The 144,179-nt window shown below is 40.2% G+C and overlaps 1 protein-coding gene across 1 annotated transcript; it reads left to right on the forward strand.

Moving 5' to 3' along the window:
• The first annotated feature begins 20,640 nt into the window (after positions 1–20,640).
• LOC127573562 (transmembrane protein 114) lies at positions 20,641–96,591 on the forward strand. The gene is made up of 4 exons (XM_052021910.1): positions 20,641–20,846; positions 21,088–21,168; positions 40,245–40,382; positions 93,612–96,591. The coding sequence occupies exons 1-4, from the start codon at positions 20,663–20,665 to the stop codon at positions 93,836–93,838; spliced, it is 630 nt and encodes a 209-aa protein (XP_051877870.1). The 5' UTR covers positions 20,641–20,662; the 3' UTR covers positions 93,839–96,591.
• The last annotated feature ends 47,588 nt before the right edge of the window (positions 96,592–144,179 follow it).

Raw genomic sequence — 144,179 nt, forward strand, 5'->3', positions numbered from 1 at the left:
AGGGCACTGACATTGGTTTGCTTATCCTGCCTGAGTAAATTGAGGAGACACTGGTGCATCTCCTAGGTGCTTTGAGGTATCTGCTGTGGTTGTCCATGATTCAGAAGTATACAGGATAGCAGGGGTCACTGCAGCCTGGTAGACCATGAGCTTGCTGGATTTGAGGTCTTGCTTGTAAACATTCTTTGCCTCAGAAATCCAAGGTTTATGCTTACGCACTGAAAGCAATGGCAAATTTCATTATTATTGTTTGTCTTTGCTGAGAAGTGGCTCCTCAGGATGATGGCGCTGCCTTGGTTTCCACCAGTCTGTGCTGTTTGTCCCCTTTAAATCTGACAAATTTCTATTAAATATGCTCTTCTTTCTTCTGTGCAGATCCCCTACTCTATCTTTGCACCTGAAGTTTCTTATTTCTGGAACCGTTCACTTGGGAAACTATCCTTGATCGACCAAGGTATAGGAGGTAAGTTCAGGCAAAATATTGTGGAACTATGTGAATGATTAACTGGACCACAGGTAGAGCATTATGTATAGTTCTGTATCCTCTCTTGTGATTGGAATATATTAGTTTGTTTTCTTTGGGGTAAGTTGAGGCTAAAGCAAGATTTAATTGAGCTGTGTACAACTTGGATGGAATGGATAGGAATGACCCATTTCCCATGGCAATGAGATCAAAAACCAATATGTATAAGTTTAGAGGAACTATTAGAAGTATAAGAAGATAGATCTGTGGGTAATGAGGGCCAGGAATGACAAACCCACCTCACAAATAAAAGACTCTTGTATGTGAAGTGGCAATCAAAAAACCCAGAGCTTGGAAATTTGAAATAAAAACAGAAAATCTTGAAAGACTGAAGAAACATTGGCTCTGTTTTTCTTTCCACATCTGAGTGTTTTCATCATTGGAGGTGCATTTCAGTGTCGCAACCTGCAAGCTGTGCATCAAGAGCTGGAGTGCAAGACTAAGCCAAATAGGTCAGTTGGCACACAATAGGGTGAATGGTCTTTCCCTATACCATAACCTTCTTGGACTTGTATTTCCTGATTTTTAAAGAAAGGCTCCCTTTTTTGTAAAGAAGAAAATGTGTATCCATCAGACATTTAAACCTTTATACAAAGACTTAGGGCTAAATCTTAGCTTTCAAAAAATGGCTGGGTTGGAGAAGGGTCAGATAAAATAAATGAATCAGGAATTGAACCCACCTTAGTCACACCCACACCTTTTCATAGATGTTGAGGTGATAGGTTAGGTAGTCAATGTAAACATGAGGTGTGGATTGGTTACTTAAATGTTAGAACAACATCACTTGTTGTATTTTTAGGTAGAATAGTTTATAATTCAATGCTATGCTTTGTCCTGAAATGTTATGACATGCTAAAATCCCTAGAAGTCCCACTATTTAGGACAACATTTATTATTCTATTCTCGAAAGAAAAAGGAGATTTACTGACATTGAATATAGCAATAATGCTAAAAAAAAGAACAGTTTCTCAGTTGCAGTCATTTCTTCCACATCATGCTGCAGGTTGATTATATTATATTTTTTTCACACTGGCAATCTGCTGAGAGTCAGAATCTTTCCAATTAATGCTGACCTTCTTAGGAGAATATACGTTTGTGAACCTCTCATGAGGATACTGATACTGATGGGTTTTGAAGCTCCTGAAGTTTGAATAATGTATTGACACATGAGTCAAAGCTCAAAAACACATGAAGAAAGATTTGAATCTCTCATCATCTGGCTCCTTGTGGAACCTTGTCTATCAGCATTCAGCACCTTCATGAAACGAGATGCTGAAAATCAGGATATATATCCAAATATACTACAGCATTGAGCTTTAATCAGGAAACAACATTCTTATTTACCTGCCAGAAGTTTTGAGAGAATTTGAAGATACAAAAAAAATTTAGAGGAATTCAATACGAGTTGAGCTCATGGATTTATGCAAAACTATAAATTCAAAAACATTTCTTTGGTGGGATGTGGTGGGTGTGAGGGAAGTAAGAGAGAGGAGCAAGGGTTTCATATCCCATTCTCCTGATCTGAAATCCCATTTATTGCGCAAATTCTCCTGAAAGAGATAAAGCTGCTTTCTGTATCTGCACAATCTGTAATACAGTCAGTTTCATACCAATTGTTACAGTTTTTAACGTTCAATAAATAAGACGTATGTGAATTACTTTCCAATATGTAAGGAACAAAGCATTGATCACCTAGATCATCATCATAGAATCTTGGTTAAATAAACAAAGTCAGTGTAGGAAATGTGTGTGGTATAGTTCAAGAGTAGATTTTAAGCTATTTTAAATTATGATTTCTGGAGTATGTATCATAAGAGTTTTACATGTGCAAACCATTTGTAAATTCTGCATTATCCACAAATTAACATTATTCTGAGGTAAGGCTGCTGATGCAATGAAATAAACAAAATTATGCCAAGTATCAGTCAGACATGAGAGGAATTGCAGCCTCAAAGTGGTACATTAATACAAACTTCTTATTTCTAAATTGTGCATAAAAGTGGTTTTATACAGAGTAGATTGTGCTACTGATTGCACCTGGCTGAAAAAGTGCCCATTGGGAAATTGGCCTTGAACTTCGGTGGGGTTGACATTTCCCAAGCTTCAGACACATACTTAATGATTACATGGGTCACATAGTGTAGTGCAGGATTCCTCCACTGGATACCTGCCAGAAGTTTTGAGAGAATTTGAAGATACAAAGGAAGATTTCTACCAGCAGAAATCAGAGCTTTTACGTACAACCTCTCACCTTACTGTTTACTCACAGAAACACTTTGAAATGAGTTCTGTAATGAGACAGCAATTAAAGAGGTTGCAATTGTTTCATTGTTGCTCTGCATACAGCCTCGCTTTTCAATGGTGCACACCATGTTAAATAATTCACTGGTGTTCCCTTCACTGATCATTGTTTTTTGGAGTATGAGTTACAGTCACTTGTCAGCCTGTATCTCAGTTGTTTGTACTCCATTCTCAGAGCTGATTGGGTCAGAAAGTCATATCATGGGTGCATAGTGTCCCCCATTCCATCTCATTTTCCCTTGCCTCCATGGCAGCCTTTTCTGCACACCAGGAGAGATGAAACCCAGATTCTAGTCATTGGTATTGGTATTGGCATTGGTATTGGCCGAGGTACAGTGAAAAACTTGTCTTGCATACCGATCGTACAGGTCAATTCATTGCACAGTACAGTTACATTGGGTTAGTACAGAGTGCATTGCTCTTTTCTATCTTCCCAGTTGAAGAATAGAATACTGAAAATAACCTGGAGTTCACAGCATCTAAACCTAGTTGTTTTCTATGCAACCAAGTCGGCAAGTGATGCCAGGGGGTCTCATCGTTTGCATGTTGACATTCCAGCTAGCTCGTAGAGTTGATGTTCACTGATTAATTCCTTTCCATATACTTAATGACTGAGATCTTAACTGGGCAAATTAATTTAGAAACTCAAAGAATATGCAATAGCAGTGTGATATTTAGAAACAAAGGCAACATAACAGCTACAGAGCTGTTGCAGGCCTGTAAGTATACGATAACACTACAAATCTTGGTTACAGACTCAACCCATAGCGGTGATTCTTTTTATATACATAGAAGTATGTTAATATATGATCGAATATTCTGCAAATTTGTTTCCCAAGATAGTACAAGTTAGTTTATAATGATCAGAGATTTCTTTGTAGTCAGACAGTAGATAGACAATGTGAAATTGCCATGTCAATGGGAATTAATATGGGTGGGATAATTTGTATGTGGAAAGAAATTTAGAGAAGAATGGAAGGCAATGATCTCAAATGGGAGAGAGCAAGAAGAATTCATTTGAAATTGAATTCCAGTGAAGATGCTATTCCGTCTACATTCTGTTAGTGTTAGCACCGTTCAGTAGAGATGCAGCAGCACAAAATTGCATCCTATCTCGTGACCCTGCATATTCTCAAATTAAAATTCCCAGCAAGCCAGGAGAATGCCATAGTCCAACAAAGAGGGTAGATGCAGCAACAGGCATCCATAAAAAATTAAGTGTTACAGGACTACATGTTTGCTAAACGTTGGAAGTAGCATGTCATAGAGGTTAGCAATCATACAACCAACAATCTGTCAAAGCTCTGCAGTCCTACCCCAATCATTTATGAAAAATAGTGGACAAATAAAGTCAGTTCCATGAACATTCTGATCTTCAGTGATGTGGTAGCCTAACATATTAGTGTGAAATCCAAGGCTGATGAATCTGTATTCATATACAGCCAGGTAGCCATATTCAGGTTCTTCCTTGAAGACAGTCATTGCAGAGGTCAGTCTTAAGCCGATTTGATTCTCTTCAGGTGACAGCAAGTGAGAGCTGATTACAATGAATTAGCAAAAGCTATCGGACCAAACAACATCTTATGCCCCAGAACCGGACATGCCACAAGCCAAATTCTTTCATTCCCAGTATATCTGGTATCTACCCAAAAAAAAGTGGAAAATTGCCAAGATGTAACCTGACCACAAAAAGCAGGGTAAAATAATCTTGCCAATTATGATCTCATCAATCTAATCTGCCATCATCGAGGTCATGGAAGGTGTTGATACCAGAGTTAGCTCCAGACCTCAGTGAAGTTTTGATACAAACCTGGACAGAAGAGCCAACTCCAGAGGTAGTGTCTTTGACATCAGGTTATGCTAGCATCATGTCATGACACAAATTTATCCTTCCACTTCAAAATTTGAAGTCCCTTGATACATACAATAAATTAACTGATACATCGCTTTTCTCTTTGAATCTTAAGTAGAAATTCAACGCAGGGGTGCATGTTCTCCAGTGAAGTTTTGAAGCAAAATCAATTACTGGGGTTTATTCCATTGTTTACTTTAAGAAAAAACAGAAGGTTGGATCTTTATAATAACACGAATAAATTGATATGTGATTCAACATGAATGTACATAATTAAACTTAATGAGCTATAGTGAACATGAATTAAATCTCATTTAGAAAATCAATTTTTGAGTATGAATTAACTTCTCAATAGCTAAGGGAATATTGTGCTCATTTTTAAGTAAAGTTGGATCATCTGAAATTGTTTTCCCCAAAGATTTCTTCAAGCTACAGAAGGTTTCATATCAGCCAAACTTTATTAAAAAGCATGGAATGAAATAGTATCAGAACCAAGGATGGCTCTGATTAGCTCTGAGCATAACACCAGAAGAAATAGGAACAGGAGTAGGCCTTTTACCCCCTCAAGGCTGAACTGGCATTCACTAAGACCATGACTGATCCAACATTCCTCAAATCCACTTTCCTGCCCTCTCCCTATTACCCTTGATTCCCTTACTGAGTATAAATATATCTATCTTAGCTTTCAATACATTCAAGAATTCAGCCTCCACAACTTTCTGGGGCAAGGTATTCCAAAGACTCACAACACTCCTAAGGAAGAAATTATTCTTCATCTCCGTCTACAACGGGAACCCTCTCATTCTGAGAGCTTTTGAACTGGACTCTCCTGCAAGGGAAAATCTTCTCTTGATATTTACTCTGTTAAATTCCGTAAGAATCTCCTGTATTTCAAACCTTTCCTGATAAGAGAATTGCTTCATACTCAGAATACCTGTACCCTAGTGAGCCTTCTCTGAACTGCCTCCAATGATAATATATCCAATGATACGTTAAATGAGAATATAATAAAGAAGGGGACCAAAACTTCACAGTACTCCAGACAAAGCATCAATGGTGCCTTTTACAGTTACAGAAAATAAAATCTCTGTGTTTGTACTCTAATCCCCTTGAAATAAAAGCCACCATTCCGTTAGCCTCCCCACTTACCTGCTGCACCTGTGTGCTAGCTTTCTGTGTTTCATGTACAAGGACCCCAAATCCCTCTGTGCTGCAGTTTCTGCCATCTTTATTTAAATAATAATTTGCTTAATATTTTTCTATCCAAAATGTGCAATTCCACATTTCCATGTTATGCTCCAGTTGCCAATATTTTTCCCACTCATTCAATCTCTTTGTAAACTGTTTCTTTCCTCCTCACAGCATGTCTTCCCACCTACTTTAATTAACATTTGCAAATTTGGCTGCAGTATATTTACTTCCTTGCTCTAAATCATTAATATTGTTAAACAGCTAGGTTCCCAGCACTGAACTCTGTGGAATTCCACTTGCTACAGGTTGTCAACCTGAAATTTACCCCACGCCCCTATTCACTTTACCATATGAGCACTTACCTTGTAAAGTAACCTTCTGTGCAGCACCTTGTCAAATGCCTTTTGAAGACCCAAATGTATTACATCTACTGGCTTCCCTCTACCTGCTTTGGCTGAGATTTTCTCAAAGAACTCTAATAAGTTTGTCAGGCATGATTTCCCCTTGTGAAGCCACATTGACTCTGCTTGATTACTTTAAGACTTTCCAAATATTCTGCTATTACTTCCTTAATAATTGATTCTAACATTTTCTAATAACAGACAAGAGAATAACTGGCCTATAGTTACCTTTTTGCCTCTCAATCTGAGGACTTTTGGAAGATTACAAATATCCACCATCCCTGCAGCCGTTACTTTCCAGGATGATAGAATCCCAGGATATAAACTTTCCGGTCTTGGGGATTTATCAGACTTTAGCCCCATTGTTTGCCTTATGCCAATTCTCCAGTCTAGATGATGGTAGTTAATTGCTATCCTCTTTTTTAGTATTAATTAAATGTTCACAGTATCTACTGTAAAAACTGATGCAAAATATATGTTTATGTCCTCTGCAATTTCCTTGTTCCTCATAACAATTTCCCCAGCCTCATTCTCTAAGTGGTCTATGTTCTCTTTGACCGCTGCCTTCCTTTTTATGTACTTCAAGAAGCTCTATTTTTTTGCTAGCTTGCCCCCATAACTTATTTTCTCTTTCTTGATTCTTTGTTACTCTCTTTATCCCAATCTTCAGGTCTACCATTAACCTTTGACATCTTTTATGTTTTTTCATTCATTAACTCCTTGGTGAACTCTCGATAGTTGATTCCACACCCCTTTGAAAATTTCCTCTTCATTGTCTTACCTGCTAATCTGTTTGCTCAGTCCATTTTCACTAATTCTTCATTCCTTTATCATTCCTCTTTTGAAGTTTAACACAGTTGTTTCAGATCCGTTTCATGCTCAAGCTGAATGATAAATTCTATCATGCTGTGATCACAACTTACTAGAATTTTTTTTAACTTTGAGATGACTTAACTCATTTCCATATTCAAAATAGCTCCATTAAATGGCAGTGGAGAACGTCCAACATAATATTAACTGATGCAGTTAGAGCCACCTGCATGCAACTCCAATTTGTGCAGAAATTATATTCATACTCATATAACTAAGAAAAAATTGTTTCATTTACTTAATTTGTCAGCAGACACAAAGCATCCCATCTGATGATAAATACTGCTGGAAGCAAGCTTGAAGATATTCTTAATTTTAGGATGAATAGCCCCCAAGACTTTTTTCTTGTGTCAATGGTACACAATTATATCCTCAGCTAAAGATTACTGCATCATGTCCCACATTGTCTTGGTTTACAGAAAATATCTGTATTCATTATTCCACATTAAATCTCTCCAAGTTCCATAACAGGTCCCAGGATGTAACAAAAGCATACTAGTATCATGAAAAGGTGCACATATAGCTGTGAAGCAGAATTGGTTATCTGCAAAGTGATTATAACTAAGCAAAGAACTAGAACAACTATCTTACTTCCTCTTCCACTGCTGTGAGATACAGTTGAATGTTTAAACTCACTTCTAGACATTTTTCGGATACTAGACAAGTCATTTGTAACTAAATAGAGTTATTAAGATGAGGTACAACCATTAATCTTTAGTAGAATCTTTTGTGATGGAGTTCTGAACAAAGGGCATGAGGGAACGTATATGTTTTGCATGCAAGCAGATATTTTCAATTCGAAGATCACAAAATTATACGTTTGGCATGTTACCAAATAATTGACCGTAAGGAATATGTGGGATGTTTTCCATTCAATTTAAAGTATGCATTCAATCTACATGTTACCAGTGCTCTATATAACATTAATATCGTAATATTACTGTTCTTCTTGTCAGAAAAAATCGTTTACAGTTGATGGTGATAGTACCGCACTCTTGGGGATCCCAAATAATATCAACTCCTGTCATTATCAAGTGAAGTTAACTTTAATATTATTGGCAAAGCAATGATTCAAAGTTTTAGGGGTACAGTGAGACTTCTGATTTCCCTCAAGTAAAGAATGGAGAGATGTGGGTGGGTAGGATGGAAGTAAATAAGAGGTGGGTTTTGGAGTTGTTATCCAAGAAGTAAATACTGAATACTACTTTAAATTTATAGTTAATGAGTGCATTAAAATAAATATAATGTAACTTTATAACTGATATCAGTGGGTTCTGCTTACAATGAAACCATCAAAAGACTTGGGCAGAGTGCTAGCACCTAACGGATGTATTTAGAAAACAACTAGGTGCAACAGTTGAGTCAGAGGCAGATTAGTCTGCATCATTCTACCATAAAATCGTGGGAAAGCAGCAGGAAAGGTAAGAAGACAAGGAAGATAGAGAGACGAGCAGCTTTGTTTGAGTCCAGATTCTGTTTCCCATTCATTAGTGAAAGAGAACTAACATTACCTAACTGAGACAGGTTCCCAGCTATAGACTTCATTGCTTGGCTCAAGATGGTTTTCTTAAAACTGGTCTCGCAACCTACGTGAATGTCTGCTTCTGCACAACTGTGACAAGGAGCACCCACAAGGAAAATAGTAGATTCTGTCCAATTCATTGTAGAACAAAATGATTTTGTTTAATATTTTATTTTACTGATGTTCAATCACATAGTGCATGAAAACTGTGCTATACAATCCAATTTCCATGCACTGAACGTTAATACTAGGTTAATGCTTTGGATATTACCTGGTCAATTTCCCCTACTCCTTTGGACAAAATTTCCTCAAAATTACAGTGTGTGGTGCCATTATTATTTCAACTAAACCCATGTCTTTAACTTATGAAGGTTCAATGTAGTTGTTTTTAGAAAGGTATTTTCCCAATGCCTTTGAATAAAATGTGACGTGACTGAACAATGCCTCCAGGCATTCATAAATGAAAACAAATACAGTTTCTACTGTGTTGTACAGAAAATAATATTATTAGATTAATGACAAAGAGAGACATAGTCATTAGCTTTCAGCTGTTACCCTTAACGTTCATTATTCACTTATTTGCAGATAAGAAAAATCAGGTTTTTTCCTGAAGCAAAAGCAGTGCAACATCATTGTCACAGACTTAATTAGTTCAGTCCCTTACAATGAGTCATTTCACAGTTTTCATAGTGTTACGGACTAGGTGAATGTTCCTTTAAGATAGAGCATAGTGGTGTGCGTGTGTGTGTGTGTGTGTGCGCGCGTGCGTGCGGCGTGCTTACGTCAACAGAAGATAAAGGACGTAATCACGTTGTTGAAGAAGTCAGTCGAAGTCAGTCAGAGAGGAGAGAGAGAGAAAAGAGAGAGAGACACCAGCCTGCTAGTTTTCTCTATCGATGGATGAGAAACAATAACTGTGTCTGTTACTACAATCCACGTATGGAAATTGGGAGAAATCCGGTGGAGTTCACTTTGTTGCTGACCTGTAGAAGGAAACAGGTATTTGTGTGGACGGCCACAATACGGATGCTTTTCGGGGTCAGGAAGTCACTAGCAAGTAAACACTGAGGTGTCGTTTGGGTTCCATCGTGGAACATTTGGATTTCGTAATCACTCTCTCTATGTTCTCTACATCTACGTTTTATCTTCAGACAACGGTGGTTGTTGAAGAAGCCTTTGCTCATGTTTCACCTTATGGCTTGCTGAACTGAACTTTAATAACCATTCCTGGACTTGGAGTTTGGGACTTTGCCACACACACATGACAAGTTTAGTTTTGGGGTTAATGTTCAAGGTTTAACATTTTTACTTCTAACATTCTAACATTTTTACTTTTATTTTTCTTATTATCATAAGTAGTTATTAATAAAGTAGTTTTTAACACTGAATCATGACTCAGTGTGTTTCTTTTGTTGCTGGTTCGTACCAGTAGTTTATGTGAAAATAAACTTTGCAATACAAAATATATGGGTAAATATTATTTCCCCTTCATGTACAGCTGATACAATGTGTAACATTTATTTTCACAACCATTCATTCATTTATTCTCTTGTTATATTTGCAGGGGTTGTCAAGACCAAGGTACTGCATCTAGAGCTAGGGATCACCGTTTAAAAATAAGGGATTGCTCATTTATTGCAGATCGAAGTGGTTTTTATCTCTCTCAAAGGGCTGTGGGTCTTTGGAACCCTCTTCCTGAAATGGTGGTGAAAGCAGCGTCTTTGAATATATTTGAATAACAGAGTTAGCTGGATTCTTGATAAGCAAGAGTGTCAAAATTGCAGAGGTAGGCGGGAGGATGGAGTTGAGTTTGCGAGAAGATCAGCTATGACCTTATCGAATGGTGGAGGAGGCTCAAGGAGCCAAGTGGTCTACTCCTGTTCTTAATTCATACAGAATCCTTTTGGCAGGAATGGGAGTAGTTAAAATACTTCAGCCTGACGTTTACCATATTAACTAAGTTGACCATCTGACAGATGAAATTAAAATTAAATCAGGGACCTATGACATCAGTTGGGCCTCAATGCAAATTTAACTGGGTGGTCTAGAAGACATGTCCAGTGGCACAACTGCTGATCTAAACCTTGTGAGTTAGGTAGAAATTTCTTCTCTCAAAGGGTAGCGAGTCTCTGGTATCCGCTGCCCCAGAGGGTGGTGGTGGCTAGATCTTGAGATTTAGTTCAGCAGTGGAGATGGAAAGACCAAGAATTGAGGGTTATGGGAAACTGGTACAGAAAAGGAGTTGAGGCCAGTATTGATCAGCCATGTTCATATTGAATGGCGGAGCAAGCTTGAGCGGCCTGGTGGCCGACTGCTACTCCTATTTTCTTGTGTTATCGGTATTCATCTCATTAGGATGTATATGAGTAGTGAATTTCCCAGGTAGTTCTGAGGTTCCTGCTTGCTTCTTTTAGTTTTGTTTTCCCCCTTCTGCTTGGATCTCCTTAGCAGTTACAATCGACGTGGTTTTTGATTAAATTTCTTAGATGCTTGAAGAGACAGAGGAAGAATTGCAGCAGCTTCAATAACAAGGATCTGTATCATGTCAGATTGTCTGTGGAAGGCATGTGATTGGCAGTGCTCAGAACAGGCTATGAGTAGCATTTAAAAAATTTCAAAAGCATTCAATCAGCAAAAAAAAATGCAATTTTATCATGCCTGTTCCATTCTCAGGATATCACGAATTATTTCCCAGGCACTGAGTAACTCGTCATTGTACACACAGCAAGATCCTGAACACAATGAGATAATGTGTTTATGCTAATGTTGATTGATGGAAAACAGTTGGTATACATTAGGGACTGATTAATATTCCAAAAGGTCTGCTCAGTTATTTTTGGGAATGCCATAAAATCCTATATAACTACTCAGCTCACACAGGGTAATAACTGGGAAGGCTTGTGCAAAGTGAAGCTTAATGAATGGAGCAGTTTAATGACTTTTCTTGTTCTCTGCCTTCTTATGTTGTTTCACTGAATTGTTAGGTTGTTTTGGGATCTTTAGCAATGTGTAAAGACATTGGTGTTGGTATTGGTTTATTATTGTCACTTGCACTGAGGTACAGTGAAAAACTTGTCTTGCATACCATTCGTACAGATCAATTCATTACACAGTGCATTGAGGTAGTACGGGGTAAAAACAATAACAGAATAGAGAGTAAAGTGTCACAGCTACAGGGAAGTGCAGTGCAAGAAGACAATAAGGTGCAACGTCAAACAAGGTAGGTTGTGAGGTCAGAGTCCATCTCATTGTATAATCGTTCAAAAGTCTTATCTCCATGGGATAGAAGCTGTCCTTGAGCCTGGTGGTATGTGCCCTCAGGCTCCTCTATCTTCTGTCTGATGGGAGAGGAGAGAATGACCGGGGTGGATGGGGTCTTTGATTATGCTCACTGCTTCACCAAGGCAGTGAAAGGTATAGACAGAGTCCATGGAGGGGAGGCTGGTGTCCGTGATGCGCTGGGCTATGTCCACAACTCTCTGTAGTTTCTTGCGGTCTAGTAATAGCAATGCACGGTTGTGAAGTTCAAGTTTGGTCAAAAAATATTTACACTAAGAACAAATTTTATTTCAATTCTTATCTCTTCATTTTCTCTGGAGAAGGATAAATGTATGTTGAAAGATTCTGTAATTTAAGTTGAATTGCATCTGTTGCACTTTTGTTGTTTACCAAAAATATGTTTTCTTAACATAAAATTATTCTCTGCAGTGTGTTTATATCGATATTTCTGTGATAGCTTTCTGGGAGTTTCAATAAATCTTCATTGCTCCTAGTGTATACATTTGTTTTGGATTAAACTAGGATAGTCAATAAAGAAACCAATAATTTTCATGTTGTGTCCATGCAGCCAGGAACGATATTAAAGTATTTTTATTCAACTATAATTTTTGTTATTTCTGTTGTTTTACAACAATCATATTTCCATTCAACATTACTTTGCTTTCAATAATAACAAGCATAAGTACCACCAGCCTGACATGAAAGATTTTCCTCTTTTACCTACTGTAAATACGCCATATTGTCCAAATAGATAAAGCCGGTACACTTGTATTCAAGCAGAAACAACTAATTTTTATTCTACTTAGTCTATTTTGAAAACACTTGCAAGTTTATGTTGTTAATTTTTGGTTTGCTTTTCAATTATTTTCTCTTGCATTTCCTCATTCTTTCTCTTGACTCTCTGCTGGGACCTTGGTGTCTCCATTGACTCTTTGCTGGGACCTTGGTGTCACCCTGGAGCAACCATTATTCATTTCAAGCCTTTACAGTAAGCATAGCAAGGCTGTAGACTGAAATAAATATCAAGCTGAAGAGACAGAAATTGCTTAGTAGAGAACAGACTCATCTTTTCATAAGTGAATTATTCATAAATCCACATGATGGATGAATCATGATGAATTATGAGGACAAATCTTGATAGTATGTGCAACCCTGATTGTGCTCTATTATATACATTACTGCACATCCCAAATTGGGAGTATCAAAAAAAATCGAAGAAACTTGTAATTCCAGATTAGGTCATTTGGCTCATACAGTCTGTATCAGCTAAAAGAGAGTTGAAGACTAATTGCACTTGCCAGCTGTTATTCATCAATTGTAGGTTGCAGAAGATGTATTCATCTGGGTACTTTTTAAATATGATGAGGGTTTCTGTCTCAACCACAATTTTCAGCAGTGATTTTTGGATCTAGACCTCAAATCAGCTAGGTTCGAAGTACACATCTTGATAGTATGCAAAACCTGATTGTCTGTATTATATACATTACTACATTTCCTAAACTGAAAGTATCATGAATTCAACAAAACTTGCAATACTAGATTAGGTCATTTTGGAGCCTAGCTGAGGAAAAATGTTTCTATTTAAGGGATGGAAACATTTTTCCGCACCTTACCCCATTGCCTAATATCTTAAACCTATGCCTCTTTAGATATTATCTAAGCACAATAATAACATTTAAAAGACATTTGGATAAGTACATGGATAGGAGGGTCTTAGCGGGATATGGGCCAAATGCAGGCAAATGGGACTAGCTGGTGGGCACCATGGTTGGCATGGATGAGTTGGGCCGAAGGGCCTGTTTCCATGCTGTATTACTCTATGATTCCCTATGAATCTATGACTCTCATTATTGACCTCTCTGGAAGGGGAAATGGATCATTTTGATATATGCTATTTTATCTCATAATTTTATGTACATTGATTAAATCTCCTCACAGTTTATTCAGATCTAAAGAAAACAATCCCCACCACGACCTTTTCCAGTAAATCCTGATAAATGTCTTAGACCACTGCAGTGATATCACATCATTTCTGTTATGTAGGCTTCAGAACTGTACCCAGTATTCTAGCTGTGGTCAATCTATTGTTGTATCATTACCACCTTATTCCTTATACTATACCTTGGTCAGTAAAGGAAAAATATCTGTATGTCTTCTTAATCAAGAGATCTACCTGCCCTACTATATTCAGTTTAATGGATGTTTTTTCCTGGATATATTTTTTACTTTTTCATTTTATTGGCTATAATTAAAATTACTCTGCATATAACAACACAGATTATATTTTCTTATGACTATTACTCTTCCCCCGCCCCTCTCCCCACCCCCTGGGTATGATTCTAGATGTGGTAGATAGAGTCATGGAGAAATATAGCATGGTTACAGGCCCTTTGGCCCAATGAGTCCATGCCGACCATGGTGCCCACCCATCTAGTCCCAATTTCCTGCATTTCGCCCATATCCCTCTAAGTCCCTCCCCTGCATGTACCTAGCCAAGTGCTTCTTAAATGATACTATTGTACCTGCCTCAACCACTTCCCCTGCCAGCTCATTCCATATACTCACCACCCACTGCATGAAAAGTTGCTCCTCAGGTTCCTTTTAAATCTTTCCCCACTCACCCTAAATCTGAGTCCCTTTGTTTTGGACACCCCTAGCCTGGGGAAAAGACTGCGACCATCCACCTTATCTATGCCCCTCATAATTTTATAAACCTCGATAAGTTCACCCCTTATTCTCCTATGTTTCAAGGAATAAAGACCTAGCCTGGCCAATTTCTCCCTATAAATCAGGCACTGTAGTCCTGGCAACATCCTCGTAAATCTTTTCTGCACTCTTTCCAGTTTAACCACGTCTTTGCTATAACAGGATGACCAACACTGTACACAGTACTCCAAGTGCGCCTCACCAATGACTTATACAACTACAACATAATGGCCCAACTCCGATACTCAGTGCCCTGACTGATGAAGGCCGACATGTTAAATGCCTTTGTCACCAGCTTATCTACCAGTGAAGCTGCTTTCAATGAGCTATGCACTTGTACTCCTAGGTCCCTCTGTTCCATTTTACACTCTATTGCTTTACCTTTCATAGTATAAGTCCTACACTGGTTTAACTTTCCAAAATACATCACCTCACACTTATCTGATTTGAAATTCGTTTGCCACTCCTCGGCCCACTTCTCTAACTGATCAAGATCCCCCTGTAATTTGTAATCTACAATAACCTTCTTCACTATCAACAACACCTCCTAATTTCCTGTCATCTGCAAATTTACCGATCAAGCCTTGTGCATTCGTATTCAAATCATTTATATAAATAACAAGTAACAAGGGTCCCAACACCAACCCCTGCGGCACACCACCAGTCATCTGCCTCCATTCTGAGAAATAACCTTCAACCACCATACTCTGCTTCATACCTCCGAGCTAATTTTGAATCTACCTAACTAGTTCTCCCTGGATTCCATGGGACCTAACCTTCCAGACCAGCCTGCCATGTGGGACCTTGTTGAAGACATTTAAAGTCCAAATAGATAATATCCACTGCTCTACCCTCACCTACCTTTTTGGTTTCCTCTTCAAAAAACTCTAAAAGGTTCATCAAGCATGACTTCCCACGCACAAAGCTATGCTGACTCCTCCTAATCAGACTCTGTCTATCCAAATGCTGGTAGATCCTGTCCATCAGAATTCCCTCCAGTAAATTTCCCACTACTGATGTCAGGCTGACCTGCCTGTAGTTCCCTGGCTTGTCCTTGCTACCCTTCTTAAACACCGGAACAACGTTAGCCATCTTCCAGTTTCCGGGAACGTCACCAGTGGCTGATGATGAAGCAAAAATCTCTGCAAACTCTCCTCTAGCCTCCCACAAAGTCCTAGGATGCGCCCGGTCCGGTCCTGGGGATTTATCCACCTTAATGCGTTGTAAGACTGCAAATACCTCCTCCCTGGTAATGTGAGTGTCCTCCAACTTACCTCCACTAGTTTCCCTTACATCTTGAGCAACCATGATTTTCTCCTCAGTAAACACTGAGCAGGAATGCTCATTAAAAATCCCACCCATCTCCTGTGGCTCAAGACATAGGCGGTCCTGCTGATCTCTAAAGGGACCTACCCTCCACCTGACCATCCTTTTACTCTTAATATAGCTATACAACCTCTTGGGATTTTCTTTAACCTTACCTGCCAGATCCATCTCATACCCTCTCTTTGCCCTCCTGATTTCCCTCAGAGATAGCTGTTTCGTTCAATAGAATTCCATCAGAAGAAGTGTGAAGAACTCTGAATGGAACACCTTGTGCTTCTTCAGACGGAATAACATTTGCCTGGAATCTGCAGTTTTCTTTCTCGCCCTCAAAGTCAAATTTTTTTATCATTTGGAACCTTCTAAAGTGTCTTCAGGAACAAGCCTTTCTTTGGATAATCAAAAAAAAAATGACTTTGTAAAAATATACTTCACATGGACCAGATTGTTTAATACAACTTGATAATCAATTAAAAATTATCAACCATACTTTCTGACCAATATATGTTTGGTTGATCAATGTACGCTAATTTTGTTACTATAATTCATCATATAATTTGTTGGATTTATTATTGTGGTATAAAATTGTTTCCTTACTCTTGACCAAGGATTGTTTGGGTACATGGCATTATTTGAAGATTAGCTGGGAATTTAGACTGTGTCCTCGCCAGTATTTTTCACACAAAAACAAACATTATTTGGCCATGCAATTGTTGTGAGAGGTCCTGAGGGAAGTCCACACCATCACAAGGAGAATGTGCAAACTCCACACAAACAACACCGTAGGTCAGTATTGAAGATGGTCTCTAGAACTGTGAGGCAACAGCTCTATTAGCTGCACCAGTGGTCCATCCTTATTTTCAGGTATGATGGGTTTGGCTTGAGACGATCCATTTCTTCCTCTTCTTGCATACGTCCTCCAAAATGATGGATCCTTTTATTGGCTGGTACAATGGTGCTGCTTTAATCAATGAATGGTGATGGCAGCAGTGGCTTCAGCGGGACTGCCAGAGCTGCATTATGGATGCCCTTGCTGCAGCCCCAGTCAGAGAGGTGAAGATCAGACTCTGTTCTCTGAAATCAAAAGGTTTTCAAAAATCTTGATAGTCCTGGGAAGCAACTGCACAATGTTGGAGAAGTCCATGAGGTGGGCATATTTTTTATTTCTGAGTTGAAGCAATGAGCTTAATAATATCAGTTTTAAAGCTCCAAGGGAAAATATAATATAACAATCAACAGAAAGCATTCAATACTTTTGTTGCAAGGTCAGATAAAGTTAAAAAAAAAGCTGACTAAAGAAGTCAATAACTAATCATGATGTGAAGGCGCAAAGGAAGATAAAATTGCTACAGAGAGATTGCTCCCCAAGAGAAAGGTTACAATTTTTTACACTTCACAGAAATGTTTAACATTGAAAATAATCTGTGAATATAACCCGTGAAAACTAAATGTCACTGATTTGCATTGTAATTTTACTTATTTAATGTAAAAGTTACACAATTATGTGGTGCTGCTATTAAAATCAGAATCAGGTTTATTATCACTGTCTTATATGATGTGAAATTTGTTATTTTGTGGCAGCAGTATAGTGCAAAGATATAAAATTATTATAAATTACAAAATAAATAAATGGTGCAAAAAAAAGAAATAATGAGGTAGTGTTCATGGGTTCATCTGATGATGGAGGGGAAGAGTCTTCAGGCTCCTGTACATCCTCCCTGACAGTAGTAATGAGAAGAGAGCATATCCCAGATGATGAGGGTCCTTAATGACAGATGCTGCCTTCTTGAAGCACTGCCTCTTGAAAATGTCCTCATTGGTGGGGAGGGTTGTGTCTATGATGGAGCTGGCTGAGTCTACAACCCTCTGCAGCTTCTTGCGTTCCTGTGCATTGGAGCCTCCATACCAGGCGGTGATGCAGTCAGAATGCTCTCCACTGTACATCTATAGAAATTTGCAAGAATCTTTGGTGACATACCGAATCTTCTCAAACTCCTAACAAAGTAGAACCGCTGGCATGCCTTCTTCGTGATTGCATCAATGTGTTGGGCCCAGGATAGATCCCCTGAGATGTTGACACCCAGGAACTTAAAGCTGCTCACCCTTTCCACCACTAACCTCTCAATGAGGACTGGTGTGTGTTCTCCTGACTTCCTCTTCCTGAAGTCCACAATCAGTTCCTTGGTCTTGTTGATGTTGAGTGCGAGGTTATTGTTGTGACACCACTCAACCAGTTGATCTATCTCACTCCTATACATCTCCTTGTTGCCATCTGAGATTTTACCGACAGCAGTGGTGTCATCTGTGAATTTATAGATGGCGTTTGAGCTGTGCTTAGCCACTGTATTATTAAGTGAAAATCATACAAACATTAGATTTTGTGAAGTATATAATTATGTTCTACTAATTAGAACAATCCCAATTCTGTTGATTCATATCAATTATGTTTTTTCCCAGAAGATATATAAGTTTCATTGTAGTGTACTTGATGTATGTAGTCTTAATAATATATCTCCATTTCTGACTCATGCCTGGTAAGCAAGAGTTCATTCACAGTTGGCCCAGGGCTCCCTTGTAATCCCGTCATTGACAAAGCTTTCTTAATTCAGATGTGGCTAATGTAGGATGGTTCAAAAGAACTACTTCATTCTTTGCATATAAATTTTTGGCAATGACATACTGTATATCTCTGCTTGTTTATAAATATGGCGAACAAATGGATATGTATATCGATAAAGAAAGCAGGGAGAATTTTCAGGTTCCTTCATTACATGTTCTATATTGGATATATGAATTAGACAGAAAATTGTTATACATCATGTTTACAACTTGCAAATTTTTAATTCAATAATGCTGGAATTTTGTTCTACGTTATATTGATACCCTCTGTACTATGCAGATCTGACACTTTATTCCTATAGTTGCGATAAGGATAGTGCCCTGTTTTCTTTATACAGGCCCTCTCCCGATTAAGAACTCCCAATTTATGGACACCGCTACATAAGAACTAGCTTCCTGAATACTATTACATTCAAAAGTCGGACTTCGGTAAATTGTCCATACCAACAGCAGAACTAGTTTCCTCTCTCTCTCTGCAATTTTAGTAATTGTTCTTTTTTTAATCAATCTTATGTGCTTTCGATGCCATTCGTTACAATACTGTGGAGGTACCTTTATCATATCAAGTGATTTTTGTGTATTTTCCTACATATGGACAAAATCGACTTATGGACGTCTGTAAAAATGGAACCCGGTCTGCAAAATGGGATTGCCTGTATTGAACTTTATTTGTTCTGATGCCAATCAACAGTGATTGGCACAAACTGTGAAACTTCTGACTGTAGTTTCTTTCATTGTTACCCAAGTAAGATGTTTTATTTTTATTATTAAGGGGATTTGAAGAAACAAAATGTTTTAAACTGAGGCTCGGCAATCGGCTATTAAAATGCTAAATGCAGACGGTGGAATGAAAGAAGAAAATAAATGTCAGGTCTTATTTATTGTGATTCAAACTAGTTCTGCTTTTGTTGTTTTTAAAGGAACATTTTAATGCATATAAATTGTCAGAATAAGGAGAATTGATCATTTAAATGAAGCTGCAATCTCTTTGTTTTATGATCCAAAATTAATTCGAAGCATTTCCTTTGTCATAACTTCTAAGGGTTTTCAACCCAAACATCAAGCTGTTTATTCTTCTGATGAATACTTGGCATTTTATGAGTTTTTTTTAATAGTTCTTTAGCAACCTCTATTTCTCTTCTCAATTCTATGTTGTAAATAAAATGTAGCTTTCACTAGAAGACCACAGAACCATATCAGGATGGTCTCAGGTGTGTTTCCCTAAAAGAATCCCGCAGCCAGCATAATCAAAGACCTCCTCCACCCGGACATTCTCTCTTCTCCCCTCTCCCATCGGGCAGAAGATACAAAAAACTGAAAGCACATACCACCGGGCTTAAGGACAGCTTCTATCCCACTGTTATAGGACTATCCAATGGTACCCTAGTACCATAAGATGGACTCTTGACCTCACAATCTACCTCGTCATGACCTTGCACCTTATTGTCTACCTGTAATGCACTTTCTCTGTAGCTGTGACACTTTATCCTGCATGTTGTATTGTTTTACCCTGTACTTCCTCAATGCACTGTGTAATGAATTGACCTGTATGAACGGTATGGAAGACAAGTTTTTCACTGTACCTCGGTACAAGTGACAATAATAAACCAGTTCCAATTCTGAAACCCTCTTAGGAACACACTAATTTTTTGCTTTGTTTCTTTCAACTTTTTGGTTTAATTTTTCCACACATACTTAACAAGGATGTCGACTTCCCACTTGTCAGAACTTAGGTACTTATATAATGGAACGATGTGAGAGTTTTACTGAAATGGAAGTGAAGGCAAATACGCTGCGAGATTGCTGGGCTTTGCTCCCGAGAGATGAGCATGCGCACACACACACACCATCGCACACACACCACAGTAGTTTCAGCGAGATGCGTCTGACATCTCCACAGCGCGGCGAATAGCAGAAACAAACGAAACACAAAGAGCATTCAGCGCTGAGAAGTCACTGCATTCGCATCGAAACATCCATGAGTAACAAACAGCATCATTGTAGATTTCCCGGACTGTTCAACAAGACCACGAGTTGTCTGTGAGTTTAGCCACCCCGGTGACAGTTCATTAAGAATGAAGTTAACATTCAGTTTCCTCTCAGTGTCTGTTGCTTTGACCGGTGCGATAAGCTTCGTGTTTCTGGTGGTAGCAATTGGGACAGATTTCTGGTACATAATCGATGCCTCCAAACTGGAAACATTGTCCAATTCTACCCATCACCTCAGCTCCCATTCTGGGCTTTGGAGAACTTGCAAATGTAAGACCATTAAATAGTTTAAATATTTGAGTAATGTGATATATGCTGCCTGTATTAATTATTATTAACAACGATGTAGTTGTTATTCCAGATGTAGTAGTTCATGTGGTGTAAGAAATGTTTTCAATAATTCGTCAGGCCGTCAAACCGCTGCTTTGATTTTTTTCCTTGAGTAACAGTTTATTTTTTTTAACAAAATCTAAGTTTCATTTCACACCGTATTTTGTCTTTTTGCTTGCAGTTGAAAGTAAATGCTTTAATTTAATGAATCCATTCTGGAAAGGAAATGCAAGCTTGACAGCCTCGCAAAGACGGATTTTAAGTAAGTATTTTTACATTTTCCCATGAAATGCCTAATCACGATCATTTAAACAATGTGCGGAGTAACCGGTCTGTTCCAGCTCTAGCCAAACGCAGTGAATGCTATCAACCATAGTTTTAAATGCGAATTGACAAAAAGTTGGAGGTATTCGCGTCCTCTCCTCTGGCTGTCAGGGTAAAAAGTGGACGCCGCCGCCAAGTTTGCACGCCTGACGTGATTAAGTTCTTCCCAGCCTAGAAGGGACGTTTGTCAAAATAAGCATCATGATAAGGTTACCAACCAGTGTTCATGAGAACTGAGTGGAGTAAGTTAGTTTATAAAAAAGAAACTGAATGCTGAATAGTTATTTGGAGCAAAGATTTACTGAAGCTGGGAAGGCTAACATTTGGCTGGCTGGCTGGCATAATAGAGTTGATGGCATTTTCTGACTTTATTATCTGGTGGAGGACTGGCCAACAGGCCTGCAGAATGTGCAGTGCTCAGAGAAAGTGCTACTCCAAAGACTAAGCCTACTACACAAGAATCACCTACCCTGCACCAGCCTATGATGTCTCAGGCTCATCTGATGCATTGGAAATGAAGTTTGTCACCTGGTTCAAGAAAAGTTGTAAGTACAATCAATCATCTCTTTTAACTCTTAAATGTGTTTCAGGAAGCAATTTGATTGATTTATGGGGGTAAAGATCATACAGTACCACATAAGGTTAGTGAGATATTTAGAACAGGCCAGTGTTATCATTTAAGTTTGAAATGACCAATATGATACCATCTACACTCCCGAAAGGAAATATTTATGGGGAATCTGTACCATTTTAATTATTGAGATCACATGGGAGATATTTATAAGTTTCAATGAACATGCAAACCATATGAGACATATACAGATGATCTATTTGTGGCCAGTACCTGAGTAGAAGACAAGGCAATGCTGTCATGTAATTTTTCAGTCTTTGTTAGTCTCTAAATATCTCAGAAATGCACATTACTGTTGCAACTTACTGACTTTTTAAAAAATAATTCTTAATGCCTTCCAAATTATATTCTTATCTGACTCAAAGCGATCTCTGGATGTTCTGTTGCAAGTCTTCAAAGGACATAATTAACTTTTTGTCATGAGATATATTTTATCTTTAAAAATTGAATTTCATGTCTCTTTTTTATTGATATAATAATGTTCAGTGAACTTTCCTCTCCTGTTGCTGCTAATCTTCAAATGATCTTCTGAGGCATATCTAACCTCCTGGAAATCAAAAAAAAAAGCTGCAGATGTTGGAGGGCTAAAATGAAAATAGAAAATGCTGGAAACATCTGGCAGGTCAGGCAGCATCTGTGGAAAGAGAAGCAGTTAATGTCTTGGACCTTATGCACTTAACCTCCTGCTTACATTCTTACTATGTTATAATAAGATTAATTACAGTCTCTTTATTTCCCCAAACTCTGGAATCCTCACTTTCCTCACCCATTCCTCTCCTAGCTATTTTTAAACCTCATGTCGTGTTGGAGATGTGGTTCTGAATAGATTTGCAGGCATTCAGTACTTGCAGGCAAGGATGCCCGAAGTATGGTGGTGTGCTGTCTTCTGCACAACGTTGTGGAGCAAAGATGTTTCCTACAGTATATCTAAAACTCTTAAATCATCGCTGATTATAGACCCTTAATGATAAAATCAAGGATTCATTGATAAGTGGAGTATACTCCTCCTGCTGTAGTTATTTAAGGGAAACTTCTCTATATCTGGATAATGCCTTTACTCTCTTTGAGAATCATCGTAATATTGATCTTAGACAGCTCCTGGCTTCTTCCAGTTCCATTTCTACATAGTGCCAGGGTGGCACAGTGACACAGCAAGTAGTGCTGCTTCCTCACAGCTTCAGCCATATGGGTTCAATCCTGACCTCTGATTTCCTCCCACGTCCCAAAGACATGCTGGTGTAAGTGGGTTGTAGAGGAATCGGGTTGGAGTTGATGGACATGCGAGAGAGAATAGGTTATAGAGAAATAAGTGGGGAAATGGGATTGATGAGATTGCTCAAACAGTTGGCATAGACTTGATGGGCCAAATGGCCTCCTATGTCATGTGAAATATGATATGATAGAAATGACTTGTGTCCTCATAACACTTTATACAGACACATAACCTGGAGAAGAAAAACACAGAAAGAAAAAAAAACAATTCAATTGAATCAAAATTTATTATTCTACAGTGATAATTTCATTTTTGGTTTTGTGCACTCAATCCATTCCCCTGCTTCCCGCTCCTTATCTTACTTAAGAACCTGCCCCTACATTAATATTGGATCCAATGTGTCACTGGATTACTGTATAGTGATTATACTAAAACTATCAAGGTGGCCAAACACTGGACCCGAAACATCATTCGTCCCTTTGCCTCCACAGGTGCTGCTTGACCCACTGAGTTCTTCCAGCAATTTATTTATTTTTTGCTCCAGATTCCAGCATCTTCAGTCACTCATGTTTCCAAATTAATACTTTTTCAGTTCACTTTTTTATTTTGTGATCTAGATACTGTGAAGTATAACTGAAACAATGATAATGCTTTACCAGAGAGTATTTCAGCATTGCATACTGCCACACGAAATTAATACACAATATAACCAATGGCAGTCAACAAGTTAGTTAAGCAATGAAAATATTTGGGATGAGTAGTGGGAGACTCCCCCTCTGCCCTCTTCATTAGCATGGAGTGAAAGATGGAGATAGTCTTTAATTCAGATCAAAGTTTCCTATATATACCTCAGTGATAAAGTAAAAATAAGATCTGACACTGTTGCTAGAGCAAAGGTCAGCCCTGTGTGATAGTTCTTTGGATGAGCTACCTTTTTTCATTCTTCAATCTTTTCCTCAAAATATTTTAATTTACAGAGATTTTTGGACTATTTTAGAATGTAGTTCAACCCAGAGTAAAGGCATTGAGCTGCACCAATGTCATCTCCTTTTGTGTTATGGTTACAGCAGGAGCCAAATTCTCCTGAGCAAAATAAAAACAAATATGAAACTGAGACAAACATCACTAAGTTGCTTAAAAAGTGTGCATTTTATCTTATTTAATGGTGAAATCTCATCTAAGTTGTACAGAATAATATAAATTCACCAATCCTTGAGGGCAAACGTGAGAGAGAATGCAGATCAGAGATTCTGCATCATCGTCAAAGAGTCAGAACAATACATAGGAGGCCACTTGGCATGTTGACTTGCTGTAGAGCAAAATAGTCTGTCTCATTCCCCCATTTTATCCCTGTGGCCTGTCAGTGCATTTTTCCCCAAGTGTCCACCTAATTTCCTTTAAAAATCATTGATTGTCTCCATTTTCATCACCATGCAGATGGTGAGTTCTGTGTCATTACCACTCACTGAATAAAATGGTTCTTTTTTGCATTTCCCTTTTAGATCTCTTGGCCAAAGCTTTAAATCTGTGTCTCCTAGTCCTGTACCATTAGTTAACAGGAACAACTTTTCTTAGTTACCTTGTCTTGTCATAATCTTGTACATTTCCATCACATCTTCCCTTAATCTCATTTTCTCCTAAGAGAATGCCCCCAGATTCTTCAATATAACCCTACAGCTAGATCCTGCTCATTCTTTGAACTATTTTGATAAATCCATCCCAACCCTTCTCCAAGAACCTTTTCTTCCTTCATAGTACATGGTGACTAGAACTTGAGGCAATATTCTGGTTGCAGGGTGACCAGAGCTTTATTAAGATCCAATTAATAAGATAACTGTCCTGATTTTGTACTCAATGCTTAATATCACTATTTATGAAGCCCAGGATCCCATCTGCTTTGCAACTACTTACTCAGTATGTTCTGCCACTTTCAAAGATCAATGCATATGAACCCCTTGTACCTCTTCTTGCACACTCTTTGGAACAACACCATTAAACCTACTGTATATTGTCCCTTTCCATCCCACCTGCTACTTGTCTGCCCATTCCCCATAAACACATTTATGTCCTGTTATAGTTGATCGGTACTGTCCTCATTTTAGACCTTACATCTTTCCTTGAGCATTGTGTCACATTTACCACTTTCCACTTCTATCACACCTCCCTGTATCAAGAGAAAATTAGAAGACAATGTAAAACCCTTCCATTATGTCCACCCCCACTTGCCTCAGTTACCTGAGATACAACCGGGGATGCACTGTATTTCCCATTTGTGTCCCCTTTGGATGTATTTCTTTCCTGAGGCTAGGATGGGTGAACTTATCCCAATGCAAAGTATTTAATTATTGCTCTAATTTTTTAAAATTATTAATGCTGACCGATTTTGGTATTAAGTTGAATGCTTCTTGCTATTCTTCTTTATTTTATAGTTGAGCACAGGAGAGTTGCTTTAACCAACCGAAAACTACAACCTAAAATGGGTTCTATTTGTGTCAAATGAGACATGAGTTACGGCAATGGTAACCTGAATTCTATGGATTTATTCATTTTCATTTCCATTTGAGTTGTCATAGATGCTCAGATCTTTTTAAAACCAGATTAATGTGCTGGGGTGTTTGTGGCAAGCTGACGGAATACAAAATTGACAAAATGTTGTGGTCAATTAATTCCCTGTCAGGTAGCTTGATTGGAAGTTTTAAGTGTGCTTTTGTGCTTTCTTGAAGAAAGAAATATGACAGAAACAAGGAGCAGAATATGCCGCAAAATGGGGACATCTAATGAATCTTGATTTCAGAGCCTATACCTCGGTGAATAATGCTACATTAGATTTGGTGATGAGTAATGTGTCCAGCTTGGTTCATAATCAGACAGTAAGAGGACAATGATCATAAAGTTAGCAAATTGTTTATTAGAAAGGAAGGGTGGTTTGCTAACAAAGATTTTAAATTTAGCTTTACTTTGGAAGGTTGAGAAATAAATTGACCTCTGTAGATTAGATAAGGAAATCAATGGATGAAAAAAGTGAACAGCTGGAAGTATTTAGAAAGACATAAAGCCCCAAAGGCAAAAATTCTGATGGTATAATTAAGTAAGGTCAGACAACAAGAGAATTGAGAGACAGTATAAAACTATTGAACTTAGAGCAAGAACTTGAAAAAAGTTGAAGAATAATATTGATTCTACTGAGCAGTAGAAAATGAAAAAAATAGTAAGCTGCATAAAGGAAATATGAGAATAAATTTTGAAGAGAACATTAAGGACACGGCTAAAATGTTTGCAAGTGTATTACGAAGATTGTTAAGAGTAATGTCAGTAAAATTAGGAAATGGTAGACTTGCTGGATATTTATTTTATAATAGTCATCATAGCAGAGGATGAAAGTAAAGCACCAAAAATGTTAATAGTAAGCCAATGGAAGAAACTTATTGGGTTAATGCAAATTTAAAAACAGTAATAGAGAACATAATGAGACTGAAGATTGACAAATCTCTTGGACCAATAGCTTCTAACCCATTGTATTAAAATAAATGGATGAGAACATTATCAATGCTCTAGTCATGACTTTTCAAACCTCTCTTGATTCAGAAATTGTCCCCATGGATTGGGTGATAAAAAATGCTACTCTAGTATTTAAGAGTGGTAATAAAAAAGAACTGGAAACATATTAATTTCAGTCTAGCTTCTGTTGTTACAGAGGAAGTAAGCATTTATATAAGCATAAACTGATCAAAGAAAGCCATTTGTAAATATCAAGTAATATCTCATGAGTCTAGTTAGTAATTTTTGGTATGTGGAATGATGTAGTATGGGTGATATCTCTGGATGTTATTTATATTGATTCCCAGAAGACATTCCAAAAGGTACCAAATAGGGGATTATACAAGTGATAAGGGTGTATGATAAGGATAGGGAATTGGTTATGAAGTAGGAGGCGAGAGAACTGGAATAATGGACACATACTCAAATTGGCAAGATCAAATTCAAACTGAGATTGAATTAAGATCATACTCAAATTGGCTAGTGGTGTCCTTATGGATTTGTGTGGACGGCATATCAAGAAATTTACAAATCACTGAAGTGAAGAAATGGGGAGTTGTGTATTCATATCAGGTGGCATATCGATTGGCACAGAGAGCTACTATGGATCATTAGGAGCTTAAATGAGTGTGTCAAACTTTTGTAAATGAAGTTTAATGTGCAGAAAATGTAACGTCATTCACGTTCTACATAAGGTAAATCATGGTATTATCTAAATTGTGAGAAGCTAAAAAGCATAAATGGGCTGAGACTTTTAGAGATCCAAGTATACCATTGGTCATAGACAGGTCCAAAAATGATTTTAAAGGAGTGGAATGTTGGCCTTATCTCGATTCTGTGGTCTGGGGTTCCCACCTGCTTCAAAAAGGCATCTATTGTACCAGTGCCCAAGATGACTGGGGTGACCTGCCTCTATGATTACTGTCCGGTAGTGCTTATGTCAACCATAATGAAGTGCTTTGAGAAGTTGGTTATGGCGCAAGTCAACTCCTGCCTCACAGATGACCTGGATCTGCTGCAATTTGCCTACCACCACAACAGGTTAACTGCAGATGTGATTTGTCTAGCTCTTCACTCTGCTCTGGACCATCTGGAAGCAGGAAAACATACATCAGGCCACTGTTCATTGACTAAGCGTTCAACACAATCATCCCCTCCAAACTTATCATCAAGCTTCAAGACCTGGGCCTCTGTACCTTCTTCTGCAAATGGATTCTCAACTTCTTCATCAGCAGACCTCAATCAATGAGGATAGGTAACAACATCTCCTTCTCGCTGACCATCAACACAGGTGAACCTCAAGGCTGTGTGCTTAGCCCCCTGCTCTACTCCCTATGCACACATGACTGTGTGGCTAAGCACAGCTCAAAAGCCATGTGCAGATTCGCCAATGACACCACTATTGTTGGATGAGTCACAGATGGTGACGAGTCAGTGCACAGGAGCAAGATAGGACACCTGGTTGAGTGGTGCCGCAACAACAACTTCTTGCTGAATATCGGTAAAACTAAAGAGCTGATTGTTGACTTCAGGAAGGGGAAAGAGGGCAAACATGTGCCAGTCTACATTGGTGGATTGATGGAGGAAAGGGTCAGCAGCTTTAAATTCCCAGGAATTAACATATTGGATGACCTGTCCTGCGCCCAGCACATTGATACAATCATAAAGAAGGTGTGCCAGCACCTCTACTTCCATAGGAGGTTAAGGAGGTTTGGCTTGTCACCCAACACTCTAACAAATCTCTAAGGATGTCCTGTTGAAAGTACCCTTACTGGTTGCATCATGGTATGGCAATTTGAATGCACAGGAATGTAAGAAGCTGCAGAGAGTACTAGACTCAGCCCAATACATCACAGGCACAATCCTCCCCACCATCGAGAGTATCTACATGAGGCACTGCCTCAAGAAGGCAGTATCTATCATCAAGGATTCCCCACCATCTGGGCCATGCCATCTTCTTGCTGCTGCCATCGGGCAAGAGGTACAGAAGCCTGAAGTCCCACACCACCAGGTTCAAGAACAGCTTCTTACCTTCAACCATTCAGTTCTTGAACCAACCTGCACAACCCTAATCACTACCTCAGTTTAGCAACACTGACCACTTTGCACTACAGTGGACTTTGTTTTTTTTTGTTCTAATTGTGTTCTTTCTTATATAATTTTGTAAAACGTATATAATTAATGTTTTTCTTGCAAATAATGTGTCTCTAATGCTATGTGCCTGTGATGCTGCTACAAGCAAGTTTTTCATTGCACTTTTTCATTGTACTTGTGCATGTGACAATAAACTTGACTAGACTTGAGAGCTGGATTACAAAAGTATGGCAGTTATGTTGTTATATTAAGCTAAGTTTAGATCCCCTTCAGGATACTTTTGTTCTGGGCACCACACAAAGGATGTGAAATTTTGAACTCTCTTCCCGTGAAAAGCTATTGAAGTTTTTGGAATCAACATTGATAAGATTTGTTAGGTGATGGTGTTCAGCAATATGTAACAAAGATGGCTAAATGAGTTAAGCAACAGATCAACCATCATCCACATCATCAAAATTGACAGGCTGAACGGACTATGACTATTCTTACAACACAGGCCAAGTTGCTTCTCTCACACTCTGGGAAGTAGTTGGTGTGGAGATCCAACATCAGACTTCTTGATTTCCTTTGCCATAAGTAACTAACGCCATATAGAGATTCAGCTGAAGAGAGAGAATCTTATCAATCCTCACATGAAGATAACTCATTTACTAGCTGCAGATTCACAAGTATCAAGTACTAATTTTGCTTCAGATGTTGTCTAGAATTAAAAGAAATCTTAATTGTTTTTTTCCTTGTAAGCTCTTTCAAATGAATTTCTTGAGGTCTAATATCAGTAGCAGGGCCTCACCTAACAGATTAAAAAAATATGGATATTTGCCATTCATTTTTATTACATTAACAACAACGGGTAGAAATTATAGGTCCTCCCCAAGTTATGAACACCTGTCTTATGAACACCCCATACATATGAACGAGCATTTGGGAGACCAACAGGATGGATTTGCTGGCTGTTGCGGGGCTGCAGGCATCTTTTGCTGGATGGGAATGGGGCATTTCTCTGTGTGTTCTCTCCTCACCCCAACCTTCCCTGAGCTGGGAGCACTGAGCAGACTCACTCACTCACTCACTGAGTCTGTGAGGAGGGCTGGTGGCTGCTCTTCCCACGCCTGCTCGCACTCCTGTCACAGCTGTTTCTGAGATCTTCTCCGACACACTGTTTTTGTTCATTTCTGACTGATGAACAATTCGGTTTATGAACAGTTGTCCAGAACAGAACCCTGTTGTAACCTGGGGACTGCCTGTACTGGCAAATCAACTATGAACTTCTGATGAGTTCCCCATTACTTGTGAAGATCCACTGAAGGGATTTACAGGATAGATGTCAAAAGGCTACTTTCACTAGAATCCAGAGCTAAGAGGTATAATCTCAGAATGAAGGTTGCCCATTTAGGACTGTGATAAGGAGAAATTCCTTTACGCAAACTGCAAATCTTTGGTATTTTTTTATCCTGGAGACCTGTGGGAGCTGTCATTGAGCATACTCCGGGCTGTGATCAATACATTTTTGGACATAAAAAGTTAGGAGATATGGCTATCAGTGGAAAAGTGGATTTAAGGCATAGGATCAGCCATGATCTTATTGAATGGTGAGTCAAAAGACATTTTTCTGATAGTACTGAAGTTCTTATGGTAGAGAACATTTGGAAATTTCTATTCCTTGCTTTGAACTTGAGTCACGTCTAGCAAAAATTATATAAAGCTAGAGGGAAGCACAATACCTCACGATTAGAATGATGACTGATGTGCCTTATAATCATACTGAATTCGTCTGAAGCTTATTTATAAGGAACGGATGATCTTGATTTGCTGTTCAGAAATGAAAGCCCAAATAACTAGCACACATTAATGTAGAATTCAAATGTGCCTAAAAAGTGAATATATAGTATAGAACCGTACAGCACAAGAACAGGCCTAACGGCCCACCATGACTGCACTGACCATAATTCCATCTGCCTGCACAAGGTCCCTATCATGAAATAATCCAGAGACACAAGAGACTGCAGATGTTGGAATTTGGAGGAAGAAACAAACTGCTGGAGGAGCTCAATGAGTCAGGCACCAACTGTGGAGGCAGAGGGAGAGGTGACGTTTCTGGTTGAGACCCTGAAGATTGTTTTCTGCTCATTTATTTGGAAAATGTAATATTTATATTTCGGCAAAGTTACTTACATTTTAGCCATATATTTCTGACAGGGGATTGATTGAAATTTACACTTTTATATCAAATTAAGTAGACTTTTCTGTTCTCCTATGAGCTGAATAATATTATTCGCTGATTGCAATGGAACATGAACTGGAAGTTTTCTCTTCTCTGAACTAAGTATTGAATCTTTGTTCAATGTAATTGAATCAAGATCAACAATACATCATAAATATTACATGATAGACAACTGTGAAGTGCAGTACATTAACGTCATTGTCTTTTGATTTATGTGAGACACATCGATGAATTGGAAGGGAAAGAGATGAGAACAAAGGTACCTTTGACAACAGAGATAAGTGTACCGTAAGAGTATTGATATTGCAACGTAAATTTCGTACACTGATTGCTTGCTCCGACAATTGACAAGTGCCAAATATATAGACACTACTACTGTATTCTGAAGGAATTGGTAGATACAGGCAAATCCTGCCACGTACATTGTAAATCGTTATATATAAAATTAGGACATGTTTTGCACATGTTTTCCTTTTGCACCTACTCCCATATCAAGATAAATGCACATTAGATTACTGGGGTATGAAGATAAATAAGTTAATATCATTTTTGTCAGCAAGAGGTTTCTGAAGTAAAAAAAAATGGAATAAAGTACATGCAAGACCAAGTTCAGCAGAATTTTGGATGCTCGGGAAATCAAGGTACAGTAAAACTGTAGAGTCAATATTTATGCTATGGGTAATGGTAAAGCTAGAACAGAAAAAGTGGTCACAATATCTAACCATCCACCATCTGGGGTTAAATATAAGACAGGTTCTAAAGAGCCTTGGTATCTGATAACAGTTACCTTTAAACTTTTTGTTAGCTCAACATATTTGAGTGACTTATTTAACTTGGTGATTATATCAGTGTGAGGATTTCACAAGACTTAGAAGTGCAGGTGAATCATACGTTTCAGGATAGATTCTATCAGTTAATACGAGAAATCCGGAGCCATATTATGAGAATTTAATTCAAGGACACCATGATTAAAGTTCAGGCTGTCCTGGTTCAATCACGCTTGAAAACCCTGTTCAGCTTTCATTGCACAGAAAAAAGAAAGAGATTTGAGTGATCATCATTGTGAGGATATCAATTGTATTCCCTTCCTGACATTTAGTATATTGACTTATATGCGGGTGGCAGAGCTGAGTACAACCAGCTGTCAATATGTGTTCAGTGCTAGTGACCAAAGACAAATCTCCCTCTTGGCCTTACAATCTGGAAGAGATAGGTACAAGAGACTGTAAATGGTATAGACAGAGTATTTTGCAATAGGAGACACAAGAAAGACTACAGATGCTGGAAATCTGGAACAACACACAAAAAGTGCTGGAGGAACTCAGCAGGTCAGGCAGCATCTATAGAGGGAAATGAACAGTCGATATTTCGGGCCGAGACCCTTCATTAGGACTGGAAAGAGAGAGGGCAGAAGCCAGAATAAGGGGTAGGGGGAGGGGCAGGAGCACGAGCTGGGGGGGGGGGGGGGGTGATAGGTGAATCCAGGTGAGAGGAGGAAGTGGGAATGATGTGAGAAGCTGGAAGGTGATATATGGAAGAGGCAAAGGGCTGAAGAAGATGGAATCTGATAGGAGAGGACAGATCACCATGGAATAAAGGGAAGGAAGTGGGGAACCAGAGGGTGGAAGGTGTGGGTGACGGGCAGGTTGTGAAGGTGGGGGAGGGGAAATAGAAGGGGTAAAGGGGCCAGAGGGATAAGAGAAGACAAAAGGGGGGGGGGGGGGGAAACAGAGGGGAGTGGTTACCGGAAGTTAGAGAAATAAATGTTGGAGACTACCAAGCCGGAATATAAGGTGTTGTTTCTCTAATCTACGTCTAGCCTCAACTTGGCAGTAAAGGAACCCCACTCTGGACTTCTGCCTGCTCTGGATCTTTTCATCTCTAACTGCCGACGGGACATTAACTGCCCCGACTTCACCACACTCTTCACCTATTCTACCCTCACCCCCTCTGAATGTACTGCTCTCCACTCTGTCCACACCAATCCCAACCTCACCATCAAATCCACAGACAATGGCGGTGCTGTTGTAGTCTGGCGGACTTACCTCTACCTTGCCAAGGCCAGACAATAGCTCTTGGACACCTCCTCTTACTTACCCCTGAACCAGGACCCCACTGAGCAGCATCAGGCCACTGTCTCCTGCAGCATCACCGACCTCATCACCTCTGGATATCTCCCCTCTACAGCCTCCTTATTGTTCCCTAACCCCGCATTGCCCGTTTCTACCTCCTACAAATCTAACTGCCCTGGTAGGTCCATTGTTTTCACCTGCTCCTACCCCACTGAACTCACGTCCTCATGTCTCGAATCCATTTTGTCCCCTTGGTTCAGTCCCTTCACACCTACATCTGTGATACTTCGCATGCTCTCCACACTTTAACAAATTTCAGTTCCCCAGCCCTGACCACCTCATTTTCACCATGGACCTCCAGACCATGTACACTTCCATCCTCCATCAGGAAGGTCTCAAGGCTCTCTGCTTCTTTCTTGATAACAGACCCAAGCAGTTCCCCTCCACCACCACCCTCCTCCATCTGGCAGAACTAGTACTCACACTTAACAACTTCTCTTTCGGGTCCTCCCACTTTCTCCAGACCAAAGCTGTAGCCATGGGCTACATGGGCCCCAGCTACGCCTGCCTTTTTTTTGGCTACGTGGAACAGTCCCAGTGGCCAGCTATTTTAATTTCACTTCCCATTCCCACTCTGACGTATCTGTACATGGTCTCCTCCACTGCCAAGTTGAGGCTAGGCGCAGATGAGAGGAACACCTCATATTCCATCTTGGTAGTCTCCAACATTATGGCATCAACATTGATTTCTCCGATTTCCGGTAACCACTCCCCTCTGTTCCCCCTTCCCCCTTTGTTTTCCTTTATCCCTCTGGCCCCTTTACCCCCTCTCTTTCCCTTCCCTGGCCCTCACAACCTGCCCATCACCCACACCTTCCTCCTTCCGGTTCCCCACCTCCTTCCCTTTATTCCATGGTGATCTGTCCGCTCCTATCAGATTCCATGTTCTTTATCCCTTTGCCTCTTCCACCTATCAACTCCTAGCTTCTCACATCATTCCCACTTCCCACCCCTCCCCCACCTACCTACCTTCCCCCCTCACCTGGATTCACCTATCACCTGCCAGTTCAGGCTCCTCCCCCTCCCCTCACCTTTTTATTCTGGCTTCTGCCCTCTTTTCTTTCCAGACCTGATGAAGGGTCTCAGCTCAAAACATCAACTGTTCACTTCCCTCCATAGATGCTGCCTGACCTGCTGAGTTCCTCCAACATTTTTTTGTACTTTGCAAAAAGACTCTAGTTTAAACAAATGACTGATAACAGGAAGTTCTTAGTGTAAATAGTTCTACATAAAATATTGATGGCAAAATCCGTGGAATTGTTTTAAAAACAATGGTGGAAAGAATATCTCTGAAAGGATGAGCTTATTGGATGAAGATAACCACAAGCAATGAACAAAATTAACCACATACTGAATGTCCAGCAGAGAAAATGAGAAAGAAATCAGACTTTAACTGTAGCATCAGTCGGTAACAACTGAATGTATTCAGGACAGTTTTGCAGATTTGGAAAAATTGGATTGCTCTGGAAAATGTATACTGGAATCATGATGGATGAATATCCCACACCACAAGTCAAGTTTGCATCTCATTATCATGACTGCAACATCCACATAGTACCAATCGCACTGTTGAGTGCATTGGTGCTTTACAATGGAGAGTAATTTTGGGAGTTGCTCCCAGCAACTTGAAGCTAACATGGGCTGAATGAAGTCATGATTGCATCTCCTGAAGAGAAGCTATTCATTCCCTCAGAATGGTATCAGAAAACAGAAAGTGCTGGGAGTATTCATCAGGTCAGACAGCAGCCGTGGAGAGAGAAACAGAATTAACATTTCATGTCAAGATAAGATAAGATATCTTTATTAGTCACATGTACATCGAAACACACAGTGAAATGCATCTTCTGCATAGTGTTCTGGGGGGCAGCCCGCAAGTGTCGCCACGTTTCTGGTGCCAACATAGCGTGCCAATGATCTTTCATCAGTATTGTTTTGGATGCTTTGAGGAAAGCATGACAGAACAATGATGAAAGCAGGCACCCTGATTTTTTGACATAGATCTGAACACTCTGAACATCTTAACGGGAGGATTTGAGAGGAGAAGCGTTGCTTTCTGCCTGGAGACGCAGGAAGCCAAACAGCTATCCATTGGTAGGAAGTGATTAACATGCTTACAACAGAACTTAAGCCTTTATGACCTGGATGTAGTACTTGAAAAAGTTTAGTGATTTCAGACATGCAGTGAAAGCCAATGAACTCATAGAAAAATCTGAACTCTGAAACTTATTTTGCATTTGTGCATCAGAGATCAGGTTGTGTGGTGAGGTTTCCTTCTCCCCTATCAATCATGACTCCAATCTAACAGTTACATGCCCAGCCAACCTTCACAAGCTTATCACTACTCCAACACATAAACACATATTTCATACCTTCCCTATATTGCCAGCCATTCATGCTTGGCAAGCTTATCACCCAGAAGTATGAATATGAATCTCTCTTGCAGAAGAGCCAAACAATTGCCACCAGCAACAAAAGACTGGCAGATATTGTTACTCCTCGTTTTAGATGAGTAACTTGGAGGAGGTTTGTGCTGTCTATTACATGTGCAACTACCAGAGTCAGTGAACAGCAGGGTGCAAAATCATGAAGCCTACACGTAATCTTTCTTCTCCTGATCCATTTCCCCCTGATCCCACAATCTCTTCTGATTTCTACAGGGCTGAATTAACATCTGGCTCTACATGGCCCTGCCAATTAAGAGATCCCTGGGAAAAAGTGGCTTTACTAAGAAGCAGCTCAAGGAGAAGAAATACAACATCAGAGCTGCTGAGGGGCTGCCCAGTGTGTGACCTTACACCCAGGGTTCCTATTCAATGATGTACATTCGTAGGTCTGGATCATCCTACAACATGCCGACTTCAGCATGGTGGAGGAGAATAACATCGAAGGCCATGTTGGACTGTGAGGCTCCCTGCTCCTCAGGCAGGACTGACAAATTTTGGATTCATCTAAAACAAATGATATAGGCTGTGATAGGAGTGCTACATGCAAAATATACAGAAAGTATGGGCAGTTGCACTTTCCCAGTTTTATCCAGCTTCATTTCTCTTGTAGTTTTGTCAATCTTTGGAAATCCTATTTTATCCTCATTATTTCTTCCTTGGTTAATAGTAGCTATTTCCTTTAGATACTCTATGGCATAATGTTGATATTTGTGTAAAAAGAACTTACCCAATGTGGATTGATGTTACGTAAGTGGGAGCAGGAAGAGAGATTTGAAGCAAGAAAAGGAGGTTCAGAAGATACCAACAATTTTTCATGGTTTCAGTGTGAATGTGAGAAATGTGAAACAGCTGAGCACAAAGATTACAGAACTGGCTCTCTGTCAGTGCTTCTGACAACAAAGGCCTTCAATGTATCAATGCATCAGACTAGGAGCGGGGTGGGGGGTGGAGGCGGACAGAAGATTGTCATTGAGTTGTGCAGATGAAGCAAGTCAGTTTATTAGTGATACTGCATCATGGAATAACAATGATGACAGTGTCAGGACCTTTTAAATTGCTAAGTGTTCAGCTTCTTGTCAAAATAAGAATGCAAAAATACTCACTGCTCCTGCTGGAGTGACTGGAGGGAAGATGTGTATATTGTCTGAGGATCTGGTTTTTGTTGGCTGTACAATGCTGAATCCTCTTTGTAGGACTGGCTTATTTAGTTTGCATCTATTGAAAGTGTCTATTGTTTTCTATCTTCTTTCTATCAAAGCACATGCATTTTTTTGAAGGATTCAATTAAAAATACATCTTTGATCCATATGGGAATATGAGAGAAACCCACATTGTTGGAAGTATGTGCTGGCATTGTTACAGCATGCAAAGGCAGCAGTGACAGTTGTAGCAAGACTAGAATGGCAACCTCACTTAGGATGTCACCACCAGAGAGACATCCTTAAGCATATTGTAACAGTTAACAGATTCCTAAATTCTGAAGTGAACATGGACCTGAATTCCATGGGCATGATGAGCAATTGGAATTCCCACTATTTTGGCATTTTGGAGTTGATTGCTTGATTTGATAAATTTTTGGCAGATCATAGGGTTAAGTTCAAACCAAAGGGCAAAAGTAATCCATCTTAACAGTCGTCTTCTGAAGAATTCATTTTTTTGACAGGGCAGCTAAAGGAATAATAATAGCAGAACAGTAACAGGACAAATATTTTACAGCGATGGTAGGTTCAGAATGGGATTTATTGCGTGTTGGCCAGCTGACTTTTATATTCAGGTTTGTTAATTCAGAGGGAGAAATGATGGAATGATTTATTGGGTTTGAGGTACAAGCCGCATGCTGATTGTGTACTTACAATTGTGAGAAATTTGTATTTGGATTTTATAATTGTTGAGGACAAACATATGGCAATGATAGCAATATAATGGCATGATACATCAGTATAAAATGACCAAACCCACTTATTGCTACATTCCTTGTGTGGGCCCATTCTTTAAATGTAGTGGAATGCTATTAATGTTTTCCAGTTTCTACACTTGCTGTATGTTTTTTGCTCAGCTTGAAAATATCGCTGGAACAGGTTTTTCATAATAAGGGTAGCCATTCACTCTTGGCACTCAACAATCTGACAAACATAAGATAGAACAGTTTTGTAGATTCCACAAAAGCTGTGTCAAAACTACAATGCAATTCAACAAGAACTAGAAGGCCTGTGAAAAGATGAGAACCAAGAAAAGGAAGAGAAAGGAGGTCCCTTTTTCAACAGAATGTACGTGAATGACAACTCTGCAGAAATTCCCTGGTGTGTAGAATGGCAGGAATCTCTCAGCCCCTGTGGGAGATTTCACATGGTGGACTTGAAAGGTGTAAGGGGATAACACACCAAGTTGGTAATGGTATGATTATCTTTGATCTTCAGACGTTCTCAAACATACTGTATTATAATGTGCCAAATTCACCTTACAATCACTTTAATTGTTGCATATAAATTAATTGTTACTGTTAGTCTCTGACCAAAGCTGACATAAGTTGCATAGAACATAGAACAGTACAGCACAGTATGGGACCTTCGGCCCACAATGTTGTGCCGACCTATATAAACCTTATCCCCATTCCATCTATCCCCCTCCCTACTTCATCTCCCATAACCCTCTATTTTTCTTTTGTCCATGTGCCTATCTAATAGTCTCTCAAATGACCCTATTGTATTGGCCCCTACCACCACCCCTGACAGTGCATTCCAGGCACCCACCACTCTCTGTGTAAAAGACCTATCTCTGATATCTCCCCTGAACTTTCCTCCATGCACCTTAAACAGGTGACCTCTAGTGTTGGTCATTGCCACCCTGGGGAAAAGATGCTGGCTGTCCACTCTGTCTATGTCTCTCATAATCTTATATACCTCTATCAAGTCTCCTCTTATTCTCTGTCTCTCCAAAGAGAAAAGCCCTCACTCAACCTTTCCTCATAAGACATGCTCTCCAACCCAGGTAGCATCCTTGTAAATCTCGTCTGTACCCTCTCCAAAGCTTCCACACCCTTCCGGTAATGTGGTGACCAGAACTGAACACAATATTCCAAGTGTGCTCAAACCAGCGTCTTATAGAGCAGCAGCATTACTTCTCTGCTCTTGAACTCAATTCTCTGGCTAATGAAGGCCAGCACACCATACGCCTTCTTAACCGCCCTATCCACTTGGGCGGCAACTTTGAGAGTTCTATGTACTTGGACCCGAAGATCTCTCTGTTCTTCCACACTACTAAGAATCCTGCCATTAACCATGTACTCTGCCTTCAAGTTCATTCTTCCAAAGTGTATCACTTCACATTTCTCTGGATTGAACTCCATTTGCCACTTCTCCGCCCAGCCCTGCATCCTGTCTAAATTCTGTTGCAACCTATGACAACCTTCTTCACTATCTACTACACCACCAACCTTCATGTCATCTGCAAACTTACCAACCTATCCTTCCAGTTCCTCATCCAAATCATTTATAAAAATGACAAAGAGCAGGGGTCCCAGAACAGATTGCTCCCAAACACCACTAGTCACCGACCTCCAGGTTGAATACTCCCCTTCTACAACCACCCTCTGCCTTCTGTGGGCAAGCCAATTTCAAATCCACACAGCCAATTTTCCATGGATCCCATACCTCATGACTTCCTGAATGAGCCTACCATGGGGAACCTTGTCAAACGCTTTGCTAAAATCCATATATACCACATCCACTGCACTACCTTCATCAATTTGTCTTGTCACTTCTCAAAAAAATTCTATTAGGCTCGTGAGGCATGACCTGCCCTTCACAAAGCCATGCTGACTATCCCTAATAAGACTGCTTCTCCAAATGCTCATAAATCCTGTCCCTAAGAATCCTCTCCAATAGTTTGCCCACCACTGATGTGAGACTTACTGGTCTATAATTCCCAGGATTATCCCTTTTATCGTTCTTAAACAATGGAACAAAATTTGCCATTGTCCAATCCTCTTGTACCACACCTGTGGCCAGGGAGGATTCAAAGATCATCGTTAATGCTCCAGCAATCTGGGGTATATCCTGTCTGAAGCTGGGGACTTATCTGTGCTAATGCTTTTTAATAGCTCCAACATGCTTCTTTCTTAAAGTTGAGAAGCTCCAACATATTTGCCTGTTCTACGCTAACCTCACATTCATCTAAATCCCTCTCCCTGATGAACACTGAAGTAAAATATTCATTTAGGACCTCCCCTACCTCCTTCGCCTCCAGACATATTGTCCCCCCTTATCCCTGAGCAGCCCTACCCTCACCCTAGTCATCCTCTTGTTCCTCACATACATGTAGAACGCCTTAGGGTTTTCTTTAACCCTACTTGCCAAGGCCTTCTCATGTCCCCTTCTAGATCTCCTAAGTCCCTTCTTAAGCTCTTTCCTGGCTACCTTGTAACCCTCAAGAGCCCTTTCTGAATGTTGCTTCCTAAACCTCAAATAGGCTTCTTTCTTCCTCTTGACTAAACCTTCCACCTCTCTTGTTAACCATGGTTCCTCCACCGTACCATCCTTTCCTTGTCTCAGCGGGACAGACCTTCTAGAACCCCATGTAAGTGGTCCAAAGCTCCAAATTCTAGTATTGTTCCTTGTTATGAATTCATGACTTGGTACTAGAGCCATAATTATTGAAATAACTTGTGTATTCCCCAATTTCCAGACATGTATCTTGCTTGCTCTCTTTGGCTGAAATAGATTAGATTTTTCTTTCTCTTACAGACCTGCATGGAACATTTCTGATTCTGCTTCCACTCAGTCTAATCCTGATGATTTTTGGAGGAATAGCTGGGTTTATCAGTATTTTAGCTCGAGCCTATGCCTTACTGGTGCTGACTGGAATTCTTTTTCTTTTTGGAGGTAAGACTAACCTGAACTTACTATCTCTTTTACTTGGTTTGTTTAATTTTCTTCTTTCTTTTACTTTCTCCCCAATGTCCCCTCGCCTCATCATTTTCAACCCTGGTGTTTTCCTTTAGACCCACCACATCCTTTTGACCTCTAACTCCATCTCTTCCTCCTTTGGCTTCTGACCTCTGAATTCACTATATTCTTACTCTTTCTCAACTTCTGTCTTTTCTGCTCATATTTATAGGCACTCTCCTTTGCTTTCCATTCCAGTGGTCTCTCTACACCTGTGCTGTTGATCAATGACAAAGATAATTTTGATCAATTCATTGTAGTTCTCACCAACCTGTACCTTCTTCTAAACCAATTCCCTTTGTATCTGGCTGTTTAGAAAATTTCATCAAACATCTTACGACAGGACTTTTAGATGATAATTGCCCCACCTTTGAAGCTCCATTAGCCAAAATTTATGTGTACTTTTTGATTTGCTCAATTACTTTGATCCCCTTTTTATTTTGGTCCCCTCTCTCTCATTTAACGTCCTCTATGCTTCTTCAACTCAAGGGATTGTGAGGTTAAGCATCCATCATCCAGATCTTGATAGATTAGATCCTCAATGTCCTCTGCCAAAACCTTTAGTTATCTCTGGAGAATAAACATTACACATCAGTTTTTTTTACTGCATTACAAGTAACCTTCCTAAACCACTATTCCCTGCTTTGCCCACCCTCACCTCAAGTAAGTGTGAGGAACAGTAGGCTTTCTTTGCAATGATTAGACAGATCATCTACTCAGGCTTGCTCCCCTAGCCAAGCCCCCACCATTCCCAGATTCCATTTCCATAGCTCTGAATTTCATGTCTCTTTAACTACTTTCTCCCATGTGCTTTCATGGCTCAGACACATTCCTGACTTCATTCTGACTGAACTGTTAAATTGTTAACTGATCTCCAAAATAGCTGCCTTTTCCTTGGGCACTTTCACCACTTCCTTCTGAAAATGACATCATCACTCTTCTGCTGGAAAAGATGTCTTTGATCTCTCTGCATGGCATGTTACTACTCAATCTTTAACTTCACTTCCTTTCCGAAATGTGTTTCTGTTCCTAAGAACAGTTTCCATAACCTCTGGTTGAATCTTTCTAATCAGCCTTCTGCAACACCTACAAAGTCAATAAACCAAGGCATAAAATATCTCCCTTTGTATGCTTCGACCTCCCTGCAGCCTTCAAAATTCATCCTTTTTTCCAATCTTACGCTGTCCTATTTAGGCAGCTTGCTGTTGTTTGGTTCCATTTTCATCTGTTGGATTGATCTGGAGCATCTTTAAAAATGGCTTCTTCCCCTTCCCCACCAACATACCTCCCTCTACCAACCATGACCCCCAGGCCTCAATTTGCTCTATTACTGGAGTTCCTTCCCTCATCTATATGCTGCCATTTAGCAACCTCATGGAGCCAAGCCAATCATGGAATTGTTATAGCAGAGAAGGAGGGCGTTTGACCCATTAAGTCATGCTGACTTCTACTTGAGCAAAGCTATCAGTCCCCATTCCTCTCCTCTTTCCCCATGGTCCCTTCAAGTGCCTATCCAATTCCTTTTGAAGCTACTGAGTAATTCTGTTCCAACCTTCCCTGAAGGCATTAAGTTCCAGATCATAACTACTTACTGAGTTAAAAAATAAAAATTTCCTCACATTTCCCTTGTCTCTTTAGCCCTCTTGGCCCTTGAACATCTGCTGATGGGATCATCTTTCCCCTATTTATCGTATTTACATGAATCATGACCTCTGTCAACTCTTCTCTCAACTTTTTTTTTGCTCCAAGGAAAACAAATCTCATTTCTCTGTTCTAGATTTGTACCTGAAATCTCTTGTCCTGGGAACTATTCTAGTTAATCTTCTCTGTACCCTCTCTAAAATCTTTATATCCTTATAAAAGCATAACAAATAGAATAAACTGCACACTCCAGTTGGGGCCTAAACAATGTTTTATACATGTTCAACTTGATTTACTAACCTTTGTACTCTGCACCTCGATTTATGAATCCCAAGATCCCACTCATGTTCTTTCACCATATTGTTCCACTCACAAGTATTTATATGTGTATACACCCAAGGCTCTCTGTTTCTGAGCAATCTTTTGAACTCTGCCAGTTAGTCTCTACTATTTGTTATTCTTTCTGTCAAAGTGTATCAATTTACACTTCTCTATATTACATTTCATTTCTCATTAGTCTGTCCATTCAGCCAGCCTATCAATGTCTTCTTGCTTTTACCTTCCTTCTTCCTATTAAATACACTTACAAACTTCAAGTAATATGCAAATTTTACTCTGCACACCCATCTCTAAATCATTAATATATACAGTATATTCTACTTCTGATCTTTTAATTTCATGGGCCTCAATTCAGCTAACCAGCCATTTATGTGGGATTTTTTTAACACATGAAAATCCAGGCAGATGGCATCTGCATTCTCTTCAGCAACCTTCTCTGTTAATTCATCAAAAAATCATTTAGTTTGTGGAGAAATCTGAAACTTTCAAATTGTTTGCTAATGTCTTTCACTGGCACAAATGTTGCAACCATGGAAGAACTGCACCGTGAATGAAATGTACTTGTCCAAACATTTTTACACAATAAGGACTGAAGGGATTTCGTGAAAAATATATTAACATGGGTAGAGGATTGCTGAGAGGATAGCAAACAAGAATACATTGGTTATTTTTATGTTGGCAATTTATAAATATCTGTTCTAAGGATCAGCACTCGGGTCTCATCTGGAAAATAAACTGTGAAGCGATTGCAGAGGTTGCATATGGATTTAGACAGATTAAGTAGCTGAGAAAGGAAGTAAGGCATGCATGGAAATATGGGATTATTCAGCTTGTTGGAATAAAAGGATATTTTTCAAATAGTGAACAATTATTACATTTTGTTATTCAGAGAGATTTGGGTGCAAATTAATTGTAGATAGTTGGTGTGTGGGTACCTGCAAACAGCTAGGAAGGCAATTTGTATGTAAGTGTCTCTTGTATGCAAGATGATCTCTTCCAAAACCTACTTCTTTGATTTGGAGCCCTTCCATTTTTGTTGATTTTGAAGTGCCTCGGAATGTTTTTTTTCTTGTTGAAGGTGCAATATAATGCAAGTTGTGGTTCATAGTAATTTGACAAAAGTTGATCTGACAAGCGGAGCAAGTATTTGGGTATCACTGTTCTTTTTCCTCCAGATTTAGTTCATGGTACAACATGAATACAACAATTTGTAGTTTAGGCATTACATTTATCCTAATTGTGCCAGGGTATCTTGGAACCAAAGAAAATACTTAAAAAGGAATGTTTTACATAAACTTGCACAGTTATGGAACCATTAAAAATTAACATGCATAATATATATTAATATAGTATATAGTATATGTATTATCTAGAGGTATTATATATATTAATGGAAGAACACAATGGCATAATTAATGGTTGTTTTCAACTAGAATATTTGAATTATCTAACTGCACTCAAATTTTGCATAAAGCCTTGTTGATAGGAGAAGAGAGTCCTAACAACAGTTTGGGATCCATGGGGATACGACCAGCAATTGGGAAAGGAGGGTGCCTCACTGATCAGGAAGTGATCAGACAGTGGAGAAGATTGTTAATCAGGTTAGAATAGGTAATTGTTAATCAGGAGGGGAGATGAAGCACCACTGGCAATCAGGCAGGAAACTGGAAGTTGGGGAAGGTACAAATGAGAATGGGGAGGTAGTCTTTATTGGCAACAAGAAAGAACAAGGGATTTGTGATTGATAGAGCTTTGCATGTGGGTGTTTAGCACATAGGATTCCTTGAGGACCTCATGTGGAAAAGTACTCCTCCTCTGATCCATACTTTGGAGAAAACAGCACATCTAACCTTCCAATCCCTGTCTAAATTCCCCAAATCTAGAAAACAAAAACTATGCAGTTTAATTTCACTTGAGCACACCAATCTCCATGATATAAAAGTGGCAGGATATGTGTAATCCTCCTTCATCATGAGCAAATATGGGAATTTGAATTTGACTCTGGGTTTCTAATAATTAATGAAAATTAGCTTGGCTCAGGGAATTTGGAATGATCTCCACGTCACTGCAGGTGGATAAGCTCACTTCCCCCTCCCAAGAAAACAGCATGTGTGCTCCTGATATCAGGACTATCCATGCACCTCATGGAAGCTTAATCCTTCACGGTATCAGAGTCAACTAAATGTTAAAGTTCCCATGATGGGTCTTTTTATGTGTGAGACAGGGACATGATGATAATATCTAAGCTATCTAATTTTAGCCCCCAACAAACAAAGTGGAGGTGACTTTTCAGGGTATTTTCCTGCTAGATTGCCTGACATGTGTCAGAAACTTGGTGCTAATCATTGTCCATAGATCCTTCCGCAATAGGCAGCAAAAGGGCACATGGTTTCCCATCACCTGTCAATCTCAACACCAGCAGCTTGCCAGGAGAAGTCCAATAAGGCCAGGAATGAGTTTCATGCACGAGAGACTCCAGTTGTGGCATTGTTTGTCCCAGGGTCACAATAGCTCATCCAAGGGACTGACTGAGGAAAAACAGGGATCAATGTTTTTTAATTTATTTTGTTTCAAAGGCCCCTTTCTATGGTACTCTCCATCATCCTGCTAATTTAGTTAGTATTTGCATGTAAAGAGTCTTTTAATAATGATTTTTAATTTTCTCTTCCCATTGAAAATCTGATAAAGAGGGTTTTTTTTATTTTACGTTCCATGGACAAAATCCATTCAAACCTTGGCATAAATCAACATATGGATAAAAGCCACATAATTTCTTCCACATTTTTCAAACACCAAAACTACCTATATTCAGTTTCTAATCAGCATATATTGATAATGATTTAATTGAGTTAAAATGCTGGATAGACGTCGAAGAAAATAAGTGGAGAAAGATCCCTGGCAACTCACCTGCCAGCATCAACAGAGGAAGAAAAGCAAGGACAAAACTTGGCAATATCGATAGTGGTGTCATGATAAATGATGCACTTTAGTGTTCAGCACATTCAGACCTTTATAAGAATTAAGTGTCCTTGGATTAAATGTACAGAAGTTCTCAGGAAACGTATTTCTTCATTCCTATGAATCGAATTTGTCAGAATTGTACAAGTAAGAAGGGAATCAACCTCACTTATTGATCTCTGAGTATTTGAGCTTCACAGATGACATTTCCATGTACTGGCCTATTACATTTTTTCTTAGTATTCTGACCATGAATGCATTTTCAGATTCTGTATTCATGTCTGTTGTGTGATGTCAGTTGTAAGGTCAACACTTATTATCAATTCTTAAGCTTGAGGAGGCAGATGGAATACTACCTTCCTTGATCACAGCCGTCTTGTGTTCAACAGGGAAGTCCAGAATTTTGACTCAGCATCAATGATGAGTTTCCAAGATGTTGTGTGCTTTGGAGGAAAAGTTGCAAGTGATGGCATTTCCTTGGTAGCTTCTGTTCCCTCCTTTTAGATGGTGGAGTTTCCAAGTTGTTGGAGTGCATTTTGTAGATGGTATGTTATGCAGTCATTGGTGCACTAGAGGTTGTGGGAGGGAATGTTCAGGATGGCAGATGGGTGCTAGTCAAATGCACTGCTTTGTCCTGGATGACAACAAAGTTCTTGAGTGTGGTTTAGAATAGCACTCGTCTCAGCAGGTGGACAATAACCCTTCGCATTTGTGTATTTTGGACAATGGAAAGGCTTTGTGAAGTCAGGAGCTGTGGAACACTCACAGTTTTTGGGCTGAGGATTGATCTCTACCAGTGACAACCATTGTGCTAAGTATGATTTCAGTCAGTGGAAATTGTTCCCCTTGAATTCAGCTTTTCCAAGGCTTCATGATGACAAATAACCACTGTGATATCAAGGACAGTCACTCTCAGCCTACCTCTGAAATTCAGTTCTTTTGTCCATATTTTAGAACAAGTGTTATGATGTTTAGAATTAAAAAGATCCTCTTTATTCTTTTTATTTGTTTGTGGATGTAGATGCTGGCAAAACCAGAACTTATTGCTCATTCCCAATTTTCCCCTAAACTAAACAGTTTGCAAACTCAATAGGTGATTCAGAAATGTTTAGCCCTGTGAGTTTGAGAAGCTCACAGGGGTAAAGGCAGACAAATCACCATGACCCAATGGCCTGCACCTAATGTTTTTAAAGGAGCTGGCTGGAGAGTTAGTAGACCATTGGTTAAAAATGTTTCAAACTAGTTAAATTCCAGGAGGGTGAAAGAAGATCGGAGAACAGCCTGGTTCAAAAAGATAGGAAGACAGAAGGTGGAGAACTTTAGGCCAGTTAGTTTAACATCTAATGTTGGCCAGATGTTGAGTCAATAATTAAACAGGAAATAACTAACCATTTAATGAAGCTGACCATAGTCAACATGATTTTATGGTAGGTAAATTATATCTGATGAATTTGCTTGAATTCTTTAAGAATGTGATGAGGGACAGTTTATAGAAAGAAACCTGTGGAAATAGTGTATTTAGATATCCAAAGGGCATTTGACCATGTGCCACATAAGAGGCTGGTGCATTAATTAAGGGCCTGAGGTATTGGTGAAAATGTGAAAACTATGATAGAAAACAGGGAGTTGGAATAAAAGATTACTTTTCAGACTGGAAGGAGGTGATGAGTGGACAACCCCAAAGATCTGTTTTTGGCCCTCAATCGGTTACTGACCTGGAGGAGGGAACAAAATGTTTGCCAATGATACAAAACTAGGTGGAAAGGAATGTTGTCATGAGGGCACTGTGATTCTGCAACAGGGTGTAGACAGGGTGAACACTTGGCAAATGGACTTTAATGCAGGGAAGTGTGATGTCATGCACTTCAGTAAGAGGAATCAAAATGTGGATTATTATCTAAATGGAGAGAGACTGCAAATGAGTGAATTTCAGAGGGGTATAGGTATTCTAGTGCAAGAATCACAAAAAAAGTTTGCAGGCAGGTCCATCAACTAGTTAAGAAGCAAATGGCATTTTGGCCTTATTGCGAAGAGATTGGAGTTTAAGAATAGGGAGATTTTGTCACAGTTCTGCTGGGTGTTGGTGAGGCCACACTTGGAGTACTGAGCACAGTTTTGGCCCTTGTACCTAAAAAGGGACATAGTAGCATTAGAGGCAGTCCAAAGGAGATACACCAGGCTAAATCCTGGGGTGAAAGGGTTGTCCTGTCAAGAGAAGCTAGATGGTTTGAATCTGAATTTCTTGGAGTTTAGAAGAATGAGGAGTGATCTTATTCAAACATATAAGATCCTAAGGGGGTTTGACAGCACAGATGTTGAGATGCTCTCACTAGAGTGAAAGTCACAAACAAAAGTTTAATTCAGACAAGTGTGAGGTAATACATTGGATGTCAGATACACAAACAGTAAATGGCAGGGACCTCAGGAGTGCTGCTGTATAGAGAGACCTTGGCGTGCAACTTCATAGATCCCCGAAAATGGCGACACAGGTGGATAGAGGAGTGAAGAAAGCATACTGCATGTTTACCTCCCTAGGCCAAGGCATAAAGTATAAGAGTTGAGGGGTCATGTTGCAGCTGTACAAGACATTGGTCAGGCCACACTTGGACAGTTCTGGTCACTGTACTAAGGGAAGGATGTGGTAGCATTAGAAAGTGTGCAGAAAAAATTCATCAGGATGTTGTTTGGAATGAAGGGCTTTACTGATAAGGTGAGGTTGGATGGGCTGGGTTTATTCTCACCAGAACATAGGAGGCTGAGGGGTGAGCTTGTAGAGGTTTATAAAATTATGTGGGGCATAAATAGGGTACATGGAGTCTTTTTCCTAGGGTGGGGAAGTCAAAAACTTTAAGATCTGCGGGGCAAATTTTTCAGCCAGAGGGTGGTGGTTATATGGAACAAGCTATCAGAGGAAGTGATAGAAGGAGATACAGTTACAATGTTTAAAAGGCATTTAGACAGTTACTTAGATAGAGTAGGGATAGAGGGATACAGGCCTAATGTAGGCAAATGGGATTAACATTGGTAGGCATCATGGTCGGCATGGACGAGTTGGACTAAGGGTCCTGTTCCTATGCTGCACAACGTTGTGACTCGGATTCTGAGGGGACATAACAACAAAATAGGGGGCTGGCCATTTAAAACTGAGGTGTGCAGAAATTTCTTCTCTCAGAAGGAAGTGGTTCTCTGGAATTCTCTGCCACACGAGGAGATAGCTAAATGTTTGAAAGATTGAGGAACTGAGGGTTACAGGGAAGTGACACAGAAGAGGAGTTGACACCAGCCATGATCATATTGAATGGCAGAGCAGACTTGAGTGGCCTGATGACTTACTCCTGCAGCCATTTCTTGTGTTCTTGTGTTGGGGACCAGCTACCACAATGAAAAGTCAAGGTAGCCAACCTTAAATGGATCAAAGCTGAAGTTACATAATTAAATAAGATAGAAAATGGAAGGATATATTGACAGAGCTGGATGAAGATGAGTGGAGTAATCTTCCATGAAACAGAAATACTAGAAACACTCAAGTCTGCTCTGCCATTCAATATGATCATGGCTGGTGTCAACTCCTCTTCTGTGTCACTTCCCCGTAACACTCAATTCTTCAATCTTTCAAATATTTATCTATCTCCTTGTGAAAGATAACTAGCTGACCTAAAGAAGTTTATTTCAAATTCTATGCAACATTACATCAGTCCTGGATTTTATTAATAATTTACCTGCCCTTGAAATCTGTATTCACTTGAGAAGTTCAGCAGTCTGCTCACATATAAAGTTTACCATGTGCCACAACATCTGAAAAACCAATTTATTTTCCCTTGAATAAAATTTTAATCCCTAGAGACTTTTCTGAATGCAAAAACATAGCTTAAAGTGGTACTACACAATATATTGAGACCACAGGCTCCAATATTCTAATGTGCTATGACACATGCAATAGTACACAAAGGTTCAGATTCAGATTAGTTTATTGTCATATACACCAGGGTGCAAAGAAATTCCATGCTTGCATGAAGCTCATAGAGTAAACAGTACACATGATAATAATAAATACTGATCTCCTGCCCTTCCTGTGGGAGCAGATTGTGGTGAGGTAGTTGGAGATTATTGGAGAGGGGAGAATATTTAGGAGGTGGGGAGAACATAATAGGGAGGTTGAGTTTGAGAAGGAAGACAGTTTAGGGTGTGTCAAGAGGACCTTGGCAGCAATGATTGGGACAGATAGGGTGATCACTAACAATAAAAAGTTAAAGAAGGAAGGAAGAACCTAACTTCAGGATGATCAATTCCTCGAACTCCCCTGGTCCAGGTGGAGACAGTTCATTTAACTAATAGAGAGGTAGGTCTGAATACCAGAATTAACACCTAATTCAGTGTTTGTGGCTCATACCATTCATGATCCTAGTATGTGGAATCAAATTTAGTGCGACTGAATCCACAGTTGATGTTGCTGTGAATGACCGATGATCTTCCTGTGCGTGCTTGACAAAGTACTTGACTATGTTTAGTGATAGGTTTTTTAATAAAATCCTTTTGCATACTGTATAAAAACATTGTGCTATCCAATAGAATTTTAGGTCTAGCTCTTTGAGCTTTTGAGTCACTTTTATGCTATTCTCATTGAAAACACTGCCCTCATCCAGCTCCCTGTTATCTCTTCAAATAATTCAATCAAGGTAGTCTGATGTGACTTTTTGATAACAAAACCACAGTGAGTGTCCCTGATCAATCTATGTTTTCTAAATCAAGGTTTATACTGTCCCTTAGAATGGATTCCAATAATTTTCCCATCACTAAAATAAAACTAACTTGTCTGCATCTACTTGGTTTATTCCTGCCTCCCTTTTTAAACAACCTCTGGTTTTAATGTTCACATTATAATCAATGATTTTGGTTTATTACCCTTATGGAGTTTTTTAACCTTACAGTATACTTAGACAGCAGGCTGTGAAATTAAAATCACCATCAGAGTGTGATGGTGCTGTAAGAGAATAACAGCCATTAGTCTTCTTAAATTTGTGATAACTAGAGTGTGATATCAAGAGTCCAGGAGCAGCATGTTCCTGTTAGGGTGAAGGGTAAACCTGGCAAGTTTAGGGAACCTTCGCTGACGAGAGACATTGAGGGTCTGGTCAAGAAAAAGAAGGAAGCACATGTGTTAGGAGGTTGGGGACTACTGAATCCCTTGATGACTATAAAAAGATTAAGAATACTTTTCAGAAGGAAATCAAGAGGCCAAAGAGAGGGTATGAGGTGGATCTGGCAGGTAAGGTTAAGGAAAATCCCAAGAGGTACTATAGCTATAACAGGAGTAAAAGGGTGGCAGGGAGAGAGTAGGTCCCCTTAGAAATCAGCAGGGCTGCCTATACCTGGAGCCGCAGGAGATGGGTGGGATTTTTAACGAATATTTCTCCTCGGTTTTTACTGAGGAGAAAATCATAGTTGCTCAAGAGTTAAGGGAAACTAGTGGAGATGTTTAGGAGGACATTCATATTACCAAAAAGGAAGTATTTGCAGCCATACAGCATATTAAGGTGGATAAATCCTCAGGGCTTGACCGAGTCCATCCTGGGACTTTGTGGGAGGCTAGAGGAGAAATTGCGGAGGCTCTTGTGGAGGTTTTTGCTTCATCATTAGTCACTGGTGAAGTTCCTGGAGACTGGAAGATGGCTAATGTTGTTTCATTGTTTAAGAAAGGTAGCAAGGACAAGTCAGGGAACTACAGGCTGGTCAGCCTGATGTCAGTAGAGGGAAAGTTACTGGAGGGAATACCGAGGGACAGATTTACTAGGATATGGATAGACAAGGAGTCTGATTAGGAGGAGTAAGCAAGGTTTTGTGCGTGGAAAGTTATGCTTGATGAACCTTGTAGAGTTTTTTGAAGAGGAAACTGAAAAGGTAGATGAGGGTAGGGTTGTGGATTTTGTCTATTTGGACCATAGCAGGTTCTTCGACAAGGTCCCACATGGCAGGCTGGTCTGGAAGGTTGGGTCCCATGGAATCCAGGGAGAGCTAGTAAGGTGGATTCAAAATTGGCTCGGAGGTAGGAAGCAGAGGGTGGTGGTTGAAGTTTGTTTCTTGGAATGGAGGCTGGTGACTAGTAGTTTTGGGACCCTTGTTATTCATTATTTATATAAATGATTTGGATGCGAATGAACAAGGCTTGATCAGTAAATTTGTGGATGACATGAAATTAGGAGGTGTTGTTGATAGTGAAAAAGGTTATCATAGATTACAGGGGGATCTTGATCAGTTAGAGAAGTGGGCTGAGGAGTGGCAAATGGATTTCAATACAGATAAGTGTAAGGTGATGCATTTTGGAAAGTCAAACCAGTATAGGACATATACTATGAATGATAGGGCACTAGGGAGTGTAATGGAATAGAGGGACCTAGAGTACAAGTGCATAGTTTGTTGAAAGCGGCATCATAGGTAGACAGGGTGGTGAAGAAGGCGTTTAGCATGCTGGCCTTCATCAGTCAGGGCACTGAGTATAGGAGTTGGGACTTTATGTTGCAGTTGTATGGCCCCATTTGGAGTACTGTGCACAGTTTTGGTCACCCTGTTACAGGAAAGACATGGTTAAACTGGAAGGTGTGCAGAAAAGATTTACAGGGACGTTGCCAGGACTAGAGGTCCTGAGTTATAGGGAGATATTGACCAGGCTAGATCTTTATTCCTTGGAGCATAGGAGAATGAGGGGTGATTTTATAGAGGTTTATAAAATCATGAGGTGTATAGATAAGGTGGATGGTGGCAGTCTCTTCCCTAGGGTAGGTGAGTCCAAAACTAGAGGGCATAGATTTAGGGTGAGAGGGGAAAATTTTAAAGGGGCTTGAGGGGCAACTTTTTCACGCAGAGGGTGGTGAGTATTTGGAGTGAGCTTCCAGGGGAAGTGGTTGAGGCAGGTACAATAGTATCATTTAAGAAGCACTTAGATAGGTACATGCAGGGGCAGGGCTTAGAGGGATATGGGTCGAATGCAGGAAATTGGGACTAGATGGATGGGCACCATGGTCAGCATGGACTGGTTGGGCTGAAGGGCCTGTATCTGTCCTGTATTGCTCAATGACTCTTTGACTTTAATTTCACACTTGTCCCTGGCACATTTTCTCTGTCCTTGGGAGTATATATCATGGTTTCTCATCATTAACCTGTGTGGCTTTACGCACTTATACTGATTCAAAAGAGTGCAGTTGATAACTTGCCTGCAGGGAGTCCATATTGGGAAATCGTAGATGTAACATATGAAACTTAATGGGAAAGGCAACAATAATTTCTTCAAGCATAATCCTAGCAGGAGTGTGATTTTGTAAAATTAGATCCATATGACTGCTGAATCATACAGTTTAGGATGAAGCCATTTAAATACATCAAACATGCTGGCTTTCTGTGAGGGTTGCCAATTAGTCTCACTTCTCACTCTCCACAGCCCTGCTATATTATTTCTGAAGAAGGCAATCCAGTTCTCTTCTGGTAGATACTATGGATCTGTCTCCAACAAACATTTAACATCTTCCTACTAGACACTTTACAGTTCCCCAGACTCAATAATGACTGAAAAATTCAGATAACCAGCATTTGTCGGAACTTTCTACTGCTAATGAAAGGTCATCAACCTGTAACATTAATACAATTTTTCTCTCCACTGGATGCTATCTGTTCTGTAGTGTATCCAGCATTCTCTTTCATTTTAGATTTCTAACAACTGCAGTGTTCTCTATTTCACAGTATCTATAACTTTTGTTTGCTTGGTTTTCCCTCTACTATCCTTATTTATTCCCCTCTATTTATACCTACTGCTGACAAATCAGTTGCAATTAACAAACCTTCAGAACCCTATCTCAGCCAGTATCAGTAGTGTCTCTTGGACCCCAACCTATCACAAACATCCCCTTTTGTCTTTTCCAACACTCCCTCTTCTCTGTAACTTAAACCATACTTGTTTTCCAACTATTCAGCATTTTTTATGAGAGATCCCTGTTGCTGTCTTCATGGATGCTGCCTACTGAACATTTCCTACATTTTCCATTTTAATTCAGCATTGCAGATCATAATAATTTGCACATTTAATGAAAACTCCTTATTTAATCCCTGTTGTTTGCCAATTATTTTAAATGGGTGTCCTCTGATTACCCATTATCCCATTGTGAAGTAGTGATACAGAGATGACTGGTTTTTAAAAGCCACAAGCATCTTTCTGTTTGTCAGGAATGACTGCGGCCGTTGGAGAATTTTCAATTTGATTGGAGTAACTTCACTGTTATTGGGGCTCCTGGGTGATACTCAGTCAAATGTTGTCATGATTGTTGAAAGCAACAGCTTTTAGAAACCTAAGTGCTGAACATTTGCAACAGAGCTTTAGCAACTTGGCTAAAAATTCAGATTTTGCAAAGCCAGAATATTTCATCCTGATGCCACTTTTATTTTGTAAGAGGAACTGTTCATTAAGCTTTGCCTTCTAATTTCCAGTATTGACTCAGAAATATCCTGGGCTCCTCTTGGTGGTTAGCGTGGATTGGATTTTGTTCAGTCACTCCTGCAACTTGCTGGATTTGTCAATTGATAGTTAGGTTCCTAGCACAAGTAAACTAGCACAAAAGATAAAAGCAGATAGTAAAAGTTTTTATAATTATTTAAAGTGAAAAAGGGTGGCTAAAGTGAACGTAGGTCCCTTGGAAGATGAGAAAGAGGAATTAATATTGGGTAATGCAGAAATGGCTGAGGCTTTGAATGACTATTTTGTGTCGGTCTTCATGGTGGAGGACAAACCTAACATGTCAAAGAGAGATGTTATGGATGCAATGGGAGGTGAGGACCTCGATACAATCACTATCACTAAAGAGGTAGCGCTGAGCAAACTAGTGGGCCTAAAGGTAGACAATTCCCCTGGTCCTGATGGAATGCATCCCAGGGTACTGAAAGAAATGGCAGAAGTTATAGTAGAGGTGTTTGTGATAATTTACCAAAGTTCTCTGGACTCTGGGCAAGTCCCGGTGGATTGGAAGACAGCGAATGTCACGCTACTGTTTAAAAAAGGATGCGGGCAAAGGGCAGGTAACAATAGGCCAGTTAGCTTAACGTCTGTAGTCGGGAAAATGCTTGAAGCTATCATTGAGGAAGAATAGCAAGACATCTGGATAGAAGTGGTTCCATCAGGCAGACACAGCATGGATTCAGGAAGGGCAGGTCCTGGTTGACAAACTTACTGGAGTTCTTTGAGGATATCATGAGCACAGTGAAAAAAGGGGAACAGGTGGGTGTTGTATACTTGGATTTCCAGAAGGCATTCAATAAGGTGCCACATAGAAGACTTAAGATAAGGATACATGGAGTTGGGGGTAATGTATTTGCATGGATAGAGGATTGGTTAACCAATAGAAGGCAGAGAATTGGGATAAATGGGTGTTTCTCTGGTTGGCAATCAGTGGTGAGCAGAGTGCTGCAAGGGTTGGTGCTGGGCCTGTAACTGTTCATGATTTACATAAACGATTTGGAAGAGGGGACCAAGTGTAGCGTATGTAAGTTTGCTGATGACACTAAATTGAGTGGAAAAGCAAATCGTGCAGAGGATGAGGAGAGTCTGCAGAGAGATATAGATAGCTTAGGTGAGTGGGCAAGGGTCTGGCAGATGGAGTACAATGTTGGTAAATGCAAGGTCATCCACTTTGGAAGGAAAAATAGAAGATCAGATTATTATTTAAACAGTGAAAGATTGCAGCATGCTGATGTGCAGGGGGACTTGGGAGTGCTTAAACATGAATTGCTAAAGATTGGTGTGCAGGTGCAGGTTTGCAGGTTATCAAGAAGGGAAATGGAATGTTGGCCTTCATTGTAGAGGGATTGAATTTACGAGCAGGGAGGTTATGCTGCAACTGTATAGGGTACTGGTGAGGTCAGCTGTGTGCAGTTCTGGTCTCCTTACTTGAGAAAAGATATACTGGCTTTAGAGGTGGTACAGAGGAGATTCACCAGGTTGATTCCGGAGATGAGGGAGTTAGCCCATGAGGAGACATTGAGTCGCCTGGGACTATATTTGCTGGAATTCAAAAGAATGAGAGGGGATCTTACAGAAACATATAAAATAATGAAAGGGATAGATAAGATGGAGACAGGAAAGTTGCTTCCACTGGTAAGTGAGACTAGAATCAGGGGACATAGCCTCAAGATTCGAGGGAGTAGATATAGGATGGAGATGAGGAGGAACTGCTTTTCCCAGAGAGGAGTGAATCTGTGGAATTCTTTGCCCAGGGAAGCAGTAGAGGCTACCTTATTAAATATATTTAAGACACAGTCGGATAGATTTTTGCATAGTAGGGGAATTAAGGGTAATGGGTAATAGGCAGATAAGCCATGATCTTATTGAATGGTGGAGGAGGTTTGGTGAGCCAGATGGCCTACTCCTGCTCCTATTTCATATGTTCTTATGTTCTTATATTACCAGGGTAACTAGAACATCATAAACTTAATGGCTAATAGTGTCAACTAATTTAAGGATAGGGCAAGACACAAAGCAAATAACTGAATAAAATAGGTAAATTAAATATTAATAGGTCGGTACAGAGGAGCATAAATTAAAGCGAGGAGAAAACTTCTTTGTAATTAAATAAAATTTCTATAGGTAGTTTTTTACATGGAGGAGTGAAACTCCACACTTCCTTTTCTGGGTCTCCAAGATTTCATGTCGGGTCTATAAATCAACTAGCCATAATTTCTTTTAACTTATCTTTCCTTAACTAATCTTGACAGTCCAGCAATTATTTGACACACACAGTGATGTTAACAGTGAGCTTCCATCTTTGTGAGGTTAATTTAATATTTGTTATTATTTTTCTTGGCTGCTTTTTAATGTATCTTTTTATATATGTATGTACTGCATATATATTTAGTAGAAGATTGTCTTGGCATAGCTGGCTAATATTTTGTTTTCATATTGAACTTCTATGTCAGTGATATAAGGTGGGTAAATTTAACAGAAAATATTAAATGTTCACTTATAATTCGATGTTAGTTTTAAAACTGACATGTAATACCTTCATCCTGTAGTTAACAGTGTTAACATTGGATCCAAATAACATATGTTTGTTTTGCATCTAATTCAGTCTTTTATTGATGCCTATAAAATAAATATCCAGGGATTTCACTGCTTGCTGTTAACATAAGAACATAACTGCAGCATTTGGAAGACAAATCCCTGTTTTGTCTTCCTTTCCTATTTTCACCTTCTTAGTGAAGAGATTTATGTGGAATATATTAATATAGCCTGTACTGGAGATGCATTTCCCTGTGATAAGTTGATATTTGAATAATTTTCAAGAGGAAAAGCAACAATAGAGGAATACTATACAGATCAGTCTGTCTAGTGGCAGAATCTATCCAATGTATTTACATTCACTTTTAGTCAGCAGTGTTACATCTATGGAAATGCAATATAGAACTGGCTGTTCAAGCTGTTGGTCAGCAGGCAGCTGGAGATGCTTGCATTTGTGCATTTGTGCATGCTTAGAGGCTGAGCTGCTAGCCCTTGTCGATGCTTTCATTGAAGCAGATGAGAGGATGGGCTTTAAACTCCACCTCCACACATACTGTATCACTCTGTCCCTGCTGCATCACACTGTCTCGTCACACAGTGAAAGTTCACAGGGAGACAATGGAAAACATGGAGCATTTCCTATATCATGGCAGTCACCTCTTGGTAAGGGTAGGCATTGATGATGAAATTCAGTAGTGGCTTCAGTGCACCAGCACAGCCTTTGGTTGATTAAGGGAAAGGGTACTTTCTGCCTCTGGGTGCTTTCCGTACATCTTCCAGCAGCAGCTCCTTAGTGTCATGGATAAATTACTCATGTAGGCATTTGACCCCATTTCTGACTGCACTAACATTGTTCTTACCCTCAAATGTCTTTTATCAATGTGCTGCTGCAGTGCTGGTCAGGTGTTCTGTATTCTGATAGAGACAAGCTTACTCCATTCTGTCGCTTACTATTCTGATCTGGTTTTGAACTCATACTGTGTTGGAAGACTGAATTTTCTTCAAAGGAAGTAAATGAATCATTTACCTAATATTCAATTGATTGTTGTCAATGTGAAATTTCTAATATTCTTTAATGGTCCCTGGTTCATGTTCATAATCATGTACAGAATTTTCTTATGTTCAGTTGCTTTAATTTTATCTTACATTCAGTGCTTCATCTTTCCCTTTGTTCCACGCCATAGGCATCCATCAGATTGTACTATTTTACGTATATGCACCCAGGCATTAGGAATGGATGTTATCAGTAGGTTGCTATAGTAACTAGTTTCTCCTATAATATATCCTGGAGAGTCAGATGCCAGTGTCAGACTTTCCAAGCTGAAAATTTTGATTATAAATAGCTATATGTATTTTGTTCTTAAAAAATGTGTGTCTAAATAGCTAAATGCACAATTTACCACTGTGTGCATAAATGTAATTATATCCACATCCAAAATGACCATTGCGAAACTTGGCAGATAGAATCAGTGGATTCCATAAATATAGTTGCATACCATTTAGTCTGAAATATACAGTATGTATTCCAAATACTTTCTGCTTGGATCTAAAGCCTATTAAAATTTTGTGCTACATTGAATTAATGAGTCTTTTTGCAAACAACGAAGCCAATTAAACAAATTAAGGTCTGTGTGATGTATTTTATTCTTAATGGGATTTTCTTGTGATTTGGGCTCCTGGTGGAAGACACACCCTAGGTTAAAGTGAGCTCATCAAAATATCTACCAAACTTGAGTTTTAGAAGCCAAATGTTTCAGGGAGGGAAGGAGATCCACAATACTGAGAGCCTGGGAATGAATGAATTAAAGATGGGAAAATTGTGCAATGAGTTTTAATCCTAGTACGGTAAAGGCAAGAGGTTTGGCTGTAGAATAATCTACTGGAGCTTAGGGGTGGCACGGTAGCGTAGCGGTTAGCACGACGCTATTACAGCGCCAACGATCGAGGTTCGATTCCTGTCGCTGTCTGTAAGGAGTTTGTATGTTCTCCCGTGTCTGCGTGGGTTTCCTCCAAGTGCTTCGGTTTCCTCCCACATTGCAAAGATGTACGGGTAGGTTAATTTGGGTTTAAACTGGGCGGCGCGGACTCGTTGGGCCAGAAGGGCCTGTTACCACGCTGTAAATAAAATTTCAAATTTAAATTTAACTTAGAAGGGGCAAAAGAGGAAATTTCAGGAAAGCAATGCCATTTGCATCAATAAACTTGGGAAAGAGTCAGAAAGCAAAATGCAAGAAAAGCTGTGCTGAAGATAAAGTGAGTTTAGAATGCATCATATTAGGTTACAAAACGTTATCCAAAAATTAAGCATAAGTATTAAAAGAAGGTACCAGGCATGGTATAAGTGTATATTATTGAGCAACTTTACAAAGCTGATGGTCAGTAATTTGGGGTCTTCTGCACATTGTCTATCTGCTCGCTCTGTGTTAATAGGAATCGATAGAATTGAAGACTAAGTATATTCTGTAATGGATGGAGGATCTGCAACACTGGATTTAAGGCAAACTGAAAATTGAATATGAGACAAATTGAAAAGTTACCCCACTGTGCCTTTGAAGAATTGAACAAAGGGTGATCTTCACTACTCTGAAGATCAATGCAAAGACCATGGTTAGATGATTGAACAAATACCTTTGAAGAGCATTGTATATTGTGTTCATTCCCGAAGAAGGCTGATGAAGAATGGACTCATTATCAGAAAACAGATTGGGTTGATGGAGCAGTAAGAAAAAGAGTTTTCTCAAAAGCTTCCTTGGAGTACAGTGGAATAAATATATTGGCTACAAGTCTGAGGCTTGCTAGGTCCAAGGTTATTGTACGATAAATGCACAAGTGTATTCCTTGAAATCATTAGATCAGCAAGTTTGCGGAAGACATGAAATTTGGAGGTTGTTCTAGATAGTGAGAAGGTTATCGTAGATTACAGATTACAGGGGGATTTTGATAAATTAGGGAAGTGGGCCGAGGAGTGGCAACTGGATTTTCAATACAGATAAGTGTGAGGTGATTGCATTTTGGAAATTCAAATCACCGCAGGACTATATTATGAATGGTAGGGCACTAGGAGCGTAATGGAATAGAGGGACCGAGGAGTACAAGTGCGTAGTTCATTGAAAGTGGAGTCACAGGTAGATGGAGTGGTGAAAAAAACATTTAGCATGATGGCCTTCATCAGTCAGGCACTGAGTATAGGAGTTGGGATATTATCTTGCAGATGTGTAAGTGTGTTGGTGAGGCCACACTGGAGTTACTGTGTACAGTTTTGGTCACCCTGTTATAGGAAAGATGTGGTTACACTGGAAAGAGTGCAGAAAAAGTTTATGGGGATGTTGCCAGGACTAGAGGGCCTGAGTTATAGGGAGAGATTGACCAGGCTAGGTCTTTATTCCTTGGGGCATAGGAGAATGAGGGGTGATCTCATAGAGCTTTGTAAAATCATGAGGTGTATACATAAGGTGGATGGTGGCAGTCTTTTCCCCAGGGTAGGGGAATCCAAAAGTAGGGGGCATAGATTTAGGGTGAGAGGGGAAAAATTTAAAAGGGACTTGAGGGGAAACTTTTTCATGCAGAGTGTGGTGAGTATATGGAATGAGCTGCCAGAGGAAGTGGTTGAGACAGGTATAATAATATCATTTAAGAAGCACTTGTATAGGTACATGGAGGGGCAGGGTTTAGAGTGATATGAGCTGAATGCAGGATATTGGAACTAGATGGATGGGCACCATGGTCGGCATGGACTGGATGGGCCAAAGGGCCTGTATCCATGCTGTATTGCTCTATGACTCTATATATTTAATCATTCAATGTTCTAAACTGACATTGTAACAAATCGTGTGAGTCAGTCTATTGTAAGAAACCTGGGGCTTGAATTTCCCTGGAGTTTTCTTCAGTTGGAATGCTTTGTAAAACCTGGAACAATGGTTAAATGAAATATCATTTCCACTGGTTTCCTTAGCTCTTTCACTTTGAGTGATGATAAATTTGCATCATAATCCCTGTGGATTATCATTCATGGTATTAATGAACTGTGTTGCAGTTAATTGACTATTGGAAGGTATTTCCATTTAGTTTGTGCTATATTAGCACAAGCTTTTTTATCCAAATTGTGCAGATTGTAAATCAGTTTAATTAACTATGATGGCTGTCACTTACTGATAAATTTATTCTGCTGTTTGTGGGAAACTGATCTATTTTTTATCCATTTAACTGGGGTGTACTTTATCAGGTGTCCCATAGACAGAGCTATTGCCTGGCCATCTGCCCAATGGCACTGGGAGGAGGTCTGGTTCATTATGAGAGTGGGACCTCGTTCCCTTGATGCTGACTGCTGCATGAGTAATCCGCTGCAGCCTGCCAGGTTTGGAACAGGCAACAACTTTGGGGAAGGGGATAGTGTTGCCAGTTGGAGAAGGGTTGCATGCTGAGGAAGGGGTGCCTGAGGTCAATGTGATCCATATTTTCATTGCAGAATCATGAGCGGCTGTGGTTGCTTACTCTGGGCAACACCAACAGAACTTTAAAATTTACCGTTTTTAAATAGCCTCAGTGAAACCATGGATAGTGCTAAAACATTTTCTGGACTGGGAATAGGGAGATCAAATTTTTATTGACAATTTTTTGGTTCACAATTGCTTTGCCTCTGTTGCTGAATTTTCTATCATTCTTTTTGTTGCTAATTTCCTTGGACAGATGTAGCTACATCTGCCGACAATAGTAATACTATTCCTTTCAATTTAACAGCCCATCTTAGGGCTGTTAAATCTTCAGGTTATCATTTGCATCCTTGTCCCTTCCCCCCCGCCCCCCAGAGATAATAGCTTTATTTTAATGAATAAAACAACATTTTATGGTGATTTGCATTCTTTGTTCCAAAGCAACTTGGTTTCATAAAGGAAGCAATGTGATCTAAATTTGGTGAATATATTTACTCAGTGATGAAGAGTAGATCATGCTGTCACACCCCACAATGCAATCTTTCATCAGATATTGCTTGGAAACAATGTCACAGAGACAGCTAACAATCATTCATTTAATGTACAGGCAAAGTGTGATCCAAATGCCTTGTGAGCAGTGAATAACAAGCAGTAATTTTGTTTTTCTCTGTGAAAATGGATATATTTCTCTTGCTGGAGATCACAAATGTGTTTTTGAGTGATGACATTTTAAAACTGTTAAGTCAGCTTTTTTTCTGGAAAAACATACTAAATTTGAAGTAAAGTTGGATGAATTTGTGCTTTTGTTTGGTTGACTTACCCTCTGTCTTTCCCCATCAAACATAAGGGAAGGGTGTAGGCAGAGGCTGGAGGTGATGATTTTGAGATTTAAACCTAAGGTTCCTGGAAGGCAAGTAAAGTACTATTTGATGCCACCTAAGGTCCAAATCTTGTGTGTAAGGTACCACCTTTGAAATGTAAGAATATTGTGTCATGGATGGTGGTATTTTTTGAAATCCATGGGTAGGATGTCATGTTATCCTGATAGAATCTGGGTTCACATCAGTGAGAAAAATGACTTGGCTAATTGAAGATGCTTCTAAATAACATGAAAGCTGAAGAAATTGTGAAAGACAAAGACATTGTAGAAATCTCCACTTCCCATAAAAACTCACCAACTTTGCACGAAGCATACTTATGCTCACAACTTATTTTTCAACTCTATTTTTAACATTTTTTGTTTGGGGTGACACAGTCAGAACTTGGAATGGGTTACAAAACAGACTCGGATACAATTTGGAATAACTAATTGCCGAGTTAAATTCTCTTAATGGTGACCAGAAATTTCCTCAGAGCTTTTAGTGTTCCGTTGCCATATGCTATTAGGATTTTGGCAGCTCCAAGGATATTCCCAGCCTCCCGGTGTATGCATGGGGTGGGGAGGCAGGTAGTGGGGGCTTCCTAGTAATTACTTTGAACATTAAATGTGTCTGTACATGTGCATATGCGTCTGTTTCAATTACACATCTAACAATAGTCAGATTAAAATTCCTAAATGTTCCCTGCCAACTTCTGTTTTAATATAAACTCAGATTAAATTAAACAGCAGAATATCCCAGATAGTATCACACAACATTAGCTGTACAGTACCAGCTATGGCTCATTTGGCCTCAGTCTCATCTCAGAATCAGAGGGCTGTGGATTCAAGTGCCATTGCAGAGACTTGAGCCAAAAATCTAGGCTGAGACTTTAAAAAGGCATACCTTTTTAGTAAGGTAGTCTTAAGGGGGTGATTTTCATTCCACTCTCATCTTGTTTTTTGGTTCGAATTGGGCATGACAAAAATATTGATTGGTTGTGCTTTTTGAGCAGATTGCAATGTAGGCAGTCAGCACTACTGCCAGAGATGGATTGTAACTAATTAAAACATTCCATTAATGATTACTTGATATGATCAGAGTTGGGGTCAGGCACAACTGTTGCTTCAAGCACACAGCAGCACAGGAAATAGAGCCACTGCCTCACACCTCCAATGACCCAGGTTCATCCTGACCTCTGGCAATGTCTGTGTCGAGTTTGCACATTCTTCCCCTGACCACGTGGGTTTCCTCTAGGTGCTCTGGTTTCTTCCCACATCCTAAAAGTGTGTGGGTAGGTAGGTTAATTGGCAATTGTGTATTGTCCCTGGTGTAGTTGAATGGTAGAATCTAGGGAAGGGGTTAGAGGAGTTAATGGGAATGTGGGGAGAATAAAATTGATTAGGGTAGGATTGGTGTAAAAATGGTTCTTGATGCAGGGACTTGGGGAGGGGCGCGAAGGGCCTGTTTGTGTACTGCAGCTCTCTGTGGCTGTGCCTCTATGACACACCAATGTTTTGAGCCATCTACAGCCCACTTAGCTGCAGTAAGGGAAAGCTGCAATGAGATGTCATCATTTACATCCTTCTTTTGAGAGTTCTGAATCTTAAAGACTCTCCCTTGTCAATTTCCTTGCTATTTAGTGTGTTTATTTTATTTCTTTGCTGGGAACGTGCTGCTTTGAATATTCCTGACATTTCTAGCTCTCCACAGTGGCTGAACAACCAACCATTCAAATTATAAGGTGCCTGTATCATTGGTGCTGGCAGCTGATGCCATGTGTACAGATGAGAACCAGTCACCTAAATCTAAGGGGCCTCCTGATGATGGTAGATGATATAGTTCATGCATCTGACGAGGATCATATCTGAAAATCAGCTATAGGATCATCTGATGCCTGGGTTCTTGGGTAATTAAGCAGGATGGGGAAGAGTGTAAATCAGCTTGCAAGCTACTCTCTTGCATGCTGTGTTGATGTTCCCTGGCAGCGAGTGGGGTGTTGGACTGTAAATAAGAGCATCCAAGTGCTTATAAGTTATTTCTTACCACACTTGCAATGAATCTGTTTCTCATTGTCCAAACCATGGGCGGCATGGACTCGTTGGGCTGAAAGGGCCTGTTACCATGCTGTAAATAAAATTTAAAAAATTTTAAAAAAATCAGAGGTTTTGAATTAATTGCATTGTTGAGCCTCAATTCTTTTTATGAAAGTTATTCCCCTTGCCACTAGTGTCCTTATCAACCTTCCTTCATGCCTGCCTGCATGAAGCTTTGTCTTTTTCATTCTTAATCTGGCACCCAGTAGGAGAGTATGTCTGCGGAGCAGGACTGATTTGATTGGGGTTCATGTTCAGCCTGATGAATCAAAACTTCAGTGACAAAAAGTCATCTTATTAAATTCTATAGTTGAGTAGTGGCAGTCGCCCAATGTAAGTTTGAGTAAGAGATAAGATCCAGTTCTTCAATTTTTTCATTCACCAAACAATGGATCTTTTATTCACATTGTAAAGGTTGATGCAGAAAACAAGTGTGCTGGAAATTAATCACTCATCAATGAAGCTACTTTGAAAACCACTGAAGCTAAGTCAAACTTTGAATTGTACTTTGTAACACAAAGACAATGTCACACATCACAATGTGATTTTCAATTTTCAAGGTCTTATTTTTATGTTTAAACTTAGGTTTTTTTTTGTTCTCCTTCCCATACTTTTGAGGAATCAAAAGCACTGCAGGAAGATAGCATACACAAAATACCTCTTTGGTAAATAGCCACATTTTTTGTAGGAGCAATGTGGGAGCTCACCTTTAATACTTAAATGACCCGGACCACAGGATTAAAGATGAACTGGAGCCCCAGTAAGAAAACATCATGGCCAGATCTTCCATTGATTTGTCAGTGGGACCCCAACTGCCCCATCCTTGTGTAAAGCCAGTTGTCTGCTCTTCAGCACAGTCTTCTGCTGAATGCTCCTCACCCCAAAACATGCAGTGGCCCAGCACAGACATCAGTCTTAGGGTCGGCTGCTCTGATGAGAGAGATGGTTTGACTGCTTGTTCATTGTGCATCTCCTGTTTTAATTTCTGGTTCCCAATCAAGTACTTGGTAGCCATTTGTGTCAACAAAAATGTAGCAGCGTTTGGCTACTTCAAAACATTTATTTCTTGTCAAAGACTTCAGGGAAAACTTCAATGACTAGAGTGACTCGCAAAGCTGAGAGAATACATATGCTCACATGTAAGAACTAATGGAAATTTGACTGTTTCATAGTCAATAAAATTTCTGAAGAAATTATTTATTTTAACAATTGGATTCCTCACACTCCATCTCTCCATTTCCCCACTCTGGCTCTATCCCATTCCCCCTACTCTACCTCCTATCATTCTCCTAATCTGCATCTGCTCCAGTCCCCCATTCTGCCTCTTCCCCCTCTGCCGGCACTATCATCCAATCACCTCCACATCTCAATCAGGGAAGGAGGGAATGGGATATTAAGGATGGTGATACTGCGCATGGGGAAATGGACCAGCAGGTTCTGATACTTTAACTCACATGAACAGCCCTGCAATGAATGTACAGTATTTCTTATTCATATTCCTTATACTTATCATTTATTTTTATTTGCAATATTAGAATAACAATGAGATTAAATGCAAATGTATAAATATGATTTTGCAAGTTTCTAAAAAATATCTAACGTTACTACAACCAAAATTGTGATGAATAATTTTGAAGTTAAGAACTTTTAGGATTACACAAATTCTTAACAGCTACTGTTAGCTGTTTGTGCCAACATGAAAAAAACAAGATGATCCAGTGACCTTGGTTCAATCCTGATCTCCAGTGCTGTCTGTGTGGAGTTTTTATGTTCTCCCTGTGACTGCATGGGTTTCCTCTGGGTATTCCAGTTTCCTCCCACATCCAAAAAAATGTGTGGGTAGGTAGGTTAATTGGTCATTGTAAATTGCCTCTAATGTGTAGAATCTGAGGTGGGGGAGGAATGAGTTGTTGGGAATGTGGGGAGAATAAAATGGCTTCTAACATTCAACATCCATCCTCCTTTGACAGTGAGAAACAATTACCATCTTTAGTAGTTATTACAGTGAAAAACACTCAATGATGTCATGAACACAGCAATTACAATATGACATTTATTGGATCAGGATAATCAGGACACATCAGGATAACTAAGTTTATATATTAAGGGTGTACTTGCATCATTGGATCAAAGATCACCAAACAAGTTCCCTTGGTTAATAAGAAAATTCTGCTTATCTTTTATAAAAACAGGTCAATCAGGTCTATCATGTTGAATTTGGAAATATGGATTTGTTTAGTCAATTGAAACAGAAGAGGGTAGAAAATAAGCTACATGCAAATTGTGCAAAATGTTACTTCATTAATGAAGTATTCAATTCCATAATGCTGTACAGGGAAATCAAAGACTCGCAATTTATAGGAAAAGGAAAATAAACATTAATTTAATACAAATAGAAAATAATGTGAATGAGAGACACATAGACTTAATTATTTATAAGGTTAGAGTCAATAATCACCCTAGAGTGATGCTTGGACTAGCTCTTAAACAAATAGCCTTTCCCTCCATGTGCATTGGCACTGGTGGACTTCATCATCAATGCCTGCCTTCACTGAGAGGTAGCTCCCAAGATATGGGATGTGGTCCACGTTTATTGTCAAAGGGCCATGTGGTACAGCAGGGGCAGGTTAGTAGAGGACCTTGATCTTGTGGATGTTGAATGTAAGGCTCATTCTCTCATATGCTTTGGTGAATGAGTCGACGATGTCTTAGCACTCATCCTCCAAGTATGGACAGACATGGACATTATCTTTGTACTGCATACCATCTACTGAGGTTTGGATGACCTTGGTTCTGGATTGTAGTCGCGATAGGTTGAACAGCTTCCTATCAGTTCTGAAGAATAGTTCCACTACCACAGGAAATTTGTCACGTGATGAGGTGGAACATTGTTGGAAGAAAGGTTGAGGAAAGTGTTAGAGCAATGATGCGGGTTTGGTTGACACCAGTCTCCACTGGGATCGGTTCTATTATGGACCTGTTGGTTAGTATCAGGGCTTGCATGCCATTGTAGAGCCAACTTAAGATGAAGATGAATTTCTATTGGAAGCTGAATTTGAGAAGGGAGTTCCACAATCCTTCCTGATTCATGGAGTCAAAGGCTTTGGTGAGATTGAAGAAGGCTATGTATAATATCTGGTGCTGATCTCTGCATTTTTCTTGTTGAAGTTTATGTCCAATGTGTCTCTAGGTGGACAGGATTTACACTGGGATTTGGGAAACAATTCTTTAGCCGTTGAGAGCAGGCAGAAGGCCCCACTGTAGTTACCACAGTTGGCTACAGTGGGCAGGCTACATCATTCACACACCTGTCAACAAATTGCTGAAATGCACACTCTGTTTTGAGCTCTATCACAAGAAGAAATTTCCCAGCAGACAGAGGAAGGATCCATGAATGTGCTCAAATCCTTCTTGAAGAAATGCAATTATGCAATTTTCTCACTGACCTCTGGGAACCTCTGGTCAATGATAGCCTAAAAATGGAGAAGGAGTATTTGGGCCTACTGAGAACTCAAGGCAATGCATCAGAAGCTCACAGAGACCCTGTGTAAGCAGCTGAAGGAATAGACCAGCTCACAAACTACCCATCTGTGAAAAAGTCCATGATCCCTACATTGGTCTCATAAGCCAACTCAAAACCTACAAAATGAGCATGGAAGCAAGTCATCCTCAATTCCAAAGGGCTGTCTAAGAGGAGGAGAATGCTGAAATGACTTTCTATTTTCTAAAATACGTTTCTGGATGCTTTATTTGTGCTCTAAAGTTGAATCTAATGGTGAATTACTCTATTAGCCAATGTTAAATCAATTGGAAGAATATAGGGCATGCTTAGAAATTATCCAATGGAAATGAAGGATAAATTCATTTTTTTTTAAAAGAGTAGCTAATATTAAAATAATTTACATGTGAGTTTTGTAAAGAATGGTACTTGGCTACAATGTAATTCATAACTTACTTTATCAATACTAAACAAAGGAAATACTTAACATAAATTATTTATTGGATAAAGCAGTTGATACAGTAGCATCTTGTTTTCTATCTTGCTGAATTTCACCCCTAGGTGTCCTTGATCTGCAGATAAAAATATTAGTCATATTAGTTGCCATTGAGGAAACATTTCAGGTAAATGATCCTTCATTAGAACCCCTAATCAGAAGCTTTTTCTAGTGATTATAATGACATCCCAAAATATAGTGATATTTGCACAACATTTGTCTCTCCTCAAAGTCAATAAAGCAGATGTTATACTCCTTTATCTTGGTTCTGTTTGTGGAACCCTGCTCTGTGTGAACTGGTTGCTGTTTTTTCTAAAATTACACCAGTGGCCATGCTTCAAATGTACCTCACTGATAAAATAAACTTAAAGTAATGCAGCAAGGGAAGAAAATAAATCATTTACCAGTGGGGAGCTCCCACAATTTCCCCTTGACATTCAGTGTAGTACGATTGCCCATTCCAACAACAAAAACCTCCTGGGGATCACAGTTGGAACCAGTCACTTCATTACTGTGGCTGCTGAATCATATCAGAGGTCGTGTTTGCCACAGCGAGGAACTCAACTTTTACCTTGCAAAGCTGCTCATCCATCAGCATAAGACAGATTACAGCTTCAGGAGAAGTTCCTATGGCTCTAAACAATGCTCTCTATTTGCCTTTCTGCTTGCAACCCCAAAGGCAATGAGCAATGGTCTGTTTCATTCATCATGAAGCAACCAACTGGTAACAGTATGAGCAACACCAACCTTGTTATGCAGCTCTACATTGTGATGCCTTCATTATATGCCACTTTCCAAATGAGGGACAGTAACTCAGGAAGCCTTCTTCCCTTACAAGGAGACGCTTCAATCTGTAAGATATGGAGTGGGAAGGGCAGCTGTTGCCTGGGCATTTTGGAAAGGTAGATTCTACATCCTATAACATCCTGATTTGGAGACATTTCTTCCCCTTCCCTTATTGTTCGCTTAGTCATAGAGTCATAGAATAATACAGCACAGAATTAGGCCCTTCGGCCCATCTAGTCCATGCCGACCTGATCTTCTGCCTGGTCCCTTCTACCTGCACCTGGACCATATCCCTCCAAATCTCTCCCATCCATGTAGCTATCCAGACTCTTAAATGCTACAATTGAACCCACATCTACCACTTCCACTGGCAGCTCGTTCCACACTTGCACCATTCTCTGAGGGAAGAAGCTCCCCCTCAGATTCCCCTTAAATATTTCACCTTTCAACCTAAACCTATGTCCTCTAGTTCTATTCTCATCCAACCTTAGGGGAAAAACCCTGCATGCATTCACCCTATCTATACCCCTCATAATTTTGAATACCTCTATAAGATCTCCCCTCATTCTCCTGCACTCCAGGGAATAAAGCCCTAACCTATTCAACCTTTCCCTATAACTCAGGTCCGCAAGTCCCAGCAACATCCTTGTAAATTTTCTCTGCACTCTTTCAAGCTTATTGATATCTTTCCTGTAGGTAGGTGATCAGAACTGCTCACAATACTCTAAATTCAGCCTGACCAACATCTTATACAACTTCAACATAACACCCCAACCCCTGTACTCAATACCCTGATTTATGAAGGCCAAAATGCCAAAAACTCTTGTTCTCACAGCAACACAGTAGGCCTTATTGGCAGCACCAAAACACTTTAAAGGGCAATCAGGATTCACAATGTGATGAATTGGAATTGGATTTGGAATTGGTTTATTATTGTCGCATGTACTGAGGTACAGTGAAAAACCTGTCTTGCATACCATTCACACAGATCAATTCATTACCCAGTGCATTGAGGTATTGGTATTGGTATTGCACATGGTAAAACAAAACAGAATGCAGAATAAAGTGTCACAGCTACAGAGAAAGGGCAATGCAGGTAGACAATAAGGTGCAAGGTCATAACGACATTAATTGTGTGGTCAGGAGTCCATTTTCTCATACCAGAAGCTGTCCTTGAGCCTCGTGGTACATGCTTTCAGGATTTTGTCTCTTCTGCCCGATGAGATAGGGGAGAAGAGAGAATGTCTGGGGTGGGTGGGGTCTTTGATTACGCTGGCTGCTTTACTGAGTCAGCAAGAAGTATAGACAGAAGTATAGATCCCCAAAAATGCCCAGAGGAGAAAACAAGTAAAGTGTAGCTCAAAATCTTCATAGTCATGTAGTTCCCACATTAACTTCCTTCTGGACTGAACATCTCAATATTTCCTCCCTGCACAAATCCAAAAAGTCAGAACTAAGCAAATCAAGATGCATTCATTCAAGAGCAAAATTATACAATTGTTGATTGTGCATTGCCTTAGTGGCTGGGGTAGCTGGGTGATGGCCAACTATGTAGGTCTGTCAAAGTAGAATGAATGTTTTCATCTTGAGGGAAGCCAACAGATTGATATTTCATTGTGATGCTCCCCTTGGGAAAGAATGAGCCAACCTTTCTGGCATGCCCCTGTCAACAGTGAAAGCCAAGGCCATGATGGCAATAGCCTGAACTTGCAAGGGTACAAAGTCAGAGATTCCGGTATCACAGTTTACTTTGGTAGCTTTTTCCAAACTGCAGTGGAATAAGACCTTAACACATAGGAGCAGAATTAGGCCATTCAGCCCTTCAAGTCTGCTCCGGCATTTGATCATGACTGATTTATTTTTCCCCCTCAACCCCATTCTCCTGCCTTCTCCCTGTAACCTTTGACACCCTTACTAATCAAGAACCTATCAACCTCCGCTTTAAATATACCCAATGACTTGGCCCCCACCGTTGTCTGTGGCATTGAATTCCCCAGATTCACCACCCTCTGGCTAAAGAAATTCCTCCTCATCTCCATTCTAAAGGGATATCCTTCTATTCTGAGGTTGTGCCCTCTGGTCCTGGACTCTCCCACTACTGGAAACATCCTCTCTACGTCCACTCTATCCAGGCCTTTCAATATTCAGTAGGTTTCAATGAGATCCCCCCTTCATCCTTCTAAACTCCAAAGGGCACAGGCCCAGAACCATCACATGCTCCTCATACGTTAACCCTTTCATTTCTGGGATCATTCTTGTAAACCTCCTCTGGACTCTCTCCAATGCCAGCACACCCTTCCTTAGATGTGGGGCCCAAAACTGCTCACAATACTCCAAATGTGGTCTGACCAATGCCTTATAAAGCTTCAGCGTTACATCCTTGCTTTTATATTCTAGTCCTCTTGAAATGAATGCTAACATGGCATTTGCCTTCCTTACTACCAACTCAACCTGCAAATTAACCTTTAGGGAATTTTGCCCTAGGACTCCCAAGTCCTTTTGCACCTCTGATTTCTGAATTCTGTCCCCGTTTAGAAAATAGTCTATGCTTTTATTCCTTCTACTAAAGTGCATGGCCGTACCCTTCCCTATGCTGTATAACATCTAACACTTCTTTGCCCATTCTCCTAACTTGTCCAAGTCCTTCTGCAGACTCCCTGCTTCCTCAACACTACCTGCCCCTCCACCTATCTTCTGTATCATCCACAAACTTGGCCACAAAGCCATCAATTCCATCATCCAGATCATTAACATATAACGTGAACAGTAGAAGACCCAACACCGACCTCTGTGGAACACCACTAGTCACCAGCAGCCAACCAGAAAAGGCCCCCTTTATTCCCACTCTTTGCCTTCTGCCAGTCAGCAATCTTCTATCCATGCTAGTACCTTTCCTGTAATACTAAGGGCTCCTATCTTGTTTAGCAGCTCATGTGTGGCACCTTGTCAAAAGCCTTCTGAAGATCCAAGTAAACAACATACACTGACTCTCCTTTGTCTATCCTGCTTGTTACTTCCTCAAAGAATTCCACAGATTTGTCAGGCAAGATCTCCCCTTAAGGAAACCATGCTGACTTTGGCCTGTTTTGTCATGGGCTTCCAAGTACCCCGAAACCTCATCTTTAATAATGGACTCTAACATCTTACCAACCACTGAAGTCAGGCTAACTGGCCTATAATTTCCTGTCTTTTGCCTCCCTCCCTTCTTAAAGAGTGGAGTGACATTTGCAATTTTCCAGTCCTCTGGAACCATTCCTGACTCTAGTGATTCTTGAAAGAATCTGTAACACTGGTTGGATCGGCGACTATTGTCATGAAGCTGTTCAAGGCTTCCATGTCGGAATGGATGGGCTCCAGGCTATGTGGAAAGTCATGTGAAATGTTACAGCTGAAGCCCCAATCTCCTCTACCTCTTGTGTAGACTTACAGGCAGGCAAGACAATGTCCATAGCATCTTTGTGTAATTCTCGTCAGCATCCATCTATAGGCTGCCCCATGAAGGTCATTATTTGGGTTCAGTAGTGTGAAACTAATCTGTGACCTTACCTTTTGGAAGCCTGGCTGCCACACAAGTTAGTCAATTTCTCTAGACTGGCTGTGGCTCATCTGTGGAAATTCTACCTTGAAACTCCCCACCACTGCCTGCAAAGTGCCAGGTCTCGGCTGGTGGATGTGGCTGAGTTGCATAAACCTCCTTTCCATTACTTACAAACATATGAATTAGGAGTTGGAGTTGGTCACTCGTCCCTCGAGCACGTTCTGTCATTTAATAAGATCATGGCTAATCTGATTTAAGTTTCATTCCACATTCTTGCATATCCTTGGAAATCTTTCACTCCTTTGCTTCAAGAATCTATCTAAGACTGTCTTTAAAATATTCAAAGACTCTTATTGCAGCTCCCTATGAGAAATAGAATTCCATGGATTCAAGACCCACTAAGAGAAAAACAAAGCTCAATCTCTGCCTTAAGTTGGCAATCCATCATTTTTAAATTGATTCTTCCACAAGAGAAAACACCATCTCCACATCTACCGTGTTTGGACCCTGCAGATCTTATATATTTAAATTAACTTACCACTCATTTTTCTAAACTCCAGCAGGTACAAGCCTAAATTGTTTTCCTTGTAAGACAGCTTCCCCATTTCAGGTATTAGTTTAGTAAACTAGGTCTGAATTGCTTCCAATAGATTTACATCTTCCTTAGATGAGGAGATCAATATTGTACACAGTACTCCAGATGTATTCTCACCAATGCCTAATAAGCATAACCTCCTTAGTTAGTAGGCTCCTATCCTTCCTCTTTCCTATCCTTCTTTGTGTCATCAGCAAGTTTAACTACCATCCTATTCTTTTTGTCCTCATCATTTAAAAATCCATGATTAAATTCATCCATGACTTCTCATTTCACATAATGACAGTCTGACTTTTGAACAGCCTGTGAAAAATGCAATGATTAACTATTCACGTATGAGAGCCACCTTTTCAAACAGCTCAACTTACATCACAACTCTCATTATTGATGCTGGCATTATATTTGAATTCTCTCTGAACTGGAGCAAAGTGTTTCTCAAAAGGCATCTCTCTAGTGGCATACTTATAAGAATTTGATTACAGTTAGGTGTCACTAAAATCTACTGCAAAGTCATTCTTTTTATTCCCCCTTCCTTTTATTGAGAGAAAGCAGATATACCAGCATTTTATGTTGTATTGCTTTCCCATTAATTTAATCTATGTAGGGATAATTTTGATGTGTGGTATTGTGAGTAGTGTAATTTTGACCAGCTTTCTGTCAATATCTTCAACCATTGCCTCAAACAACAAGGGATGGTGGTACGAGAAGGAGGGATGGCAGGAGGCACTGGAGTTAGAAAGAACAGGGAGCAGATGACTGAGCAGAGCTTTCAGTGACTTATTCAAGTTCAAGTTTATCAATTTTAGGTTATAAGTGCCATGAAAGTTAGCTTTTTGCAGCAGCAGCACAGTACATGACAAACATGACTTAACATAGACTTAAACTAACATAAATTATACATAACTTACACAACAAAATAAACTAAAATAAACATAATGACATTTGTACAAATTGAGGGAGAAAAGAAATACAGTCCGAGGTAGTGTTAGGGTTTTTCAGGTCGGTTCAAGAACCTGATAGGAGTGGGGAAGAAGCTATTGTTGAAGTTGTGTTATGGGTTGTCAGGTTCAGCATCAATCCCCTTATCTAAAAATTCACTAAAATCATGTCAGCGTTAACCATCTTTGTGGTTCCTTCATTGTTCACAAGGTTCAGCATGAAATGGCATTAAAACTATTTAACCAACCTTTCCATCACTGAATTTTAGATAATAGAAACTGGGAGGTTATAATTAGAAGGAATTGCAGACTAATTTAACAATGAGATAATTCCAAACACATTATCAAATTGAATATTAAATGTACTTCAGAATCAGAATCAGAACCAGGTTTATTATCATTGACATACATTGTGAAATTTGTTGTTTTGTGGCAGCAGTACAGTGCAAGACATAAAAATGACTATGAGTTACAAAAATAAATAAATAGTGCAAAAGAGGAATAATGAGGTAGTGTTCATGGGTTCATGGACCATTCAGAAATCTGATGGCAGAGGGGAAGAAGCTGTTCCTGAAACATTGAGTATGGGTCTTCAGGGTCCTGTATCTCCTCCCTGATGGTAGTAATGTGAAGAGGGCAAGTCCCAGATGGTGAAGGTCCTTAATGATGGATATCGCCTACTTGAGGCACTGCCTCTTGAAGATGTTCTCGAAGGCAGAGAGTGTTGTGACCATGATGGAGCTGGCTGAGTCTACAACCCTCTGCAGCCTCTTTTGATCCTGTGCATTGGAGCCTCCCTATCAGGTGGTGATACAACCAGTCTAAATGCTCTCCACTGTACATCTGTAGAAATTTGCAATTGTCTTCAGTGACATACCAAATCTCCTCAAACTCCTAATGAAGTAGAGCCACTGGCATGCCTTCTTCATGATTGAATCAATGTGTTGGGCCCAAGATAGATACTCTGAGATGTTGATGCCCAGAAACGTGAAGCTACTCACCCTTTCCACCGCTGACCCCTCAATGAGGACTGGTGTGTGTTCTCCCGACTTCCCCTTCCTGAAGTCCACAGTTAATTCCTTGGTCTTGCTGATGTTGAGTGCAAGGTTGTTGTTGCAACACCACTCGACCAGCTAGTACTTAATATTGTCTTTCTAGATTTATTAACAAGAACTGCTGTGAGTAGTAAGAAGCTTCAACAGAGTTGATGGAAAGCTGCTGCAGCTCTTATAGGCATCCGTGAGTTGCTGTGCCCTGTGACCTCTAGGTTCTCTAAGCTTCTAAGGCCTGGTTGTAGACTGTGACAATTGACTGCAGATGACAAGTCTGCCTCAGCTACCTTATAACACACTGTTAAAGTAATGTTGACTGGACACCTAATAGCCTTACAGGAAGTACCCATAATTTGCCAGGAATTCAGTCCTGCAGAGAGGATTGGTGAAAAAAGGTGAAATAGTTCTGCCCCATTAAGGTTAATAATTAGAGTAAGATTTCTGTTGCTGTGGTGACTCTAGCTATTTATATCATAGGAGGGCTCCAAATAAATAAAGCATTCATTCATTTAGCAGTTTGCCTCGGAGTAGTACCTTTACTTACGTATCCTGGGAAGTGCATTATATTCAAAACCTCAAATAACTATTAACAATGAGTGGGTGTTGAGAGTCATGTGGGTTCTGTTTGTCCTTGGAATGGTATTTTTATATTAATATTTATTGAGCTTTGCATTGGCATTTAGATATTGTTAGGGATCACTGTATTTAAGATGCAGCCAATAGAAGGTTGTTTATCTTCCCAATAATGATACATACATTTTATGGCTTCAGTGCAAACATCAGTCAAATTAAGACACAAAAAAATCTGCAGACGCTGGAATCCAGAACAATACACTAAAAGTGCTGGAGGAACTCAGCAGGCCAGGCATCAATGGAGGGAAATAAACAGTTAAATTAAACACTCCTGCCTGTTCTCTTCATTCTTTTTGTACCTCATCACCACATTATTAGATCACCACAGAGTCATTGCTCCCAAATATGTCACCATTATGTCATGTTCAGTTCTGCACATTGGGTGTATACCAGATGTTATCTGCACTACTACCAACCCACCACTAGACTCACTGGGTGATCTGCATTTATTTGGTGTTATAAATTTTCCACGGGAGAACTGAAAAGATCAACTGTTAGTTTAACATATGCATTCCTTCCTGGCATGGAGTAGATGGGCTGAATGGACCTCTTTTGGTGCCTTATAGATTCTATTGGCATTGCAATGAATTCTGGACCAATGGTTTTATCTAGTGAGTAGCCCTGATGAAGCTAGCCTTGTTTGCATTGATGGTCAGATATCTGGAACTTAATGTTTTCTCACCACAAGGAAAAATACAGGCTTATCAGTTCAACATCAGTTGTGGAAAATGTTTCTGAGACTATGGTCAGAGAAAGTGGGGTAGTCATTCATTTTGGGTTGCAACACAAAAGAGATGGTATTGCACCAGCTGCCAGTTATGTACAGTTGTATTAAGGTGTATTAAGTTAATGGAACTAAAAGTCAAGTGTGGAATAAAGTGAACCAATGTGAAACCATTTATTTTTCACTGTCTCCTGAGATGAATTTTTTCAGTGAGGTAAAATTGTTGGAATATGACAAGCAATGCTCCCCTAGAGTTTGCATTGGTCTATCAGATTTTTAGCTCTTATGTTAACAATTTGGACAAAGAGAGGGTTTTATATCCAGGTCTACCAATGATATGAAGAAAAGAAGTATAGTGAGTGGTATGTATGGGAACAGGGGCCTAGAAATTCTCACATGCAATATTTATGCACACTACCTAAAATAACGTCATTAGAAACCCAAAGCTATTGCTTATAGCATGTTTTGCAAACTTCACCAAATTGTTTCTGAGCTTTCCTCATTTAAAATCATACAGTCATGTGTTGTGATATCCGAGGGCAAACAATGCATTTTTGGATCTGTTGTGTATAAGAGGTCCATGAATGACATGGACTACTCAATGCAGTAGTAATGAATGTTAGGCCTACTTCAGTGAGATTTACAAAGCACCTGACTGACCAAGTCCAGGGCCATAAAATCAGCAGCTTGGAACCATCTGCAAGTTGCTCCTCTTTACATTCAGTATTTATCCCTTTCTCTAGAGAGTTTTTTGGGATGCCATCAGTGGACCTCATCTGCTGCTGACCCTGAGCCACTTCCACAACCTTATCTTGACCCCAAACCCATAAACCCAGCAGTGGACATTCTGACCTAACCTGCAACCTGTGAATTGTGACTAGCAATGCTGTAGTTCTACTTTGCACTCTGCAATGACAGAGTGAGCAGAGGAAAGTGTGGATGTCCTGCTCAATTAATTTGTGAATCCTGTGTATGAAGAATGGATTAAGGCAGAATACATTGTCAGTTATAACCACCTTTGTCAGCAAGGGAGAACTTCCAAGACACAAAAGGACATCAACAAGATAAGTGAACCTATAAATCAATGACAGATTGTACTAAAATTAGGGAACTTTGTACTTATCTACAATAAATCTGAGAAAGACAAACTAATTTTTTTTATATAGGGCAGAGAAATGTGACTGAGGCATATTGTGTTTGCTGGTATGTTGAGAAGTTTGACCGATTTGGGAGGGACAGCATAAGCACACATAGTTGTATGTGCTTGCACATTGTTTATGTGCTCAGTGTCTTTAAAGGGCAATGATTTGTACCCCTCCTTGTTCCACCCTGTTTCAGGAACAGCAGGAATAACTGTATGAATTCCTCGATGATGCTGGAGGAACTCAGCCTTCCAGGCAGCACCTGTGGAGAAAAGCTGGTGGTCAATGTTTCAGGTCAGGACCCTTCTTCAGGACCTGAAGATGGGTCCTGACCCAAAACATTGACTCCTGCTTTTCTCCACAGATGCTGCCTGGCTTGCTGAGTTCCTCTAGCATCATCGTGTTCTTCATCTAGATTCCAGCATCTACAGTCCTTTGTCTCTCTGGTTGTATTCCTCATTGTTTTCAGACTGTGACACACAGCTGAGAGTTCAGCAGCCAGCCTCAAAATGCTCAAGCACACAGCCTGCTGCTTATTTCACCATGGCTGCCCCAGTGATTCCTAACAGCAAGGAGAGTGTCCTAGGTTTACTGGCAGGGACCTGAAGAGGCTGGTGGATCAAGTACAGTCACGCACTTGCATCTACCTGACAATATGGAAAATTGCCGGGGTATGTCCTGTTCACAAAAAGCAGGACAAATCCAATCCAACTAATTACCATCCATTCAGCCTGCTCTTAATCATCAGTGAAGTATTGTAAGATTTGACAGTACTATCAAGTGGAGCCTGCTCACCAATGCCCAGTCAGGCTCCAGACCTTTTCCCAGAGATAAGGTGAGAGAGGCTGGCCTTGACAGCAAAGCAGCATTAGCCTGATGGAGACACGAGAGACTGCAGATACTGGAATTCGGAGCAACACACAAGCGCTGGAGGAACTCAGCAGGTCAGGCAACATCTATGGAGGGAAATGGACATTTGATGTTTCGGGTCCTGAAATGTTGACTGTCCATTTCCCTCCATAGATAGTGCCTGACCCACTGAGTTCCTCCAGCGCTTTGTCTATTGCTCCAACATTCGCCTGAGTCTGGCATCAATAGCACTGATAAAACCGAAGTCAGTGAGCATCAAGGCTGATAATTGGCAAATAATATTTGCACCACAAGAGTGTCAGGTAAAACATTTTCTTCTGAATGAATTACAATTTCCAGAGAAAGGCAATTACTTCTCAAAATTTAGCCTATAAGAATAAGTCTAACCAATCTATGCTTGATATTCAATAGTATTTCCATTGCCAAATCCTCCACCTTTGATATCCTGGGATCACTATTGACAAGAAGTACAACTGGACTGGCTACAAAACTTGGTCAGAGGCCAGGTACCCTGCAAGACTGACATCCCAAAACCTTTCCACCATACTTAGCATAATATAGGAGTGTGATAAAATGCACTCCACTTGCCTGGAAGAGTTCAGCTCCAACAACCTTAAAGGTCAACCCCAGCCAAGACAAAGTAGCCTGTCTGATTAGTACTCCATCCAACAGATTAACCATTCACTCCCTTCACCACTGGCGCACCATGGCTGCAGTGTGTGCCAATTACAAAATGTGCTGCGGTTACTTGCCTAGGTTTCTTCAACAGCACCTCCTAAACCCATGACCTCTATCACCATGTTGGACAAGGGCAGTGGATACATGGAAATATCATCATCTGCAAGTTCTCCTTGAAATCTCTCATTATCTTTACTCAAAATATATCACCATTCTTCATTGTCACTAGATCTTAATACTGGAGTACTCTGTCCAACAGCATTGTGAGAGTACCTTCATTAGAAGGATTGCAGCAGTTCTGGAAGCAGGGTCACCACAATCTTCTCAAGGAAATTTAGGGTTAGGAAATGAATGCTGGGTTTGAGAGTGGTGCATAGCATAGATCCTACAAAGTGAATAATTAAGGAGGCTATCTATTTTGTAAAGGCATTTGCTGCTTAATATATAGGGATTAAATAGCTTTATATGTAGATGATCAGTATTTACATACTGTCTGTGACTTTCAATTCTATTGTTTCCTCACATAAATATCAGCAATTTTATTGCATTGGATTGGATTTGTAATGTTTTCATTGACAAAGGCAATTTACAATGAATCTGTTTTATGCCATGTCAAAATTTTGAAAGAACGTCCCCTTCCTTGGGGCAGAATTCATTTTATGGGTTTTTTCCCTGTAACAGACATTATTAAGGATTTGGAAATTAACAGGGATGCTGACTCCTACAACATTGACTGAACAATATAAAAATGCAATTCAGATGACTCAAAAACCGTACTTTAATAATCACAGGTACATGCTTAATTTGTGCAACTGATAAAACTGTTTTAAAGATAAGATCTTATCTTTATTAGTCACATGTACATTGAAACACACAGTGAAATGCATCTTCTTGCATAGAGTGTTCTGGGGGCAGCCCGCAAGTGTTGCCACACTTCCGGCGCCAACATAGCATGCCCACAACTTCCTAACCCGTACATATTTGGAAGATGGGAGGAAACTGGAGCACCCAGAGGAAACCCACACAGACACGGGGAGAATGTACAAACTCCTTACAGATAGAGGTTGGAATTGAACCTGGGTCACTGGCGCTGTAAAGCGTTACACTAACTGCTGTTTAAAATGATCCAAGCTATTTCAGACAACAAAAATTGACGTCATGCATAACAGCAAATAGGGCAACATTGAAATATTGAAGAGAAATTATTCTGAGATGGTAAAGTCATTGAAGTACCAGATAAACAATTAACTATAAATGATCCCCTTTGTCTCTAGAGCTTTGCTTTTATTAATTCAAGCTGAGAAACGGTGGTAATCTCACACCACAGGGATTTTGTCTGCCTATAAAACCATACTAAGATGATGGGATCATGTGGATATATTTGACTAGTTTGAGGAAAACAAGCCAATTTTTATAATACCTGCTATCGGGAAACAAGTGATATAGTGTCCTCATTAAAATCTTGGAAGCTAAGTCCCATTTAAGAATTGGGCAGGAATATTACAAGCTGCGGGTAATTCAGATGTTGAATCTTGCAGTAGTTGTTCATTCCTTAAGTATGAATAGACTACTAGCACAGGGTAGGTTTGTCCAAAGAGTTGGCCAATTACACATTTATCAGGGAAACACAAAAGCTGCCTCTTCAGTCGAGCTTAAAGGGCTGTACCTTGCTGTAGAAGGGCATATAATGGCGGTAGCAGTAATGAATGCTTTTTGCTCACAATGAGAAAACAGAGATGTGTAGGCCACATTGCTGCTTTTGATGCTATGATTTAGAGGTTTCAGTAAATGCACAAAAGGAAAGTCCATTCACCAGTAAACACCCAGCTGAAAGGAAGGTTCCCAATAAGTCTTCACACAGTTACATGGATCCCCCATCTTAATCTTTAAGATGAGAAAGTTAAAGGTAAAAGCTAGTAGACAATTTTTTTGGTGCAAATATAAGGAGTGTGGGTAGTATGAAATGTCGCTCAGTGAAGGGATATTGCTTGTTGGGTGATGACTAAGATGCATCAGTGGTCAGATACACTGATTCAGTATAAACTCTTTCTTTTCATGTTTGCTAATGGTACACGCATTTAGGTGCCATCTGCTGTACTGTAATCTCCAAAGAACCCTACTCTTAAGAGGAAGCAGTAGCAAAGCACAGTGTTGTTTAAATGCTGAGAGATTATATAGTGTTGATGTTCAAAGAAAGATAGGTTTGCTTGAACACATCACTGAAAGCCAGTATACAGCTGCAACAGTGATTAGGAAGGCAAATTGTATGTTGGCCTTTATTATGAAAGGGTTTGAATATAGGCATTACGAGATTTGACAATTATATAGCTTTTAGATGAGACCACATCTGGAAAATTATGTACAGTTTTGGTCTTCTTACCTAAGAAATGATGTATTTGCCCAGGGAATGCAGTGAAGGTTCATAGGATTGGTTCTTGGGATGGTGAAGTTGTTGTATGAGGAAATAATGAGTAGACTAGTTCTACATTCTTTAGACTTTAGAAGAATGAGAGGAGATCTCATTGAAACTTACAGCATTCCTTAAGGGCTGCTGAATGAGGTGTCAAGAACCAGGAACTACAGTCTCGGAATAAGGACCAACGTGAGGAGAAATTTCTTCACTCAGAGGATGGTGAATCTTTGCAATATGCAACCTTGGAGGGCTGTGGAGGCTCATTTGTTGAGTTCATTAAGAGCAGAGATCCATAGATTTTTGGATATTTAGGAAAGGATATGGGGATTGTGCAGGAAGATGGAAATGAGGTAGAAGATCTTGCTGAATGGCATAGCAGGCTTGAGCTCCTGCTCCAGTTTCCTGTGTTTTTAAATGTGCATCAGTTGCCAATGCAAGGGAATGAAAGTGTTGCCTCTTACAAACAGGGGGATATTTCCATAGTATTTATTCAGTTTTCTGATTGCAGGCAAGGAATATCTCACTCAAGCATACAAATTCCATTTGTCGGTTTCAAAGTATAAAACCATTAATGTAATAGTTTATGAGGTTCAACAATTTTAAAAGGATGATCTTTTGTAAAGCAGGATATATCTGGTAAAAAAACATGAACTCTATGCTACATTCATAAGGTTTGAGATGGAAATGTTCTTTTCAAAGATATGTTGCCATATTAAAATGAGGTTGTGAGTGCTATTAGATCAATATTAGTTATGGGAACAGATCAGTTGGAGGGAAATTGGATGCCTTATTGCAGTGACTGACATATCATTCTCTGCCTGTGAGCTCTGCTCTACTGCTGGTGTCTTTCAAATCTGGTGCTAATATATAAGATATTTTCATTTCTGTGCTGTACTGTAAACTTAATTTACTGATCAATAAATGTTCTGTTTGGAAAGATCAGAGCTACAAATGTCACAAACACAGTTCATGTAATGTGTTACTTCTTTTGATTAAATTTAACAGCATCAGAAAGAAAGGGAATTTTCAAAATTGGCTCCCCACTGACTGCAGTTTTCTATGATGTGAGATGATCAAAGAGTGTCAGTCAACTTCAAAGAAGTCTGAGATAGTTGGAAAATTTGAATTGCTTCAAAATTGGAGACATCCAACCATAGTTTTTGTATCAAGATGGCACGGCAGCTTAGTACCGTTGTTACCTTATTATATGCTGGTTTATGTGATTTTGATTTAGAACTTAATTTGGGACAATCTAAGTTTTTTTGAATTCTCAGTCTTTCTGAAAGTATACAAACGGAAGGCTTGTATAAAGGTTGCTCATAATTGTACTTTTGGCTCAGGCTTCTGTGTATATTTCCTTGAAAAAATTCTGAAGCACCAGAGGCATTAATATGGAAACAACCTTCTTCACGTAAAAGAAGTAATAAAAGAGAATATCAGTAGATCTGGCAAACAGTGATTCTTATCAAAACATTGGGAGAAAATGTGTTTGGGAAAAATCTCTATTTTAACTGGAATATGCTTAACATAATTATATTTATACAATCCAGTACATTTCAGAATTAGAATTATGGTACTCTGGATTATCATAGCTTAATTTTGAATGCATTTAAGAATGAATAAATGATAAACTCTGAATCATTTCTTATTCTGAACTTGATTAGAAAAATGTGTATCCTCACTGCCTTTGTGCTAAGCTGTTGGGAATGTAGGAACAGGGGTAGCCCATTCAAACTATCAAGCTCACCTTACCATTCAATTAGATAAGCTTGATCAATACCTCCATTTCATCTACCTGGTTTAGCTTCATATCCGCTGATACCTTTCTTAACTCAGATGTATAGAGCTTGGTCTTGAAAGCTTTATTTGGCCTTGCGTCCACAATCCTTCAGGGTTAAAATTCCAAATGTTCATATTTTATGTGGAAAAGTGCTTCCTGAATTGTCTCCCCTTATTAATGGAGTCATAGAGTCATACATTACAGAAACGGGCCTTTTGGCCCATCACTTCCATGCCGATCATTGAGTACCCATTTATACTGATCCCATTTATCAGCACTTGATCTGTGGCCTCTATGCCTTGCCAATTCAAGTGCTCATGTAGATATTTCTTACATGTTGTGAGTTATGTTTTCTCATCCTTGGTAACACCACTGGATAAATAATTGTCTGTATTCACCCTTTAAAATTGGGAGTTTGTGCATTACACATTTAAATGTTCTGAGGAAGATGATATTTTTAGTTTTTATTTGTTAACTCAAATCTCAGAAAAAATTACTCCTGGAATATCATCTAGCCGGAGTTCTTCTCAGTTTATAAACATGATCTTTCAGTAATTTCTCTTTATTCATCTCTGGTTCTCCATTCATGGTTCAAAATTATTAATTGTGCCTTCTGCTAACCTTTCTCTGAAATCTACACATTGTCCTTTTCATGGCTCAGTGATGTGAAGCCAAGGAGCATACTGACTATTGATTTTTAGATCAACAAACAATCTTCTGGAGGAACTCAGTGGGTTGAGCAGCATCTGTGGAAGGAAAGGAATTGTCAACGTTTCAGGTCAAATCCTGGCATCAGGACCTGATGCAGAGTTTTGACCCGAAACGTCGACAGTTCTTTTCCTTGCACAAGTGCTGCTCAACCTGCTGAGTTCCTCCAGCAGATTGTTTGTTGTTCCAGATTCCAACATCTGTAGTCTCTTGTGTCTCCATTGATTTTTAGGTGGCAGGTTCCAAAGTCTTTCTTTGGTATAGGTTCAGTGAATTCACAGACACTTTATTGAGCGTTGCATTAATTTTGCAGTCCTGTACTCTACACATCCATCTCAAAGTGCAATTTATTCAGGCAGATGTAACACTGCTGTTTAGAGTTGATCAGTGTTTGGTCAGATACTGCCTGGAGTGTCATTTTCCTATTTAGAATATTAATACACAGGTGCCTAGATGAATAATTGTGCAGATTTTTTTATATCAATCCCTTTATTTATCTCAATAATAAATTCATCATCCCGATCAGATAATCCCTGCTAATCACTGAACAATATGCCTTTCTTTGAAGCTTAGTCCTTTCACATCTGGTGGAGTTGTTTGAGAATATAAGCACTTTATTTACAATTCCCCATTGCAAATATTAACACTAAAATTAAAAGTTTATTCAGAACTTATCTGGGGAGATGAGAGATGATACAATCCTCTAGTTTCTACAGTTCAGGTTGAGCTAACCCATTGTTATTTTAGCTGCTTTTTTCACATTGATATTTTGTGTACAGGTCAGAAAATTACACATTTCTACTGAATTTGTACTGAATCAATACTTAGTGATGTCCTTTGTCATTTTGAATTGTGATTCTGTTGCTTCCTATCACTTTGGTAAACCAATAAACAATGTACATTTTTTGGGAGGAACCAAAAACACCCACAAGAACACCTTGACCAAGAAATTTAGTCATGCAGCTTGAAATCACAGATTGAAAATTGATTCCCAAATATGTGTGGTTCAGTGCATATTGAAATATTCTATCACATAGTTCCCAGCATATAACACCCACTCAATACTTGCTGGGCACACAGTGGTGACATCAGCTGTTGTGCAATGGACATTTAACTTCATTGCTTCCACGCTGATCTATACACATGAATCAAAAAATAGTGTGGAACAAGCAGAGTTAAAGCAATCCAAGGACATGCAGATTTTCTAACATATCATTAGAAGCCTTGGAGGATGATATGGATAGAAGGAGAGAGGTTGTCAACCTACAATGGGCTAAGAAAAATGTTAAGGTGGCACCTCTTGCACCAGATGAGAGATCGTGGATGCTTCCAGTGTTCTAGACAACACGTGCAGGAAGTATCTCCAGCTGCAACAGTTGGAGCACTGTATTTCGGAGTGGAAGTGGCAGCTGGGATCATTGTGGTGCATATGTGAGGCTGACATGGTGCAGGAGGGAGGGCTTTAGATTTCTGAGGCTTGGAACCTGTACAAATCAGAGCTCAGCCGGGCCAGGACAACCCTCCATACAGGGGTGATTGCAGAGTTAAAGTAGTTTGGCAGGGGGATGGAAAACTTGAAGGGAATTCAGCAAGGAAAGAAAATAAGTGGAAAGGCAAAGTAAGGAGGACTAAGCAAAATAATAGATGGCAAAAACAAAGTCAAGTAGGAAAGGAGTTCAAAGAACAGAAAAATATCAAAAGTGACAAAATTAAATGGACTATATCTGAATGCTTGCACCAATCATTACAGGGTAAATGAGTTAATGGCACAAATAGATGTAAAAGTGTGTGATCTAATTGCCATAATGGAGAGGTGGCTGCAGAGTGACCGAAGCTGGGAATTAAGTATTCCAGGATATTCACTATTCAAGAAGGACAGACATAAAGGTAAAAGCAGGGGTGTAACACTGTTAAAAAGGGAGAAGATCAGTGCAGTAGTGAGAAATGATCTTGGCTTGAGAGTTCAGGATGTAGAACCAGAATCAATTTGGGTCAAGCAAAGAAATAACAAAGGGAAGAAAATATTGTTAGAAATTATTTATAGACCACTAAATGGTACTTGTAATATTGAGCATGGCAAAAATTGGAAAATCAGAACTGTGTGTAATGGGGTAACAAAATAATCACAGGAGATGTTAACCTACATAATGACCTAATCAAATTTACTGTATTAAGATGTAGGATGAATTCATGGGGCAATACAAGATGCTTTCCTACATCAGTATGTTATTGGTTATATAACATATAATAATATATCACATGTTATGTTATATTATATAACGTATAATATGTTATATACTGTAGGTTATTTTGGATCTGAATTTGTGACTTGAAAAAAGAGTTAATTGAAAATCTTTTTTTACGCTAGTGCTTTGTGTTCTAGCATTTTAGGGAATTGATCCCTCTGCCATCATTTGCAGTGAGCAATGGTTACAGTCTCTGTATTTGTGTAGTGGGAGTTGCTGGGAGGAGATTTAATGCAGCATAATAACACCCAGAATCATGCAGGAGTGGTAGAGGGGCCCAGTTTGCACTGGTTTTGTGTACAAGACCAGCTTAAGTGTGGGTTGTGGGTTTAGATGGAATCCATGGGCTTAATAAGCAAAAGTGGCTACCCCGAAGTAGGGCAAATGTTAGAAAGTGCCTACTCAATGCAACCCTGTCAATTGACCTCTTGACTTATTATCTAAAGATCCCCTTTATTCCTCAGAAACAGAAGTCCATATATACTCAGGCAGGAGATGTATGTTCTGTGAAATGTAATTTGAACATAAGGCTGGAAGAGATGGCCAGGCCATTCCAGATCATACACCTGTCACAACAACTTGCTTCACGTTTCCTGGGATATCAATGTTTTTAGTGCCTTTCCCAGAGAGAGTAGGGTTGCTCCTTCCATTAGGTATTGCACAATTGCACACTTGCAGGATTGAATCAGTTGCAATAATTAAATGCTGTGCTGGAAGGATGTTTGGATTCATTAAGGCGACATAAAAAGAAACATGTTGAATAACCTGTGAATGCCAGACACTAATTATGTTCCTGAAAGCTGATAATTGCACTTAATTTGATTGAATTGAGGAACACAGTGAATCATAATTTGACTTGTTTGCATAAACCATACTCTTACCACTCAGGACATGCTCTCTTCTTGTTACTACCATTGGCGAGGAGGTACAGGGGCCTGAAGACCCACACTGAATGATTTAGGAACAGCTTCTTCCCCTCTGCAATCAGATTTCTGAATGATCCATGAACCCATGAGCACTACTTTGTTATTCCTTTTTTTTTGCACTATTTATCTATTTTGTAATTTATAATAATTTTATGTCTTTGCACTGTACTGCTGCCACAAAACAACAAATTTCACGACATATAAGTCAGTGATAATAAACCTGATTCTGATTCTGAACTTCAAGATGAGGCCCAGACTGTTTTCTCACAGTCTCCTGCTAAGGAACTGCCTTTACGATGTTTGTCCTCAATGTTACAGCATACCAGAAGGGTCAAACTAGTAAGAAGCAACTTGCTATTGATGGTTAATTCCACAGGTGCTAATCAGAGAGTACCCCTTAGACCTACAGCTCACTGTCTCTGGGTAGTACTGGAACATGCTGAGCAGATCCTGGTCGGGTGAGATGATCCTATTAGATTTCAAACAATCAAAGAGAAATATCTAAGTTAAATAAAATGATAAATCTATTCTGGAAACAGCAGAATCTATGTAGTATTCACTACTAACAGAATCACTTGTTGGGACCAATATTGAGACCTAATAATAAAGGCTTAATAAACCACAACAAACATGATGAAAAACACTATGATGCAGAGGAAATCAGCAGGCTGGGCAGCATCCGTGGAGAAAAGCAGGCTGTCAATGTTTCAGGTCAGGACCCTTCTTCATGACTGAAGATAGGAAAAGGGGAAGTCCAATATATAGGACGGAAAAGCAGAGCAGTGATAGGTGGACAAAAGAGGGGAGGTGGGGTGGGCACAAGGTGGTGATAGGTAGATGCAGGTAAGAGATAGTGACAGGCAAGTGTGGGGGAGGAGGGGAGAGCAGATCCACTGGGGAATGGGTCAAAGGTAAGGAGAGAAAAAAGGAGGGGGTAGAAAAAAGAGGGATAGGCTAAGAAAGGGAAGAAAGGAAGAGGCATGGATGGGGGTGGATGTGTGGGGGTGGTGGTGGAGGTTGGTGTGGGGTTACTTAAAGAGGGAGAATTCAATGTTCATGCTGTTAGGCTGCAAAGTTCCAGATGGAAAATGAGGTGCTGTTCCTCCAGTTTGTGCTTGGAATTCTCCTGGCAATGGAGGAGGCCGAGGACTGACATATCTGTGATGGTGTGGGAGGGGGAGTTGAACTGACTGGCAACGGGGAGAAGCAGATGGAAGTTACGGACGGAGTGCAGGTGTTCTGTGAAACAGTCACCAAGTCTGCGTTTGGTCTCGCCAATGTAGAGGAGGCCACACTTGGAACACTGAATGCAGAAGATGATATTAAGGGAGGTGCAGGTGAATCTCTATCTCACCTGAAAGGACTGTTTGGGTCCCTGGATGGAGGTGATGGAGGTGGTGTAGGGGCAGGTATTGCACCTGTAGTGAGGGCAGTGGAAAGCTCCTGGGGTGAGAGCTGGATGGTGGGGGGTGGAGGGGGTCGGGGGGAGGAGTGAACTAGGGAGTCGCAGAGAGAATGGTCCCTGCGAAAGGCAGAAAGAGGTGGGGAGTGGAAAATATGCTTAGTAGTGGGGTCCCATTGGAGATGGCAGAAGTGGTGGAGAATGATGTGTTGGATATGTAGGCTGGTAGGATGAAATGTGAGGCCAAGGGGGACCCTATTCCTGTTGGGCCTGGGAGAGATATAGGTGTGAGCACTCTCAACCACAGTAAGGGGGAAGCCACAGTTAGAAAAGAAGTTGGACATCTCAGATGTCCTGGAGTGGAAAGCCTCATCAAGGAGCAGATGCGGCGCGGGCAAAGAATTGAGGAAAGCGGATAGCATCCTTGCAAGAGACAGGGTGGGAGGAGCTGTAATCGAGGTAGCTGTGGGCGTCAGTGGGTTTGTAGAAGATGTCGGTGGATAAGGAATCTCCTGAGATGGAGATGGAAAGATTGAGGAAGGAGAGAGAGGTGTCGGAGATAGTCAAGTAAATTGGAGAGCAGAGTAAAAATTTGTGGCGAAATTTATGAAACTGTCGAGTTCTGAATGGGTGCAAGAGGTGGACCAATGCATTCGTCAATATAGCGGAGAAAGAGTTGAGGAATGGGGCCGGAGTAGGCTTGGAACAGAGACTGTTGGACGTAGCCAACAAAGAGGCAGGCACAGCTGGGGCCCATGCAAGTACCCATAGCTATGCCCTTGATCTGTAGAAAGTGAGAGAAATCAAAGTGAAATTGTTTAGGGTGAGGACAAGTTCAGGCAGGTGGAGGAGAGTGTTAGTGGAAGGGGACTGGTTCTGTCTCTGGTCAAGAAAGAAGCGGAGGGTGGTGAGGCCGTCATGATGGGGAATGGAGGTATATAGGGACTGGACGTCCATGGTGAAGATGAGGTGAAGACGACATACCACCAGACTTAAGGACAGCTTCTACCCCACCGTGTAAAGACTATTGAATGGTTCCTTTATACAATGAGATGGACTATGACCTCACGATCCACCTTGTTGTGACCTTGTACCTTATTGCACTGCACTTTCTCGGTAGCTGTGACACTTTGTACTGTTACTGTTTTTACCTGTATTACATCAATGTACTCTGTACTAACTCAATGTAACTGCACTGTGTAATGAATTGACTTGTATGATTGGTTTGTAAGACACGTTTTTCCACTGTACCTCGGTACAAGTGACAATAATAAACCAATACCAATACCAAGGTTGTGCGTGCCGGAGAACTTAAAGCTATAACTTTAAATAAGGATAATTCCCCTGACCAAGACTTTTGAGGGTACAAGCAATTAATGTTGGCTGAGATTTGAGTTGTTGTCATTCTATCCCATTCCCAACCTGATCTCTCTGTCCTTGGCCTCCAGCACCATTCTAATAAAGTTCAACATGAAAACTCAAAGAACCTCACTTCATCTTTCAGTTAGGCACTTTATAGCTTCTGCACCCAGCAATGAGTTCAAAAACTTCAGATGGAAAGTGCTCCTTCTATTTTCTTCAAGCCATAGCTATTGATAATATTTCTTCTGCAGCTTTTGTCTGCTCTAAATCCATCATTTATTTATTTCCTTCTCCCAATACCATATCTCTATGCTTTGCACCATCATCCTTTTGGTCATTTAGTCATTTCTACCTTCACCCTATCAATGACCTGTGACTTTTGCCCCCTTCTCTCTGTTACTGCAACATGTTCAGGCTCAAACTTATTACAATCAGCATGAAATGTTAATTTTTTTCTCTCTCCACAGAATTTTTTCAGCAATTTCTCTTTTTCATTTTTCTCAAATTTGTGGTGTTTTGCATATGTCTGTGTTCCAAGCCCTAGTTAGCCCTCATCACTACTGCATGTTTCAATGATATTCATCAGTATTTATTGTTATCACCATTCATGTTTCCACTACGGACATTCAAACATGAATCAAAAACAGGAGTAAATCATTTGAACTGTTCAGACCATCTCAACTCCACTTTATTGTCTACCCACATTAACCTTTCACCCTTTTGGTTATCAAGCATCTGTCTCTCTCTGCCTCAGAAAGATTCAAAGATTCTGCTTCCACTGTCCTTTGAGGAAGTGAGTTCCAAAGATACATGACCGTCTGAGAGAAAATAAAATTGCCTCGTGTCTGTTTTAAATGGGTAGCTCCTCATTTTTAAAATGGTGATGCCTAGTTCCAGATTCTCCCATGAGAGAAAACATCATCTTTACATCCACCCTGTTGAAGCCAGCAGGATCTTACATGTTTTAATCAAACTCTCTCTCTCGCTCTTTTAAATTACTAGCTGGGATATAAACCTAGCTGGTACAACCTTTCCTCATGAGACAGCCCACTGATTCAAGGTGGTAGTCCAGTAAACCTTCTCTGAACTGCTTCCAATTATCAGGAGAGCAATACTGTACACAGTACTCCAGATGTGGTCTCACCATTGACCTATATAACTGAAGTATAACCTTTCTACTTACATTTTAAATTCCCCAGCAATAAATGATAATATTCTTTCCTAATTACTTGCTGTACAATAAACCCTTAACTATTCCGGTTTTGTGTTTGACTCCTTATTGGATATAACAAGTCATAGAAATTTAACAGGGCAATGTAATGAATGTAATGTAAATTAACAGAGACTCTTGCTAGCATAAACAGTGAATTTTAAAAATGAAAACCATTTATTGCACTTCACATAATCAGCATTGGCTCCCTTTCCCTTCTGGACTAAATAAAAAAGTTATTTAAAACAGAAAACAAAATCTGTTGAGGACCTGTGGGATTAAGTAAAATGAATCATCCATTTGGCTTGTGGGTTTGGCAAGACAAAATGCTCGCATTCAGAAAATCTTGCTTGGAATAATCACTAGATATACTGCTGGATTAATCGATAATCTTACTCATTTTCCTTACTCTTGGGTTTTTAATGATTACTCCACCTCAAATGATGTTTGGCATTTCTATCAATATTGGCGATTTAAAGGATGACTTGTATATTTCAGCTTGTGAAATCAAGCAGGGCTTGCTTTTAATTTATTGCATCCTAACAGAAGAGATTGACTAGCTCCTGGCTTTTCTCATCATCCATGGCAACTGGTAGTTAGTAGCTACCACTAAAGCAGAAAATAGCAGTTACCAGAATGATACATGATCTTTGTAATTATATTATCAGTATGTATTAAGGTATGTTTATTAAGAGTATCAACTTGTTACTTATTATATGTTACATACATAATGGACTATTTTTTTATTTATGTAAATATGGTTCATGCATTTTTGGGATTCATGGAACATGTTCCATTTCTGGAACATATCCTCTACAATATTTCAGATTTTACTGTACCAGCTACTAGCCTTTTGCTATTATAACCCATATCCCCTGCATCTCAAAGCTCTGCAATCTCTCATCATTTAGACAGTTTGCTTTTTTAGTTTTCCTGACAAAATGGAAAATTTCACATTTCCCCACGTTATGTTCCATTTACCAGATTTCTGCACCTCAGGTATTGATTTCTTTTCTTTCCCTTTCTTTAAACACACATACCAGCCCACAGATTTGGCGTTAGAAATGATTTTACTCCTGTCACCAGCTTCAAAACATTTACTTTGCAAACCGGCCAGACCTCAGCAGAGATTTTGTGCTTTCATTCCTTGTGCTTCTGCCATGGTGGCAGTGTTTCATTTACAATCACACTGTTTACTCTGATATTATTATGCGCATTATTATTTCCCACCTGCACTGAAATCACTGGCCTGCAAGGTATCAACAACCTTGCAAAAATATCACAGCCACAAACTTTGCTTTGCAAACAATGTTGAACATTTTCCCTTAGAGCAGACAGTGTTACTTCACAGTTCACTTGACTCCTTTCTAACGTTTATGAAGCTGTTGTTGAGTCCAACTTCCGGAACAATTCTTATTGACTCCTGCTTCCTCGGAATTCTTGTTGACTCCCTCTTACCATAGAATCCTTAACAGCTCACTCTTTCATTCGAACTACGTTCAGGGTGCCTTATAATACTTTACTCAACAGAGGTTACTCCTCTGTTACTCCCAGAGTCATCTCCATGTACTTTATAAAATTATTACATTGGCTACTTAGCAATCCTCAGTCCTCCCATTGATGTGTTTACCAGATGTTACAAACCATGGTGAAATAGCATGCAGATTTTTGCCTGAATTTACTATCTGAATGAACAAGTACATCTCAATAACTAGTTTTGCCAATAATCCTAGTGGGCCTCAGGGAAGAAACATTATTTTCCTGTTATTTTGATATAGAAACCATGCAATGGAGGATTCCCCCCAAAAGTCTTCCTACTTTCCTGGAGCATGCTTCCATTTTATTGCCCCACAGTTGGGTCAGTGTTGGCACAAGCACACAATCAATTTCCTCTTCCACTAAGTGTATGAGCAGGCTTCCAGCACCTGTTCAGAAATACCATCTTGCTAAGAACATAACATCCATGAAGATTGCTCAGGCCTCTAGGCAACAGTACTGGAAAAGCACAACTGACCAGCCTGCTGACCATATGCCTGATCCAAACTGAAAATGCAAACTAGCTCCAATGCATTTACAGATAGATAAATTGTTTTTGCATTGGTAACAAAAATAATTCTGTGACTCAAGTGTGGTTATGGGCCAAACGCAGGCAAATGGGACTTGCTTGGATGGGCATCCTGTTTGCATGGATCATTTGGGGCAAAGGGCCTGTTTCTGTGCCATGTGACTCTGACTCTAAGTAACCAGTTGACAAGAATTGTTTCAAACAACACACTGCTGAAGGAACTCAGTGGGTCAGACAGCATCTGAAGAGGGAAATGGACAATCAACATTTCAGGTTGAGACCCTTCATCTGGACTGAAAGAGTAGGAGGAGATAGCCAGTATAAAGAGGTGAGGGGGAGGGGTGGGGCAAGTGTTGGCAGGCGATATGCAAATCGAGGTGAGGAGGAGTGATTGGCAGATGGAGTCAGGTGAGGGAAGGGTGGAAATAGTGACAGAGGCTGGGAGGTGATAGGTGGAGGCAACAAAGGGCTGCAGATGATGGAATTGTCTATTTTCCTCTACACTTGCTGCCTGACCCACTGAGTTTATTTTTTTGCTCCAGCTTCCACCATCTGTAGTCTCTTGAGTGTCCATGAATTGCTTGTTTTCCCCTATTCTTTAGCACAGAATGTAGTTTTTGAATATGATATTACGTTAGTAAATGTGCATGATCAACATTGTGAAAAAGTCATGTCCAGGAAACATGGTTGTCTGGAAAGACCATAAAAGTATCTGTGTCTAATCAATGTCTCATTTTCTGCTTCACTTAGCATTGGTAACACTCGCTGGAGTCAGTGTGTACATTGGGTATTCTGCAGCAGCATTCAAGGAAGCCGTCTATCTGTCTGGAAAGAACGTACTTGAAGATATTAACATCAGGTTTGGATGGTCCTTGGCTCTGGCATGGATCTCACTCATCGCTGAGGTTTTCACAGGTGTTGCATTCATTCTGGCTGCAAAATTGACAGGCGTGAAGGAAAGGCATGAAGAATTATAAAGCTAATGTGTGCATGGTTGAATGGAACTCAAACTGAGGTGGAACAAAGGGAATCAAGTGAAATCTCTGAAAATAATTTTGATATAGAAGCCATGCAATGGTTTCAGTAATCTGGGGAAACTGCCCAAATACGATTCTCTCAAAATCAATATCATTTACAAATGCTTTACAATGAAAGTTTGGAAATAAACATTAGTAGCTGAAAATTTTAAAGAGAACATTCTGTTTTTAAACACTGCTTGGTTGATGCTGCGTATCTGTTAATGAGATCAAAATTTATTTGCTAATGGAATTTCTAATTAAAAAATTACTGTAGCTGCTTTGTGTGTGACGACTGTGAGGGAAGAGTTCTTAGAATTACAGGTCAAATGACAAGGATTTTCTGTTTTACAGAGAATTTCTTTTTCTGGTATTCCATTTCTATTATCAAAGGCTATGCTAAATGCAGCTGATTATTGTTAAATAAAATTGGATCAATTCTTAAAGGATTTCTGAGCTATACAGTATAAGCAATCCTACATGTCTGTGGCTAGCTGTATTTACTAAAACATAAGGCATAATTAGACTGAAATATTGCAATCCAAACTTGACTAGGATTTAACTGTGAGTCAGTTGATAGCACCCCTGCTTTAGAATTGGGGAGTTGTGAGAGCTCAAATCCCAGCTCCAAAGACTTGAGCACAGAAATCTATGTTACAACTATATGAAGGAGTTTGATATGGCTGATGAGTGTTAAATGAGGCCCTGCTTGTTTTCTCAGGTATAGAGCCAATGGCATTGCTTTTATTCCTGGCATCCTAAACAATAATAACCCCATTATCAACACATTATCCAATCATTATTACTTTGCTGTTTGTGGAGAGTTTGTGCAAATTTTGTGCACTTACTACATTATAATATTGACCAAACTTCAAAAGCATTAGAGAAGTGAAAGTGGGTATATAAATACAAAACTTATTTTTGAATGATCCTTCCTTGGAGAAAAGATTTTAAACAGCCTGAGGAAATGGGAATTAACCTTAAGCATTTGACTGCGTTAATGTTAGAAATAAACACATATTTCATTGAAAAGTTACCATATGAACAATGACCTGATGATTAAAGCCAAGTGTTTTCATTTGTGTGGTTTCATCAATATTTTTCTCTTACCTCCCTGGATATTATTCCATACACAGCTGTTACCTTCCAATATCTTACTCAAGTTTTCACTGTTTATTTGAGAGCTTTGAGAGAAACATTGACTGGCTAATCACACAATGGAGTCATAACCTTCATCCTATCAGTACATGCACAACTCTGCCAGAATTTTATGAAAAATTAAGACTGGTGAAACAAACGGGTTCTCCACTCTCTAATTCATCCTGAAGTTAGCTTTAATTCCCATTGGTTTCCCATTGTGCTTATCCAGTTTAACACATACAGCTGATCTAATCCAAGATCTTTCCGGTGTCTATGATTCAGCAGCTCACTGTACAGAGGCTAAGCCATTGGGTGAACTCATCTAATTAATTTTCTAGTAATACAGAAAATAAAATGAAAAGAGTTTCCCTTTAAATTATGATGGACAAATTAGGGTTACCAAGAAACAATAATATTTGATTATTTGATTTATTTTTATTATATGTTAATTTGACCTTTAAAACAGTGAAGCTACATGTGTGGTTTGAATGTCTCTCAAATATTGAAGAAACAGTCTTTGGGTTCATAATTTATTGCTATAGAACATTGAACATTACAGCACAGTACAGGCCCTCTGGTCCATGATGTTGTGCCAACATTTTATCTTGCTCTAAGATCTATCTAACCCTTCCCTCCTACATAGCCCTCCACTTTTCTATCATTCATATGTCTATCTAAGAGTCTCTTATGTCCCTAATGTATCTGCCTCCACCACCTCTGCCGGCAGTGCGTTCCACACACTCACCACTTTCTGTGCAAAAAACTTACCTTTGACATCCCCCTTATACCTTCCTCCAATCACCTTAAAATTATGCCCCCTCGTGTAGCCATTTTCACCCTGGGAAAAAGTCTGTGACTGTCCACTTGATCTATGCCTCTTATCATCTTGTACACCTCTATCAAGTCACCTCTCATCCTCCTTCTCTCCAAAGAGAAAAACACTAACTCACTCAACCTATCCTCATAAGACATGCTCTCCAATCTAGGCAGCATGCTGGTAAATCTCCTCTGCATCCTCTCTAAAGCTTCCACATCCTTCCTATAATGAAGTGACCAGAACTGAACACAATACTCCAAGTGTGGTCTAACCAGAGTTTCATAGAGCTACAAAATTACTTTGCGGCTCTTGAACTCAACACCCCAACTAATGAAGGCCAACATACCATATGCCTTCTTAACAACCCTATCAACCTGTGTGGCAACTTTGAGGGATCTATGGATGTTGTCCCCAAGATCCCTCTGTTCCGCCACATTGCTAAAAGAGTCCTGCCATTGACCTTGTGTTCTGCCTTCAAACTTGATCTTCCAAAGTGTATCACTTCACACTTTTCTGGGTTGAACTCCATCTGCCACTTCTCAGCCCAGGTCTGATTTCTATCAATGTCCTACTGTAACTACAGCAACCTTCTACACTATCCACAACACCACCAATCTTAGTGTCACCTGCAAACTTACTAACCGGCCCTTCCACATCCTCATCCAAGTTATTTATAAAAGTCACAAAGAGCAGGGGTCCCAGAACAGATCCCTGCAGAACACCACTGGTCACCGACTTCCAGGCAGAATATGCTCCATCTACCACCACTCTGTCTTCCATGGGCAAGCCAATTCTGAATTCACACAGCAAAGTTTCCCTGGATTCCATGCCTCCTGACTTTCTGAATGAGCCTTCCATGAGGGACCTTATCAAACGCCTTGCTAAAATTCATGTGCACCACATCCACTGCTCTACCTTCATCAATGTGCTTTGTCATATCCTCAAATAATTCAGTCAGGCTCATAAGGCACGACCTGCCCCTCACAAAGCTATGCTGACTGTCCCTAACCAGCCTGCTTCTCCAAATGCTCATAAATCCTGTCCCTAAGAATTTTCTCCAGTAATTTGCCCTCCACTGAAGTAAGACTCACTGGTCTGTATTTCCCAGTGTTATCCCTACTCCCTTTCTTGAACAAAGGAACAACATTTGCCACCCTCCAGTCATCTGCTACTTCTGTGGCCAGTGAGGACACAAAGATTATTGCCAAAGGCGCAGCGATCTCTTGCCTTGCTTCCTGTAATAACCTTGAATATATCCCATCCTTCCCTGCTGACTTATCTATCCTAATGTTTTTAAAAAGTTCCACCACATCCTCTTTCCTCATGTTGACATGCCCTGGCGTATCAGCCTGTCGTATGCCATCCTCACAAACATCAAGGTCTCTCTCACTGGTGAATACTGAAGCAAAGTATTCATTAAGGACCGTCCCTAAAGTAGACACACTTCAGCCCATCCAACTGACTGCAATTTTGCCCTTTCAACTGCCTATCCTTCCTCAGTCTTTCTACACACTGCATCTACTTGTATACCAAATGCACCAACCTCTAACCTATCACTCGGGTTCCCATCCCCCTGCCAAACTAGCTTAAACCCTCCCCAACAGCTCTAGGAAACCTGCCCGCAAGAATATTGGTCCCACGCCATTTCAGGTGTAACTTATACCTTTTGTACAGGTCATACCCTCCCCAGAAGAGGTCCCAGTGATCAACAAATCTGAAGCACTGCCCCCTGCACCAACTGATAAATAATATTCTAAGTATTTGTAGTGTTTCAACATTTACAAGAATAAATAATTGTAAGCCTTCATAAAAACCTGAAATTATGAAGAAAATGTGGTGACTCCTTACAGCGAGACTTTGACAACTTGATTCTGAGAGGAGGAGTGGCAGCTTTGTTCTACAACCATTGGTCATCTGGAGGGGTATTCACTTTAGAGGAAAGGTATAAAAATTCTTTGCTGCTATTTTAACAATTAAACATTGAAAAATATTCATTTCTTTGTTAAAATGCTCACTAAATAAGTTAAATTAAAGCAGAAACTGCTGAAAATACTCTGCAGGTTAGGCAGCATCTGTGAAGATAGAAACAAAGTCAACATTTCAGGTCAATGATCTTTCATTAGAACTGAGAAAAGTAAGAAATCAAACATGTTTTAAGTTGCAGACATGGGGAGAGGCGGAGAGAATAATGGAAGTGTCTGTGATGGGGTGGGAACCAAAGGAAAGACAACATGACACAAGTGGTGGTGATGCCAACTGAGAAAGAATGGTGTTGTGAGAAAAGGCTCTTTCGGGTCTTAAAGGCAGAGGGCTTCAGATAAGTCTTTGTATTTTAAAAAGGGAAAATTTATTTACAAAGACAAATGCGGGGACAGAATGGATGGGAACGGATGCACACTCACACACACGGGTGATCGCGAGACATGGGGGAAATCACAACAGGTGAGATGCACACACACACACACACACACACACACACACACACACACACACACACACACACACACACACACACACACACACACACACACACACACACACACAATGAACTGGTTACAAATGATCAAGGAATAAACGATACAAAGTCTGAACACCTTGAATCTGGACAAAAATTGGTTCTAACGCTCCCCAGGATCTTTAACTATCTACCCTGAAGTAGTGCACAGCTGAGAGAAAGAGAGAGAGAGAGAGAGAAAGAGAGAACAAGCACACGCAGCACTTTTTATGGTGCCGGAAAGCTGGGTGGAGCCAGCCTAGGTGATTCAAAAATGCCTAATGGCCCACAGCCAGGTACAACAGGTATTTACATAGGCCCAATGGTCAAGGTGTGTACTAATGGGTGGATGGAGCCAGACCTTGATTGACAGTGGTGTCACTTTCGGCCATGTGCTCAATGGTGTCATCCCAGCCAGAGGGGTCAGTGTTGTCACAGTCACATGACAGCCATGACCGTTCACACTACAAATGGTGGCGGCTTGTTAGTTACAGTTGCTCTGCTTGTTGGAGTTGTAAATAGAAAAAGATGAATGAAAACCAAGGAGGAGAACGGAAAAGATAAAAACCAATGCCAGAACTGTAAAGTATGCACTGGAGAAACAGAGCACTATAGATGCTGGAAATCTGAAATAAAAAGAGAGAATGCTGCAAATACTCAGAAGGCCAGGCTAAGCATTTGGCATATTTCAGTCATCAGGATCTAACACTGAATTCAACAAAGGATCTGCCTTTCAAGTTGTGCCAGAACTGGTTAATTCTGAGGAAAGGTGATCAACCTGAAACTCTTGCTCTGTTTCTCTCTCCACAGATGCTGCCTAAGCTACTGAGAGTTTCCAGCATTCTCTCAGATTTATTTCAGATTTTTGCTATCTGCAATGTTTTGCTTCTCCAGTATGCACCTTACAGTTCCAGCATTGAATCTCTCCTTTTCCTTCCTCATGCTTTCCCTATTTTCATTCATCCCCTTATATTTACATCTCCTGGTGGTGTACATTTTCAAGCTTCTGTATTTTCCTGCGCAATGGGAGAGGGGAGAAGAGAGAATATCTGGGATGGGAGGGGTCTTTGATTACATTGGCTGCTTTCTCAAGGCAGTGAGAAGTATAGACTGAGTTCATGGAAGGGAGCTGTGTCCACAACTTTCTGCAATTTCTTGCGGTCTTGGGCAGACTAGTTGCTATACCAAGCCATGATGCATCCGGATAGGATGCTTTCTATGCTGCATGTTTAAAACTTGGTGAGAGACATTGGGGACATGCCGAATTTCCTTAGCCTTCAGAGTTAAAATCATCTTTAGCATTAATGATAATGACACTGTCAGAAGAGTCAATTTTTTATGTCTGATGATATCCCGTGGATCATCAAAAAAGGAGACAAATAATATCAACTTCGTACTGACTTCCTGCTATTTAGGTCTCAATCACAATCGTCTAACAAATGGGCTGCAAAGATAGGGAAAGTAATTTTGCTGATGTGGAGTGGGGTGTTACAACTGGAAAGCTGTTTTAAAACCAATTTGCATGTATTTCTGCAATTTGCATTGGCGATGGATTGTATGACTAAATTGTGGCCTGCATCATGTCTTTTGTTGTAAACTAGGAAGTGGACTTTCAAATGTACTCAATAAAACATAAAACAACATACAATAAAGCATTGTATCTAATTTCCAGTCAATAATGTAAGAACAAAGCAATACAGATCATGGAATTCTGAAACAAAAGAAAGTGCAGGAGGTAATCAGAAGGACAGGCAGCATCTGTGGAGCGAGAAACAGAGTTAATGTTTTGATCTGATGATCTTTGATGAAATATTAACTCTGTTTCTCTCTATAGATGCTGCCTGACCTGTTGAGCAATTCCTGCATTTTTTTTTTGTTTTCATTATTAATAGAGTCATAGAGTCATCCAGCACAGAATCAGACCCTTTGGCCCAACTTGTCCATGCTGACCAAGTTCCCTACCAGAGCAAGTCCCATTTGCCTGTGTTTAATATGCTTTCATTTTACTGCATCCTTCCACTAAAAATGTTACTTGTGCTTCTACTGGAAGAAATCTTTCACTACCTTGGAGTTAAAGTTAACACTGGAAGTTTGGCTTATTGTAACTTGTATCTGCTAATGCCAGTTTCAGAATTTCCAAGTAATTTAAGTTTTCGACAACTTTAAACAAGGTGCAGTGAGCACCTTTTTGGAGCTATTAAATCCCAGCTTTGCATTAGGATAGCACAGGAAATGCCTTCTGATGATAATTTACCACCTGCACATTAAAAAATGAAAGCTCTTTTGATTTACACAAGCCACAGGATTGATGCAGTGCCCAGCTGCTAATTATAATCAATTATTGTTTGCGAATTAGGGAGCACACACAAAGGTGGAAGAAATGGCAGGTGCTGCTTGATTGTAGCATTGATGTGCATTTTGTTCATGATCAAAGGCATATTAATCACCAGATCTACAGGGCATCACACTCTTTGGATTTCATTGTTGTTTCGGCATTGACATTGTCCTGTTTCTGAAGGAAGGACATTGCCAGCTGAAGAGTACAGCTTGTCTTATGTGATATGACAGAAGTCAGTAGCTACCATCTGGACTACCTTGCATCGCAATACCATAAACATTGCTTGGCAGATGAACATGACTGGTGAAGTTTCTCAAAGTATTTTCAGCCCTACCATGGTAATTTGGCACAAGGGTTTACAAGTATAAATGGGTTGTCTGCTGTATTCTGTTGAATATATGATGACAGAATAAGATGAATTTACCCTTTGTGTCTTGTGTCTCCTGTGCACCTTCAGTACCGAGTTCCCTTCTGTCACTATGCATAACATATTGCATCTCTAATAACAAATAGCTTGATTAGAATTCCCAGAAGTACAATAATTTCAAATCCACTGGAGAACTTACAGCACCAACCATCCTACGGAACATTTTCAAATGCAAATAGAATTGTTGTTGGCAGGGTGTGATGGAAGAATAGATGACCATTAGCGTCAACATGTTCTTCCTTTTCAGAAGGGATAGACCTATAGAGTGCTGGTTAACATTGCCATGGCTGTTTCACCCAGTTTACAGTCCTCCTGATATCAGTATCTGCAGGTGATAGCAGCAGAAACATTCCAGGGAAGAAATTTGCTTGCGGTCTTTAGAGCTGAATGTGCATGTGAGTATTGGCTGATGGTCTTACTCACCTCCAAATTTTAGTTAGTGACACCAAATGATGTGATTGTCATGTGATGGTGCTGGAGAGTGGTGACATTTTGCAGTCAGCTCCCAAGGGAACATTAAAATATTCCCTTTCTTACCTTCTAAAGCTGAAATCTGCAGCCATAATGACTGCAGTAATGAATGATGTTTTAAGCCATTATGTTTGTAATGTACTATGCTGCTGCTGCTAATTTTTGTGGTATTTATACCCCGTGTATACATACCTGTGACAATAAACTTGAACAAATGTGGAAAGATGAGTACAAGCAGCAGTCAATATGTTTTTTACTCATTTAACCCTGGTGATCAAAGTTTCTGCCTTTGGTTTATTCCTTTATATGTTTAACTTCTGTTCTCATTGGATTAACACTTCTTTTTTTCATTTTATTCTTTTGCTCTCATCTTATTTGTTTTTGCTAGTATTTTGCCTTCACTCAATTCTATTTTGCAAGAACTGAAGGTTAGAAGTTGGCTGATGTGCAGAAAACAAGTTTTTAAAGCAAGCAACCATGCAGGCCAAGGTCCGATAAATTGAAGAGACAGCCAAGATCAAAAGGAAACAAAGACACCTGGAAGAAAAGCAGCAGAGCTGATAGAACTGAGTTTTGTAATACATGTCCTTCAGTTCTCAATGTCATTCAAGCATTTTTTGCCTTTGTTATACATTTTATTTTGTCCACTTCTATAAACATGGGGGTAATTTTCAAATCTCTTCAAATGCCTCCTCCAACCTTACCTCCAAGCAGGCTGATATGGTGCATAAAAAGAGCTTCACACTTTTGGGTTTAACTCACATCAAGCTGATTGCCTACATTAGCCATTTTCTGAGATTGCTGGATTCCCCAGGGGGCTGTCAGTCACAGAGATGTGCAAGATACATTTAAGGATTGAACTGAGCATTCTCCCATGCACTGAGGAAGAAGAGGGTATCCAGCCTGATTGCAATACAAACCAGGCTGTGATCTTACCTCTCTTACATAGGGGCATCTTGAGGAGAGAGTGTGCAGGATATCTTTGTTGATTACAATGGCAGCATATCAGCCTCGGCATCCTCAATGGACTCTGTCACTGCAATAAACCTCTGGCCCAACAGTACTTGGCAGAACCACAGCATTCACTCTACTGTAGTTGACTTTGCCTTTGACCAGGTCTCATCCATTTCCCGCACCTCTGCTCTCATCCCCTTCTCTCCTGGACAGAGCAAGAACAGAGTTCCCCTGGGCATCACTTTCCATGCTACCAGTCTCCTCATTCAACAGATTATCCTTTGTGATTTCTGCCAGTTCCAAGAAGATTCCACCACCAGGCACATATCCCTCTCCCCTCTCCTATCAGCATTTTGAAGGGATCTCTCCCTTCATGACTTCCTGGTCTGTTCTTCCATCCCTGCCTACCACTCCCTGTCACTGTAGCACTTTCCCGTGCAGGAGATACAACACTTATCCTTTCACATCTTCCCTTCTCACCATCCAGGGACCCAAACAGTCTTTCTGGGTGAAGAAGCAATTCACTTGCACTTCTTCCAGTCTAGTGCACTGCAGATTGATGGTTCCAGTGTGGCCTCTTTTACTTTGGAGAAATCAAATGCAGATTGAGGATTACTTTGCAGAACACTTGCATTCAGTCTGAGCCTCGAGTTACCTGCCACTTTAATTATCTGGTCTCACCCCATCAGAGATATTCCCTCTGTTCTACCCATCACCTCCCTGCCTTCTCTGCCACATAAAACTAACTTATTTTCTCTATTGCTTTGGTGAACGATCCCAAACTTGAAGCATAAACAGGGATGTGGTTTGGACTTTGTGATGTGGCCCTTCTGTTACCAAACAGGATGTAATTGTAACTTACCCAATATTAGATGTTGCATAACAGTAGGATTGCATGGGACTATCTGAAGGTTTCAGGGGCTGAAGTGGAGACAGAATATAGACAAAGAAAAGATGTGCATGGATCTGGAGGACAAGTACTATTTCAAGGTCTCTAGCAAATAAAGGTAAAACATTGGCGATAAGGTGATATTTGGTAGAGGGATGGGGATCAAAGGCAAAACTGTGAGTTTACCACAAATATTTGGATTTGGATTTTTCTGTCAATGAAAACAATTACAAAGGAATACAATTGACTGGTTCCTTATCAGGCATTTATTGTGCATATGTTCCATGTTCTAATACTAAAGTAATGAATCTATGAATTTAATTTAATAATCTCTGCTGCTAAGAAATTTAACTCAGATCATCTTGTACTATTGAGTGAATGAGCCATCAGGTGTGGGGAAGGATTGGTGGGGGGGGGGGGGGTGGAGGTGGGGGAGACATTGCGACTTTCAGTGTGAGCCTTGGGTCAGAGGTAGCATTCTTATCTTTGAGTCAGAAGGATATAGCTTAAAACCATGTATCAGAGATTCAGGAAAATAAGCTGGCAGCTTGTGTGCAGTATGAAGACTGCACTGTAGTATTGCAGGTGGTAAACATCAGATGAGATCTGAACCAGTTGTTCACTCAGCAAGGCGACCTATATCCCTCAGCAAACACGAGAAATTGATTTAGACATTATTCCATTGCTATTTGTAGCAATATGCAAGGGACGAATTGGCTGTCACACATTCAACATTACAACCATGATACATATTTCTAAAGTGCTTAATTAACGATTATGTCCTGATGGATTTCAAAATCAGGAAAGGAGCTATATTAGCAGAGGTGAAAGTACTTAAAGTTTTTTTACCAGCATGATCATATCACTAACTTTACCAATTAAACCATGCTGTACAAACTGGTGCATCATCTATGGTGCATATGGAATGAGCTACCAGAGGAAGTGGTTGAGGCAGGTACATTAGAACATAGAACAGTACAGCACAGAACAGGCCCTTTGGCCCACAATGTTGTGCCAACATTGCTACTCCCTCTGACCTACAGAATGCCCATATCCCTCTATTTTCCTCTCATTCATGTGCCCATCCAAGCCTCCTTTAAAAGCCTCCACCACCCTATCAGGCAACGCATTCCAGGTATCCGCCAGTCTCAGTAAAAAACGTACCCCTCGCGTCTGTTCTGAACCTACTCCCTCTCACCTTAAATGCATGCCTTCTTGTAATGGATCGCTCAATAATGGGAAAAAGATATTGTTTGTCCATCCTATCTATGCCCCTCATAATTTTATACACTTCCAACAGATCACCCCTCAGCCTGCGCTGCTCCAGAGAAAAGAGCCCAAGTTTGTCCAGCCTCTCCTGCTAGGACATGCCCTCTATTCCAGGCAGCATCCTAGTAAACCTCCTCTGCACCCTCTCCAAAGCCTCGACATCATTCCTATAGTGAGGTGATCAGGACTGCATGCAATACTCTAAATACGGCCTAACCAGAGTTCTATAGAGATGCATCATAACTTCTTGACTCCTATACTCAATACCCCAATTAATAAACGCAAACATTCCATAAGCCTTCTTAACCACCCTGTCTACCTGTGTAGCCACTTTCAATGAGTCATGGACTTGCACCCCAAGGTCTCTCTGCTCTTCAACACTGTTAAGGGTCTTGTCCTTAGCAGTGTACTGCCTCTTGACATTAGTCCTACCAAGGTGCGACAATCACATCTATCCGGGTTAAACTCCATCTCCCATTTCTCTGCGCACATCTGCAGCTAATCTATATCATGCTGTATCCGTCGCCAGTCTTCTGCACTATTCACAACTCCACCAATCTTGGTATTGTCTGCAAACTTACTAACCCATCCATCAACATACTCATCCAGGTCATTTATGTACATCACAAACAGCAGAAGTTTCAGCACAGATCCCTGTGGAACACCACTACTCACAGGCCTCCAGCCTGAATAAGTCCCTTCAACCACCACCCTTTGTCTCCTACAAGCAAGCCAGTTCTGGATCCACACAGCCAATTCTCTACTGACCCCATGCATCTGAACTTTAGAACATAGAACATAGAACATAGAACACTACAGCACAATACAGGCCCTTTGGCCCACAATGTTGTGCCGACATTTTAACCTGCTCTAAGATCTATCTAACCCTTCCCTCCTACATAGTCCTCCATTTTTCTATTATTCATATGTCTAACTAAGAGTCTCTTAGGTGTCCCTAATGTATCTGCCTCCACCACCTCTGCCGGCAGTGTGTTCTATGCACCCACCACTCTCTGTGCAAAAAACTTACCTCTGACATCCCCCTTATACCTTCCTCCAATCACCTTAAAATTATGCCCCCTCGTGTAGCCATTTTCGCCCTGGGAAAAAGTCTGTGACTGTCCACTCGATCTATGCCTCTTACCATCTTGTACACCTCTATCAAGTCACGTCTCATCCTCCTTCGCTCCAAAGAGAAAAGCCCTAGCTCGCTCAACCTATCCTCATAAGACATGCCCTCCAATCCAGGCAGCATCCTGGTAAATCTCCTCTGCACCCTCTCTAAAGCTTCCACATCCTTTCTATAATGAGGTGACCAGAACTGAACACAGTACTCCAAGTGTGGTTTGACCAGAGTTCTATAGAGCTGCAACATTTCCTCGCGGCTCTTGAACTTAATTCCCCGACTAATGAAGGCCAACACTCCATACGCCTTCTTAACAACCTTATCGACCTGCGTGGAAACCTTGAAGGATCTATGGACTTTCTTGCTTAACCGATGATGTGGGACCTTGTCAAATGCCGTACTGAAGTCCATATAGATGACATTAACAACATTGAAAAGGTACTTGGACAGGTACATGGATAGGAAAGGTTTAGAGGGATATGGGCCAAACATAGGCAAGTGGGACTAGCTTAGATGGGAATCTTGGTCGGCATGGACCAAAGGGCCTGCTTCCATGCTGTATGACTCTATAACTCCATCTAGGCAATATCATGTCCATCGCAGACACACTGAGTCCTGCATGTCTTCTTGCAGCAAAGACAGATTTCAAACATGTAAAACTGACACCAGTGAATATGCCGAAGGATCAGCTTACAGCAAAGCAGTTAATGAAAGTAAAACAGCAAAGCACATCACTTGACATTATGTAGCAAGAACTGGCCATGAAGGGTAGCCAGAACAGCAGCAGGGGCTCCCAAGCAATCTTGGCCATACTTCCGTGTTTGAGATGAGCTTGGCCCTTCTGAGAGATTGCTTTTCAGAACTGACTGAGCGCCTCTGGAGGGAGAAATGCTTAACAAATCTGTGAGAGAACAGCTGTTTGAGGAGAGCACATGAATCACTACACTGGCCAGGAAAGAACACAGAAATGAAAGAATTCACACAAAAGGAGGATATCATAACTGAATGGACCAAATGGCCTATTGATCTATCCTAACATTACCAGAAGGTTCCCTTCCACGTCACGTATGCCAACTGGATCTGGGATGCACATCAGACATTCTTATAGCACTGCTGGGCCAGAATCATGGAACTCCCTCTCTCAGCAGAGCAATACTGTAGCACAGCAGGCAGTGCTGCTGCCTCGTGACTCCAGGGACCTGCGTTCCATATTGACCTCGGTTGTTGTCAGTGCAGAGTTTTCACATTTCCCCATGACCATGTGGGTTTCCCCCGGGTGTTCTAATTTTCTCCCGCTTTCCAAAATCATGCTGGTAGTTTCAATGACAACTGTAGGTGGCTGATAGGGGGATCAAAAGGGGATAGATGGGCATGTGAGAGAGAATGAGGGCATAAAGAGAAGGGGAAAGGAATTAATGGCATCTACCTACTGGGGTCAGACATGGACAAGATGGGCCAAGTGACATCTCTCTCTGCTGTAATAAATAAATTGTGATATGTGCAGACAAGGCAACAGAATTAACCTACATTTGAATACGAGGTGTCAGATGGAGCTCGGGCGAAGGTAGCAAATATTTTCATGGTTAAATCTAAGAACTACTTGGTGAAGTCTTATTACTTTTCCAACTTCCTGGATGTCATCTACCCTCTTTCAACCACATATTTGCCACCTTTGGTATTCTAGACACGTTTGCAATAGACAATAGTCCACAATTTGGCATAGATAAGCTATCTGAGACTGTGTGGAAATGCACTCATACAACTTCATCACCAAGTAATTCTCAGTCCAATGGAAGAACGAAGAATGCTGTGGAAGTATCTGTCACTTCTGAGAAAAGCAAGAGAGAAAAGCAGATCTAGACACATACCTCAGTCTCTTGACATACAGCCAGGATTCACTTCTAATCCAGCTCAATGACTGAAGACCCATTGAATCAGAACAACACTGCCAGCAGCTGCAAGTTTGCCAAAGCTTAAGATTCCATCTGGAATAAGCCGACAGGGAGCAAAAAGGGAAAGCAAACTTCCTACTACAATAGATGTCAACTCTTAGTTGTAAAAATTGAACCTTGATATTAACAAGAAACATAGCAGAATCCTAGAGTCAATAGCTGTCATGATCCAGAAGTAAATACTGAGGAGGCATTATCTGAGAAAAACTGTGAAAGAGGTGCCAGGTCTGAAGCCACTGAGCTAACAGAAGATGCTTTGGAGCCCCTGCTGCAGAATAAGAACATCACAGGTCATCTAGGCCAATGTAAGCAGAAATCAGCGGCAAACAGATTTGGGAGGACTGTTCACTAGCGAGATCTTGTGATGGTGTAGGAGTGTTACTATGTTGAAAATTTATGCTGACAGCAGAGCAGTCTATGCTAGGTGGTTTGAATTGTATGGACAATAATGCATATAAATCTATTTGACAATATTGGAACACTCAGAATCCTGTTGCACCAAGCTGAGATGGCTCTGAAAATGTAGACCTAATTTTTTTATTCATTCAAAGAATGTTGGCATGGCTAACATTTACTGAGCATCCATAAGACTTGAAGAGTTGACCTGAAGTTAACTAATAAGGTAGAAAAGGGAAGATCTATGGATGTTATTTATATGGACTTTCAGGAGGTAGTCAATAAGGCTACACTTTAGAAACTGTTAACAAAAATGATAGCTGTTGGAATTGGATGCATTGTATTGAAATAGGCTGGGAACTAATTAAAATCTCGAGAGAAGAAGGATGGTAAGCATGCAGTCAGATTTGTAGTATTTGTGTATTTCATTGTGGTGCCCCCAAGGATCATTAGTGGGACCATCAATACTTGTTGACTTCAAACGTTAATTTTGTTTCTCTTTGCAGAGGTGCTGCCTAAACTGCTGAATGTTTCCGGCATTTTCTGATTTTATTTCAGACTTCTGGCATCAGCAGTTTTATTTTCAGTACCTGGATTATGATTTTTCACTATATTTATAAATGATAAACAAGGAAGTATGTAGAAACAGAGACATTTGTGGTTCATGTACAGAAGTCACTGAAACATATATAGCAAAAAGGGTATAGAATGTTTACCTCACAAGGGATGAACATAAGGGTGGAACTTATACCACAGCTATGTAAAATTCAAGTTACACCCCATGTGGAGTCCTGCATTCTGTTGTAGGCGTTCCATATGAGAAAGGATGTTCCACCTGGAAGGGTTTCAGCACAGCTTTACTAGAATAGTATTAAAGCTTAAAGGATTAACTTCTGTGGAGACATTAGTTAAACTTGAGTATAGAAGGTTAAGAAATGATTGTTAGAAGTCCTGATGAAGGGTCTTGAAATGTTGACTGTTTATTTCCCTCCATGGATGCTGCCTGACCTGCTGAGTTCCTCCAGCATCTGCAGAACTTCTTGTATCTCTGTCATTGTTAGAATTTGCTTTTGTTACACTTCCTCATGAAGACATTCTCAGCTTCGACTCAAAATGCCCAAATTAGAGTTGTTCTCATCCTGAGACATTGTTAAACTATAATAGGTGCAAAATGATAACAGAAAATGCTGGAAACAGCAGGTCAGGCAGCATCCATGGAAAGACAAACAGTTAACACTTTGGGGTCTGGGACCATTCATCAGAGCTGGATTTGGTAGATTCAGTAGATCATTAAAGGAAGACCTCCTAGGGTAGTCAGATGTAGAAATCGAGCCTGATTACCCTGGGTTTGCAAGAAACTGGGTTGTATGAGTTTACGTGTGTAACTGTCATAGCTCCCATATTTTTGGTGTGTGGGTAATAAACTTGTATTTGGACAATGCCCTCAAGCCTGAACTCCAAAGGATATTGTTCTTTGTCTCAATTATGTGAAAAGACAATTTCTTCCAGTGGTATATTCATTGATGTCCATGGACCTTGAGGAAAGCAAAAACCAAAACCACAGATGTTGGAAATCTGAAATTAAAACAAAGTGCTGAAAATTTTCAGCAGGTCAAGCAGCATTTATGAAGAGAGAAGCAAAGTTAATATTGCAGGTCAAAGATACTTCATCAGAACTACATTATTCCTCTCATAACCATTCTCACCCGATCAAATGTCCTGCTATCCTTTTAATCACATATTTCATCGCCAGGTTTGGATTTTTCATACTCATTTTCTTAAATAATCAATTTGATGGGCTGAATCTTGCTGGACTCAGTTACTGCACAGACCTGAACTGGATGTGGAGGGTTGACCTCATTGGTTTACTGCCAAAACTATGGGTGGGGGAGCCTTGGCTCCTGTCAAATCCTACAAACTACTTAAACATTTTTTAAATGCCTCTGACATAAATAAAAATAAGCTAACTAAAATACAGTAAAACAAATAAATAATTAAAAACATCAAAATAAAGTAACTTAAATAAAACACCTGCCTTACACTTTGCTGCCTAATCTGTAGCCAAGAGTCAATGAATCTGGTATAGGATCAGAGAAGCAATTCCCCAGCATTACTCTGGACTCTGCTGTTGGGATTCATGTGGACTCAAATAATAACAGATGTCAAGTTATCTGTCCACCTATGTCTGGGACTATCACAATGGCTGAATGCATGCTGTTCCCTTTAGAATTATTAGCCATAACCAAGAAGATTTGCCCCTTGGAAAGCAATGTACCTGAACACAAGTCTTGGGTAATTCATTTCTTGGTTTATGATCCCTGGAATCTATTGCTACATTCATTTGTATAACTTGTACTAGTTTCAATAGGTTAACAGTATGTCTTACAAAGAGAAGGTGACAGGAAATAGCTTTAGTTGCTGTGTGTGACAGCTATAGTGGTGACAGGCTTTTGTTTTTTCTGTGATAGATATGATCCTTTACAACTTAAAGGTAATTTTCTTTTCTCAGTAAAGTTTTTCAGCTGTGAAGAAACATTTTTATTTATTTCACAGGTAATTTCACCCACAAAATGGACTGCTGGAAATTGAACTTTCAATGCATCAACCTTGCCCAATGATGAATCTAGTGATTCATTTTTAATGTACTAATTTTTCAACATTTGACAGAGATTCTTGAAAGATGCAGCAACAACACTGATTTAAAGACAAGTAACTTAAGAATTGCAAAACAACAAACGGGTTTCAAGACATGCCTTGGTGATAATAAATTACAGGAAATGCTCAAGTGGAAGCTGTGCTCTTGAGCGTTCGATCTAATCATGCTATTTATTTTTTTGGTTGAACTCTATGATTATAAAAAGTTCTGGAGATTCTATTGACCCATTCCATAATTGAACAAAATGTAGCATTTCTACCTTTGCACTTCCAATTGGTTGAGGTGGCAGCAGTGACAGGAAGGGCAGTCAGGAAAGTATATGGGCTGAGACTATGCAAGGTGAATTACTGGCTCAACAAACAACCTGCTGGAGGAACTCAGCGGGTCGAGCAGCATCTGTGGAAGAAAAGAAATTGTTGACGATTCAGGTCGAAACCCTGCATCGGGACTGAGAGTGGAAGGCAAGATGGCCGGTATAAAGGGGAGAAAGGGAGTGGCCAGAAAGGATTCCGGAGCGATTGGTGGACTGAGGAGGGCTGTGAGATGACAGGCAGGTAGCGCCAGGTCGGGGAGGTGAGCGGAGCTGGAGTTGGAGGACAGTGGTGGGTGAATGATAGATGGAGGCAGACGGAGAGGGAGAGGAAAAAAAAACAGATGGGGCAAGGTGGGGGGAGGGAAGTGTGCAGACAGGAGAGAGCCGCTGGAGGGAGATAAGCAGGAACATAAAGCGCTCCCAGTGCTGGATTCAGATAAGTAAAGGAGGTGGGGATGGGAACCATTGGGGAGAGGTGAATGGCAGTTGGAACCAGATGGGGGGGTGGAGAGGAGGGGGGAACCTGTGTATGAAGTGTGGATGAAGCCAGGAGAGGGAAGGGGATGAAAGTGGGTGAAGAGGGCTGGAGGGAGAATGGGAAAGGGTTCAGAAAATGGGAGGACTGGAGGATCAGAAAGAGAGGGGGAAAGGGGAAAAGGGGGCACAGGGAAAAAAGGAAAAGCGGAGGGGGGGTTACCTAAAATTGGATGACACAATATTCATGCCACTGGGTTGTGGACTACCCAGGCAGAATATAAAGTGTTGCTCCTCCAGTTTGCGTTGGGCTTCATTCTGGCAGTAGAGGAGGCCAAGGATGGACAGGTCATTGTGGGAATGGGAAGGGTACTTGAAATGGTCTGCAAGTGGGAGCTCAGGATGGTCATTGCAGACCAAGCGTAGGGGTTTTGTGAAACAGTTACCCAGTCTGTGCTCGGTCTCGCTGATTTAGAGGAGGCCACATCGGGAGCACCGAATGCAGTGGATGAGGTCGAAGGAGATGCATGCGAACCTCTGCCTCACCTGGAAGGACTGTCCTGGTCCCTGGATGGTGGTGAGGGAGGAGGTGTAAGGACAAGTATTACATCTACTGCGGGGGCAGGGGAAAGTGCCAGGGGTCAGGGAGGGATGGGTGTGGAGGGATGAGCAGACCAGGGAGTCATGGTGGGATTGGTCCTCGCAGAAGGCGGAAAGGGATGGGAGGAGATGTCGTGACTGGTGGTGGGATCTTGTTGCAGCTGGCAAAACTGACTGGATGCGGAGGCTCATAGGGTGAAAGGTAAGGACGAGGGGAACTCTATCTCTCTTCCATCTGGGAGGAGGTGAGGTGAGAGCAGAAGTGTGAGGAACAGAGGAGATGCGAGATCAGGCTCCATCAACCACAGCAGAAGGGAAGCCACGGTTCCTGGAAAAGGAGGACATTTCAGATGTCCTGGAACAGAAAGCCCCATCTTGAGAGCAGATATGGCAGAGGTGGAGAAACTGGGAGAAAGGAACAACATCCTTACAAGAGAAAGGGTGGGAAGAGGTGTAGTCTAAGTAGCTGTGGGAGTCGGTGGGTTTATGGTAAATATTAGTGGAGAGTTAGTCTCCTGAGATAGAGACAGGGAGATCTAGGGAAGGGAGAGAAATGTCAGAAATGGTCCACATGAATTTAAGAGCAGAGTGGAAGCTGGTGGTGAAGGTGATAAAATTGATGAGTTCTGCATGGGTGCAAGAAGCAGCACCAATGCAGTCATCAATGTAACAGAGAAAGAGTTGGGGAGTGGTACCAGAGAAGGACTGTTCCATGTAGCCAACAAAAAGACAGGCAGAGCTGGGGCCCATGTGGGTGCCCATGGCTACACCTTTGATTTGTAGAAGGTGAGAGGAGTCAAAGGAGAAGTTGTTTAATGTAAGAACAAGTTCATCCACGCAGATGAGAGTGTTGATGGAGGGGAACTGGTTGGATCTTTGTTGTAGAAAGAAACAGAGGGCTTTTAGACATTCCTGATGGGGAATGGAGATGTATAAAGACTGGACATCCACAATGAAGATGAGGCAGTGGGGGCCAGGGAATCGGAAGTTGTCCAAGTGGTGGAGGGTGTGCGAGGTGTCCTGGATGTACGTGGGATGGACTGGACAAGGGGAGACAGGATGGAGTCAAGGTATGAGGAGATAAGTTCAGTGGGACAAGTGCAGACAGAAACAATGGGCCTACCAGAACAGTCCTGTTTGTGAATCTTGGGTAAGAGAGAGAAGTGGGAAGTGCGGGGCTTTGGCAGTGGAGGGGACATCTCCAGATGCAATGAGATCTATGACAGTACGGGAGATGATGGCCTGGTGTTTGTCAGTGGGGTTATCGCCCAGGGGTTGGTAAGAGAAGGTATCAGAGAGCTGTTGTCTGACTTCTGCAAGGCTGAGGTCAGTCCGCTAGACTACAACGACACCACCTTTGCCTGAGGGTTTGATGACTAGGTTGCGATTGGTGTGAAGTAAATAGGGGGCTGCGTGTTTGGAGGGGGTGAGGTTGGAAGGGGCCGGGGGTGGAGAAGTCAAGGCGGTTGATGTCACGGTGGCAATTGGAGATGAAAAGATTGAAGGAGGGTAAAAGGCCTGAAGGGGGTGTCCAAGAGGAAGGGGAGTGTTGGAGATGTGAGCAGGGGTCATCAATGGACGGTGAGGACTCCTTGCCAAAGAAATAGACACAGAGGCGGAGGTGATAGAAGAAGAGCTCCACATCATGACGGGCCCGGAGGTTGTTGAGGTGTGGGCGCAGGGGTACAAAGGTGAGGCCTCTGCTGAGGACAGACCTCCCAGCATCAGAGATGGGGAGGTCAGGGGTGATGGTGAAAGCCCAGCAGGGGTTGGAGCCTGGGCAAGGATTGGGGTCAGAAGAGGGAGATGAGGTTAATGGGAAAGGGGACTTGGGGGAGGTGAGATGAGGGGAGGGGTGAGGTTAGTGGAGGGGGATCTCAGGGGAAAGAGGGGAGGAGGAAGTAGGAAGCGTAGTGCTGGGGGTGGGGTACGAGGTCAGAAGGTGAGGGGCTGTGGTGACAAGAGAGGTAGGGGAAGGAAGAGAAAGACCCAGTGGAGCGATGGGAGCTTGGGGCTGGTGGGAGAGTGAGGTGGTACCTACAGAGCTTCGGAAGAGCAAGGAAATCCAGATGGATCCTCAGCTGACTGGAGTCGGGTGGGAGAACGAGGAAGTCCAGATGGATCTGTGGGGGCCTGGAGTAAAGGCTTATCAGTTAGAATTCTGGAGCATTAACGCAGAGGCGTAAGTTTGAATTTCACCAGGGTAGCTGTGGAAATGAAATTCAAGTAACGTAATTAGAGATTTTAAAATTTAAAATCTAAGAAAAGGTAGCCTTGTCAATAGCAGCCATACAGCTACTGTATTGTCATTAAATCCATCTGGTTTATTAATCTCTTTTAGGGAAGGAAACCTGTTGTCATTCCTTGGCCTATATGTGTCTTCAGTCCCATCAATATGGTTGGCTCTTATTTGCCACCTATATTGAGGGCCATTTATAAATTGGCATTATATGCTGCCATTGCCAGTGACATTTGCATTTTATCAATGAATAAATGAACAAGGATAAATCTAGTCATTCCAGTACAGTGCCATCTCTAATCATTTGATTGCATTTGAAATAAAAGTAATTAAATACTCTTTCGGTAACCACAGCATTACTTGGACGCAAAAGATACTCAGGCATCCCTGGAGTCAGTTGATGCTATGGTGGAAATAAGGACAAAGGATTTTCAATTACCACAGCGATAATTGTGGATCTGACCTTGAGTGATCTTCCAGCTTTAAACTCCTTGACTGGTTACACAGTCTCCTCTGGGAAGTCTGGCAGAAGTGGAGGAAAAGTGAACTGGATATTGCTATCAGTTAGGAATAAATGGCTGTGCACATTTGCTCAAACAGTTCACATTAACTGTACATCCAAAAAACCACAGCATCCTCATGTAAGTCTGGGATCTGAGTGAAATAGTGGTGTTTTTCTGGCCAATCAGTTTGAAGAATCATTAATAGACAGTGCAGACTCTGAACAGCAAACTGGTAGAATATTGAATTCAATGAAAATTTGCACAACAGGCAAAATAGGGAATGGGATTTGATCAAGAAAGAAGTGATGTTCAAAATCTGAAGGAATGAGACTCTGATTTCATCCTTGTGAAATTTAAGTTTCATTGCTGGAGACGTTACCTCACAGTAATTAAGACATATCACATCATTAAAAGGTTTCTTACACTGGAATGGACAAGCCATAACTATTTTTCTAATTTAGTGGGTATAAGGCTCAGTTAGTATAGCAAATTTACACCAGTGATGTGTCTGTCAGTGAGATAGAATTATTCCACTGCTTTTGGAGGAAGAGGACATCTTCGACAGCAACTGAGTTAATTATGGTTGCTGAAAGATTAAAATCAGTCATCTCTGTCAGAGTTTATGAAAAATCTCAGAATTAAACTTCTGGGTAATCTGAATGAAAAATGTCAGTGATGTTAAATGAACTTTTACTCCCCTTTTGTAGCAACATCACAGTAAATAACTCCAGGTTAGATTCAATGCAGTACTGATGCAAGTAACTGATAGCAAATATTGTCTCTCACTACTCTGTCCTAACACAATTCTTTAGCTTCCACCAGACACTGACTGAGGTGAGATCTTCTTATCAAACTGATCTCCAATTGAATATTGATGATTCCTTGTCAATCGGTAGCCAGCTCTTTGCTGTCGTCTGCACTGAGACCTTCTTGAGTCTACTCAATTTATTTTACTTCAGATTGTTATACTCGACACAGTCATTAGTTTTCCATTATTTTTGATCCAAAATGCACCAATGGAATGTCTGTATTGTGGCTCCATTCTTGGATTTTTTTCTCAACTGCTGCCTCTGCCAGGATATGTGTGATCTCCACTAGTAGGACAGTTTTGAAATCAAAGTGACTCCCTTTCTAGTTGTTTGACTCTGAAACCATTTCACTGATAATTAATTTGGCACAAACAAGACAGATAGACCAGTTAAGCAGTTACTTAAAAGTACAACTTTGAATTATATTACCGTCAGGCTTTTGGATGGAAGCTGTGAATCCAGACACACTTTGCTTTCATATGTGTTTATATATTGTATAACCCTATTTTCAAACTTGAGTTAATTTTGAGTTGTCTCTTATTCACTGAACATTCTTGTGCAAAGTGTGATGTTATTACAATCACTCAGATATTTTTCTTCCCCATTTCTTGCACCAGTAAGAATGAGCAATTTATGATGGGAAGCGCAAAACATGCTGCAAAATCCTAATGGCCATGACTATAGCTGAGACAGAGAGAGAGAAAGATTCATTGCTGGCAATTTCACATTCCTTCCAGCTTCTCTTTCCAGCTAACACTACTTGATAGCACAGGAGACACTTCAAACTTGAAACAAATATCCTTTCCTAATTCTGAGCAGTCTGCTTTGACTTGTTAGTCTTGAAACTTTCTGTGTCATTATGGTACTTTGTCGAGACCTTTGATTAGTTGCTCATCTTCATTCTTTAGATGGTATAACAAAACTACACCATGCTCTAAGGCAACGCATCACATGACAGTAACAGTGGTTTCACTGGATCATAATGAACAAGGACCAGTGAATTCAGCAGCAGCTGCTTCAACTGTCAGAATGCAGCCTTTTGTTTCTATGTTGGCTTCCGTATAGTCTTGTGTAGAAGTCCCTACATTTTGCTTAAAGGTGACAGGAAACCACCATAATCGTTGAGAAGTCATAGAGTCATAGAACTGTACAGGAATATGTTTTCAGCTCTACGAAGCTGGTTGGACTAAGTGCATTCAACCCTACTTTAACTTTGTCCTCAATTGGGTGGAGATTTTTAGCATCCATCTTATATCTAAAATAGGCTACTTCTGAGGCAAGGAAGACAAACTTGGTTTTCCTCAACTGTATTTTTGCTTCTTGGATTCAAAGTACTTTCTAGATTCTCCTTGCATTTCTGATCTGTTTCTCTATACACCAATATTTCTACTAAGTAGCCTATGGCACTTGACAGACTTTGGATCAACCTATTCATTGTCCTCTGGAAACTGCCAAGAGTTCATGTTAACTCAAATAAAAGTCTGTTGCATTGGAACAATCCAAATTAAACCTTTACCACTGAGTGCTCCTTTAAGCTTTGTCTAACTTCATTTGATGGTAAGCCTACGTCTTGTCAAGGGTTGTGAATACCTGTCCTCCATGCAGCTGAGCAACAGAGAACCATCAAACAGAGGTAAGGGGGTTGGAGGAGCGAGGGAATCTATTGAAATTTGGTTCTCAATTGATTGCTATCTTATAATTGCCAAGCTTCTATGGTTCCTACTGCTAACTGCCCTCTCAACCAAAACTACTGGAACAATCTCATGAGAAAATGTAACTCGCTCAGTGATACCCACTTCCTGTCATCTTCAGTGCTCTTCTGCAGGTTTTTTGTTTATACTGTGAGGTACACATTGCGCTTTGAAGGACCAAGATGTAGTATTCTCCTTCAGTTAGTTCTTGGCCCCATATCTTGAATGCTTCAAAGTACCACACAAAATACCCTGACTTATTTGTCAAGAACAGCTGATGGAGAGAATTTCTTCAGAATCTTGGTCTTTCTCTAATCAAACCTTATCTTTGATACTCAGTTCTGGCCTATCAAATTTGACCCTTGCTCTAGAACAATCAGAAGAGCAAATTTTGCTTAACTGTCACCATTCTCACTGATTTCGTACATCCCTTTCACCTTTCTCCAGTGTAAGTATGAAGGAAGGAGATTAATTCGTCTTGTTTCACTGTACAAGATGTCAAGTTTTGCTTAAATCACTGCTCACATGTAACCAATACATGGCAATATTAAACACTTGCTTGAATCTAATGAATGGGCAGCTTCCTTTGAGTATGCACGTCACAGATTTCACAGGCTATGCAATTTTGCAATGCCTCCTCCAAACGTGTAAAATATTCGCAGTGTTCAACAATTCATTGCAAATTTCTTTATGACATAGAAGGAGGCCATTTCGGACCATTGATGCTGCCTGACCTGCTGAATTCCTCCAGCATTTCATGTGTGGTTCTGATGAAATTGCTTTGATTTGCAATATTATTAGTTTCTCTCTTCACAACTGCTTGAACTACTGACTAATTCCAGCATTCTCTTTTGTTATTTTTGATCTCCAGCATCTTTAGTTTTCTTTTGCTTTCTTTTGGGTCCATGAATATCAACGTATGGAATTCTCTTTTAACTTAAGTAAGATAAGGATCAACATTCTTTGGAGTTCAAGTTTGAAGGTTTTGTTCAAATGCAAGTTTACTACTCAAAAAACATAAATACAGGAACCATCACCATGTAACATCCAAGTTCATGACAGTTTCACCTGGATGACGATTCCAGTTGCCAAGTTTGTGCTGTTGCACAATAGGACTGGGAACAATACACTCATGTTGTTTTAGACACTTCAACCAACTCTTCTCTCCCACTTTGGCTGGAAGCAGCAAGGTTTTTAATCGATGCACATATTAGTATCTGCAGATGCAGGCAAAATGCACCACTTCCCTTCTGTAATCTCATTTGCAGTGAAGTGTGTCCCATCCTTGGTACATATTTAAACTATGATTTAACTGAATTATCAAGATAATCTAAAGTAGTATTTGTAGTCATCTTCACTTGACCATTCCACAACAGGACTTATAGAAGTCCAAATCAATGAAATTTAACTCAGTAAATTGTGTTGCTCACAGATACAGAGAAAAAGAGTCATCAACTCTGACTCTGGTAAACACGGTTGTCTGTCTTCCTTCGGTGTTGATGCCAATATCGTAATGGCACTGTACAATGTATTCAAACATTCAGTTAAGACCATACTTGAGATTCGGCGGCGCGGGGGCCATTCATATTTGTATCACGCATTCTCTAAAGTGCATTAATGACAATAGGATTTCAACACAAGCTTCTCTCAGATTCTTAAATTGCCTTCACAACACATATTTACCCAGAAACATTATAAGCAGGTACTATAATCTTAGTAATAGCACAAGCAGCCTCAACATTTGATAACTCATGAAGTTATCAAAGACCAAGACACCCTAGTTCAGAGAAATTCAGGAATACTTGCTATGCCTTTTCATACCACCCAAGCTAAACAATCATATTAATCTTTTCAATTTGATGACACAGTACTGAATGGGGATATATTTAGACAAAAATGACAATATTAAATTTACATTCTCATAAATGTATGTATGTACATCTTGGAAAGACTGACCCATATTTCATCATTATTGTAAGAAGCTTCAGATCTGTCTCTCATGTAAAGGAAGAGAAACGTACTGCAGATGGAAAGGTTCCCATTTGAAGTTAGTCTGTGAATGATTGATGTGCACTTTCATGTGAATAACAAGCCCACATTTAAGATGACCTGAGTCAGAGATTCTCTAGTTAAAATGTGTTCTAAGAATTACTGAACATAAAAGACAAATAAGGTAAGTGATCATTTACCTGCTTCTTCCAAGAAGCCATAAAAAGGTGAGTTTTATGGCCAGGCTTCTAAAAATGGGACTTTCTGAAAAATCTGTGTATTTCCAGTCAAGTTAACAAATCTCAGCAAGTTGCAGTCCTCAGATTAAAAAAAAACACATATTGAGGATTTAGCTTAAATATGCAATTTATCCTCCCCAGCCATGAGATATCCATTGAATAAGACCCGTAAGGTAAAGTGGTGGGTAGGACTAAACTTGATATGTTCACCCAGTGTCTGGCCTTCTTTAGTATGGATCACTGCCTACTGACTTTGGGAACCTGAGCTCAGCAGATTGTAGGTTCAAGTCCCATAATGGAGGTGGTTCTGAATCTCGCAGCCGACCTCAACACAATACTGAAGAAGAGCTTGCTGTCAGAGTAGAGCGACCACCCATTCAAAATGATAGAGCATAGCTCATGTTATGTTTTAAAAACTAGGTGGTGTGGATTAACCACTTTTGCAAACATGTTCTGGCCCTACTCACCTGCGGGGTTTATGACAGAGAGGTCATTTCACAGGAATGACCTCATTATGAAGGACTGAGAAGGTTCCATACCCAGGTTCCACTTCTAGCAAATACTACTTTAGTTTTCAAAAACATGCCTATTGCCTCAAATTCCACTGTCAACCCTATTTATGGTTGACAGAGTGGGAACAGGTACTTGCATCATAAAGGTGGTGTGAAAAGTAATGGAGGCTATATCCCTTCTCTGGGCCACCACCCTGTATCAAGACACAGCTGATGCTGTGGATACGTTGTCACAAGCCAGGCTCCTCCACTTCTAGTCACTGACCTGGATCAACATAAGCCATAGTGTGGTTATGACAACAAGGATTGTGATTGGAAATATTGGGGAAATGCTAGTGTTTGTTGACATTGTTCCATGTAACTGAGAACGATGTCTTGCTCTGTTCCATATCCTGGCAAATGAGCGGTGAAATGTCTCCTCCTCATGCTAGATGTTTTTAGATCCAAGACTTCCAGTCAATGAATAATTTCCCATATAAATAATGCTTTTCCACATTTCTCAATCATTAATCATTCTTGGGATAAGAGATTTGCTGGCAATACCCTTAGACATTTAATTCTCATCCCTAGTTGCCCTTGTGAAGATGGTGGCAAGTTGCCTTATGGTGAAGGCACTCCCAAGGTATGGTTAAATGAGGAGTAACGGTGGTTTGGTTTCAGAAAGCAGTTAAGTGTTAACCATATTGCTGTGGGCATGGGGTCATATGTAGGCAGATTTCTGTCCTTCAATGAAAGTAGTGAATCAATTCAGTCTTTACAAAATTCATTAGTTTCATAGCCACCATGACTAATACCAGATGTTTGATTCTGGCTTATTTAATTAATTGAATTTATGTTCCTCAACTATGAGGGTGAATTTGAACACACCCTGGATTGCTAGTGCAGGAAATGAAACCATAAAGATACTATCCTCATAGACGCATCAAATGCTTGCTCTGAATTTTAAATATGACAATTCTCATTTTAGTTATTAAAATATCAGAGAGGGAGAAACCAGGCTGCCTAACTGGCAGAGCAGGTTTGAGGTGAGAGATCATATGATAAAACTGGGAGAAATATGTATAATCAACGTTGATGACTCCAGCAGATAACGCCAGTCAGTGTCCTGTTTAATTAAGTTTATGGTTTAATCTGTTGTGTGTTTCTCACATTTTCTTTTAATCTTCATTGATGGTATCAGTCTGCCATCTGCTGGAAAGGCCTTGCCATATGGATACATTAACTCCTTGATTTTGTTGTCCTTTGTTTTGATGAAAGGTGTTAAAATTAGTGGAAGTCTCAGCTAATGCCAACGTTGCATCATTTTGCAAGAGCAGAGGAATGGATTGCCACTGGAAAGGCTGAAGCTGAGCTTTGTTTTCTAGGTCATTGATAAGCACTACTCATTTATTATTATTATTTATTGATTATTATTGTTTTATTATTACCATGTTGTATTTATTATTACCGTGTATACTGTTTACTCTGTGAGCTTTACGTGAGCAAGGAATTTCATTGCACCCTGGTGTATATGACAATAAACTAATCTGATCTGATCAAACACAACTCTATTAACTAGGAGCTGTGCTCTTTTGTTGCCTTCGTGAAACAAACAGTTAGCTGTGAACCTAACCTTCAAAACTTCTGCAATTGCAAGGGATCATTTAAATTCCAGATTTCAGGTTTAAAATCCAAAACGTGAGGGTGCCAGGCAAACAACAGCCCCCTTATTTCAGACCTGTTGGCTCTGCTCCACCAGTTAGTGTAGAAGTTCTTCCAGGTGAATCTTTGTGGACAGAATGAAAGCCAGACCTGGATTGCGACAAGATTACAAATTAGCAGAACTAATTAATTAAAACAATGTTGTTCAGCTGCCAGAAGGCATAAGGGTGTTCAATAATAATGTCTGATGAGCTAATGTCAATTTTGCAGTATAATGGCAGTTTCTACCTTACAAAAAGGAGGCAGACTTTGTCTGCAGGTAACCATGGCAGAGAATGATGGGATATCAGGCAATGGACAAACTGTAAGTGCTTTCTGGTATTTGGATGCTTGAGACAGCAGCAAGGTGAGGGACGTCTTTTGGAGAAAAGCAGGCGGTCAATGTTTCGGATCAGGACCCTTCTTCAGGACTCAGTTTCCTGAAGAAGGGTCCTGACCCGAAACGTTGACCACCTGCTTTTCTCCATGGATGCTGCCTGGCCTGCTGAGTTCCTTCAGCATCATTGTGGTTTTCTTCTAGATTCCAGCATCTGCAGTCTCAAGGGACATCTTTTTATTGGATTGTAAGGGTGAAAGGTAATATAAAAATATTTTCCTCCTACCTTTGACCTCAGTAATAACATAATGGAAGGGGACTTTCTCTTGGTGACATAATATTTTCAACTTCATCTGAAAGTTTTCAACTCAGACTAGGCTGGGCCCAGGAGACGAATAAGGATAAGTACTGAGAGCTTCAACCATTGCTGGTGCTTCAGGACATGGAATGGCATGGTTTGGTGCTATGAATCATTAATACCCTTAGAGAACTGATTCTTTGATACTGAACAACTCAGCAAAGAGTGCTATTAATGTCTATTAGTGCAGCAAGTTCCATTATCAGGAGTTTTGCCCAATATCAGAAGCTCTGTGGTGCTTACTGTTTTCAACATTTATAGGCCACATGCAGTAACTCAAATTGGCAAGACTTTGGAAGGGCACATGTATGGGGGCCTTATTATTAGGGAAAATGAGTGTGTGCACTTGTCCATAGCCACACTTATTTTCAGTTGATTACTGGGGAGTTGGTGACCCCACCTTCTACCACCTTGTGTATATCCTGATCATTAATGGCACCCACATTCATGCACAGAACCAAAACTCAGAGACTGTTTACATTTAGATTTGTTATGAGCTCAAAAATAGCATAAACATGCTCTGGAGAAGTCTAGATGAGCCAGAAGAATGGGCAGGTCAATGCTGAATCCTGCTGAACTCTGGAAAATGCACAGTTTCCCAAAAGAGGATGCTGCTAAGAAGGAGCAAAGTGAGGACTAAATAGTTGCCAAAAAATAATTAATACTAATGGTCTGCATAAGAACAAAAGAAAATGAAAGCTGGAGAAGGCCACTTGGGCACACGTCATCTATCGATAACTTTTTGTTCAGTAAGAGAATTAGGGATTTGGGGTTACTATAGGAAAGTATTGCCGAGGTAAAAGATTAGCCATGATCTTATTGAATGGCAGAGCTGACACGATGGGCTGAATGGCTACTGTTTACATTTCTTACTTTTTTACATTCTAATGCTTTTGAATAGAGTTAATCTATAAACGTATACCATAGAGACTGGTTGATCAAATGAGTCATGCACAGTTAGACTGCCATCTATTGGGAATATAAATTTTTGCAGCTATTTCAAAAATATTTAAATTTTTTTAAACTTTTATTTACAGCGTGGTAACAGGCCCTTCCAACCCAACGAGTCCGCGCCGCCCACTTTAAACCCAATTGACCTACCAGTACGTCTTTGCAATGTGGGAGGAAACCGGAGCACCCAGGGAAAACCCACGCAGACACGGGAGAACGTACAAACTCCTTACAGACAACGATGGGAATCGAACCCCGATCGCTGGCGCTGTAATAACGTCACGCTAACTGCTATGCTACCGTGCCACCCAACCTTACTTGCAAAACCTTACTCGGTATGGCTGAAACACTAAAAGCTTAGCTCAAGCAATTCGTCATTCTGAAAAAGCTGCTATGCACTCTGGTCTATGACAAGCCTATAGATAATATGTGGAAGAGTAAACTCTCACACTCTCAGGAAATGTTACTTCTACTCACTGACTCTTTCCCTCTCTCTGGCATCTGTCTGAAACTGAAATAGTCTGTTCACAAAGTTAGCATCATAGAACTTTATGGCACAGAAGACCATCTGATTCTCCTTTGTCTGACCATTGGCTCCCAGTGATTTTAAAATCCTCCATGGTCTCTGGGAGTTGATCTAGATTCTCTCCTCTTTAAAATATACTGCTTTGACTAAATTTCTGGTCATCTATCCTGAACTGGTGGCTTAGAGTTAAACTTGAGAATGTTTTTGCGAAGTTCCATGGAGTGTTTTGCTAGGTCTATGGCACTCTGTAAACCCAGGTTGTTTCTGTTGTCAATGCTTTAGTACAGGTATGTTCCGTTATTAAATATTGTGAAAGTAGGTACTGTTGGGAAGTATATGATCATTTTAAACAAGGCAGCATTTTACACTTCGATAAAATTTATATGAAGGATATTACAGAGTAAACCACTTCAATAATACTTTCAAAACAATAATTTCATATGATTGCTTAAAGTATTAATACCATCATGATATTTTATTGTTATAGCTTGTCAGAGAAAAGTACTATATTACAGACCCTGACTATATTGAAGAGCTTTTCAAGCAAAAATATCATGTGTGTAATTTTATATAAGTTTAGGTGAATGCTGGTAAAATTAATAACTATGGCTAGAACTTTAATAACCTTGGTTTTAATTTATGTGTAAAGACTGAAATGAGTGTTAGCACAATTGTAGCTGCTGACTCCCTCTGGTGGCTGCACCACTGAACGTCAACAAGCCAGAAGTACTTTTTCACGAGTAAGTAAAACCATTCCCAGTTCCTAAAAATAGGTGAAATGCTATCTGAAAGGATTGGGCAGATGGGCCTCTGGGAGCCTTGGTCCAACAATGGTGCAGTGTTTGTAAAGTGCGTAGCCTTCGTCACTGTATTATATTAACATTAACACGAAGTTACAAGGAAAGGAGCATTTAGCTGGTGTGGCCCTTTAAACTGATAGAGTCGATGATATCCAAATTTTATAGCCCCCTGAAAACAGGTGAGGTAAATGTGATGCATGGTTACTTAACATCCACTGCTTCTGCTCGCTTTGTGATGCTGCTAATCTCCTTCACTATTGGACACAGGCAGCAAGAACCATGCTGTTGAGTGGTGCAGGAGGCCAAATCTTAAAAAACACAATTAGATTGGGATGGTTAATTACAGAAGAAAAACCCAGGGAACCCTAGATGCAGAAGAGAGAGAAGTTCAATATCATCATACGGGTGATCAAGATAAATAATTGCATCTGCAAATTCCTTATGTAACTAACTACATCACCTGTCCATGCTAATGTGCTATGCACCACATCCCATCACCCACATGTCATTAGTACTTGACCTAATACTCACCAACTTAGCACTGCTCCAAGACTTACACACTTATCTCAGCTTGCACACATCCCTGGCTATTCAATCATGATGGGCATGTTGCCCAGACATTACATGATACTCAGTGACATACTATCCTGTCTCCTGCAGAACATGGGGACCTACAACAGTTTCTGATTTCAAAGCTGCAGCTGGTATAAGCATGAACCTCGTACTTTGATCCTCCGAACCACAAGAACCTTAGAAACAGAAGCAGGGTCATTTGGCCCCTCAAGCTTGGCTTGACATTCAATAAGTTCATGGTTGGCCACCTAACCCAAGTCTACTTTCCTGCAGATTCACTTGTCCAAGAATTCAATAACCTTACTATTATATAAATTCAACCACAGAAAATTCTCATCCCTCTCGAGTAGAGAATTGCAACCAACTAAGCAAATAATTTTCTCCATACCTCTGCTCCAAATTGCCAACCCTTTATGCTGATACTATGCTGCCTGGTTCTCGTGTCCCTCGCCTCAGTAAAGAACCTCTCAGCGTCTACCTTGTCAATCTCTTTCAGAATCTTGTGATGATCTAAGTGAGATCATCTCCTGTTCTTACAGAGTCCAATGTAGGCCAGTCTTTCCCAGCTCCTCCTCTTAGGCCAAACCCTCAGCTCAGGACTTAGTCCAGTGGGTTAAGGATGCACTCACACCAAGCAAATTTCTCCTTCTTTGGGCAAGGGGGTTAATTTGTGCACTGATATGCTCTCAGAAAAATCCAATATAACTGCATCACAATTTCCTTACTATTGTACTCAAACTTGCATCTAATGAAAGAGAACACATTGTTTACTTTCCTGATTTCTTGCTGAGTTTGCTTGTTCACTTACTGAATTTTGTGAATCAGTACATCAAGATTGGACATCAAAAATTTATTTTTGTTTTTAAATTGAGTTCATTTAAATGTGTTTAAATGCTTTTAAGTGTTTTATATTTTTAAAATTGATATAATTGTTACATTTATAACAATGTTTGGGTAGTTTTTAATGGTTTAGATTGTTATTGAATGTTTTTGAATGTCAAATATTCAGAAAGATTCAATGGATTTTGATTGTGGCTAAAACAGAGGACACATTTTAGTTGACAGTCAAAATCTTTTGTCAGCACTTTCATGGACAGACCTTGTTCTGTCCCTTACACATAATGGTATTTACAAGCAGAAAATGAAGTCCTTGCCTCTGAGCTTGGAGCTGGTACTTTCCAGCAAGTTGACCTCAGGAGATCAGCGCAAGTGTGGTCTTTTCCTGTAGGTCTGTGGTAAATGTGGACTGCTCATCACTGACCAAAAGTGCTGGGCCAATGAAATATAGTCAGTTATTTTTGAGAGAAGAGTTTCAGTGATCCCTTTTGTGGAAAAATGGATGGCAATTACTTGAAACAACCTTCAGCGGCAGCCTTGAAGGAGCCTGACATGTCCTGGTGTATGACCATGGTCAATGTGACAGCCAGTTCAATGTGACCCACACTTTGGTCTGAAGTTGCAGCAGGAGACAAATTTTGGTGACTGTGTCTTTACTGAACCATAGACAGTTCACACCTTGTTCCCTGCTGAGAATTGCTCCCTAAACATATTGCCTAAATATAGTCACCTGCTTAGTCTCCCTCTTCTCCCTCCTTTTTGATGTTTGTCCTGTTTTGCATGCTCTCTTCTCATTCTCCCAGTCCTGCCTCACTCCAAGGGGAGTTCCTGCCTGTGCACCTTGTACCTGGAGAACTGATGTCTGCAGAAGCCTTGAAATCAGGACAAAATCCTTCAGCACTTGCCTCACCGCTCACTGCAAACACTAAAGAACCCTAAAAAGCATCAACCAGTTGTAGCCACTGGAAAATAATCAGTGGCTTACATAAAAGTAGGTGATGATCTCTTTAGAGATAGTAGTGTGTCCTGTCCACTGCTGACAGCATGTCTGTCTGCACATGATTCGGAGCTGGATTAATTTTGAAGAAAGGCAACACCCAGAGGAGGAGGTAACTGAGCTACTATTGTAATGAGAGAAAATGAATAAATGTTAGTCAGTAAAATCTTTACTTTTTGAATGGAGTATATAATCCCAGGAACAATGTTTCACCTCTCCAGGGGCTTTCAGACAGATTTGTATCATATGCTACAAATGACTTCCACACCTCTGCCACAGCTACCATTGTACTGCCCATTGCAGCCAGGGCCAAGACACTGCTCAACTTGGTTCCTTACAGGCAGTTACTGTTGTTATCAGAAATCAAAGTCAGTGGTATTCCATGACTGTATCATGGAAGTAACTGATGTATTTTTCTGGTTAATGGGTACTTGGATCAGCCGAGTAGACCTCTGGGCTTTTCAGAGATGGAAGGTTGTACCAAATCTGTGGCATTATTTGCAGCATCCATATTACAATGGGAGAGCCTTGAGAAACTGCAAAGGATACAGGTCTGATAATGTGCACATCTAGTGAAAAAACAGATGCCTTTTAATGCTGTAGAAAAATGGAGTTTTTCATGACCATTGGACATACCAAATAGGGTGCATTTTTGAAGTTTGTTCATTGTTATAGAGAAATGCAATAGTCAATGTGTACACACTAAACTCCCACAACAGTAATTAGATAAACTTACTAGTGATCTGTTTTGATACTGCAGCTAATGGGATAAATATTGACCAGGATTCTGAGACAATTGTCTTACTCTTCTTTGAATAGTGTCTTGTGATCTTTTATTTCTACCTGAGGGAAGGAGACTCAGATTAATATCTCTTTCAAAATACAACATTTCTGACAGTACAACACTCGCTTGATATCAGAGTGATGTTTGACACTAAGTTATGTGTTCAAGACCAGAGAACGAGGCTTGAATTTGCATTCTTCAGCCTTTGGATTAACCAGGTCATTGTTAGATTATTAACTGCTTCATAGTGCAAACCAGCTTGGTGAGAAAAAGCTTGAGCTACAAGTTATTCTATTATCATTATAATTATGTAACATATGTTAATAAAGAAGGATGATCCAAGCACGTACAGCTTTAACCATCCAGACTAGCTGGTGGCCATGCATCTCTGCATCTCGTCCTTCTGATCATTTTGATGCTGCTAACCCAGGTCTTTAGTTGCAGAGTTTCCCTCTGTTCAGCAAAAACTTATTGTTACATTGCAGCATTTATACCCCTTAAATCATCAATTTTACAGAACATCGTCCTTTTGATCTATCTGTTCTTGCCTTTTAATTATGGATCCACAGACCAAATACTTTGAAGTTCAAACATGGCTGTATATCAGGTTGTTATCAGTTCTTCTTGTTTTTCGCACCTGCTTTGCATTCTAAGCAGCAGGTCAAAACTTCTTGAAATCCTTCTTGTGAACAAAACATCTTGAGAACATCTAAAGATTCTGATGTCTCCTGCTGCCTCCACTTTATGATCCATTAATGTGTCTATTCATGCAGCATATTCTATTTATGTTCCAACTTCTTATCAATCCCCTTCCAATTGGTTTCTGGTAGATTTGTTTACTTTTTTCAAAGACGCATGCATAATTTCTTGATAGCCGGAAATAAATTCATTTCTTTTAGGCTTTACCATTTCTTGTGAGCAACATAATAGTTTCTTTCATTGACTCAGCTGTTATGTAAAGATCTCTTATTTCATCTTTAGCTTAAAAGCCTGAAACTTCATTTTTCTCTGTTTTATAAGTGAATATATCATTACAAATGGAGTCCAATGAAGTGATTGCTAGATTTGCTGATGACACATAAATAGGTAGGAAAGTAGGTTGTGAAGAAGGCACAAGGAATCTACAAAGGGATATAGACAGGCTGACTGACCGGACAAAAATATGCAAATGGAATACAATGTGGAAGATTGTCCATTTTGGCAGGAAAAATAGTGAAGATGGACATTATCTAAATAATGGGAAATTGCAGAGTTCTGAGATGCAAAACAATCTGGGTGTCTTAGTGCATAATTCACTAAAAGCTAGTGTACAGATACAGAAAGTAATTAGGAAAGTTAACTGAATGTTATTGGTTAATGATCAGGGAATAGTATACTGAAGTAGTGAGGCTATGCTTCATTTTGGTGAGACTACATTGGGAGAACGATAAACTGTATTTAAGGAATGATGCTAATGCCTTGGAAGCAGTTTGGAGAAGGTTTACTCAATTAACATCTAGAATATGTTAGTTATTTTATGAGCAAAGTTGGACAGGCTAGGTTTCTATTTGGAGTTTAGAAGAATGAGAGAAGACTTGATTGAAATAAAAAGTCAGAGGTCTTCACAGGATGGTCATAGAGAAGATATTTTGTGGGAGAATCTAGAAATAGGGGACACTTTAAAAATCAGAGGGTCCTGAGCCTTTGAAACTCTCTTCCTCCCAGGGCTGTGGGGTTACTTGAATATAGTTAAGACAGAAGTAGACAGACACTTGATAAGTAAGGGTGTGAAAGGCTACCTTGGGGAGATGGGAATGCAGGTTTCATGTTACAATCAGATCAGCTGTGATCTGATTAAATGGTCAGCAGGTTTGTGGCAGCTGAATGTCCTCCTCCTGCTCCTAATTTGTAGGTTTAAATAAAACTTGATCCCTAACTATTCACAATTTACCTAATATCCTATTAAAGATAAAGCATAAAAGTAATATGCCAACACTAAGCCACACAAGTGTGTAACTTAGTCTTCTTCAGTCGCACCAGGGCACACGCTAAGTATCTAGAGATCTTCTATGGCCCTCCAATCCCACTCAGTTATTGAGTGAACCCCATCACCTGAATGCATCTCTCAAAGTCACAAAAACATTGAGTCATAGAGTCGGAGAGGAACAGGCCCTTCAGCCCACCAAATCTCTGCTGAATAATCCAACACAGAATTCCTATCAACTCCTCCCAGATTCTACCACTCATATATACACTGGGGGCAATTTACTGCAGCCAATTAATGTACTAACCTGCATGTCTTTGTGATGTGAGAGTAAACCGGAGTTCCCAAGCGAAACCCACGAGGTCAGATGCAGAACGTGCAAACTCTGCGCAGACAGTGAACTGAGGGCAAGATTGAAATTAGGTTGCTGGAGCTGTGAGACAGCTGCTCTGTTAGCTGTGCCACTGTGCTGCTCAAGATGATGGCTTGTGATGCCAAATTCCCTCATGGTGCCAGGTGAATGATAGCAAGGGAAGGAGTGGGAGAATGGCATCAGCTCAGATCGCTCTGCTAGGAGGCAACATTGAATCAATGGGCTCCTTCTGTACCAGAGCAAGTCCAGAAACGTGTGACTCCCTGATGCCACACCCTTGATAAGGATATCCTTACCAGACCGTCATGCACCACATCCATGCTCTTGTGATGAATACAGAAGAAAGAGGTAGAATATGTTTTGAATAACAAGTCCCTACTATCTACAGCCAGTAATTGAAAGAACCTGCTATAATCATGCATAGGTATAAATCAATGTCCCATAACCACACCAATTCTCAACAGATAGTTACTATAAAAGTGTGTTGAACACTTGTGTACCAAAGAGGACAATGTGGGTGTTTGCAAACAGGAAACCATGGATGAACCGGGAGATCCACTCCCTACTAAAGACGAGGACTGCTGCACACAAATCTGGTGATCCTGATCTGTACAAGAAATTGAGATATAACCTTCGGAAAGCTACCAGGGATGCCAAGAGGCAATACCGACTCAAAATAGAGTCCCAGACCAGCCATCAGTTATGGCAGGGCTTACATGCCATAACAGGCTACAAGATGAAGACGGGCTGCATAGCTAACAACAGCGCATCCCTTCCTGATGAACTTCTATGCGTGTTTTGAACAGAACGGAAGTGGATTGTCACCACCCACCCTGACAGCCTCCAATGCAACTGAATCTGTGATCACCGTTGAGGATGTAAGATCAGTTGTCTGAAGAGAGCTGGCAGATGGATTTGCAGACATATTTAACCTCTCCCTGCTTCAATCTCAGGTTCCCACCTGTTTTAAGAAGACCACTATTATCCCGGTAGCGAAGAAAAGCAAGGTAACATGCCTCAATGACTACCAAACAGTGGCTCTGACATCCACTATCATAAAGTGCTTTGAGAGGCTGGTCATGGCACGCATCAACTCCAGCCTCCCAGGCAATCTTGACCCACTGCAATTCACCTATTGCCGAAACAGGTCTACAGCAGACGCCATCTCCCTGGCCCTACGCTCAGCTCTGGAGCATCTGGACAGTAAAGACACCTATGTTAGACTACTGTTTATTGACTACAGCTCTGCCTTCAGTACAATAATCCCAAGCAAACTTGTCACCAAACTCCAAGACCTAGGACTCAACACCTCCCTCTGTAACTGGATCCTTGACTTTCTAATCAACAGACCACAATCAGTGCGGATAGCCAGCAATACCTCCGGCGCGATAATTCTCAACACTGGTGCCCCACAAGGCTGTGTCCTCAGCCCTCTACTCTACTCCCTATACACTCATGACTGTGTGGCCAGATTCTGCTCTAACTCCATCTACAAGTTTGCAGATGATACCACCGTTGTAGGCCATATCTCAAACAGCGATGAGTCAGAGTACAGGAAGGAGATAGAGAGCTTAGTGGAATGGTGTCATGACAACAACCTTTCCTTCAATGTCAACAAAACAAAAGAGCTGGTCATTGACTTCAGGAAAGGGGATGGTGTACATGCACCTGTCTACATCAATGGTGCTGAGGTCGAGAGGGTTGAGAGCTTCAAGTTTCTGGGAGTGAACATCACCAACAGCCCAAATCACATAGATGCCATGGCCAAGGAAGCTCGCCAGCACCTCTACTTCCGCAGGAGGCTAAAGAAATTTGGTTTGTCCCCTTTGACTCTCACCAACTTTTATTGATGCACCATAGAAAGCATCCTATCTGCTCTGCCCAGGACCGCAAGAAACTGCAGAGAGCTGTGGACACAACCCAGTGCATCACGGACACCAGCCTCCCCTCCTTGGACTCTGTCTTTACCTCTCGCTGTCTTGGTGAAGCAGCCAGCATAATCAAAGACCCCACCCACCCAGGTCATTCTCTCTTCTCTCCTCTTCCATCAGGCAGAAGATACAGGAGCCTGAGGGCACGTACCACCAGACTTAAGGACAGCTTCTATCCCACTGAGATAAGACTATTGAACGGTTCCCTTATACGATGAGATGGACTATGACCTCACGATCTACCTTGTTGTGAACTTGCACCTTATTGCACTGCACTTTTTCTGTAGCTGTGACACCTTACTCTGTACTGTTATTGTTTTTACCTGTACTACCTCAATGCACTCTGTACTAGCCCAATGTAACTGCACTGTGTAATGAATTGACCTGTACGATCAGTATGCAAGACAAGTTTTTCACTGTACCTCAGTACAAGTGACAATAAGAAATTAATACCAATACCAATACCAAAACATTTCTTAACCTTTGTCAAATATTTTTAAGCCAGAAGCTTTATTACATAACATAGAATTGTTTTCTCTTTCTTGCTCCACTAAGGATTTTCTGCATATTATCACAAAGATTAATTAAATAGTTAGAGCAAACTTCATAGTGCCTGAAAGGATGTTTGAGAATTAAATGCCTTTATATTTATCTTGTACCTTTTACTGATAACTATTCTGGTTTCTTGCTTCTTGGTTTAGGGCCCAGTTAGTGATGCTCTGTGCTTAAGCTTCCCAAAAGGCCTTATTAATGTTGCATCATATTGACAGGGAGGAGGTATGGTTTAATTGCTGAACTCTTTCTTTCCATTTTCCCATCTGCCATCATCTTCCCTCTCAGTCTCAAAAGGCAGAGGACTCTTTGTAATATAACCAGGAACCAATTAAACTCATTCATCAGTAATGGGGAAATATGTTTTGCTGTTCTCACTGCAACTAATGGACATTGGGTCAGAATTTTAGGTCATAATTAATGTAGGAATCCAAGAGCAAGATTAAAGCATGGCATATACCACTGATAAGCCAATTTGCAGGAGAGGTCCTTGGACAGAGACAAGAATGAAAAATGAGTGTGATCTCTATCCTGTGGATAGGGTGCACTGCAACAATTGAACACTAGCAGAAAACAGACTGGAATCTGCAATCACATCAAAACACAGAAGTAAAATCATTAATCTTAAGACTAAATATGAGAGCCCGAAGCGGCTAAACCTGGAAACAAGTAAAACATAACTTTTCACCACTAAAACCATTGTTATGAATTAGAAATAAATTAATACCACATTAGGAATTTTACTGCAGTTGGAATTAATGTGAAGGTGAACACTCTGTCTGATGCAAGCGTCTGAAGTCTGGCTATGTGCGATAGCTTGCAAATGAAGCACTGAAACATCTACTGGAGTAAACTTGCTTTTTTGTTGGAACAAAGATTATAATATGCAACTGAAATAAGTGAGGGAAAATGCTCACCATTAAGACCAAATAAACTGTATTTAAAAGTGTCCAGATGCTGTATGATTTATCTCAATCTAACACGTCATGGCCCTTCCACTTTATTTGTTTACCTACACTGCACTTGCTCTGTAAATGTAACACTACATTCTGTTTTTTGTTCATTTTGTACTACCTTTCTGTTCTATGTATAGAATAATCTGCCTAGATGGCATGCAAACAAAAGGTTTTCACTGTATCTTGGTACATGTGACAATAATAATCCAATTACCAATTATGAATTAAACCAAAAAGAAAAAGAAATTCCATCAAATCACAAACAGTTCAATAGGAATCACAGGATACTATTAAGACAGAATTTTGTTTTATCAATGACAAAGGTAAAGAAAGTTGGTCTGCTAAAAACTAAAGATTCAATGAACCTTTAACACTCTTAACAATAGCATTGAAATCCTTTGACTCCATCAGGCAGTTAATTTTTAAGAGTCTCAGACTATATGAACTAACCAGGGAGTTTTAATGATGTTGGTTTCTCACACACAGCAAACTGACTATAAAACATCTTGGCAGTGTAATAACTTGTAATTTTCTACTTAGCCATCAGCAGGCCAAGAACAACTGCAACATTTAATAAGATTATGGGTAGATATCAAAGAAATTAAGCACAATCACACTCAGTCAGAAGGCATTAAATATATTACACTATAAGGCCATTCAAATCAATATATTTGACATTTATGTGTTTGGTAGCAAGAAGCCTTAGTTTTAAAGGAAGAAAAAAAACTTTTAAAAATACATTTGTATCTTTAAATTACACTATAAAATAAATTCAAATAAGATTTTAACGTCAATTTGGTATAGCTTTATGATAAATAATGCAATTCAACATCAAATATTCAGATCCTGAAACAAAAATCATTACCTGCCAGTAGAGGCTGGAGAAGAGATTTATCAGGATTAAAGAGCTGTAAAAGTTACGAGCTTTAATTAGTAACCTTTCAAATGAGGACCATAACTGACCAAGACATTCAGCATGTTCATTAGGATAGATAATTATGCATAACTTAAACTGAAGAATAAAGAAAACATTAAAGCACATGATTAGAAACAGCTAGAGATTTTTTTCACAAGGTTTCAAAGTTATAGAATTATGAAATATATTAAATTAGAAAAGATGATAATCAGTTGCATTCTGGAGGTCCACGGCTAAATAAAGAGGTTTGAAAGCAATTTGAATTTAAATGGTAAAAAACTGGGCATCTATGTGGGGTGGTGAGCCATTGACAATGGCAGCAGAATACTACACCACAGTCCCTGGCTTGGAAGTAGTCACTACTCTGCCATTACAAACAAGCAAAGGAATCAGTGAGGGGGTTATACTGGCAGCAGCACTAGATGTACCAAAAGCTGAGTCCAGTATGCGATTGACGAGGTAAATGGTCCCACAACCAATGATCAGGTCAGCATTCCGCAGTCCTGCCTCCTCTAGTTCTTTTACAATTATTCGCTTTCCAGAACATGGGATTGCTGGTAAAGCCAACACTATTGCCCATCTCTAATTGCCCTTGAGAGGTGGTGCTGAGCTGAGTTCTTGAACTGTTATAATCCTTCTGGTGAAGGTACTTCCCCAATGTTGTTGGGGAGGATTTAGCCCCAGTGATATTAAAGGTACAGTGATATATTTCCAAGTCAAATGGCGTATAATTTGGAGGGAACCTAGATGTTAATGATTTCAGGATATTTTTGACCATCTCTGACGTTTAGAAAAAATCATAGTTTTTTGATGTCTTTGACACCTGGCTGAGTTAGGGGAGTGGCTTAGCCACTGACAACATGTTCTTTAGCAGTTTCGTGGGTGAGTTTGTTCTGCCCCTCCTCTGCTTCACTGGTTGGTTCTGAGTTGCAGAAGGTTCTGCCACATACAATATTGAGATTGGTTAGCCTTGTGAGTGTGAGTAGATATTGTCTGAACTACTCAAAGTAAGTGCAGAGTGTTTTCACAGACAAAAGTTGAGCATGGATAGCTCACTACTGATCATGGTATTTTGCAGTTAAAACTGTTGCAATGGCCTTCACCAAAGAAAAGGGTATCAACAGAGAACAACTGAATTGTAAATTGCTAAGGATGAGATGTGTAATATTACAATGGATAGAGGAAACTTTAGATAAATTGGTTAGCTTAGGAAGGACAAAGTGCTATGGTATATCTTCAAATTCTGAATAAGTTTTGTGAGGAAATTCAAGAGATTTAAAATGTGTGCTTCAGATTGTCACTGAATATAAGTGTGTGTGTGTGTGTGTGTGTGTGTGAAGACTGGAGAGAGATCAATGTCTATTTTTATAAAAGGAAACAGATTTAATGAATATAATTGCATATTAGTTGGCTTAGCTTCTCTGTTAGAGAAAAAATAGCATCTTTAATTACAGGTGAAACACCCAGATAAGGACAAAATATTTGGAATTAGAGAATAAAAAAGATTGATTCCTTTGACAAACTTCATAGAGTTCTACAGCAAGTTAACAGTTGTGGTAGGTGAGGGAAATGCTGTGGATGTAGCCAACCTGAACTTTCGAAAAGCTTTGGTATTGGGGATTATTAATCAGTTTATGGGTATTGAGTTTGGATGAAGATAGTGAAAAAGAAGGGAGAAATTGAAAAATTAAGTGACTAGAGGTGGGTTTGTGTTTTCAAAAGGATTCAAAAAGGATTAAAATTTGGATTCACCAAGATGAAATTTTATGATGAAATATAAATATGAAAAACAAAAAAAGTTGTATTTTTTAGAACTACATTTATTATAGCTCCTTCTAACAGGAACTTTTAACCTTTTCAAAAGAAAGGAGAAACCCCATGCACTGTACCACAAGGATTTTCAGGTGCATAGGAACAACACCATCAAGTATCAGCATCAGTGTCAATGTGCAGTATCAGCAATAAGGCTCTGCAGCTTTTTCTTCAAGTTGTGCACCAAACTGCCTTTGAAGTATATTGCTGTTCCTTCACTGTTGCTGAGAAAAAGCACCTTCTCTACTAGTGCTGTGAGAGTACCTTCATCAGAGGGACTGAAGCAGTTCAAAAAGATGGCTCACCGCCACATTTTCAAAGGCAATTAGAAATAGGTCTTTCTAGATATGCACAAATCTTAAAAACAAATAAATAAATAAAAACATGCAAACAATCTGTTTCCAGTACTTGAGATGACTTGGAGGACCGGCTGGACAAAATGAGACTTAAAAGAGCACAGAAGAGACTTCATTGTACAGTGAGTTACAAGGCTGTGGAATTCACGTTCAAGGGTTCCATGGGTTGGAAATTGAGGGACAAAATATGACAAAATATTAACTTTGGTTTGGGGTGGTGAGATAAGGCAAGAGATTTGTGAATAGGGTGGATATACTGTATGTGTGCAGCTGCTTTTGCATGTGGAGAGTTAAAGCCAACGTGGACTGATTAGGTCAAACGACCTTTTCCTTTTTATACATTGCTGTGCATAGAATGAATAAGTATTTCTTATTGGAATAAAAGTGGAAGAATTAACCTGCCTCGTTTATTCACATAAAGTAGAAGTTTTGGGAAAAGTACTAGAATGCAGTCCTATATACCCGATACTGCACATTAGCCACAAGCTTCATCTTCATTGTATGGAGGAATAAAATTATGAGAAAAAGAAGAACATGTGGCGTAGTTTGAGAAAACCTCTTCAATTTCCAATTGAAAGGAAAAGTATGCCAATGCAATTTGCTTTAACTTTTCTTATGAGTATCCCAAAAAATCAGGAATGGAGACTTAGGGGCAGGAAGACTGTTTAGCTTCCTGGCTGAGAATAACGTGCGCAATTGGGAAATCTGAGGAAGATGCATAAACTGACACATTTTATGTTTGGATTCAGCCAACTGTTTTAGAAAGGGAAGAAAATAAGTAATGAATGATCATTTGTAAAACTGAGCAACTGAAGACGTTAACTTCTTTCATTGTTGAACCTCAGGAAGAGTAACATGACATAGCAGATAAATAACATTAGTCAATTAAAAATCAACTGTAAGTGACAGCAGTATAATAAAGGAAGAAAAACCTAGCAAAAAAGTTACATGAGAAAGTAATAACAATAAAAAGTGATTTAGGGAAGTTGGTAATTCCATGGGCAGGAAACAAAATAATTGTATGAAACTAATGATCCAATTTACATCCTAGATGTTAGTTAAAAAAGTTAAAACATAGTGGAGTAAAAAAAACAAGCTGCTGGAGGAACTCAACAGATCAGGTAGCATCTGTGGAGAGAAATGGACAGCTGATATTTTGGGTCTAGGATTCCAGATGAAGAGTCTCAACCTGAAATGTCAGCTGTCCATTTCTCTCCACAGATGCTGCCTGACCCACTGAGTTCCTCCAGCAGTTTGGTTTTTTTTTACTCCGGGTTTCAGCATCTGCAGTCTCTTGTGTCTTCAAGTTAAAGCATATGCATTCACATTCAGTGGCCTGCAACAATGTACCATGGTCTGATTTTCCCTTTTATTGGCAGGTTACTTTGTTAAAGATACTCCCTAAAGCTTACCTTTTTGATCAATGCAATAGACATCTATACTGATATCTCTTTTTGTGTCTCTGAGCCAAATTATTGTTCGATTATTTTCCTTCCAGGCATGTTTACTTCTATTATTACATTAGAGGTAAATGGCCAGAGATCTTGAACCAGCCTATTCATTTGTCTAGGCCTGTCACTCTTCATGACTTACATTCTTTCTAAATCTTCTTTGTTTTGTTTATTTATTCAGTCTTTATTATCATTTAGTTTCCTTGTATATAGCCAGAGACTTTTTTTGCTCTTTGATTACTGGAGTGTCTGTAGGAGAATCAAAGTCAAAGTGATTTTGTTAACAGGCACACAGAACCAGATAAAATTTAAAAAAATCAGATAATGCTAGAAGCACTCTGCAGCACCTGCAAAGAATTAAACTGAGATATTTCATGTCAATGATCTTTGATTAAAATTGGAACAAGTTACAACTGGCTTACTCAATAAGAAAACTTGTTAAACTCAGTGAGCAATTGGGGAATCATTAACCTTTGACATTCATCTTCAAAAGCATAGAAATCAGAAGGAAAGTCTGGGCCTGATAATGGATTCGTGAAAGCAGGATCACTGCTGAATTGCATGCTTGAGAGCTGACCTTCTACCCTAATTATAGGATGATAATAGAACCACGAAAGCTGGCCAGTTAACCCATTGTGGTTATGCTAGCTCCCTGTTTGAGGTTATATGATTAATTCTACTAACCTGGTTTTGTCATAGTTCTGCAAAAAAAAGTCCCCTCCAAAATTCATCCAGTTTTCTTTTGAATGCTACTATTGATTCTGTTTCAAAATTTTTATGGTTGTATTACTGATCATTGCATCTACCCATGCATAATAATAGGCTTGAAGTTTTACAGTAGCTGAAAATCCTGTTATGCTTGCGAGCAAGAGAATAGAGTCCTAGAGTCCTAGAGTCATACAGCACGGGAACAGGCCCTTGGGCCCAACTAGTCCAAGATTCCCATCTAAGCTAGTCCCATTTGCCCGCTTTTGGCTCATATTCCCTAAACCTCTGCTATCCATGTACCTGTCCAAGTGCATTTTAATGTTAATGTACCTGCCTCAACCACTTCCTCTGGCTGCTCATTCTATATACAGAATACCCTCTGAATGAAAAAGTTGCCCCTCAGGTTCCTATTAAATCTCTTCCATCTCACCCTGAACCTTTGTCCTCTATTTCTTGATTCCCCAACCCTGGGAAAAAGACTGTATACATTCACCCTATCTATGCCCCTTATGATTTTATACACCTCTATAATACCACTCCTCATTCTCCTATGCGCCAATGAATAAAGTACCAACTTGCTCAACCTCTCTCTATAACAGTCCGTCGCGTAACATCCTTGTAAATCTCCTTTGCACTCTTTCCAGCTTAATGGCATCTTTCCTATAGCAGGGTAACCAAAATTGAAGACAATATTCCAAATGCGGCCTCACCGACATCTTGTACAACTGCAACGTAATATCCCAAAAATGCTCTAATTGGCATTGGTTAGCAGAAGCAATTTCCAACATGAAGAAGATAGATATACTCAATGGGACATGCTGTTCTAGTCTTGTGTGAGGCTCCCTTGTGATAGTCTATAGTGAATCAGGCCCAAGGAACCTTGTGCAATGGAGCAAAGTCCTTTACCACACTTCAGCATTCTGTGTCCTGCTTCTGTGGATGAGGCTTGCGTCATTTAAAGGAACAATTTTGTGCACAATGGCAAAACATGTTCCGTGTTGAAAAACTAAACATAAAAAACTGCAGATGCTAGAAATCTGAAATAACAACAAAAAATGCTGATTTTTTGCAAAATGCCAAACAAAGCACGGACAGCATCCATGAAAGGAAAAATAAAGTTATCTAGCGGTTAGCGTGACGCTATTACAGCGCCACGATTGGGGTTCGATTCCCGTTGCCGTCTGTAAGGACTTTGTACATTCTCCCGTGTCTGCTTGGGTTTCTTCCGGGTGCTCCGGTTTCCTCCCACATTCCAAAGGCGTACGGGTAGGTTAATTTGGGTTTAAAAAAATGGGCGGCGTGGACTCGTTGGGCTGGGAGGGCCTGTTACCACGCTGTAAATAAAAAATAAAAATAAAAAAATAAAAAAAATATCATGTTGAAGACTGTTCAACCAGAAATATGAACTCTGTTTCTCCTTCCACAGATGCTGCCTGATCTGTTTAGTCTTTCCAGCATTTTTTAAATTTCATATGTTCAACATTGTTTTGATGTCATTCAGCACCATTTTCTCTTTTCTGTCAACCAATTTTTGTCTTAATGACATGGACTTTGGTACAGTACTATGTTAATACTATGGTACAGTATCAAAAGGCCAACCAAGTATCCCTCTAAGTTTATATGAACATTTAAGTTCTTTCATCTGCCAGGTCCTGGCATTGCTGAGGAAGTAGGTTGATCTGTAGATTAAAGGGTGAGTCTGAGTGGTAGGGTGTCAGACATGTGGGGATACAAAGGGTTGTGTTAGGGTTGGGAGAATTGGGGGAGGGGAGACATGACTGGGGTCGATGGATGGGTGGTAGATTGACAGAAGCATGGATCAAGAAGTGAACTCTGAAGGGAGAGATGATCAGGATGAGTTAGGATTTGAGGAGAATTGATTAGTGGGAGGATTAAGGAGCAATCATTAGGGGTACCTAAAGACACTGGCAGTGAATTGGTGGGAACATTGGTTAGGAGAAGCAATCACTAGCAAAAGAAGATAGATATCTGGGATCCCTGGTCTACATCAGAGGCAGCATCCCTTCTTGGATGCAATATTAGCTGATATTTTTAATACTTTTCTCACCTTGGCCATTGATTCACTCTGCTTTCAAACCTGTTGTTATTCACCCACTTCTCAAAAAGAATACACTCTTGACATCACTGCCCATACATTATCCAACCCCTTCCTTATCCAACTTTGAGGATATGTTATCCTCAACTATGAGGATAGTTTGAGTGAGCTAGGGCTTTTCTCTTTGGAGAGAAGGAGGATGAGAGGTGACTTGATAGTGGTGTACAAGATAAGAGGCATAGATCAAGTGGACAGTCAGAGACTTTTTCCCAGTGCAACAATGGCTAACATGAGGGGGCATAATTTTAAGGTGATTGGAGCAAGATATAAGGGGGACGTCAGAGGTAAGTTTTATACACTGAGAGTGGTGGGTGCGTGGAATGCACTGCCGGCAGAGGTTGTGGGGGCAGATACTTTAGGGACATTCAAGAGACTCTTAGATAGACACATGAATGAAAGAGGAATGGAGGGCTATGTGGGTGGGAAGGGTTAGATTAGAGCAGAATAAAAGGTCGGCACAACATCGTGAGCCGAAGGGCTTGTATTGTGCTGTAATGTTCTATGTTCTATGATCTACGGTGAATCCCCTGAATCTGCACCTACCTTTCCTTCAATTCCATTGGCATGTCCATACAGTTTGGTTCCTGTCATTTATTAAGGCCACAAGTGATATAATATGCGTCCTTCTCCCATTCTTATGGACCTATTAACCTTTTGACTCAGTCAACCATTCCATCCTCTTAACACCCCTTCTTTTTGACCAGCTGGGTAGTTCTGCTTTTGCTTGGTATCATTCTCATTTAATGCAATCATTTCTCAGAAGGAGGGCTCTTAGTGGTTTTTTTCTTCCCACTCCTACACTGGTGCCTCTGGAGATCTTCCTTTCATTAACTACATAACACTTCTGGTGATATCATTCAAAGATTCTGGAAGTATGCTTATGGCGCACAAACTCTCAACAGGCTGATTGGACCAATGTTGTGTGAAAAGGTTCTTTTGGAATCTTAAAGATGGAGGACTCTGGACACAGGCTTTGGATTTTAGAAGTAGTTTAATCACAAAGGCAAACATGGGGACAGAATGAATGGGAATGGATGCACACTTGCACACACACGCAGGAGACCATGAACGTGAGGGGGGATCGCAACGAGGATGAGACACACTCACACACACAAACACACAATAAACAAGGTACAGCTTATCAAGGGATAAACACTTCAATGCCTGAACTCCTTGACCCAGACAAGCATTGGCCCTAACACTCCCTGGAATCTGACTAAGTCACTCCTAAACCACGTGGTGGTGCATACTCTTACCAGTGGTCTCTGCAACGTTGTCTCACTATTCCTGGGGAAGTTGAAAGAGGAAGAGCAAGGGGAGTACAACACTCTTTATAGTGCTGGGAGGCTGGGTGGAGCCCAGCCAGGTAATTTAGACAGGCCAATGACTTGGGGGTCGAGGACAAAGGTGCCTGCCAAGGCCAATGGTCAGGCAGGTTCAGGAATAAAGGTGCTCTCCAAGGCCAATCCCTATGCCCACACTTGATGGGTGGGGTGGAGCCAAACCTTGATTGACAGTGGTGTCACTTCCAATCCGATAAACAATGCTGTCCTCCGACCGGGGGGGGGGGGGGTCAGTATTGTTACTGTCACGTGACAGCCATGTGCTCTCATACTACAACCACCCCATTGTCATAGTACTGTGGATGAGCAGAAATTTTCTGCTACTGAAGACAGCGAAGTGTAAAGCTATTTCCTTTGGTTTCTGCCACAAATTCAGTTCTCCAGCCACCACTTCCAGGAACATGCCTCAATTTGAATTACTAATTTAGAACCTTAATGTTGAAATGTGTGATATTTAATGGGTGACATCACATCATCCTTCTTCCAGCCTCATATAATCAGCAGTTAATACCCTTGTCCTTTTCTTTGTAACCTTTGTGTTTTACTAACTGAGAGCACCTCTGATTGTCCTCACCTCTTTTACACTACATACATTTGTGCTCAACCAAATCTTTGTGTGGCCCCTCCTTGGCTTCTTGGCCTCCTCCCTATCCCAGATGTCAGCAACCACATCAAAATCAAAAAGCTTTTAGGGCTGTGTGACTCTCCAGCTATGGTCTCTTACACACTCCACTTTAATATCTCCACACAGGTAGTCATGCAGTCAGCTGCCTCAGCCCTAAGCTCTGGAATTCCCTCCCCAAACCTTCTTATTCCTCTATGTCCCTTTCCCTCTTTGAGATAATCCTTAAAGCCTATCTTTTTAACCAAGTTCTTTGTCATCCACCATGATATGTCTTTCTGTGGTTCCCTGTTAAATTTTGTTTGATAATCTTCTTGCGTTAGAGGCAATTTTTGTTGTTAAATCATTTTATCTCTTTTTCTAGATTTGTTCTTATTCATGATTTACATTTTCCCTTTATTTCTAATTATTTATTTTTTTGATTATTTCTGCTGGCAATTTTTCATTGGTTGCTGTGCATTTCCCACAGGCTTTTATGTCTTTTATGAGTTAATTTGGTAATGTGTGATGTTAATTTGTATGGAACTGCTGTGGTTCTGGCATATAGTGCAGGATCTTATGAGCACGGATGTTTAATGTCAGTTTTTAAAGGTGAGAAATTCTACAATCAGTCGCGACTGGAAAGGCCCTGAAAAGTATTCTACCTTTTGGACACAGTCCAGTCTAGGGCATGCTCACAGCATCGTAAGTAGATGTGACAAAACCAGAGCTCCCCTAACTGCACACAGAACCTTGAATAGTGTGAGGAAGTGCAGCATACACTGTAGCATGTATAGATGAGAATGATGGAGAGCACAGGAGTGTTGGAGACTGAGGTCTCTCCCATGTTTATGGTTGAGATCTCCAATCTCTTGCATTCTTTATCTCCTCACTCATGATTCAGAAGTGCTTTTGGCCTGAGTAACATCCCTGCATAAGGTTTATTAAATCCACTAACATTATGCAAATAAGAGAAAATCACCCGGTGCTGCTTCTGAGTAGCTTGCCAAATATTCAGCTGCATTTTGAAATGAAAGCTGCAACAAATGTCTTTCCTGTAATGTTCTTAGATGGCTCCCTAAG

This window comes from Pristis pectinata, chromosome 8, assembly GCF_009764475.1.
Source record: "Pristis pectinata isolate sPriPec2 chromosome 8, sPriPec2.1.pri, whole genome shotgun sequence".
In the NCBI taxonomy this organism is placed as follows: domain Eukaryota; kingdom Metazoa; phylum Chordata; class Chondrichthyes; order Rhinopristiformes; family Pristidae; genus Pristis; species Pristis pectinata.

Excerpts from the sequence above, each read along its gene's own strand:
- LOC127573562 (XM_052021910.1), top strand. The coding sequence starts at position 20,663 with ATGAAGTTAACATTCAGTTTCCTCTCAGTGTCTGTTGCTTTGACCGGT. Across the intron at positions 20,847-21,087 it reads GCTTTGGAGAACTTGCAAAT|TTGAAAGTAAATGCTTTAAT; the intron begins GTAAGACCATTA and ends TTTTGCTTGCAG. Across the intron at positions 21,169-40,244 it reads CTCGCAAAGACGGATTTTAA|ACCTGCATGGAACATTTCTG; the intron begins GTAAGTATTTTT and ends TTTCTCTTACAG.